General features: G+C 31.7%; 8 protein-coding genes across 9 annotated transcripts; all 8 read left to right on the top strand.

The window, feature by feature from the left end:
* Positions 1 to 36302: 36302 nt before the first annotated feature.
* On the top strand, positions 36303 to 38341 carry LOC114184713 (F-box/FBD/LRR-repeat protein At5g22660-like). The gene is made up of 3 exons (XM_028072024.1): positions 36303 to 37460; positions 37553 to 37720; positions 37793 to 38341. The coding sequence occupies exons 1-3, from the start codon at positions 36375 to 36377 to the stop codon at positions 38072 to 38074; spliced, it is 1536 nt and encodes a 511-aa protein (XP_027927825.1). The 5' UTR covers positions 36303 to 36374; the 3' UTR covers positions 38075 to 38341.
* A 3633-nt stretch (positions 38342 to 41974) lies between these two features.
* On the top strand, positions 41975 to 43996 carry LOC114184266 (F-box/FBD/LRR-repeat protein At1g16930-like). The gene is made up of 3 exons (XM_028071557.1): positions 41975 to 43136; positions 43223 to 43396; positions 43473 to 43996. Exons 1-3 carry the CDS (start codon positions 42066 to 42068, stop codon positions 43755 to 43757), a joined length of 1530 nt encoding a protein of 509 aa, XP_027927358.1. The 5' UTR covers positions 41975 to 42065; the 3' UTR covers positions 43758 to 43996.
* Positions 43997 to 46552: 2556 nt separating this feature from the next.
* Positions 46553 to 48686, top strand: LOC114185946 (F-box/LRR-repeat protein At4g14103-like). Its single transcript, XM_028073922.1, has 3 exons — positions 46553 to 47702; positions 47794 to 47961; positions 48034 to 48686. Exons 1-3 carry the CDS (start codon positions 46665 to 46667, stop codon positions 48352 to 48354), a joined length of 1527 nt encoding a protein of 508 aa, XP_027929723.1. The 5' UTR covers positions 46553 to 46664; the 3' UTR covers positions 48355 to 48686.
* A 2127-nt stretch (positions 48687 to 50813) lies between these two features.
* LOC114184288 (F-box/LRR-repeat protein At1g55660-like) lies at positions 50814 to 52802 on the top strand. The gene is made up of 3 exons (XM_028071579.1): positions 50814 to 51949; positions 52042 to 52206; positions 52289 to 52802. Exons 1-3 carry the CDS (start codon positions 50909 to 50911, stop codon positions 52562 to 52564), a joined length of 1482 nt encoding a protein of 493 aa, XP_027927380.1. The 5' UTR covers positions 50814 to 50908; the 3' UTR covers positions 52565 to 52802.
* Positions 52803 to 65622: 12820 nt separating this feature from the next.
* On the top strand, positions 65623 to 67774 carry LOC114185925 (F-box/LRR-repeat protein At4g14096-like). 2 transcript variants are annotated; one of them, XM_028073889.1, is made up of 3 exons: positions 65623 to 66761; positions 66856 to 67023; positions 67101 to 67774. In XM_028073889.1, the coding sequence occupies exons 1-3, from the start codon at positions 65694 to 65696 to the stop codon at positions 67434 to 67436; spliced, it is 1572 nt and encodes a 523-aa protein (XP_027929690.1). In that variant the 5' UTR covers positions 65623 to 65693; the 3' UTR covers positions 67437 to 67774. The 2 variants fall into 2 exon arrangements, with proteins under 2 accessions (XP_027929690.1, XP_027929691.1); XM_028073890.1 differs by having other exon boundaries at positions 67199 to 67327.
* A 2110-nt stretch (positions 67775 to 69884) lies between these two features.
* Positions 69885 to 71935, top strand: LOC114184300 (F-box/LRR-repeat protein At4g14103-like). The gene is made up of 3 exons (XM_028071594.1): positions 69885 to 71056; positions 71151 to 71312; positions 71388 to 71935. The coding sequence occupies exons 1-3, from the start codon at positions 69998 to 70000 to the stop codon at positions 71703 to 71705; spliced, it is 1539 nt and encodes a 512-aa protein (XP_027927395.1). The 5' UTR covers positions 69885 to 69997; the 3' UTR covers positions 71706 to 71935.
* Positions 71936 to 75857: 3922 nt separating this feature from the next.
* On the top strand, positions 75858 to 77893 carry LOC114185924 (putative F-box/FBD/LRR-repeat protein At5g22670). Its single transcript, XM_028073888.1, has 3 exons — positions 75858 to 77031; positions 77123 to 77287; positions 77370 to 77893. The coding sequence occupies exons 1-3, from the start codon at positions 75988 to 75990 to the stop codon at positions 77643 to 77645; spliced, it is 1485 nt and encodes a 494-aa protein (XP_027929689.1). The 5' UTR covers positions 75858 to 75987; the 3' UTR covers positions 77646 to 77893.
* A 16681-nt stretch (positions 77894 to 94574) lies between these two features.
* Positions 94575 to 105079, top strand: LOC114184241 (endoribonuclease Dicer homolog 2-like). The gene is made up of 23 exons (XM_028071526.1): positions 94575 to 94675; positions 95026 to 95132; positions 95266 to 95443; positions 95594 to 95707; positions 96704 to 96838; positions 97378 to 97462; positions 97548 to 97612; positions 98066 to 98206; positions 98360 to 98488; positions 98582 to 98702; positions 98811 to 98910; positions 99830 to 100025; positions 100108 to 100268; positions 100416 to 100634; positions 100780 to 100994; positions 101146 to 101417; positions 101513 to 101919; positions 102002 to 102105; positions 102542 to 102735; positions 102980 to 103189; positions 103265 to 103672; positions 103915 to 104193; positions 104440 to 105079. Exons 1-23 carry the CDS (start codon positions 94613 to 94615, stop codon positions 104788 to 104790), a joined length of 4254 nt encoding a protein of 1417 aa, XP_027927327.1. The 5' UTR covers positions 94575 to 94612; the 3' UTR covers positions 104791 to 105079.
* Positions 105080 to 144179: the final 39100 nt, after the last annotated feature.

The raw sequence follows: 144179 nt of genomic DNA, 5'->3' as shown, positions 1-144179 counted from the left end.
AATAATTCCAATTTTTTACTAAAAATTAAGGGACGAAAAACATATTTAACCCTTAAAATAAAGTTGTTGTAACTTTATCTAAGAAAAGGAAGAGTATAAGCAAAGAAATATTCCCCTTCCTATTAACTTCATCCATTTTGCATGACTCAAAACAATTTACGGGAAAGGAAAGTCTCCTTTCCAATTACAAAATCATTCAACCTGGTCAAATCATGACTTTCAGTTGCAGAAACACTATTTATTAAACTCCAGTCGGAAATTCCGATCACATGTTCATCCCAATTGACAATAACTAAGACAATTGGTTGTGATTCATGCAAGAGTAATAGACGCATGCATTTTTTTTTTTTCAGATTTTATGCCGTATTTGCTTCTACAAATTTATTGTAGACCTAAATGGTTGAGCGAGTCACACTAGTGTTCCTTTCTGTGGAATATCCTTCATTTTCCTTTCTCTAGATTATCCTTCATAGGTAGGGATGAATTTGAGTGGGAGATCCAATTTTTATCCCTCTTGGTTTAGCGGATTTGGAAAGAAAAATCTTGCATTTAACCTTTACTTTTTTTTATATTCCTCATTTTACTGTGTATTGGTAATACCTAAGATTGCAAGATCCAGATAGAGTGGGGCATTCAAAGAGCACTCAGGCGAGTTGTGAAGTTGTGAATCCATGGGGTAAGTAGCCACTTTTGGTAGGGAAAGAATCTATTTGCCTTGACAGTCCGATAACAGTTCAGTCCACGTCCACCAGTCACACCTTTCTGAGCTTCCGGAAGAAGATGAAGCGCAATGGAAGAAAAGATGCAACCTGGCTTAAGGAGAAAGAAAACAAACCATAATAAAAATAATAATAATAAAAGAAAACATTAATATTATTATTATCATTATTATTATTTGATAAAAATAATAAAAATAATAATAACAATAATATTAAATAATAATAATAATAATAATATTAATAATAATAAATAATAATATTAATTTTAACTATTTAAAGGTAAAATTGTATTCTTATATTCTAATTTATTAAAATTTAATATTTTATCGATCACTCTCAATCTTTCATAAATTTTATTTCAAATTCATTCACTTTTATTGAGGTGAACAACTGGTACGTGGTCTTTCAAATGTAAAACTCCTTAAATTTCTTTTTGATTTTCTCTTCAGATGGGGATGAAAAGAAAGGAATAGGAATACTACATTTTATCTCTACAAAATAGGACCATAACCCATTAATGTAACTTCTAATCTTAGATTCATAATTTTCAATGTTTCTGATTTGATTATGTGTGTGTGTGTTCGGATTATGTGTGGACACACACACACACACTTTCTATTTTTTTTTCTTATTATTTGGTTTGTCATGAAATTCATTCACATCTCTAATATATTTCTTGTCTTTCCCAACTTTTATGTAATTATGAACAAATGAATTAAGTCATAAGTGGTAGAAATAGCAAACCCTAATCGAAGAGCAAGAGAAGATCAAACTTGAAAACGATCAATGATGCACTGCATTTTTGCATTTCACCATCGTCTGACGTCGCATCGCAGTCGCGTCACACTCTCCAACGAGTTGCTGGTTTAGTTCAACTATCTTCTCCTTTTTATCTGGAAAAAATGAGGATGACCTCCTTCTTCTTCTCCCATTTTTCATACAACTATGGTGAGTATGATATGTGGAAGGTGTTTCAATGATAGGGAAGTGTAACACAAGTTTTTATATCCAGAAGATTAGACAAGTGGGGGCACAAGTATGGTTTCATCCGCTTTTTGGAAGTGAAGGATGAGCAAAATCTCCCACGAGAACTAGACTCCATTAGGATCGACTCAACTAAACTGCATGTCAATACACCTAGGTTTGGGAGGGAAGCAAGGCAGAATCTAGAAAAATAACCTAACACAAGGGTACTCACTAGGGAGCATAAAACCCAGAAGGTGTGAAGAGAGTTTAAGTATCATCAATCCTATGCACAAGCAGTGAAAGCTTCAAGCAATAACTCTCAACAGTTGTGGAAAGGTATATCCTTCGAGGTGGAAGAAGTTGAAACTAAATGGCTGGAAGGTTGTTACATAGGTAGGGTAATTAATTACTCTAGGGTTAATATAGTCATGGAGGAAGTAATCTAAAAGGGTCAAGGTTGTCTATGCACGAAATACTTGGGAAAGAATGTGATACTTTTGCAGCCTAATCAAGGTGCAGAAATTGATAAACTTATTGGCGATAACAAGGAGTGGTGGGCAGATAATTTTGAATCTATAACTTAATGGAATTCCTCACTAGTTGTCAATAATAAGATGGTGTGGGTGATCGAGGTCGTACTCGACCACAATGGGTGTTGTCAATAATGCATAAAAACGGAAGAAAATTGTGCTAAAACATCAAAATTCGGGTGGCACCTCCATGGGTAACAATACAAAGCTCTCAAAATGTAAAAATGGAGGGTGGAGAAGATGAAGTGCAGCTGCCAAACCAAGAAGACCTAAATTTTCGTGGTCACGTGACTACAGACCAACATACTTACAAAAATGCCATTATGCTACTTAGAATTACAAAAATGCCATTATAGGTTAAAATGTTGGCCCAATGACGTTGACAAGCTGACTAACATGGCACAAACGTGACAATGATGTGGAAATCACGTGGCAACTCTTTCTTGACCTTATGATAAATGTCCAAGCTCCAAAATTTGCTCCACATAATACCTAAAAATAATTAGAAACAATAATTAGACCAATTAATGCTAAATTACTCTCAGAACATTGGCCCAATGAAGCCCAATTGAGGAAAATGCACTAACAAAAGATAATTAAGCACTAAACAACCCTCAAGAATGGCACAAAAAGGCAATGAAATAAAGGAAAATAATGACTCATCAGAGGGTTAGATGTAGAGGGTTGCCTTTGAAATTATGGTCACAATAATGCTTTAGCAAAATTGTTGCTCCAATAGGTGTCTTGGTATCTGTTGATGATAAAACTCTATACTGGGAGTGTTTGGAATTTGCTAGGCTATTAGTAAAGGTACCGATCGAGAGTAAAATATGTAAGACCTGAGAAAAATTAGATAATTATTTAATAAATGCAGGTAGGAGGAACCTTTATGACATTTAATGCGAATTGTTATACGTGGAAAAGTACTAGCTCAAATGGTTGAGAGTACTTGATTGTGTGAGAGGACTTGGGTTTGAGTCCTATGTATGCTAATTGTATGTTATTTTAATATGTGTTTTACTTTAATGTTATGTTGAATGTGCTTAGTGATAATGTAATCATAAAATTATAGGAATTATCACAAAACACGAATTGGTTGAATGGTTGTGCATTGATTTGGTATTGGCATTCAAACCTTGGTAAGAACCAAATTAAACTTTCTTTTTGCCCAATTTTCCTTTGCCACGAATGAGAAGCATTAGAAAACCCTAGCCGTCAGCAAGGGAAATCAGAAGGGTTGAGAAACCACCATGTTAATGAGAATTGATGCTCATTAACTCCCATTATTGATAATTTCGTTTTTTTATTTAAACCCATGAAATTAAGCTGGAAAAAGTTTGGTTAGAAGGATTCTGGAATAATCATTGAGTAGAGGGAATTGAGAGTGAGTGAGGGAGTGGTCCTTGCACGTTAAAAGAAAGAGTGAAAGTTGAAATTTGTGGAGCAAGGAAGGAAGGTTTTTAGGCATCAATCAAGCAAGGGTTAGAATACCAATTGGAGCACGAATTTCCAAGTAAGGGGAATTGTCTTTTATGTTTTTATTTCGTGTTCGAATAGCAATGCATTGCCATGTAACATTGCATGATTTCCACTCCTTTCTGCGTTGTTTATGGGGGGTTTCTGGGTTTTTCCCCAGAAATTGCCTGGCGGCCCAACCCCTACCGCCAGGCGACACATCAGATTTTGACTGTGTTCTTGGTTTTGGCATGAACTGCCTGACAGAGATGAATATCTACCAGGCGACACAACGTTGTTTGCGACTGTTTGATGTTATTTGATGCGGAGTCCTTGCGACTTTTGGAAATTTTGGTTGAATCTTTGTACGTGTTGATGAATGTTATTAGTGAATGGAATTATGTTGTGTAATAACTATATGACAAAGGCAAGTGGGTGATTATGAATTGTGAGAAGGGATGAAAGATGACAATTGGGAATTGGATTTCCAGTGGGTAATTGGCATTTATTCTTGGCATTATTCTATACAGTCTTAATTCTAGGATTTGCAAACGATTTCGGCCTAGTGTGCGGTGAGACGAGACAACGAAAAGTAAGGGATTCTGCATTACGAAGAAACTGGGAATTTTCTCTAGTTTTGATATGCCACTTGGCGGCGTAAGATCTACTGCCAAGTGATAGCTGGAAGTTTCCAGCCTGGCAGTTGTTGGTACGTGGAATTGGGATTCAGGTATTGGTCCGAGATGGGAAATTTGGAGGAACGAGATTAGTATGCTTAAGTTGTAATAACCCATAATATAGTAATATAAAGTGTAAGAAATTATGGTCATATTAGGGGTATGTGATAGGTAATATGGATCTAGATTTTAAAATAGACTGAAGGATAATGGTAATTGGGATTGTAAGAGCTGGGAAGGTAAGATTTCATTGAGCTATAGATTGGAACCCTTGGAAGATTTAATATGGCAGATTAAGGAATTCACAAGAATTGTGTAACTTAATTGGAAGGTAATTGAGGGAAAAATGTTAATATCAATGTAGAGCAATAGTAATAAATTGTCTAGTTGTAAGGTATTAGATTTGGTGGTCTTTTCCAGAGGTTTGATTGGGATATTATGCAATGTTAAAGTACTTGGTAGAGGCATAGGTCTTGATCAAGGGACTTGACAACTATGAATAATAGACACTTGTACCCTATGAGGGTTGCAGATTTCCCAAAATTTAATCTTAATTGACGTGTGTATTTCTGGACTTTTGTAAGTACTTTGGGTTGTAAGCCAAATTGTGTTTGGTGCAAAAACCAGTAGAACTTTCGCTACTGGTATAGCGTTTGACGGCACGGGTGTGTGCGTCAGGCGATAGGCTATTAGGGATGTTCCCTGCCACGTGTGGTGCCTGGCGGCAAGGTGTGACCCGCCAGGCGATAGACCCTGCAACAGTGGGTTTGTGAGAGATTGGCGCCTAGCGGCAAGGGGTGTCCCGCCAGGCGGTCTGCACAGGTTTCGCTGGCGATGCTTAGGCTGTACCAGGGGATAATGTTGCAGGTATTTGACATGCGTGAGTTGTTATACACAGTGATGCGGACATGGTTCAGGAGATGTTGTGCCATGAACGGGTATGTTCATGGATGATGGTGAACACATGATGATATGAGCGGGGAGGTTCATATCTAGTTACTCTCGTGTGGGGATACGAGCGAGGTAGGTTCGTATGTTCCGTGCTCACACTTGAGAGATGCTGCGTGCAAGTAGGTCCATAGAGCGAGACTATGAGCAGGGAGGTTCGTAGAGCAGGACTACGAGCGGAAAGGTTCGTAGAGACAGGACCACGAGTGGGCATGCTTGTGTGAGCATCATAAATCCTAAGTCCAAGGCTAACTATTGATGTGATTGAAGGTTGAAAAGCCTTGGGAATTAAGGTCTTGGCCAAGAACTAACTAGGACGAATCAAATGAGTGTATTGCTTTCATTATGTTGATTTATATGTTATTTTCTTTATTTTATAAGCTCACCCTTTCTGTGTGTGTTTAGCGATGATCGTGTAATTCTTTACACGGGAGTAGATGATGTACAAGTGATGTTGTTGACGCTTGAGACGAAGTGAGGGGCTAGCTTGGGATGTCGAGCTAGGATTTTGACTTTGTTTATTTACGATTTTAGTTTTCCTTCAGTTATTTTGGAACTTGTATAAATTACATGGTTTTCATGGATTTTGTAATTTGGAGTTTTAAGCGCATTATATGAATTTTAATTTTTCTCGTGTTTGGGATTAATAAAATCATGACGATTGAATTTCAATTATTTATTTATTTATTTATTTAAGTAATTTCCCTTAAGGACATTACAAAATATGGCTCCAGAAAAGTATGAAAATCAACAACCATATTTATAATTTGGTATTGGAGGAATAAACCATCGATGGGTCACAATCGCTATGTTGATGTGCTAACAAATACAATATGTCTTCCAAAAGTAATTCTAGCCGCATCAGGATGGATGATCTTAGCTCTATATCAGATAAGAGTGAAAACGTTAAGCTGAATGATCTTGACAAGAACAATCCTACTGACGAACACATGATACAATCACTAGCAACCTGCGTTAATCAGAATCCAAACGACACATTGGCACGACCTAGTGGTAATGGTAACAGATCTTTTTTTGACCGTTGTGGCAAGAATACTAAGAATGACAAGTCTATAGCTAGGTTAGATGATGTTCTGCCTGAGCTACAACTAGTGTACTACCAGACCCCAAAAGCTGCGAACATCTCTGGAGGTGGGTTTTCTTTGGCTAATCCTACTACACATAATAGTGGGCCAAACTACATGAAGAACAACATAAGGTTAGGAGCTGCTTAGGGACAGTAGTGAAAGACTCTACGGTGGCCCCAATTAAGGAAGGAAGCCTAGTGGATGTTTTTCAATCAAAGGCATCCACACTATCACGTAAAGAAAAAAAAAGCCTTGGAGGGACTTTAAAACAAACGCAGGGCACAAAGTTGATTCCTCATGCTGCACATCTGAAACAAATATGCCAGCGAGGGAGGCCAAAGTTCATTCGAGAAATGTGGTAGAAGAATGCCATCTGGTCGGGATCAAGGGCAACGAAAGAATTTCTTTGACTACAGACCTCAAATTAGAGTTAGAGACGTAGTCAACTATGCCCTTTGCGTTACTAGGCACCAAGGCGAGTAGCAATGTCCCAAAAGCTAACCAGATGGCTCTAATTAAAGAATCAACAATTGACCCAGAGGATTCCTTGGAGAGACGCTGATTCATGATAGGGGAGTCAAGTAAGATAAGCAAAACAAATCTGAGCCGAAGTGTGAAGGGAGGCAGAAAGGCTAATAGGAAGAGACTAATCAAGTCAGTGGTTCAATCTAAATGTAACTCTTTATCTGATGAGAACATTATGAACTGTAACAGGCTATTTTGGTCCACTAGAAGTCCTCCAGACTCTTCAGAATCTGTTATTATTTTGGGTCTAGCAAAATAGTTAGGAGTGACTTTTTTAGGTGAAGAAGAGGAAATTCTATAGGAACTAGATAATATGGAAAAGAGAGATAGGCTTCAGGGGAAAGGAAGTGTGGGGGGAAACATAGGTGTAAATGAAAATCATTAGCATAAATATAAGAGGGTTAGGAGGGGGCACAAATGGAAATATTTGAAAGGAATAATAGCTAGCGAAGCACTTGACATGATATGCATTCAAGAGACAAAAATACATGACCTACAACAATCTGAATGCTATGATTTATGGGGAGATAATAATATTGAGTGGGTAAGAAAACTAGCATTGGGTAATTCAGAGGGAATCCTAACAATATGGCATAAGGATAAGTTTAAGTGCGTCAAGCACATGTTAGGGAATGCATTCATTGGAGTAATAGGTGAGTATTGTAATTCAACTAATTGTAACCCAATCCCTGCTTCCATATTTAATGTGTACTCCTCGTGTGAATTTAATGGAAAAGTATAGAAGTGGGAGGAATTAGTTAACTTAAAGAATGTGGAAGGTTGTAAGCAATGGTGTATTTTAGGGGACTTGAATGCGGTAAGAAAAACTAGCGAAAGAAGTTCGAGTGGTAATACAAATCAAAGGGAAGTGCAAGGCTTTAACAACTTCATAGAATCTGCGGAATTGGTAGATATCCCCTTTATAGAAGGCAAGTACACCTGGTATAGAGAAAATGGCACGACTAAGAGTAGAATAGATAGGATTTTGATCTCTTTAGGCTGGAGAGTTGGTCGGACAACAAACAATATATTAAAGGAAGACAAGTATCAGACCATTACGCACAGTTGCGCAAACCGACTTCAATAGACTAGGACCTAAACCTTTTAAATCCTTGAATATCTGGAAATTTGATCCAACTTTTAAGCAGGTGGTAAAACAGTCTTGGGACTCATATATTGGGATAGGAAACCCAATGAGTGTCCTAAAAGAGAAATTTAAAAAGCTAAAGTTCCATCTCAAATTTTGGATTAAAGAGGTGTTCCGGTTTCTAGGTGTAAAGAAGCAAAATCTTCTCTTAAAAATAGAAGCTCTCGATAAGAAGGACAATGAAAGTAATTTAGGAGAAGAAAATAAGTTGAATCGCAAGAAAATTTTGAGTGTGCTGAAATTGATCTTATATAAGGAAAGTCTTCTACTCAATCAAAAAGCTAGGAATAAATGGGTAGAACAAGGGGATACATACTCTAAGTATTATAATTCTAGTATTAGGTAGAGAAGAGCCATGAATGAACTAAAAGGGGTGGACATAAATGGATTATGGTGTGAGGATCCTGCAATGGTTAGAGCGGAGGAAAGGAAGGTGTTTGAAAAAAGGTTTTCAACTCCAAAATTAACTAGGCTTAACTTCCCAAAATATTGAGTTCCCTATAATATCAGATGTCGAAAATAGGTTTCTAATAAAGGAAATCGGAGGCCAGGAAATTGAGGAGTTGATAAACCAATGCGGTGAGACAAAAAGTCCTAGTCTTGATTGTTTTAATTTCCTATTCTTGAGGCATAATGGGAAACACTGAAGTATGATGTTTGTCAAGCAGTAAGGTGGTTCTAGAGAGAAGGAAAATTCCAAAAAGTGTGTAATGCATCCTTTATACCACTTGTACCAAAGAAAAGAAACCCTCTCGGGTTGGATGACCATAGACCTATTTCTTTAGTTGGATGCATGTATAAGATAATCTCCAAAATCCTAGCTAATAGGCTTAAGTCAGTACTACTGAAGGTTATAGATTATTCTCAATTAGCGTTAATTAGAGGAAAAGGACTTTTGGATAGTATTTTGGTAGCTAATGAGATGATGGAGGAACGCAGGAAAAAAAAAAGAGGCTGGTAGTTGTTAAGGTTGACTATGAAAAAGTATATGACTCTGTATGATAGGATTTCTTATACTACATGTTGACCAGACTGAGGTTTTACGATAGGTGGGTTAGGTGGATTAAAGAGTATTTGGAATCTTCCTCAGTGCTAGTACTTGTAAATGGGAGCCCTACAAAGGAGTTCCCTTCTACAAGAGGGCTTAAACAGGGAGATCCTATGGCCCATTCTTATTCCTAATAGTAGTAGAGGGCTTAGTAGGGCTGGTTAGACAAGCTATCAAGAAGGATTTGTATCGGGGGTTAAGTGTGGGATCAAAAGGAATTATGTGGGGTTACTGCAGTTTGCAGACAATAGTCTCTTCCTGTGCGAAGCAGACATTCAAAATGCGTGGACTTTAAAGGCAATATTAAGAAGTTTTGAATTAATGTCTGGGCTCAAGGTAAATTTTTTCAGAACCAAAGTTGGGGGATTGCGCTTAGATGCACCGTTGATAAAGGGTTTTTCGAAAACCCTAAATTGTAAACATATGACAATTCCATTTGTCTACCTTGGAATGCCAATTCGAGGAAATTTGAGGCGTGCACAATTTTAGCAGCCTATGGTTGAGAGTGTCAAGTGCAAGTTATCGAAATGGAAAGGGAAATTTTTAACTATGGCGGGCCAGGTATGTTTGATAAAATCAGTTTTATCAACTTTGCTATTATACTACATGTCTTTCTATAAAGTTCCAAGAAGTGTGAGCAATAAACTCCTAAAGTTACAAAGGAATTTCCTCTAGGGTTGGGGATCTCAAACTAGGAAAATAGCGTGGGTTAAATGGGAAGATATTTGCAAACCAAAGGAGGTTGGGGGCTTGGGCATAAGAGATATCACAAAGTTTAATGAAGCACTCAGAATAAAAGTGGAAATGGAGACTGGGAATGGAGGATAGCGGCTTATGGAAAATGGTACTCAAATTAAAGTATGGGTCTTGGAGGAAACTCAATGAACCGAACATATCAAGGTCTGCTTCAAGGTGGTGGTTAGACATCTATAAGGTGTGTGGGAAAACACTATAAGGACTTTGGTTTGATGATTGTATTGAGTGGGAGATTGGAGACGGGAAGAAAATTAAGTTTTGGGAAGATAAATTAGTTGGGGTAGAAGTGATAACTAGTAAGTTTTCTAGGTTTTACATGATATCAGAATGTAAAGACAAAGCTATAGAGGAGGTTGGACACTGGGAAATAGTGAATGGTTGTAGGATCTAAATGGAGGAGACCTAGACTTGTTTGGGAAGAAGCTATGGTGGAATAACTTGCCCTTTTTATAACCGCACCACGCTTATGCTTGGGGCATCCTAATATGTGGAGATGAAGGGTACATGAGGATGAATTAACTTTGGTAAAGTCTACCTATAGTAAGATACAAGGAACCTATGAAGAGGAAGAGAGTAAAGAGTTTAACATGTTGTGGAATACAAAGGTAACTCCAAAGGCTCTATTACTAGGATGGAAGTTATTTTTAGATAAATTACTGACTAAGGTGAACTTAAATGTTAAGGGGGTTCAACTACAACATAATGCTTAGTACCCAAATTAGTTAATTTGCATCAATGTGGTCCCTTTTCATTAACTCCGTTAAATAAGATAACGTTTGACTGAGTTGACCAGTTAAGTGAGAAAAAATGTTATGACGTGGCACGAGAGTAGTGTGTGATGTGGAACAGTGCAGCGTAAGAGGAAATTGAAAAGAAAAAAAGGCACGAATTGGGAATAGAATAGAATAGGGGTTTTCTAGAGTTAGGGTTTACGAAATTTGGGCCATTTCATGCGTTGTGGACAAAATTGAAGGTGTAATTGACATCAAATTGGCAGCTATTTGGGATTGTAGGTGCACAAACCATTTGTTTTTGTCGTTGATTGCGTTATTTGTTGTTGGGATGGTGGGTTTTAGGGTTAGTGGTTGAATGTTGTGCGTGGTTTAATTTAATGGTGTTTTGGGTATTCTGAAGGAGATGGGTTATGCCAATGTGAAGGAGATGTGGTATTCCACCCACGACCCAGATACAGAACCAGGAGGAGAAACACTGTGGTTATGTGACCCACACGAACAAGACGATCACGAATGACTAAAACCATACGACATTTCCCACTTCACTCGCCACCTTACCCCTGCAACAAATCAGCTTCCCGGCGAAAAAATGAAGAAGATGAAGATAAGAATGGGAAATTAGGGCTTTTTGAATGGGGATAATCAATTCAGATAGGGCATGACACGTTATCCACAAATTGCCACTGTACAATTATTTTCATTGACACGTATTCGTTCTGCAATGCCACATCACTGATATGTTAACGACGTTTCTGAAAACTTAACAGGATTGACCACATTGATGCAAATTAACTAATTTGGGTACTAAGTAGATGCAAAGTTAAAAGCGGGTACCATTTAGACACATTAGGACGAAATTGGGTACGTTGCGACTAATTATACCAAAAAAATTATGTTCAAATGATGTATGTCCATTACATATTTTTTATGTCTCACATTCAAATATTTTTTAAGGGTGGCAATATAGGCTTGGCTCGACAAGCCGACTCGCAGACCCGACAAGAAAATGTAGGGTGGGCCGATATATTGAGCCTGTTGGCCTGTAAAAGCCGGACTTGCATAACCTATAGTCGGCGTAGGCTGTCCCGTTACCCGTGCAGGTTGGCCCACAACCCACATAAAAAAACTTGGATTTGTGTATATTTGTTACTTTCCTTTTGTGCTCCTGCATTAACGTTCTAAACTTTTGTATGAGTGGAAAATACAAGTGTTATGTATTTTTAAATGTACGAAAATTAGAAAAATAAATCATGTATGTCAAAGTACAAATATGAATATGATTAAAATGTTGAATTATCAACTTATCATCAAACTTCCCAAAGTTTTTACTTAATTTTTGTGAACTTGTTAAATTTCTCAATTTATTGAACATTGAAAGCTTTATCATAAGATTTTTTTTTTTTTTAAAAAAGAGGGCCGCATTGTGAGCCCATGTTTATGTAGGGTGGGCCAAACTTTTTCAGGCCGCATTTTCAATGCAGGGTGGGCTAGCTTGCCCGCATTTTGCGAGTCAAGTGCGGAGTGGGCCTAAATGGGTTGGGACGGCCCGCGTTGCCACCCCTAATATTTTTACTCTTTTTTAATATTTTTATTTATTATATATTTTCTTTTTAGTTGAGAATGTTTAACACTATCATTTTAAGTATTCCATAACATAAACATTTCATTTAATAAGTAATATAAAAATTTTATCTTCTATATTCTATTATTATTAACTTTTGTTTCATTTGAAGAACCCCTATATTTCGCTAAAATCATTTTCGTTATATATATGTTGATATTTGATCTATAAGGTATTTTTCATCTTATCATACCCTTAATTATATAGTTGGTTTTCTTGGTCTGATTTCATTCAATGGCCTCTCAAATTGTTTCTAAGAGACACATTTGATGTTTTTTTAATATTATGTTTATAATGTAGAATACTATTTTGATATTTTTATATAATTATTTTTATTTTTTAATTCATTATCATACATGTAATTTTATCATTCTACAAAAAAAAATTAATTTTTGGCGTCGGTTAAAAACACTATTTAATGGTGGTTACAACTACCACTATTTTTACGAAGACTTTGATGTAACTGGAAGAAGGAAAAGGCACAAATTAAATAAAAAAGGTTTAATTGTGCCTTTGATCCCCATTTTGGAGTCAAAATCTCAAAATGGTACCCAAATTTTTAAAAGTCTCAAATTGGTCCCCTTTTTTGTTAACACGTCTCAAGTTTGCCCTTTCAGTTAGGTCAAGGTTGACGCCGTTAGAGGAGTGTCACGTGTCAATTTCACAAATTTTTTATTTTTTTTGATTTTTTGAATTTTTTTAAAAAAATAAAAAAAAAATTGCCACGTATCATGTTGTCATCGTGCCACGTGGCAATGACAGAGTGATGTGGCAGTGACAGTGACACCTGTCAGTATTATGCTAGGTGTCATTTCCTTAGTCTCAATTTGGTCCTTTTATTTTAATTTTTGTCTTGAGTCCCAATTTTTGTAAAAATTAGCAATTTTGTCCCTCTCCAAATTGAAATCAAATTTAATTTCTATATAAATGTACACAAATATTTCCATCAAAATGGGGACCAAAGGCATAATTAAACCAATAAAAAAACTTCGCGTCAGTTTTTAAACGACTCTACATACTCCTTAATTTTTTTTAAAGCATAATGTCAATTTTGTCTAAATGTCGGTAAATACCTGCCACTAAAAAATATTGTTCTTATAGTGATAATTGTATAAATACATTTTTATTACTATAATAGAATAGTTTAATGTAATCACCATGAATCTTTTTTAGCACCATTGAACATATATTGAAGTTAAAAAAAATGAAAGATCTATACTGAAATTATATTATTACTAACTTAATTTTTGTTCTTTTGTACAATTTTGATCAAATGATATAATATAACTTTTATTAGTGTATAAAAAAGAGATTTAATTAGAATTTAAAAAAATTGAAGTAAATAGAAATTTGAAACAATTTTTAATTTGAATATATTTTCCTTTTATATTTTTGTAAAAATATTTTTAAATTTTATCTACTAGGTTTCATTAATGCTTACAAATTTAATAAATGTTTTAGTTCTCATGAAATTTTTTTTTGGCATTCTAATTTGAAATGTATATAATTATAATATAATTTATTTCTAAATATTTGATATTGAAGAAAAAATACTCCTTTTAATATTGAATATTTAATAATATTATATTTCTTTTACCGTAATTTTTTATAAAAATTAAATTCATTGATATTGAAATAGTAAGAATGCTGGTATGGTTATGGGTACGAGTATATACCCCTCATTACCTTATGAGGCTTATGGGGATGAGGACGAGACAAAAACTTGATACCTGTTAGATTTACATATGAGGATGAGGATGAGGATGAATTTTTTTCTCTAAGGATAAATATGAGATAATAAAACCCGTTCTCGTCCTGTCCCATTGTCATCTCTATGAAAAAAATTGTTTTAAAGCACAATATGATGGTCATTAAATTGCAAACCATATATGTTTTCCTACTAGCTTTGTAAAAATTGTTAAAAGTTATAATTAAATTTTACAAGCTTGGAAACAAAAGAAGCTACAAACACACAATATGCAAACTACATTTAACTGAAATAAATAAAACAATTAAATTAAATTAAAATTACAAATCATATTAAATTAAAAGGTATAATTATTCGCAACGTACCCAGTTTCGTTCCAATGTGTCTAAATGGTACCCGCTTTTAACTTTGCATCTATTTAGTACCTAAATTAGTTAATTTGCATCAATGTGGTCCATCTCGTTAAATTTTCAGAAACGCCGTTAACGAAACAGTGATCTGGCATTGTAGAACGGATACGTGTCAATGAGAATAATTGTACAGTGGCAATGGGTGGGTAACGTGTCATGCCCTATTTCAATTGATTTTCCCCACCGAAAAAACCCTAATTTCCCACTCCCATGTTCATCTTCTTCTTCGTTGCTCGATTGGTGCAGTGACCGTGAAGCTTAGTTGCTGTAGTGGTGAAGTCGCTGGCGAATAGGGAAATGTCGCGTGGTTTTAGTCATCCATTGTCGTCTTGTTCGTGTGGGTCACGTAATCACAGTGTTTCTTCTCCTGGTACTATATCTGGGTCAGTGAGTGGAACACCACATTGCCATTGCAGGGAGATTGTAGTGTTAAGAGCTGCAAGAACAACGAAGAATTGTGGGAAACAATTTTGGGGGTGCCCTCACTACAAGGTTTGATATGTGACTTTTATTTTTGTTTGGGCTGAGTTTTGTTGTGGAAAATCATGGTTGCTTTGTTTTTTGTGAATAGCAGAGTGTTGGTGAAGATTTCAAAGCCTGCAACTACTTCAAATGGTGCATGGAAGATAATGGGGATGAAAGAGATGCAACCATTGCTAGACAGAGTCAAAGAATACGTCAACTGGAGAAAGATTTGATTGATTCCGAGAAGTGGCTGATGTACTTGTTTAGGATAATAGGGTTGTTGGGTTTAATTGTGATCCTTCTTCTGTTTGTATTGTTAAAAAAATAGGATGGTTTAACTTTTTGGTTTGATGTTCTTGTTTTGTTAAATCCGTGAAGGTTTTACTGTTTCAATGGTTAAATATGGTTTGTATTTGGCTATGTACTTTGTGTACGATGAAGTTGTAATGAATGATTATTAAATGAATTGGAAGTGTAATTGTTGGTGATGAAAAGTGTGTTCAAATTGTGGTCATACACTATTCAAACTTTCAGATGCCCAGTCAGTGTCAGATAAGCCTCTATCAGCTGCATGATTATTTTGACCACTAACTCCACCACTAACTCCACCAAAATCGACTGAACCACGACCATCATTGTCCCAAGAATCATCTTCATCTTCATAAGTATGAATACTGACATCAAGTAGATCCTCTTCAACAAAACTATCCCCTATGGAATCACTACAGCTACTTACATCATCCTTATCTACATCTTCTTCACCTCCATCTTTGTCTTCTTCATTCTGAACACCTCCATCATTTTCAACTTCCACCTGCCCACCAACCTCACCTCCATCTTTGTCTACTTCATTCTGAACACCTCCATCATTTTCAACTTCCACCTGCCCACCAACCTCACCTCCATCTTTGTCTATTTCATTCTGAACACCTCCATCATTTTCAACATCCACTTACACATCAACCTCACCTCCATGTTCCTCAATTACAATTTCTACAGGCACATCAACCTCACCTCCATGTTCCTCAATTACAATTTCTACAAGCACATCAACCTGAACTCCATCCTCCTCACTTTGAACCTGTACGCCCTCATCAACCTCTCCTCCATCATCCTCATTTTGAACCTGGAAACCCTCCCTCACATCACCCTCTTCCACAACAGGATGATATTCTAATAGATTCACTACCTCAGCTTCATCTACTTTGTGAACCACATACAGATGTACTTGACCATTAAGAGTGGCAATATTCACCATATGACATGCCCCTCGGTCATCAGACAACAACTCCAATCTACCCTCCAAAACAGATCCTCCACCCACTGCATACCACATCTCCTTCACATTTGCATAACCCATTTCCTTCAGAATACCCAAAATCTCGAAATAGCTCTATCTATCTGGGTCACATGCCAAAGTACTTAATTGTCCAACATATTGCAGTGACCCATTGCTCTCAAACCTCCCACCATGATGAAAAACAACTTCGAAATGGTCGTCCATACCAACAATAACATATAAATACTACCCTGCGAAATACCATTTTACCCAAACAAAGCAACACAAATTACAATTTCATACCACTATAAGACCGAAAAAACCATTAAAATAGACAAAAGCGTGAAAATAGACAAAAGCATAATGGGGGACCATTGCTCGTGCCCACTAACACACTTCATGGACCACCACTGTCAACAGAATCATAAAAAAGGACAACCACCGTCAAACAGATAATAAAAAATTGAAACAGCACCGCATAAAACAATTAAATAAATCAAACCTTAAACCCCACCATTCCAAAAACAATTAATTCAATGAAAGACAAATTAAAATGATTCGCGCACCTGGAATCCAAAATACTTGCCACTTTGATGTCAATTTCAGCTTCAATTTCCTCCGCAACGCTCGAAATCGCTAATTCGATTTGAACCCTAACTTCACCACGCTGCCTCTCACTCGAACACACTCTTCTAATTCATCCCCAAATCACGACCCCTTTTAATTTTCAATTTCATTTTTCTAAACACTGTTCCACATCACACACCTGATAATGCCACGTAATCTTTTTTTTCCCACTTAAGTAGTCAACATGGTCAGACGTTAAGTCATTTAACGGAGTCCACTAAAAGAGACCAAATTGATGCAAATTAACTAATTTGGGTACTAAATAGATGCAAAGTTAAAAGTGGGTACCATTTAGACACATTGGAACGAAACTGGGTACGTTGCAAATAATTATACCTAAATTAAAATATGAAAGTCATGTAAATTTTGGATCTAAATAACGTAGGAAATTGATAAATCAATTCACTATATATTTGAAGATTATATATATATATATATATATATATATATATATGTGTGTGTGTGTGTGTGTGTGTGTGTGTGAGTGTATATATGTATGTATATATCAACGGTACAGTAAGGACTTTTGGCCCCGATTGTTTTTTATATTTTATCCCGATTCCACAACCAAGGCATATTGGGGCGAGACAAAAAAAGGGTGAACCAAAGCCAAAACACACCTTTCTATCTCGGTTCTCTGAGGACCCGAAGTCATAAGGGGCACTTTTCTGCCTCGGTTCTGGTTCGAATCGAAGCCATACAGTCAAATTTTTTTTAATTAAATTAAAAATTTGAAGACCTTTTGACCATGATTGTGGTCTAAACTGAGGCCATAGACCCCCTTTTTTGCCTCGATTATGGTAAGAACCGAAGCCTAATATACTATTTTTTTTAAATACATTTTCTGTTTTATGGTTTTTCCCATATTTAAACCTACATATTTTTTTTTTCAAAAACCAGCACAGACCAGAACATAATATTTTATGAAACATCCACAAATCAAATACATTTAAAAGACAATTGGAAATCATCCACAATCCAAATACATATCCTAATCAATACTATTGTACATCTAAATTATAAATTTTGCACATGCTATCCTACCAAACTTTATTGAATGTCTGCAAAATAGGACATTAACTTAAGTTAGTATATAGAAAGAAAATATTGAAAAGTATTCGTTTTAATTCAAATATATATTATCGTTTCCCAATTAGTTGTAATATGAACACGCACAATGGTTATCATCCATTACATTATATAGTAACTGCACTCATATGAGTTGGTTTGTCTATTACATTATATTATATAAACAACATTACAATTAATTAAGAAAGAAAATCAAATCAAACAATTATAAATATATGGATAGAAATATCAAACCTGGAGGGAACACCATGCAAGACATTTTGCCTTAGCCGTTGATCTCCCTAACAACATGTTATGTCCAACAATTGAACTATGATAAAGGGAATAAGTTAGGATACTTTTATATAACATGTCATATTCATAACATTGACATTAAGGTTCTTACCAATCTATCACTTGTCTAAGATGGTTAGGGGGAGGGCGGTGCAAAGAGCAAAACCACACAGTAAAGTTCTCCCTTAAGGAAACCACAAGTAACTGCCAATGATGTCTAAGAAGAAAATAAATTCATTGTTATGCATTAAAATGATTGATTATATTCAAAAGTTAACAAAAATGACTTACCTAGCAACATAAAGGACACAATAAATTTCTTTTCTGCGTTGAAAGCATTTGGTCACATATGCTTGGGTGTCATCAAACTTATTGCCTTCATGAGTGAGTTGGGGGTCTACAAACCCATATAGATCATTTAGCCCCATAGTTTCAGTATATACCTCATATGTTGGCACAAGAACTAAAGCAAACGACACGAGAACCTCCTCTATCGTGACCTTAACCTCATCCTCTTTGATAACTCCATGCCATGAAGAACTATGGCTGCCTCAAATACTTTTCCATGAGCCACTAGTGTCTTCTCTGCACCATCCCAAACATATAGCTGACATGGATGAGTGTCGTCCATGTCATCCCCGAGTGGAGCTGAACAACTCCTCTTTCCACTTCTACCTGTTAGACTCAATGATTTAATAATGTTATTCAATTATTTTATTAAATATCATTTATTTAATTCATAACTTATAGAAAAAAGATTTACCGGTGGGAGGCACAAATGGATCTAGTTCTGGTGGAGGATCCACTGGCGAACAGATGTCATAATTCTCAAATTGGCGCATAAGTTCTTCTCTCACCCTCACAATTATTCTTTTCGTCAGTCTTTCTTCATAATTAGCACTATGATTACATGAAGAGTAATGAGAGGAGGAACCAAACAATTGGTGTATGCTGACTCCTGATCCAGCACCACGCACACGTCCAAGGTGCTCAAGATGTCTAATTGCAGCAACACGTATGTAATGACGACCTTCTGTAGTGAATCCTCCTTGGTAGCTCTACTTAACCAATGAATACTGCAATGTAACAAAAAAAAGTTATAAAAAATCATACAATATAAAAGACGAACGATTTATTCAGAGAAGAATTGTATCTTACAATTTTCTCAGAGATTTCTCGTGCAGATTCAGAAGTGTAGTTGCTTGATGTGCGTAGACTGGCTAACTTCAACTTTTGATGACGTGATGGTGGTGAAGGAGGCTCAATATCTTCACCTTCATAAGGTGTGGGCCTAGATTTTTTATTTTCTGACATTATCTTTTCTTCAAGCTTTTTATACCCACCACGAGACAATAGGTGCGGGTTTTTATTTTGAGCACTTATACTTTGAGTCTTTTTTTTTCTTTTTTCCTATAACATATAAAACCCACCTTCTGAATTAGTTCAAATTGTACATAATTATAAATTGAGAAATTGATGATTTCAAATAAACATACTTGCCATCCTTTAGATGTTCGAAGCTCAAGAAACTGACGTCGGGTGTCTTCATCAATCCATATGTATTTCAACAATGAATTTTCATTCTTTTTAGATCCAAACACATACCTAGACGTCAACTTGGTCTTAAAACCACAAAATTTCTCAGCCACTGATGACAAACATTTGTGTTTAAGCGTCGCCACATTTGGAATATCAAATGTTAGCTGCAATGTAGAAAATGTCATCAATAATATTTAACATATTATCAACAAAATCAAACTATAAGGTTAATAGCATTAATATTAGTTACCAATAAATCTTGTCATATCATGTCCCGATCAACTTCAGTGACATGATCAAAAGATGGAGTAAGGATTGATATTCTCTCTAGTGCTAACATTCCTAAATAGCTTTAGAAGATGTCTGCATAACGGCCTCTAGGGATTCCAATGTCGACGTCAATATCAACCGGTGTTTTCTGACCTTTAGCTCTTCTAATTAAGAGTTGTCTCAACCTAGTGGCTCCTCTGGTGGGTCTCTTAGTAGGTGTTTCATCCTCTGATGAAGTATGATATTCAGCCATATATCTGTGAAATAAAAACATAAAAAACCATTAATAAGAAACATATAAAATAACATTATTTAACAAAACACGTAAATTTTAACAAGAACATGAAATTCATACATAAAGTTATTGATTGGTCATATGTATATTCCTTCATCGTGATCTTCTCGAATTGCATGTACATCATCAACTAGATGGATTTCATCAACATTTATCGTTCTTGTAAATGGATGGGTGACAACAATATTAAGATCACTCAAATTCTCTTCATTAGGATCAATCTATTTTTTTTCTATGAAGAGCGACAAACCAATGTTTAGAAGCAGGATCTTTAAAATAGAAAACTTGAGATGCTTATTATGCATTGATAAATGACTCGTCTTGATAACCCACCTTTCGAAAATCAACTAGAATCATTCCTAATTCATCCATTTTAACATAAATTGTTGCATTATAGTTTATCTAACTTTAAAGGGTCAATGACTTTGCTACAAATTGAAGAGAAGAATGAACACAAACGCGTTATAGTTTGTCTAACATTTTTGGATAAAATTCCACAAATAACTACAGGTAACAATTGTTGCATTAAGATGTGGCAATCGTGAGACTTTAGGCCAACAAACTTCAAGTCTTGCATGGACACTAAAATCTGAATATTTGAAAAATATCCTTGAGGTACCTTGACACTCCTTAAACATAATAAAAAACTTATTTTCTCTTGTCTAGACATAGTGTAACATGCAGGGGGCAAATAAGTACGCCTACCAACCTCCCTTGGTGCCAAGTCTTCTCAGATCTTTATTTCAACCAAATCCAAACGAGCATTTACTCCATCTTTTGTCTTTCCCTAAATGTTAAGTAGTGTACCAATCAAGCTGTCACACACATTCTTCTCTACATGCATGACATTTATGCAATGCCTAACTTGTAACTTCGACCAATATGGAAGATCAAAGAATATTGATTGTTTCTTCCAAGGGCTCGATGCAGATGACTTCTTGAATGTTTTCTCAAATACATGATATACTTTATTAACTTTTTCATGAATTTGAAGGCCAATTAATAGAATTGGTGCTTTGTCATTCTCTTAATGTCTATTGAAGCTTTCTTTAACCTTCGATAAGGGTGATTAGCTTGTAAAAACCTTCAATGGCAGAGATACACGGTTTTCCTTCCATTTTTCAACTGATGAGATGAAGTGTTTTTTTCACATATAGGAGATGCTTTATGACCCTCGACACTATACCCCGAAAAAATTACCGTAAGTTGGAAAGTCATTAATGGTGCACAATAGCATTGCATGCATTATGAAAGTTTCAAAAGCAACAATAAATCAAATATTTCAACCCCATCAACCCACAACAACTTCAAGTCTTCAACTAGTGGATTGAGATATACATTTATGTCATTTCCAGGTTGCTTTGGACTAGATATCATCACAGACAACATCGTGTATTTTATCTTCATGCTGAGTCCAGGAGATAACTTGTAAATGAATAATATAATGAGCCAACAACTGTGGTTTGTACTTAAATTACCAAATGGATTCATTCCATCGGTAGCTAAGCCAAACCGAATATTTCTACATTCTTGACCGAACTTGGGAAATTCCTGATCAATATTTTTCCATTGCATTGAATCAGTTGGATGACAAAGCAGTCCATCACATCTTCTCTCAGTTGCATGCCATCTAAGGTTTCTAGCGTCTTTAGGATTTGCAAACAAAAGCTTAAGTCTGAGCACGATTGGAAGGTATCAGACTACTTTCAAAGCAGGACCCTTCCTTTTATATTCGACCATTATCTTCACTGTTCTTTTTTGTTTGTACCGTGATGACCCACACTTTGGACATTTTTTCAAATCATCAAATTCTTTTCTGTATAATATGCAATCATTAGGACATTCATGTATCCTTTCATACTTCATACCCATCGGACAAAGAATTTTCTTGGCGTCATAGTTTTGAGTGGGTAGAGTATTTTCCTCGGGAAACATTTCATTCAAGAGCACAACCAATTCTGTGAAACTTTTATCTGTCTAACCATTCATTGTTTTCAAATTCATAAGTCTTAAAACTGTTGTAAATCATGTGAACTTAGTTGAATTGACATACAACAAATGTCAACACCCAATTTCGTCCGGGTAAAAAAATAATAATTTTGTTTTCAGAAAATAATTAGGAAAAGGAGGAAATAAAAAAAACTAAAGAACAGTGAACATTGATGGATATTCCTACTTTATTTTCATCTCATTTTAAATTTAGTTTAATCTTGTTTTATTTTATTTAATCTTGGTCTCTTTAAATTGTTTATTTTATGTTATTTTATCTTTTTTATTTTATTTTAATTTTAAATTTTTGTTTTTAAATTTTTGTTTTTAATTTTTTAATTTTTATTTTAGTCATATTTTGTTTACTTTTTTTATTAGTTTATTCCTTTTTCAAAAAATATGTATATAAAAAATGAAATGAAAAAGAAAAAGAGAGAAGACCAAGAGGTTAACATAAGGTCTCTGATAGTTAGGGGTGATAGCTAGCTGGCCATGGTCATGATGGCTGAAGAAGGAAGGAGTAGGAAGCAACATCTACTTTCAACCTTATCCCACGTCTCGAGGTGGGAAGGGAACAGAGCAGAGGCACAACAAATATCATCAGAGTCCCTTCATTCAGGGGATTCACCTTCTTCACTCATGGGGGCTTTTTCTCATTCTGTTCTCTGCAAAAAAAAAAACAACACATTCATCCTCGGGATTCCAACTAAAACACCATAACCCATTGTTGCCCCTTGATTCACTCAACAGATTCACCTCCTCCCAATCCCTCAATTATCACTTTCATCTTGAACCTGCACAAAACCAACATAACAAATTCATATCATCATCCTTCACCCTCCATTCCTTTCACCATCATCTTCACTATCATCTGCCACTTCTAATAGTTGCCACAATCACACGCGTTCAACACAGAACGGTAAGGCAGAGAAGAACAAAAAATTATCGATGTCGTCGACGAGTCGGAGTTCGAACAAGCTAGGTGATAAGGCCGCGACATAGTTGAGGACACAATAGTAAAGCACAGCGGCGTGGGTTCCAGACCTTGTATGGCTCGCGGAAGAAGGAAGTGTGACGTTTGGGGTGTCGTGGTGGTTGACAACCTGGTAGCGTTTGGAGCCGTCGTAGGTGGATCTGGCGGGTTGGGAAGCTAGCGTTGTCGTCACCTTGGGGCTGGAGGTGGTGGCTCGTGTTTGGAAGTGAAGTTGCGATTGAAGAAGCGGGCATACATAGAAGAAAGAATGAAAAACTACGATGGGAGTGTTGCGGCCGTCGACGATGGCCGGCGTCGTAGACATTAGCACTGGCCGACCATGGGTAGGTGATGGTTAGTGCAGTGAGCGTAGATGAGGAAGAAACCTCTTTAGGGTTTTCATATTATTAGAGCTATTTTTGGGTTTGGGTTTAAATTTGCTCCCACTAACTTCCTGCACCACCACTTTTATTATTCTCACCCTTTTGTGTATTGTTTCATGTTTTACTTTGTGCACCCCCTTTTTCCTTTATCTCGCACCCCTGTTTTAATTTTTGCTGCGAGTTCCCCTGATATTTACTAACCTCCCACCCCTACCACACTTGTTTCATACTTTACTCTACACACCCCCTTTTTCCTTTATCTTGCACTCCTGTTTTAATTTTATCTGCGAGTACCCCCTGATATTTACTAACCTCGCACCCTTGCCACCCTTATTTCATGTTTTACTTCGTGCACCACCATAATTGATAACCTTGCACCCCTGTTTAGTGTCTGTCCGATCGCTCGCATCGTGTGACATATGTTTTGAAATAATTCAAAAACACCAAAAAATATATATATATAATTTTAAAATATAAAAACATCAACGTTTTTAAACAAAATATCTTTTTAAGAATTACGTGATTGTTGATTCTCCACCGTGAGATACGTAAGAGCAAGGTCAGTCTTTGTCAGGTTCACCTCTAAAAAAATCAAATCTTTTACTCAATTGTTTGTCAAATATCTTTTAAAGAACTACGTAACCCTGATTTTTCATCTTTAATGAGAATACGTGGGAGCAAGGTGAATCCTTATCTGGCCCAAAAAATTAAAAAAATATTTTTGTTTCTTTTTAGCATTTTTGTTTTATTATTTCTTTTTAGGGAAACTTAACATTTTGAAAACCACATCAACTTTGCATTTTTAATTAAAGGTACCACCCTCGGGCGGGCGCTGTAGCGTGCTAACACCTTCCCTACGCGTAACCGACTCCCGGATCCAAAATCTAGTTTTTCGTAAACTTGTCTTATCTTTATGGTTTTCCATAGTTTTCCAGAATAACTATGGTGGCAACTCCAAATCTCTTTTTAAACCCGTTTTCTATTTTGGTTCGCCTTCCCGTCGTGATTCCGGTTGCGACAGCTGGCGACTCCATTGGGGACACTATAGAGTCAAGCCATTTAATTAGATATGCAAACTTGATGTGTTTTTCTTGATGTTTTCTTTCCCCCTTCTTTTTTATTTGTATATTCTTGTCTTCATATGTGTTTGTATATATATTTTCTTTTGGGGTTAATTGTGTGTGAATTACTTTTGCTTATTTGATTAAGATATTTTGAAATTGCAATATTTGTCTGGGAACTTTTGCTCATTCTCCCTTCACACACACACTTTGTGCATTACATGAGTGGGGCCATATACCCGGGTCTGTGAGGCTTAGAATTAGAGGGGATTGTGTAGCGGTGCCGCAGTGAATGAACTTCCCAAGTGGTCATTGTGAGAACCCCAACTAGAGTTTGCTTGTTTCCTTGGTACTCTCACACCTTGTTGTATACCAACTGTTGTGGAAAATATCATGAAGTGGACCATAGCTCTAGTGACATTGATCCTTAAGTTTAGGGAACCATCCCGGTGAGTGCATGTACTTTACCTTAGATCCATTAGGCGCTAAACCCCTATTAAGGCACAAAGGGAGATTGCTTGCTTTAATACTCACCTTTTGTGTGCATAATGTACATGTGAATAAGTGCTTATTGAGGTACAATCATGCATAGAATTTTTATATCATACATCATATCTCATGAAAATAGGCGTCTCTCGAGGTGTAAACATGCATTTCACTATGTCACTCTACATATCATGCATAGTGTTTTCAAATAAGTATATCACATTTCATCATCATATCATGGGAATAAATGCCTCTTGAGGCACACGCATTACATCTCATGTAGGTTTTTTTTTTTTAAATTGGTTGAATATCATGCATGGTGCTCTTCAATCACATTGGCATACAAGTGAGTAACTACCTCTTGGGCACAAACTTGCGTTGCATTCAATTGTTGTCTCAATCCATAACATGTGTCTCATCTCATATGAATAAGGGGTGTCTCAACCTAAACCTTGTCCAACCTTTGCATACAATTGTCGAACATTTTCTTCTCCAAAATCCAAACTGGGGCAGTAGTGTCATTTTACCATTTGTATGACCATTCATTTATCCAAAGAAAGGGGAACTTCACTTTAATTATCATGGTTAGATTAGGGGCAACGTCTAGAGTCCCCACCACATTTCAACCTCTTCATGCCTCACCATAATTGTGGCAGACCAAACACAATTTGTGTCAATCTAGGTCCTTAAGTAAGGAAAGCTTTTGAAGTCCCCATCTTTTTTTTCAACCTCTTCATAAATGGGGCAGTGTGTCAATCCAAATCCTCAAATAAGGGAAACTTTTTAAGTCCCATCATTTTTCAACCTCTTCATTCCTTCTCGACCGGGGTAGTGTGTCAATCCAGATCCTCAAATCAGAGAAACCTTTGAAGTCCCCATCTTTTTTTTAACCTCTTCATAAATGGGGCAGTGTGTCAATCCAAATCCTCAAATAAGGGAAACTTTCTAAGTCCCCATCATTTTTCAACCTCTTCGTTCCTTCTCGACCGGGGTAGTGTGTCAATCCAGATCCTCAAATCAGAGAAACCTTTGAAGTCCCCTCCTTTTTTCTAATCCTTTCTTCAATAACTAAGGCAAGTTAAACACATTTTGTGCCCTTATGCCAATCCATACTCTCACACTGGACAAACTTTTGAAGTCCCTATCATTTTCTCCATGTCATCAACAGATGGGGCAAGACCAAACATATGGTGCCCTAATACCAAATCAAGCTGGGCCAACTCCCTAGTCAATCCTCGTCATCTCATCCAACCTCTTCTAAGCCATCAGAATTTTTATGCATGTTGTTTAGATGATGCTTCAAAGAAAATGATACAAAAATAGAGTTTTTCAATAAACTGATCAAACCATAGAATTGATTTAAAAAAACACAGTGTCTTAGGAAGAGGGGAACTCCATGTTATCTTACTAAAAGCAAGGGAAAGGAAAATAAACCAAATGGCAATTCTTTTGATCCAATCCATTCCATATCCATTATCTTTTCTGACACAAAACTCATACTTCATTCAAATTCTTCTCGATGCACCAAAATAGAGGCAACTTTGTGTATCTCATGAGTTTCTCGCCCTAACATTCACGTATCCATATTCTCAAGTACTTGTTCTAAATCACCAAAATTGGGGCAACCTTTTTTAGCATTCTTGTGTTTTTTGCCTTGATATTCACAAATTACTTCTTCTTTGAGGGGTGTGTGAGGAACAACATACCCACATGGCTACCTCAGTCTCCTTCAAACGTTTTCTAAAAATTCCCGGCCTTTCACTCACTTGTGAATTCAAGCATGTGTGCACTAATGTCGCAAATTAGAAAATCAAAGATATAATCATTTCAGATGTTGGACCTCGAGTTGTGTGACATCCCTCACTTTCATGGAACATTTAAAATCAATGAGTTTGATGATCACAAATAAAACAATTGACTCAGACATGCATAGAAAAATCAAAAGACAAGACACAACCAACCTTTTTCCATCACACATTCAGGTTTACATGCATATCAGGGTTTCGACACCCTGGTTCTGGCATTAAAGTTTTAGCACCTTGAGTAACAAGAAAATGAAAAAGGGTTGTACATACATGCATCATTCATGAGTTGGCATAATGACATGCATCTTGCACAAACAACCATAACATATGTTGCCCTCAGTCCAAAAAAAAAAAATCTTTTAGATAGAAGCCTTTTTCATTCATCTGAATAGTTATCGAATCCTTCCCCTTTAAAAACACAAAAAGATCAACATACATTCATGTTTCCTCCTTCAAATTACAAAATCCTTATCAATAAAGATTTTTCTGGCATATCAGGGTTACGACACCACGATCCCTGCACCAAGGTTTTAACACCTTGTTTTCTCTTGCACATCGGGGTTACGACACCCTAATCCTTGTACCAAGGTTTTGACACTTTGTTTCTCTTGCATATCGAGGTCATCACACCTGATCCCTGCACCTTGATTTATACACCTTGTTTTCTCCTACATATCAAGGTTACAACACCTTGATCCCCACACCAAGGTTTCGACACCTTGTTTCTCTTGCTTAAGTTGAGGTTTCTACACTCTGCTAAGGTTTTTACACCTTGTTTTCTCCTCTTTGAGTTAAGGTTTCAACACCCTGCCAAGGTTTCGACACCTTGTTTCTCCTCTTTAAAAGCATGCTTACCAATGTCTGAACACCTTGTCACTTATCTCTTGCAATCATTACTTTCTTTTCAAAAACTCCATTTCAAAATACTTAGAATTTCATCCTACGTTCTCCATAACACTAAGTTTGATGATTGGTAAGAGGACATAGCATGAAAAAACAAAACTTCAAAAAGGCAGAGCATAACAAGTTTTTCATCATGCATTCATACATTTCAGGATCTTTATCTCTACAATAATGTTTTAATTCCTTGTGCTTAAAAATAAGAAAATGTGCTTTCTATCATGCATAACCATTTGCATGTCATATCATCGTGTCATGTGTTGACACTTGATTCAAAAAGCAACAGAATCTTGACATCATGACACTAGTGAAAATTTTCATGCATTGTTTCTTCCAAAGGAATCAATTTACAAAAAATCATCTTCTTGACATTTCTCAAATTGATGGTCATCTTCATTCATATGAAAGACCTATATATCCACCAAGCCCAGTTTAGACTAGCCCCAAGCCCAGTTTTACTTGGCCCACCAAGCCCAATTTTATTTGGCCCCTAAGCCTAGTTCGGTATTAGCCCCCCAAGCAGTGGCGGACCTTTATTGGAGTAGGGGTGGGCCATGGCCCCCCCTTAATTTTTTAATTTTGTTTATATTATATATATATATATAAATTATTTTTAAATTTTTTTAAATTTTCAAATTATATGTAATATATAGTGAAATAGAAGTTTAATTTAGTATTTTTTATTTATTTTAATATAACATTTAATATTAATAAATAATAAAATATAAAATCAAATATAATAAAAAATAAAAATATTTATTAACATATTTTTTATTTTTTCATTGTATTTTTAAGTTTTTCACAACTTATTATGATCTCACACTCTCACATCTTTTCTTTTTATTTTGAAAAAAAAAACAGTTAAATACAAATTTGTTATTTTTACTCTCATTTCTCATTTATTTATTTTTTTCATTTGTGAAAAAAAAAAAGTAATTTTTTGATATCATCACTTGATAATGAAATATTTGTTTAATAGTTAACATTATTTTTTACCATATGAGTCTTATATTTTTTTTTTATGATTATGAGAGAAAAAATGATTGTTCTATATGTTTTTTTATAACTATCTTTTATTTGAAACTTGTTTGTCATTGATTTTTTCTTTTAGTGACTCTTAATTTTTCATTTTTTAATTAAATTATGATAAATTATTTTTTAATCTTAAACTTAAAAAAGAAATAGATATATTGATGAAGAATAAAAGAATGAATTTATTTGTTAAAAGTGGTAAAAAGAAAGTTATCTGTGACGATGAAAATAATTCAAATTCAATATTTTATCTTAACGTATCTTGAATCATGATACAAATGATTATATTGTTCAATTAGAGGAACATGTTTTATATTAATTATTTGGAAGGTGTTTATATTTACATTGAAAAATAAATTGTTGACAATTTTAGTTTTAATTCAATTATTGATGAGTTCAAAAATCTGAAAGAACAAGGACAATCCTTTACATATGTGTGATTTTTTTTGTATGTACAATTATAGTAAATTATTTATTCATTTTTATTTTTATTGTATTAGTTACACTAATTAAATATATAAATTTTGAATTTTGAATATATTATTTTGGCTCCTCCAAAATTATTGGTCAAGATCCGCCACTGCCCCCAAGCCCAGTTTTATCTAGCCCCCAAGCCTAGTTTTGTACTGACCCCCAACCATAGTTTTATCTGGCCTAAGCCCAGCTTTGTTTGGCCCACCGATCGAGATTAATCTAACCCACAAAGCCCAAGTCGTCTGGCGTCCTAGGCCAGTTGTTCAGAAAAAAAATGCAAAAAATAAAAGTGCAAAAGATTCCCTTTGACATGTTTCGCCATTATCATGCACTTTCATCATATTACATCGTCCATCATACATCATAAAAATCAATGAAAGTCAATTAAAAAAAAATTGTTCAAAAAGAGAAAAATGTACAAATATTGTGTACAAGTTTCACCGATATTAAGCATTCACTTGATGTTTACCAACATGTCAAAATCATCTTCAGGTTCAACCTTTCAGGTATAGAACATCTCCAATGGAATGGTCATGGATATCCTTATGTTTACATCAAGGCCCTCTTTGATGGAATGGTCATTAATTTTCTTATGTTTACATCAAGGCCCTCTCCGATGGAATGGTCATTGATTTTCTTATATGCCATCAAGGCCCTCTCCGATGGAATAGTCATTTTTCTTATGTTTACATCAAGGCCCTCTCCGATGGAATGGTCATTGATTTTCTTATATGCCATCAAGGCCCTCTCCGATGGAATAATCATTTTTCTTATGTTTACATCAAGGCCCTCTCCGATGGAATGGTCATTGATTTTCTTATGTTTAGATCAAGGCCCTCTCCGATGGAATGGTCATTGATTTTCTTATATGCCATCAAGGCCCTCTCCGATGGAATAGTCATTTTTCTTATGTTTACATCAAGGCCCTCTCCGATGGAATGGTCATTGATTTTCTTATGTTTACATCAAGACCTTCTCCGATGGAATGGTCATTGATTTTCTTATGTTTACATCAAGGCCCTCTCCGATGGAATGGTCATTGATTTTCTTATGTTTATATCAAGGCCCTCTCCGATGGAATGGTCATTGATTTTCTTATGTTTACATCAAGGCCCTCTTTGATGGAATGGTCATTAATTTTCTTATGTTTACATCAAGGCCTTCTCCAATGGAATGGTCATTGATTTTCTTATGTTTACATCAAAGCCCTCTCCAATGGAATGGTCATTGATTTTCTTATGTTTACATCAAGGCCCTCTCTAATGGAATGATCAGTGATTTCTTTCTTCCCTTCTGGATAAGGCTTTTTTCTTATGAATAGTTGATTCCTTTTTTTACTTTCAGGATCCTGACCGTCTTCATAGAATTGGTCATCGCATCCCTTTAAATCATTTTTTAGTCACCCCTTTCTTGTTCAAAACCCAAACAAAATTAATGTCTCTATCTTCACTTATCTTTTACTGTGATACTATGAAAAGTCAAATTTTCATAGTATCAGTAAAATCTAAGTAAAGAGGGGCAGCTGTCAACACCTAATTTTGTCTGGGTAAAAAAAATAATAATTTTGTTTTCAGAAAATAATTAGGAAAAGGAGGGAAAAAAAACAAAAGAGCAGTGAACATTGATGGATATTCCTACTTTATTTTCATCTCATTTTAAATTTAGTTTAATCTTGTTTTATTTTATTTAATCTTGGTTTCTTTAACTTGTTTATTTTATGTTATTTTATCTTTTTTATTTTATTTTATTTTAATTTTTTGTTTTTTATTTTTTAATTTTGATTTTAATCATACTTTGTTTACTTTTTTTTATTATTTTATTCCTTTTTTCAAAAAATATGTATATAAAAAAATGAAATGAAAAAGAAAAAGAGAGAAGACCAAGAGGTTAACGTAAGGTCTCTGATAGTTAGGGGTGGTAGCTAATTGGCCATGGTCATGATGGTTGAAGAAGGAAGGAGCAGGAAGCAACATCTGCTTTCAGCCTTATCCCACGTCTCGAGGTGGGAAAGGAACAGAGCAGAGGCACAACAAATATCATCAAAGTCCCTTCATTCAGGGGATTCACCTTCTTCACTCATGGGGGCTTTTCTCATTCTGTTCTCTGCAAAACAAAAAAACAACACCTTCATCCTCAGGATTCCAACCAAAACACCATAACCTATTGTTGCCCCTTGATTCACTCAACAGATTCACCTCCTCCCAATCCCTCCATTATCACTTTCATCTTGAACTTGCACAAAACCAACATAACATATTCATACCATCATCCTTCACCCTCCATTCCTTTCACCATCATCTTCACTATCATCTGCCACTTCTAACAATTGCCACAATCACACGCGTTCAACACAGAACGGTAAGGCACAGAAGAACAAAAAATTGTCGGCGACAATGCCGTCGGCAAGTCAGAGTTTGAACAGGCTGGGTGATAGGGGCACGGCATAATTGAGGGTGCAACAGTAAAGCACAGCGGCGCAGGTTCCAGACCTTTTGTGGCTCGCAGAAGAAGGGAGTGGAACGTTTGGGGTGCCGTGGTGGTCGGCGACCTGGTAGCATTTGGAGTCATCGCCGGTGGATCTGGCGGGCCGGGAAGCTAGCGTTGTCGTCACCTTAGGGCTGAAGGTGGTGGCTCGTGTTAGGAAGTGAAGTTGCGATTGAAGAAGCGTGCATACATAGAAGAAAGAATGAGAAACAACAATGGGAATGTTGCGATCGTCGACGGTGGTCGGCGTCGTAGACATTGGCACTGGCCGGCCATGGGTACGTGATGGTTAATGCCGTGAGCGTAGATGAGGAAGAAACCTCTTTAGGGTTTTCATATTATTAGAGCCATTTTTGGGTTTGGGTTTAAATTTGCTCCCATTAACTTCCTGCACCACCACTTTTATTATTCTCACCCTTTTGTGTATTGTTTCATGTTTTACTTTGTGCACCCCCTTTTTCCTTTATTTCTCATCCCTGTTTTAATTTTTGCTGCGAGTACCCCTTATATTTGCTAACCTCGCACCCCTGTTACACTTGTTTCATACTTTACTCTGCGCACCCCTTTTTCCTTTATCTCGCACCCCTGTTTTAATTTTATCTGCGAGTACCCCCTGATATTTACTAACCTCGCACCCATGCCACCCTTGTTTCATGTTTTACTTCGTGCACCACCATAATTGATAACCTTGCACCCGTGTTTATGTTTATCTTGTTTTGGGCTTGTGTTTTATGTTTACTTCATGCACCTCACACATTACTCATGCACCCTATTATTATTATTATTATTTTCTTTCACTTTTGTCCTTTTGGTTATTAAATTTTCTTTTATCCTTTTTTGTTATTTATCTATTATTTTTTTCTCAAAAAAAGAGAAAACAAAAATGTTCTAAATTATAAAAATTACAAAGAAAAAATAGGAAAATCTAAAAATGAATAATGTTCTCTTTTGCTTTGTTGTGTTTGTCCAGTCGCCCGTACCGTGTGACACTCATTTTCAAAACACCAAAAATAGTTTTCTTTATATTTTAGTGTGTGTCCGATCGCTCGCATCGTATGACACATGTTTTCAAATAATTCAAACACACCAAAAAGAATATATAAAATTTCAAAATATAAAAACATCAACGTTTTAAACAAGATATCTTTTTAAGAACTATGTGATCCTTGATTCTCCACCGTGAGATATGTAGGAGCAAGGTCAGTCCTTGTCAAGTTCATCTCTAAAAAAATCAAATCTTTTACTCAATTGTTTTTCAAATATCTTTTAAAGAACTACGTAACCATGATTTCTCATCTTTAATGAGAATACGTAGGACCAAGGTCAATCCTTGTCGGGCCCAAAAAATTAAAAAAATATTTTTGTTTCTTTTTAGCATTTTTGTTTTATTATTTCTTTTTGGGGAAAATTAACATTTTGAAAACCACATCAACTTTGCATTTTTAATTAAAGGTACCGCCCTCAAGCGGGCGTGTGCTAACACCTTCTCTACGCGTAACCGACTCCCGGATCCAAAATCTAGTTTTTCGCATACTTGTCTTATCTTTATGGGTTTCCATAGTTTTCCAAAATAACTATGGTGGCGACTCCAAATCTCTTTTTAAACCCGTTTTCTTTTTCGATTCGCCTCCTGTCGCGATCCTGGTTGCGACAACAGAATTTTCACATCAGCAGACATCGTTTCATACACATGCGCTTGTGCAAAAGCTTCTACGCTAACATCCCGTAACATGTCCTCCATATTGTCTTTTTTCTACTCACTCTTCCCATCGCTCTTCCATGGTGGAATTAACAACATGTTCAGTTCGGACAACAATTGGAAAGTCTATTAATTCACCGTGCCTTGTCCATATTGTATAACTTCTAAGGAAACCATCACAAATAAGATGTTCCCTAACTTGAGTTACATTCAACTTTCTCCCATTCAAACAGTTGACACAAGGACATCTAAACTTAACCTCATCATCACTTCTACCCTCATAACGTTGTGCAAATTGTATAAATTCTTTTACTTCGTTCTCATACTCAACACTAATGTAAATTAATCCAATCTCGATCCATACGTATATATACTGAAATTTCGTGAACAATTTCAGTAATCTCGATCTCATGTCGTTTGTGTAATCAAGGTGTGACCCTATCCCATTTAAGAAGATTCACTTTCTTTATTTTAGTGGTACATATTACTTTTAAATACATATCTTAAATTTCACGAAATTTTGTGAACATTTCGCATTGGTCTTCAGGATACACGAAATGAAAGTGATTATCAACCACAATCAAATATGCACCTGAAGATAAATACAAAACATAGTTGACAAATATTCATGAATTTTAAGATATGTATTTTAAAATATATATGCACTAATAAACTACTAGAAAATGATTAATCTTTTTAAATTGTCCAATTGGACAATTCAAGATTCAATACATTTAAATTATTAGTATTGTATCTCCTTATATTAATTTTAAAAAAATGTAGCTTTTTCAAAATGAAAACTCGGGAACAATACATAATTTTCATATTAAATCTCAAACGGAAAACTAAGGCTAACTCACATTATAAGAAAATCAAACAAATATTTAAGCAAATAATAAAACACATATATATAACATATTACTAATACATAACAGACTACAAAATCCTAGAAAATAATAGAATTAGGAACCTGAGAGCATGAAAAGCAAATGACAATGGAAGATGATGCACACCCACGATACTTACGTTTTTGAGAGCTACAAGAGACAATAAAATACATAAGAGACCGTAAAAAAACAGAAAAAACAACGCAAAAATCAACCAAAAACCTCATCAAAATGCAAAATAATAACCCAAATCGTAATAAAAAAATACAAAACGAAAAAAAAAAAGAGAGAAGGGAACACATTTTCAACTTATCCCTTGGGAGAATTGGCGACGCGACGGTGGCTAGAAATGGGGAAGGAGACGCAACAGACTCGTCGGAGTAGTGGCACGGAGCAGTGGCAGCGTTCGTCGGAGTAGAGTGGTGGCAGCATCGTGGACAATAGACGCAATTCAGAGAGAGAGAAGAGAGAATGCTATCAACGACAAATGGTGGTTGTTCGCATGCTGTTCAGTGGCACAACAACAATCGGTGACAGTTTTTGTGGTGGACGGTGTGGTGGACAATGGCAAAGCAATGGTGGTGTTCGCGCAAAGAATTTGGAGAAAAGGAACAATGTTTGCATAGAGGTTTTGGGACGAAGGTGAACAATGAGAATTTGCAAAATTAGGAACCTAAATAGGGTATATGGCCTAAGTTCAATTAGTAACTGAGGCCTAAAGTGGATATTGCCTCAGTCCTACTCCATCTGAGGCTAAAGACTTTGTTGGCAGTGGCAATTTTAAAAAATTAGGGGATTCTGATGAGTTATAGACTTCGATTAACCTATAACTGAAGTATACAAATCCTTATTGGCTTCGGTTGGTTGGTGACCCGAGGCAGAAAAGTTCAAAAATTTTCAAAAATGTTATCGCGTCCTTGTAGACTTCGGTTCCTCAATAACCGAAGCTTATAAGATGATGTATAAACGCCAAACTGCAGTAGTGTATTATCTTATACAATATAATATGTTAGAATTATATAATAATAATAATAATTATTATTATTATTATTATTATTAGTATTAGTATTAGTATTATAATTACAAAAATGAAAACTATAAGACTGAAAATTATTTATTATTATTATTATAATTAATAGATAAATTTGAAAATAAAAAGAAAGAGAGAGAGTTAGATATAAAAGAATAATTTAATTGTTTGTAAAATGAACATAAAGGTGCAATATATTTTACACCAAATTTAAAAGTTATAATTATTTTATTTTATAATTATTTTTTATTTATTTTTTAAATCAAATGAAACTAACAATAACTTTACAAAACTTATCAAATTTAATTTTCCACTGGATTGAGTTTAGTGAATTAAATATTCATCTTTAATTACAGATGTTAAGATAATTAAGTTTACATAACTGTACAACTTTGTATGTTTTCTATATTCATATAAAATAGTTAAAAATATCTATATAAATACATGGTAAATATGTCTTCTCACACTTTATTCATAAAAAATATCTATATAAATTCGTTCTAAGTTTATCTACTAATAACTGTAACTTACACATTATGAATGTTTTCCACAAGTACACAAGTACAATAACTGACCGATAAAGTTTAACAAGTTTTCAAATTGATTATGTTTAATCCTCTTTATAACATTTATTACATTATCACATCTTAAATATAAAAATAATATTATTTCCATACTTCTAGATTGTTAAATGTCTTAAAAGTGAATTTTTTAAACAAAATCATAAACAGAAACTGTAATTTTAAAATAAATGATTTGACGTCACTTTATGAATTTAAGGAATATCACCATGGTCTTCTCCTACAAATTAAATATATATTGGAATCTAATTAAATAAAATATAAGTGCACTTTTCAAGGGCGCTGTGCTCAAACCCTAATTCCACGCTGTCTATAAATAAAGTTAGAAAGTCACTTCTTAGGGTTTTCTAAGATTGCGCCGACTTTTCCAATTGTTCCATTTTCTCTCATCCCAAAGTTAGAAAACCCATTCCCTTTGAAAATGGAGGACCCTTTACTAAAGATGATTAGACAATCCCTGCTTGAAACCCTAGTTGAAGCCCTAGATCGAAGAAGAGATGATAAGATTGATAGAATCAGTATACTTCCACAATCTGTTCTTCTGCACATTCTTTCACTCTTGGACTTCAAAGAAGCTGCAGCCACCTCAGTTTTATCCACGTCCTGGAGAGACCTTTTCTTACAACTTCCCAACATTTTGTTAGTTTTCGATACCAATGGCAATCCCTCTGACAATCCTAGACTGTTTCACATCTTCACACTCTTTGCTAATCGAGTGTTTCGAGAGAGAAACCCAGAAGCATCCATTAAGCTTCTCCATGTATCTGTGAGGAATTACACTAAAAGGATGGAAGAGGATTATAGATCATTGTTGATGTCTGTAGCTGCTGCAGTGTCCACTCACAAGGTGCATCAATTTTCTCTTGATCTTGGTACCTATAGTTCAAGTACTAAGGCATCTTCAATTGTTCTTCCACCTGCAATGTTTAGATCTGAGACTCTAACCAGTTTGCTTCTTACCCTTTTTGTGGGGTGGGATGTTCCAGAAAATGTTTGGTTGCCCAATCTACGGGATGCTCACTTTCTTCCGTATAGATTGATGCATGAGAATTCTATTCAGAGGTTTCTCGATGGATGCCCTAGGCTAGAAAAACTTATGTTTTGTATAAGGTTAATTACATGGAAGGTTAAGACTAAAGTCAAAACTCTTCGCATGTCAAGTTCCACCTTGAAAGTTTTGGGGGTTACTTGGGATCTGATAGATGAAACAGAGATGAGTATTGCTGTGAAGTCTGAAAGTCTTGAGAGCTTGACATTATGTCTTAGGGGAGGTCACAAAGTGAATGTGGATGCACCAAATCTGAAGTCCTTCGACATTAGCGGTCATGTGCGTGAATTGAACATCATTCAAGGTTTTCCTTCAATTGATGAGGCCGAAATAGATGTTGCATATACGTTTCAGGCCTCAGATCTGGATAACATCTATTCACGTTCTGAAAAAGCTTCTACCTTTTTGAGAGCTTTGGGAAACGTGAGATTACTCCGCATATCGGAACCCATCATGAAGGTTTTGATTTATTTTTGTTTCTTTAGTTTGTCTTGTGTTAAAGTACTGAAACTTTGTTATTGTCATCTAATTCTTTGTTTATATGTTTGAAGGTTCTATATCTTTCTACCTCGGCGATGCCCACTTTCAGAAACATGTATAAGATAAAGCTCATCCCTCATTATTGTGATGATTTTCCCCGTGACAGGATTGAACAGGTGTTATTCGACTTGTTTGAAAATTGTCCCAACCTTCAAGTGCTTTCCTTTGATAAGATAAATGTAAGTTGTGTTTGCCATTTCAGTTTAATTGCTATGCCTTTTTCAGTTACTTATACACACTCATACAAACAGGTGTTCAACGACTACAACAACTCTGGTGATGTCGATTTTGAACCTGTTTTCCCTATTAGAATGGTTCAAAATCTGAAGAAATTAAAAATTGCTCATTTCAAAGGTCGAGAAGGGGAATACAAGCTGGTGGAATATTTCATGAACAACGGAGAATCTTTGGAGATTGTTTCTGTGAGAAAAGATGGTTGGAAGGCAATTACGCGAGAACAACAAAAGAGAATTCTCTCCTTACGTGCTGAGAAGAGAGTGAGAATATATTTAGGTAAAAATTTAATTTTATGAAATCCCCATCTCTTTAAAACTATGTTATTTCGTCGAACACCACCACGCCTCTTCTTGGAGCGGTGGGTTTTCGATATTCTCTTTTTCATATTCCATTGCATGCTTCTTCGCTGAACAACACTGTTCTAGTTCGTCCGTGTCTCTACTTTACTCCTTCGAGAGCCAACTAGCTTTTGTTTTATAGGGTTTGTAAGTTGACGGTTGAAAACAAACTTATCTTTTATTTATTTTCTACATGAGTTAATATGTGTTGGATTGATGCGAGTAGTAATATTTCTCACTTATCATAAAATAAGTTAAATTGAGTTTACTCATCTTTAATCCAACTTATGCAATATATGTAAATTAGGTTCATTTTGACACCCTTAACCGTATGCAATTGATATTGATAAAATCGTCTTTTACTGTCAATATTTTAAAGGAAAATCATATATATGGGTCCAACATTGTTTAAAGTTTAGAGTTTATGTTTTAATTGTTTCTCTACTGGCTCTTCGTGAAAATTTTAAAGCTATATTTAAATTTTACAAGCTTGGAAACAATAGAAGCAACAAACACACAATACAAATTACATTTGAACTGAAATAAATAAAACAATTAAATTAAAATTCTTATTAAATTAAAATTTAGAAGCCATGTAAATTTGGATCTGAATAACAAATTATATATGAGAAACCAATAAATCAAATCACTATATATTTTAAGATTAAATAATACCATTGCAGGCAAGGTTTTGACACCATTTATTTTAGATGTTGTATTTCACTTGCTAAACCGAAGCGTATTATGCCGAGGTAAAAATGTTGGATTTTGGCCTTGGTTATCAACTAAAACATGAAGTTCCACATTATCCTTTGGTTTTAGAATCAAAGTATGAGACTATTGAATAAATAATAGAGAACGAAAAAAAGAAGGATTAGGCCTAAATTCATGTAGTAATTGAAGCCTAATACTTTTTCTAATTTAAAATTTTATTTAATTTTACATGCATTAGACTTCAATTTTAGTAATAATCGAAGCTTAATATCCTTTCCAACAAAATATCCTTACAAAAATATGTTATCCTTCAATTTTGGATAAAATTTTTGTTTCCTCGTATTATTAGAAAACAATAATAATTTCATTAAATCAAATATTTTACAACTTTATTTTTTTTAGAATAGCCTGTGCAAAATACATAATACAAATGTACATTATTATTTAGAATAGTACATTTATTTGTTATAAGAATAACATATTTTTGTAAGGATATTTTGTTTATGGTTTTGGTAATGTTTATGTTTGTTGTATATTTTATCCAGTTCTAATATGTAGGAAGTAACAAAAACAGAAAAATTATTTAGAAAAAATGGCTACTTCATGTCTTAATTATAACCAAAATTGAAGCATAAATAGAGTATTAGGTTTCTATCTTGGTAGTAACCAAAGCCTAATATCCTTCCTAACTTAAAATTTTATTTAATTTTAGGGTATTAGGTCTCGGTTATTTAACGAACTTATAGACAACGATTTTGAGAAATCCGAAACATAAACACCTTTATGATTTAGTTATTTTAGAACCGAAATCTAAACATTTGTACTCACAACCTCTCTCACCCTCCCTTCTAAACCCCTCCAAACCCACCTTATTTTTCTATATTATTAGCAGGAGGGATCCATATCCAACAAATGATCATGTTTTACAAATTTTCCAAGATTTAAGCATTTTTCTTACAAAAATATACAATCTAGTGACTTTAATTTTTTAACACTAAATGAAAAACAAACATATCTTCATATATTTTAAATTGTTCAAATCTACTTTTTAGATTGGTAATTTCTTTATCTACAATATAGAGAAAGTAATTAATTCTAAATTTTTTACAATTTCATTCTAAACGTTTACCTCAAATTATTTATTTTTGCGTCTAATACGTTTTTTCACAAAACTTAGGTTCTTCTCAACTCGATAATAAATCTTTTTTTCCCAAAACTTGAATTATCTTTCTAAAAAAATCTAACTTTGAATTATGCTCCAATTAATATATTATTCACCAAAAGACTAACCCCTAATAACTAATAGTTTTGTAGAAAAATTTAACTTCTTTATCAAGATATATGCAAAAAAAATTCTCAAAACTCATTTCTAATTTCAAAAAGTACTGAAACAAAATTGGGAAAAGAAACACATTTCTAATTCTAATACAAATAAAAAACATAATAAAAACAACAATGCAAATAGAAAGACAAAAACATACTAACCAAAAATAATGAGGATGAAAAAATTGGTACACATGGACAATATGAGATTTAAGGAATGTAATATGCTAAAACTTAGAAAAATGACTCTTATAAGGGAAGAAAGTAAGGAGAAACAAAGATACAAAAAAAAGAAAATACAATTCATATGGATTATAAGAGAACAAAAATAATTAATTCTTTCATTTTTCGTAAACAAAATTATAATTTATTAAATAAAGGTTTTAACTCATTAATTATTGTTATTAATACCAATCAAAATTAAAACAAACTAATAATAATTTAATTGAATTTTATTCTAAAAAAAACTTGTATTTACTTTAATAGAATTATATTAGTAATAACATATTTTTTGAGGCTTTTTTTTTTCTTAAACATAATTTTAGAATTAATTTAATAGGGTTATATTGGTAAAAAAAACAATTGAGTCATTTTTTCTTAAACATAATTTTATAATTAATTTAATAAAAAAATATTAGTAGTAATTTTTTTTGTGGCCTTCTTTTACTAGAGGCCTAAAGCGGGTACTTTACTTGTTTTACCCTTAAGTTGGCCCTGTATATAACATCAATTATAAAGAGATAAGAATTTAAAAAAATATTTGACTTATTTATTTATCTATTTAATTTAATATTCATTATATATATATATATATATATATATATTATAACAATATAATATTTTAGAATTATACAATAATAATAATAATAATTATTATTATTATTATTATTAATTATTATTATTATTATTGCAAAAGTCAAAAATTATGATTGAAAAATAATTTGTATTATTATTATTTTTATAATTAATAGATAAATTTGAAAAGAAAAAAGAAAGAGAGAGTTGGATGTAAAAAAATAATTTAATTGTTTTTAAAATAGTACATATAGGTGCAATATTTTACACCAAATTTAAAAGTAATAATTATTTTGATTTATAATTATATTTCATTTTCTTAAATCAACTAGCAATAACGTTACAAAACTTATTAAATATAATTTTACACTAGATTGAGTTTAACGAATTAAATATTCCTCTTTAATGACAAATGTTAACAAACACAATAATGGGTAAGATAATTAAGTTTACATTAGTTTTTTATGTTCTATAGATTCGTACAAAATAGTTAAAAAATATCCATATAAATTCATGGTTATTTTATCTATATAAATAATATCTATATAAAAAATAGTTACACTTTATTCATAAAAAATATCTATATAAATCCACTCTATAACTTTATCTTCAAACTGTAACTTACACATTATTAATGTTTTGCACAGGTACATAAGTACAATAACTGACTGATAAAGTTTAACAAGTTTTAAACTTAATGAAAGTGAAAAAACAATTAAAATTAAGTTTGAAACGCAATCCTTATTTATAACTTAATAGATGATCTCATCTTAAATAAATAATATTATTTCCATACTTTTTAGTTAGTTAAATGTCTTAAAAGAGATTTTTTTTAAAGAAAATCATGAACAGATACAGTAATTATAAAACAAATGATTTGATGTCAGATTATGAATATAAAGAATATTACCATGGTCTTTTCCGACAAATTAAATTATATTGGAATTTAATTGCATAAAATATAGGTCTACTGTTCAAGGGCTTTCTTGAAACCCTAATCCTCGCTGCCTATAAAGTTAGAAAGTCACTTCTTAGATATGAGAACCTAAGATTGCGCCGACTTTTCCGATTGTTCCATTTTCTCTCATCCCAAAGTTGAAAACCCATCCCCTTTGAAATGGCGGAACCTTCAGCAAAGATCCTTAGACGAACCCTAGATCAAACCCTACATGGAGAAGCTGATAACATTGATAGACTCAGTGTACTTCCCGAATCTGTTCTTCTCTCCATTCTCTCACGCTTGGACCTCAAAGAAGCTGCAGCCACCTCAGTTTTATCCACAGCCTGGAGAGACCTTTTCTTAAACCTTCCCTATGTTCAGTTGAATTTCAATGGAAATGGCAATCCTCCTGATCATCCTAGACTCTTTCACCTGTTCACACTCTTTATTAACAGAATTCTTCGAGAGAGAAACCCAGAAATACCCATTAAAGCTTTCTGGCTAACTGTGAAGAATTTCACTGAAAGGATGAAACTTGATTATAATTCATTGATGATGTCCATAGCTGCTGCAATGTCCACTTGCAAGATGATGACCATTGATTACGCTATTGGTTCCTGTAGTGAAGGTACTGAGGTATCTTCACTTCCTCTTCCACCTGCAATGTTTATGTCAGAGACTCTAACTCGTTTGCGTCTAACCCTTTCTGTGGGGTGGGATCTTCCGGAAAATGTTTGGATGCCCAATCTAAGGTACGCTTACTTCATTCCATATAGATTGACGCATGAGAATTCTACTCAGAGGTTTCTGGATGGGTGCCCTAGGCTAGATTGTCTAATGTTTACGATTAGGGCCACACCAACGAGGGATGAGCCTAGAGTAAAAACTCTTCGCGTGTCAAGTTCCTCCCTGAGAGTTTTAAGGGTTGGTTGGGATCCGATAGGTGAAAGAGGGATGAGTATTAATGTGAAGTCTGAAAGTCTTGAGAGGTTGATATTATATCTTAGGGGAGGTCACAATGTTAATGTGGATGCACCAAATCTGAAATTCTTGGACATTTGCGGTCATGTGCTTCAAATGAACATCATTCGAGGTTTTCCTTTAATTGATGAGGCAGTTATAGATGTTGCATATGCGGCTCAGGGCACATATTGGAAAGACTTTCATGCAGATACTAAAAAAGCTTCTACCTTTTTCAAAGAGTTGCAAAACGTGAGAGTACTCAGCGTATCTGAACCCATCATAAAGGTTTTAATTTATTTTTGTTTGTTTAGTTTGTTTTAAAGAACTAAAACTTTGTTATTGTCATCTAATTCTTGTTTATATGTTTGAAGGCTCTCTTTGTTCATGCAAATGAGTTGCCGACTTTCAGCAACATGTATAAGATCAAGTTTATCCCTGATTATTCTCTTGATGAATTTACCCGTAACGGCATTCAGGATGTGTTCTTCAACTTGTTTCAAAGATGTCCTAACCTGCAAGTGCTTTCCTTTCATGATAAGATAGATGTAAGTTGTGTTTGGTATTTCAGTTTAATTGCTGTGCATTTTTCAGTTACTTATACACACTCATATATACAAACAGATGTTGAGCAGCAGCAACGTCTTTGATATCGAACTTGAAACTGTTTTCCCTATTACAATGGTTCAAAATCTGAAGGAATTACAAATTTCTGAGTTCAAAGGTGAACAAATGGAATACATGCTGCTGAAATTTTTCTTGAAGAACGGACAATCTTTACAGATTATTTCTCTGAGAAAAGATGCTTCGAAAAAGGCAGGTAGGTATACTTGGCCGCGAAAACAAAAAAAGAAAATTCTCTCCTTCCGGAGGAAGTGCACAAAAGAGTGTGAGATTATATTCAAATAGAAATTGGATTTTACAAAATTCCCATGATTAGCCATGGCAACAAGTCTATCTATCTCTCTAAAAGTATGTTATTTTTGTTGAACATCGCCACCTGCCTCGTCTTATAGACCGGTGGGCTTTTTATATTGCTTCTGTCATATTAGATTGTATGCTCCTTGGCTGGAAACAATGGTTCTGGTTCATGTTCCGCCGAGTCTGTATTGTGTACCTTCCTGAGCCAACTGGGCTTTTGTTTTGTATGGTTTCTTTGTTTTATTTTCTTCAGTATTAATAAATATGAAATAAATAAGGAACAATAGCCTTGTCTAAACCTTTAAAAAAAAATGAATAACCATCTTATGAGTATCTCTCTTATAAGACTAAATTGAAACATACAATTACTCTACCAAAGATTATGCTCCTCCTTCGTAATGTGTACTAGATTTCTCGCATTCCCTTTCTTTGCTTTGTAATTTAGCCAATGTTACTTGATTTCTAAGTTAACGATTGAGAAAAAAAAATTATCTTTTTTGTTGAGGTGAGTTGTAAAATTTCTAGTTTTCTGTAAAATGAGCAAAGTTGGAGTCATTCATTTTTTATTCAAATTGTGGTGAGTTAAATATGTTCACGTTGACACCCTTAGCCATGTGCAATGACAAAATCGTGTTTGATTGCCAATCTTTCAAAGAAAAACTATGTATATGTACCCAACATCAAGTTTTCGTAAACCTTTTAGAAGAAGGAACAACATCTTTAATTCAAGCAAAAATACAAAGGATTTCAAGAAACAAATTTCAAACTCCTAACCACCAAAATCCTTCTCATATCCTAAAGTGAAGAAAAGCAAATTCATAAAACCATTTGTTAAGAGAAATTGCTTTACATCGACTCAAATGTTTCAATGTCACATCAAGTTTCTTAGAAAGATTTAATTGCATGAGAGGTTTATCATCTTTTGTTAACAAAACATGTCCATACAAATGACTTTACACTCTTCCATACCCATAAGATAAACTCTTTAAGCAATTTGCACGAGTTCATATTTAATATGAATACTCTGGGATAAGTTACCGACAAAGGATAAATTATCGGTGAAGGGGGTCCAATTACAACATTCTTTGTGTGAGTTATGCCTAGATTGTGAAGAGAGAGTATCACACCTATTTTTCTCTTGTATAGTGTCTCAAAAGGTGTGGAAAATGTGTGATAGCTGGATAGGGGTGAGCTCAGTGCATCACAACCAAGCTAGGATACATTTTCAACATGAGAAGCTTGAACACTAGGCAAAACACAGTGTGGAAAGGAATGTGGCTGGCTATGGTTAAGGAAATTTGGAGACATAGGAATGAGGTGATCTTTAAACAAAAAAAAGTTGACACTGAAGAGATTTTTAATTTTGCTCAATTTAACGCTTGGGCTCAGTTGAAACATAAAATAGTAAAGAAAAAGTTACAATTTTGAAAATTTAATGAAATTATAAGCACCGGTAAACACCTTTATGCTTTGGTTATTTTAGAATCGATACCTAAACTTCTACACTCAGATAGAAAACAATAAAAATAGCAGGAATATTTGAAAAATCAAGATCTATTAGGCTTCGATTATTGAGAAACCGAAACATAAAAGCTTTTAATCTTTAATTATTTGGACAATCAAAGCTTAAAAGTTTGTGAAAGTTGCAAAATTGTCCCCGCGATCATGTATGTTCTTTTTTCACCATAATTAAAATATATAAGCCGATTTTGAATCCAAAAACTACACTAGTTTAATTTAAATAAGTACCAAATAAATTTATATAAAATCAATTATAAAATGATTAGTATTTAAAAAGTACTTTATCGATGAATGCACTTCATTTAGTTATTTATTTATTATTGTATTTAATATAACTATTTAATATATATATATATATATATATATATTATCTTATAAAAATCTAATATTTTAGAATTATATAATAATAATTATTATTATTATTGCAAAAATGAAAAATGTATGATAGAAAATAATTTGTATTATTGTTATTATTATTATAATTAATAGATAGATTTGAAAATTAAATGAAAGAGAGTTGGATTGTTTATAAAATATATAGACGCAATTTTTAACCAAATTTATAAGTAACAGTTATTTTTATTTCATAATTATATTTCATTTTTTAAAATCAAATGAAACTTATAAAATTTAATTTTTCCCTAGATTGAGTTTAATGAATTAAATACTCATCTTTAATTACATATGTTAACAAACACAATGGTAAGACAATTAAGTTTATATAACTGTAAACTTTTTATTTTCTAGATTCATACAAAATAGTTAAGAGATATCCATATAAATCCATGGTAATTTTATCTTCCAACCATATCTTACACTTATTCATAAATAATATCTTTATAAATTCAGTCTAACTTTATCTTCTAGCTGTAACTTACACATTATTAATGATTATTTATGTTTTGCATAGGGAGACAAGTACAATAACCGATAGAGTTTAACTGAGTTTTAAATTAATAAAATGAAAAACCACCTAATATTATGTTTGAAACATAAACCTCACTTATAACTTATTACAGTATCACATCTTAAATATAGAAATAATATTATTTCCAAACTTTTAGTTTATTAAAATGTCTTAAAAGTGAACTTTTCAAACAAAATCATTAACACAAGCTGTAATTGTAAACTAAATGATTTGATTTCAGTTTATGGGTGTTTTCCTAAAAATTATATATATATATATATATATATATATATATGAATTTAATTACATATTTTATATAGGTCCACTGCTCAACTGCTTTGTTCAAACCCTAATTCAACGCTGCCTATAAAGTTAGAAAGTTCCTAGAATATGAGAAACAAGCGCCGACTTTTCCACTGTTCCATTTTCTCTCATCCTAAAGTTGTTGAAAACACATTCTCTCTGAAATGGCGGAACCTTCAGCAAAGATCCTTAGACAAACCCTAGATGGAGAAGCTGATAACATTGATAGACTCAGTGCACTTCCAGAATCTGTTCTTCTCTCCATTCTCTCACGCTTGGAACTCAAAGAAGCTGCAGCCACCTCAGTTTTATCCACAACCTGGAGAGACCTTTTCTTACAACTTCCCAACATTTGGTTAAATTTTCATATCTATGGCAATCCTTCTGACCATCCAAGACTGTTTCACATCTTCACACTCTTTGCTAATAGAGTGCTTCGAGAGAGAAACCCGGAGGCACCCATTAGGTTTCTCAAGGTATGTGTGAGGAATTTCACTCAAAGGATGGAAGAAGATTATACATCATTGTTGATGTCTGCAGCTGTTGCAGTGTCCACTTACAAGGTGTACCAATTTGATCTTCGTCTTACCTGTAGTTTATTAATTGCGTCATTGGAGATTGCTATTCCACCTGCAATGTTTGCATCAGATACCCTAACTAGTCTGCGTCTAACCATTTCTGCGGGGTGGGATGTTCCGGAAAATGTTTGGTTGCCCAATGTAATCAATGTTCACTTCATTCCATATACATTGATGCATGAGAATTCCACTCAGAGGTTTCTCGATGGGTGCCCTAGGCTACAAGATCTGATGCTTATGATAGGGATCATATCGAACTATGAGATTAAAGTCAAAACTCTTCGCATGTCAAGTTCCTCTTTGAAAAGTCTGAGGCTTGGTTGGGATCAGATGGATGAAACAGAGACTATGAGTATAATTGTGAAGTCTGAAAGCCTTCTGAGGTTGACATTATCTCTTACGGGAGGTCACAAAGTGAATGTGGATGCACCAAATCTGAGTTTCTTCTCCATTACTGGTGAAGTACGTGAATTGAACATGACTCAAAATTCTCCTTCGATTGATGAGGCTGTTGTAGATGTTGAATATACTATTCAGTCCGCAATACACTCTCAAAACGCTTCCACCTTTATGAGAGCTTTGGAAAACGCGAGAGTACTTGACATATCAGAAGGCATCATGAAGGTTTTAATTTATATTTTTTTGTTTAGTTTGTTTTGTGTTAAAGAACTGAAACTTTGTTATTGTCGTCTAATTCCTGTTTTCATGTTTGAAGGCTCTATATGATTCTACATCGGCGATGCCCATTTTCAGAAACTTGTACATGTTAAGGCTTATCCCTGATTATTATGATGATGTTAGCCGTAGCAGAATTCAACAGGTGTTATTCAACTTGTTGGAGCATTGTCCTAACCTTCGAGAGATTTTCTTTGAGAAAGTGATGGTAAGTAGTGTTTGGTATTTCAGTTTAATTGCTGTGCATTTTTCAGTTACTTATAAACACTCATACAAACAGGTCTTTGATGACATCCACAACTACATTCCTGTCAATTTTGAATCTGCTTTCCCTCCTAGCATGGTTCAAAATTTGAAGAATTTAGAAATATTTGATTTCCGATGCCGAAACATAGAATACAAGCTGGTGGAATTTTTCATGAAGAATGGACAATCTTTAGAGATTGTTTCTCTGAGAAAAGATAATGTGAGGGGAAGTTGGACACCAAACGAAGAAGGGAGAATTCTCTCCGTCATGACGTGCTCAGAAGAATGTGATATTTTGTTCAGACATAAGTCGGAGTCAAAGATTATATACAGAAGGAATTTGGATTCCCCATGATTGTCCACGGCAACGACTCTATCTCTTTAAAAGTATGTTATTTTATTGCGTTTTTAATATTGTCTGTCATATTCTACTGCATGCTCCATTGTCGAACACCACTGTTCTGGTTCCTTGGACAGCCAACTGAGCTTTTACTTTTTGCATGTATTTAGACAACCAACCTACTTAGTCCACCATTTCATGGTGGGTTGAGTCGGATTTTTATATTTCTGGTTTATCGAGGTAAGAGTTGAGGTAATTGTTTTTTCAATTAGGATTATCTTCAAGGAAATCGCTTGAAGCTTGAAAACTGTATGTGAAACGCAATCCAAAAATCCTATTTTTTAATATGTTTATATCTCAAAAATTGCACAACTAAGAAAACCACTAATCTAAAATATTTGTTTTCTTTATTTCTTTTTTATAATCTTGTTAACAATGCACTTCCCCCATTTACAAAGGCAATGAAATAGTTCTTATATATCAATTCAATTTGAAAATAATAGTCAATACAACATTTATTGTGAAAGAACTTAATATCTTAACCAATAATAGATCTTCTTTTGTAACCGTTTTTTGGATGTATCCAAATGGCATAAATTGAAAATAATTTCAATTTTAGAGCAATTAGTGTTTGTTAAATAGCCATGTTTATCACAGCAGTAATATTAAAATAGTTCTTAGAAATCTAAGGGGAATTAGAAGTTCTGTGTTGAATAAGATAGAATGTTAGCTTTCCTTACATAGAAAAAACTCAAATTTTTTCTAGAGTTTTAGTATAGATGTGGTGTCCTTTTCTTTTATATATATTCTTTTACTATTTGTTAGTACAAAATCTCCATGTGTCTTTAAGAAAATCTAATCATAGTTTGATTTCGATTTATATACTTTAGAACGTCTCACGAAACAATGACTCTTAACTTCAATTTTTGGAGAATCTAAGAGTTGATGAAATAAGTATTTCTGAAGAGATGAAACAACATCAAACCATATCAAATAAAAAAATAGAAAAAATTTGAGTAGTTACTTACTTTCTTTCTATTTAGATTGAAGCAATAATAGTGATGTTATGACTATAAATACATGCATAAAATATTAATATTGCATTTCCATTTTAGTGGTGTGAATTAGAAAAATTGAAGACATACTTAAATATTATTTAATGAATACTTTTTTTCTACAAAAATAACTTATGTTATGTAACTTTTATTATTTTTATTATTATTAGACCTTTACAACTCATTAATACCCATAAAAGTTACAACACTATGAGAAAAAACATATTTAATGTTAAAATCGATGCTAACAAACAAAAGTTGATACTAAATAGTTATTAGTGTTAATTTTTCTTTGCAATAGTTATTAGTGTTAATTTTTCTTTTGCATGTGTATGGGGCACTAAAACTATAACTCTAGTTTGTTAGTATCAAATTTTGAATGTCAACTCTAATTAGTTATAACTAAATTTTAAATTAGTTTTTTACTTAAATAGTTTAGGATTGACGTGGCCGACAGTAATGACTTAAAAAAATTGTACAGTATCTTTATTTTCAAATATTATAAATAAAAAGTAAGAAAAAAATTATAATGGATGAAAAAGATGATTGTAAATAAAAAGATGAATGTGGATGCAGGAGATAGAAAAATAATGTTAATAAAGGAGATGTGTCGACAAAAAAGATGAATATAAATGAAAAAAAATGAATGTAAATAAAATATATAAGTGTGAAAAAATTTATGAATGTATAAATAAGTTAAGAATGATAAAAGATATTATGCGAATGAAAAATATGAGGACGAAAAGATTTATAAATAAATGTGAAAAAGAAGAGTCGTAAATGAAAGATGTGAGTTTAATGAATTAAATATTCATCTTTAATTACATATGTTAACCAATGGGTAAGATAATTATTAACTTTAAATAACTGTACAACCTTTTATTTTTCTAGATTCATTCTGAATAGTTTACACGGTATCCATATAAATTCATGGTAATTTTATCTCTCAACTTTATTCATAAAAATATCTATATAGATTCCTTCTAACTTTATATTCTAACTGTAACTGACACATTATTAATGTTTTGCACAAGTACACAAGTGCATTAATTAACTGATAAAAAAGTTGAACTAGTTTTATGTTAATACAAATAAAAAACTAACTAAAATTAAGTTTGAAACACAATCCTCACTTATAACTTATTACAGAATCTCATCTTAATTATAGAAATAACATTATTTCCATACCTTTAGCTTTATTAAATGCCTTAAAAGTGAACTTTTTAAACAAATCATATACAGAAATTGTAATATTATAAAATAAATAATTTGATGTCAGTTAATGAATTTAAAGAATATCACTGTGGTCTTGTCTTACAAATTAAATGTATATTAAAATTTAATTACATAAAAAATAGGTCCACTTTTCAACGCGCTTTGTTCAATCCCTAACTCCACCCTACCTATAAAGTTAGAAGGTTCTCTTCCTAGGGTTTGAGAAGCAAAGATGCGCCGACTTTTCAATTGTTCCTTTTTCTCTCATCCTAAAGTGTCGAAAACCCATTCCCTCTGAAATGGCGGAACCTTCAGCAAAGATCCTTAGACGAACCGTAGATGGAGAAGCTGATAAGATTGATAGAATCAGTGCACTTCCACAATCTGTTCTTCTCTCCATTCTTTCACGCTTGGATCTCAAAGAAGCTGCAGCCACCTCAGTTTTATCCACAACCTGGAGAGACCTTTTCTTACAACTTCCCAAAATTGAGTTAACTTTCGATATCTATGGCAATCCTTCTGACCATCCTAGACTGTTTCACATCTTCACACTCTTAGCTCATCGAGTGCTGAGAGAGAGAAACCCAGAAGCACCCATTAGGTCTCTCAACGTATCTGTGAGGAATTTCACTGAAAGGATGGAAAAGGATTATAGATCATTGTTGATGTCCGCAGCTGCTGCAGTGTCCACTTACAAGGTGCAGCAATTTGATCTTAGTCTTATGTTTAGGTTAATAACTAAGTCATTGAAGATTTTTATTCCACCTGCAATCTTTACATCAGAGACTCTAACTAGTTTGCGTCTAACCCTTTCTGCGGGGTGGGATGTTCCAGAAAATGTTTGGTTGCCCAATGTAACGGTTGTTCACTTCTTGCCTTTTTTATTGGTGGATGAGAATTGTGTTCAGAGGTTTCTCGATCGGTGCCCTAGACTAGAAGATATGATGTTTAAGATGAAGGATGAGGGCAAAGTCAAAAACCTTTGCATGTCAAGTTCCACCGTAAAATCTGTGATGCTTGGTTGGGATCTGAAAGATGAATCAGAGACTAGTATTACTGTGAAGTCTGAAAGCCTTCTGAGGTTGACATTATCTCTTAATAGAACTCACACAGTGAATGTGAATGCACCAAATCTGAAGTTCTTCTCCATTAAGGGTAAAGCCCTTGAATTGAACATGATTCAAAGTGTTCCTTCAATTGAAGAGGCAGTCATAGCCTCTGATTGTATGCTTGAGTTCTCAAATTTGAATAACTTCTATTCACGTTCTGAGAAAGCTTGTACCTTTTTTGGAGAGTTGCAAAACCTGACATTACTCCACATATCAGAACCGATCATGAAGGTTTTCATTTATTTTTGTTTGTTTAGTTTGTCTTCTTGTGTTAAAGAACTGAAACTTTGTTACTGTCATCTAATTCTTGTTTATGTTTGAAGGCTCTATATGTTTCTAAACCGGAGCTCCCCACTTTCAGAAACATGTATAAGATAAAGCTTATCCCTGATTATTCTCTTGATGATTTTAGCCGTTACTGGATTGCAAAGGTGTTATTCAACTTGTTTCAAAATTGTCCAAACCTTAAAGTGCTTTCCTTTGAGAAGGTAAAGAAATGTTGTGTTTGGTATTTCAGTTTAACTGCTATGCATTTTTCAGTTACTTATACACACTCATATATACAAACAGGCGTTCGACAACTACTTTGGTGAGGTTGATCTTGAATCTGTTTTCCCTACCAGCATGGTTCAAAATCTGAAGGAATTAGAAATTTTTAACTACAGAGGTCGAGATATGGAATACAAGCTGGTGGAATTTTTCATGAACAACGGACGATCTTTAGAGATTGTTTATCTGAGAAAATATGATTTGATGCCAAATACTTCTACTTGGAAGCGAAAACAACGAGAGAGAATTTCCTCCTTTTTGACGTCTTCAGAAGATTGTGAGATTATATTCAGATAGAAATTGGATTTGATGAAATCCCCATGATTACCCACGTATGGCAACAAGTCTATCTCTTTAAGAGTATGTTATTTTGGCTATTAGATCAACGTTTAATTTAGTTGCATATTTAGAACAATGATGCTTTCTGTTGTATTTCGGTTTTCTTGTTGGAGACTTAGATTAATTGTTGTACCACTCCTTAAATAGACATAAATTTCCTTAAATATTTAATTCGGATTCTTAATCACGATTACTATTTGTGTCTTTGGTTGAAATGATAGTTAGTTGTTTTACCTCGGGGGTTGAAATGATATTAGAAATTTTATACAACAGGTAAATGGTAAACTATAGTATATAGATCACAGTTTAGTATTTAGTTGTAAATCTTATTTTATAAGATTACATTAAGTGATTGAAAAGTTTATAATTTAGTTTTGTAAAGTTAATTAGGTTTAAAGTTCATTTTAATATGATATCAACATCACACTGAAGTAAAATTTATAGTAAATCAAATCACACATGATAGGAAAACTACTAAATATTTAAGTACAAGTTTAGAGTTCTACATTATTCAAAAAAAAAAAATTGCAAATTTTCTTTATTCCAAAGGAAAATTTAACTCTTCTTAAGAATTAATAGTTCCATTAATATATAGCCAAATTATAACTTCATTTTACACTTTAATTGATTATTATAATATGATTATTAATTAGTTGTTTTAGTTCTTTCTATTTTGGAAGTGTAGTTGAGATCTAAGATGCTATGTTCTTTTAATGGCAGGACTTGCATTTTGTGAGTTTCTTTTAGTCTAACATAAAGGCATTATGATAGTCTTTTAATAGAGTATGTAACAATCTTTTGTCCAGAAACATATTTAATAGGAAGAAAACAGAAATTGTTGTATTTTTTTCCCAAAAAGATAGACTTTATAAAAGATTTAAGAAATATAAATTATGAATAGAAAATTAATACATTAAAAAAGAACTTTAAAGTAATAAATTTTTAGGTCATTTATTATATATATATATATATATATATATATTTGCATATTTTTACCTATTGTTTAACTCTAATTTACCCTTGACTTCAAGGGAATAAAATTAAAATTAGTTTAGTGTATAACTTAAAAAATAAATTTTAAAGTAGTTATATGAGAAAACTTTTATATATTTATCCTCTAAAGTCGTGTTGTTTTTTCTTCTTAATTCTATGTTAGAACAATTGGTGTCTATAGAGAGGCTTAGTGTGTTACATGAAAATTCACACGGTTAACCTTTGTTTAAAGAAAACCTATTTTTTGGCATAATAGAATTCACACAATCGCCCTTTGTTTTCTTATGGACTTCATGAAGATTTTAACTTGAAGATTTTAACTTGAAAAATGTTGATCAATAACAGTTTCTTAGTGTATAATAGTAAAGTGTAACTTTCTTGCATGTGGATTTGGTTTTTTCACGTAGTGAATGTGAAGAAAACAAGTCTTGTTTTCCTTCTTTATCTTTCATTTTTTATTTTTTGTTTTTGTTTCTGTCGGATTGTGAGAACATATTATAACATGAAAAATGATAATTTTTAAGCAATCCTTTACTTATTCATTAAGGATATAAGGTATATTATTTACAAGATTTTATAGATAAAAAGTACATATTTTAAATTAATTTCTTTGTATTAAAAGAGCTCATTATAATGAATGTTCTATATTTTAGGTGGCATAGAGTAACCTCCAAAGAATTCAAAATATCAAAATAACGTGATATTTTTTAACGCATAAAGTGGCAAAAAGGATTATAAAAGGAAAGTGTGAATCACAAATAAAAGGAGAAACTAATTAAGAACAAGAAATAAGAAAATACAACTCACTATAAGTATGTATAGTAATTTATACAAAAATATATCTTTTAATAAGACTTATAAACATAAATTGATGTCTCAATAAGCTTAGCTTTTTATATAGGTCAACATTTTTGAAATTTAGAAGATAGATAAATTTAACATTTTACTTCATTATAACAAGTTTAATGTATATTACCACTGTTGTTAAGTTTATATATTTTTTCTTCTAAACCTCTCCTCCATTATATATTTTTTGTTTAGACTTATGAAATCACCCATGCACATACCACACCATGGTGGAAAAACCTTCCTTTTACCTTCTCCAACCTAACTCAGTGTTTTTGAAGCTGACAGCTATATATACTCTTTCATCCTTTTACACAATCCTCCTATATTTAAAGTTCAGTGTTACTGTGAAGTCTTAAAGTTTTGAGATTTTCATATGCTGTTTTAGAAATACAATACAAGGTTACCTTAGATGCCTCAACCTCAAATCTTTTAACTATCAACGGTCATGTGGATGAATTGCATATAACTTGCACCCTCTCTTTCGAGATCACGTGATGATAGCTGCTGAATTTCAATTTTCTATTTGCCAATGAGAATAACTTGAATTCACGTGCAAACCATGTATTAAAGTTTGTATAGAGCATGCGAAACACCTGATTTTGTCACAAAAACAGATGTACTTTCTTGTTAGTCTCGTTTAATTTCACTGTCTTTCAAGTTTTTCCATCAAAGGAAGTTGTTATATGAATTTTGTTACTTACAAGAACTTGAATTGTTCAAAAGTTTTGTTAGCGATTTGGGTTATATTTATGTTCCTTTCTCTTTTTCTCTATCAAAAGAAAAAATCAGAAGGAAACTTTCAAAGACTCTACAATTAAAAGATCATGTATAAGCTTTTATCTATTATTCCTAACTATTAAGTATATTTCCACATTTTATTTTTTGTGATATTAGAAATTGCTCAATTAATTATAGGGTTTATTGTTCAATTGATCTAATTTGATTCATAATCTAACAAATCCTTCTTACTTTAGTGAAGTATTGATAAAGGTAAGTTGTGCTCGATATTCATTTTAAGCAATTATGTTCGAGTTCTTAACTTCATTTGAAGATGTTGAGCTAATTGAAATTAAAATTTTCAAAACTTGTTCAAGATGATAAATTTTTTTTTTGTTTTTTAAATTCTCAATGTGCAGAACAAGAGTAGGTATGTTAGACCCAAGTACTGATTGTTAGCATACTTTATCTGCACAATAAGATTAGGTACATGACTATTATAAACTATTGAATGATTTATACAAAAACACATAGTTTCATTCCTATAGTAGAACATAACAGTAGAATTTGTGTACACCTAATAACAGTAGAACATAACAGTGAAAGTAATTAGCGAAAAAAATAATTTTTTTAAATACTTAATTATAATTTTAACAAAATCAAAAGGTGCAACTACACACGGTCATGTACATATAGGTCCCCACTAGTTAGAGGAGGATTCAATAGGAATTCAAAGTTTGTTTAACAAGGAAAATGAGAATGAAGTAGAATTTGGAGTATTGTGTGCATGTAAATCTTTATACACATCTTTTTAGGACTTTTAAATATAAGTTGGTTGGAGTAGCCAATTGCTTCTTGTTCATAAAAAGAATCGACAACAACATCTTTCATCTACTGCCTCACCAAGACCCACAACGGTTTTTGCCTTCTCTGCCTCTCCTACCTATTGTTTCTTTTGTAATTACATTATTACAAGCGATTATTTGATGTTGTTGGTAGTGTTACTTATTAGGAGACAATAGGATTCTTTTTAGTTCTTCGATGTATTCGATGTAGTTTCTGTCGTAGTTGTCCGATGTGGTTGTTTCAATTAATTTAAAAAAAAAATGGTTAGATAGTTGAGCTCTAATTTTTTCAATCATACACTGCTTTTACCTAGCCATCCAAGTTTTTATTTACTTTTAAAATATTAGATGATAACCTAGCTTAGTTGAAGTGTTTTTTTAACATTCAAATTTCAAAAAATATTTAAAATCGTAGCCTAAATCATAAAAACTGTGGTCTAATATTTAGGCTACGGTTTTCAGACGTGGACTAGATTGGTGTGGTCGTAGGTAATAAGCTACGATTTTTTATATGACAACATTTTCAAAATCGTGGACGGAAATCTTAGGAATGATCACAGTTTTCAACTTGTGATTTTTAATTTGTTTTAGACCACATTTATTAAATTGTTATTTTATGCTTTAGACCACACTAATATATGTATTGCCTTTAGGTTTAGGTCATATTTATTAAACTGTTGTTTTATGTAAAATAAGTCTTTTGAATTTTTTATAAATTGCTTATGCAAGAATTAAAGATGGATATTTGCAATATTTATCCTCAAATCACAACATTAGACAACAAGAAACTACACAACATTAAGTGAAAATAACACTTAAATGATCGATGAGAAAATATATATAATTGAAACTTATATATGAAGATTATAAGAATTCAAAGTACATGACTAAAATAATTGTCGTGAAATCATTACTAATTAAGGATCAAGTTATTAAAGTTAAAACTAAAAAGTAAAAAAAAAAAAACTATATATATAAAAGTATTTCTTTACTACATGATTGTAACTTTATTAATCTAAAAGGTTTTCTTCATTGTCTTCATCATCTTCATGCTTTTGAAGCTGCAAACAATATTAAAATATAGTGTCAAATTTTTTCAACATGTTATATATAATGTTATCACAAATGGTTTGATGATTTGATGCTTGAAGATTTGATGAAGACACATGAAGCCATTGCATTGGGAGATGATGAACCTATGATAAATTGATGAAGATGTGAAGACTTGAAGATTATCGTGTTGATCAAGCTTAAAGTGTGTGTTGAATTTGAGTTTCACATGAACAACACAAAGGTTGAAGATTGACTCAAGCTTAACATCATGGAATAGTAAGAAGCAATCATGTGTGGCACTCTCCACAAATGAGGCATAATACATAGCAGATGGTCATGGTTGTGCTCAAACCATTTGACTAAAACATCAATTCTTGGATTGTGATAACACTAGTGCAATCAAACTAACTAAGAATCCATACAACACTCTAAAACCAAGCATATTGTGATCAGACATCACTTCATTAGAGATCATGTTCAAAAAGGTGATTGTAAAATTATGTTTGTTAAAACTAAAATTTAATTGGTTAATTTCTTCACAAAACCATTAGCTCGAGATAGATTTAACAAACTAAGAACTAAAGTACACATATTGGATATGAAAAATGCAAGTTGATTTGTTTTTAGCATGTTAATCTTATTAATCCATGTATTGATTTCAATTAAATAAGCTAATGTGTGCATAAAATGTGAACTATGTAACATCCCTAAGGAATATTACTAATTTTTATGCATCTCCTGGCCCACCTGTCAAATCATCTGCTCCCAGATAACGAGTTATTCGATCATCGCCACACACACACAGAAAGGGTGAGCTATGCACAATATATAAACCGATACATGAAATAATTATGCCACCCTTCCCAAAATAACATAACTAAAATTTCATGATTTTCAAATTACCCAACCATGACCTCATAGTCCTTCATGAGTCATATACATGAACTAGGTCTTGGGACTTCATTGTGCTTCCTCGAAACTAACCCATTCGTGGTCCAACCCTATGAGCCTATCTCGCTCATAGTCTTGCCCTACAGACTCCTCATCTGTAGTAAATCATCCAAGCCTTCATAACTTGGACCCTAGCACGTACGCAATCACCATACTATGGACTCCTTGCCCAATAGTAGCCGACGAGAACATAACAGTTCCTTGCCCATCGTGCGTCTGATGCATGTAATCACCATGCTAAGGACTCCTTGCCCATTAGTAGCCGACGGGAACTTAACCAATTCCATGCCCATCATGCATCCAACCATCAAGCACATCCCAAACCCCTATTGGACTTAGTCCTTCAAGCCCAAACACCACAAACACAAGCATATAATCCCTATCCTTTAGGAAATAACAAGCAAACAGTCCAAACAGTACACAAACACATAGCTTCGCGCCATTCTCGCTTAAGCCATGTCTGTTCGCCCAAGCTAGAACCTCGGTCTCGCTTAGGCTAGCCCACTTCGCCTGAGCGAGCGTGTAACAGTGGTTGTACCTCGTCATTTCGCTTAGGTGAGCTCTCCTCGCCTGAGCGAGACCTCAAGTCGCTCAACCCACACAAAGATTCTCGCCTGGACGAGGATTCAATCAGCAAATACAATAAGTCTCCTCGCGGCCTTGCTTAGGCGAGCCATTCTCGTCTAAGCAAGCGTACCTGTCGCTCAAAACCCTAGAACCTCTCGCCCGGGCGAGAAATTGCGCTCAATACATCCAGGTTTCCTCGCGACCTCTCTTAGGCGAGTGCCTCTCGCCTGAGCGAGAGACCAAGTCGCTCAACCCTTTTCCTGGTCGCCTAGGCGAAAAACACGAACCAGAATAAAAAACGAGACTCTGTAACTCTCGCTTAGGCGAGCTGGACCCGCTTGGGCGAGACTTGCAGGGTTTCGAGTCTGTTCCCACACATAATTCGCCAAAACTAAACCAAAACCCCACTCAATCATTACCAAGCGTAAGAATAATGTCAAGCAACACTCAAAAGCATGTTATATAACCATTTGAACTACCACACCTCGAGATTTCATCTGCATTACCCATTCAATTCCAAAACCCTTATCATACCCATATAAGCATAAAAGGCTTTGCACCCAAATGTCAAGCCAACCAATTCACAATCACAGTACATAGGATACGAAATTTACATCATTCAGAATTCATTTGAGAAAGACAATAATCCAGAATCATAGCACACACATCAGTTAATTTACATGCACAAAGACAAGCTCCCCTAACCTGGATTCTTGATCAAAATTGAGAACCCTTGATTCACAATTACCTTTTTGCTTCAGCCCTTGCACCCCCAATTCAACCTCTCACTCTCCAAATTTCGCTCTCCTCCCAAGCTAGAACAAACCAAAGTGAAGAAAACCCTTCTTTCTCCCAGATTCTACCTTTTATAGGTCTCCTAATATTGGTCCAAAACTAAAACGAAAAATTGGGCTTTTTAGTGTGTTTAATTCTCATTTAGGGGCATTATAGGATGTTTTCCAGCCCCTCGGCTTCCCCTTCTAGGTTTTCTTTTACCCTCTCATATTCCCTCCAAAACTACACTTTTAAAAAATAAAGTTCTAGTTTCTTTCCCAACCAAGTTTGAACCTATAAAGCACAACCACTTTACCAATTCCCATTTTGTGATACACTCCAATCAGTATAAGCTTACAATACCAATTTCATACTCATACATATTATTAAAAATTAATAATAAAACAACAACACATAATTAGCATACATAGGACTTGAACCCAAGTACTCTCAACCACTTGAACTAGTACTTTTCCACATCACATCAAACAATAATTAATGTCATAAAGGCTCTTTCTACCCACATTTACTAATTAATTAATTAATTTTCACAGGTCTTACAAACTATCATAATTACTTTATTGATTTTACAATTTTATGCATTGATTTCACTTAAACAGTCACTGTATGAAGAAAATATAATATGTCATATCTTTTAGTGTGTTGATTTTTAGAATCTGTGTTGATTTCACTTAACCAGATTCTGTATGCAGAGAATTATGATCTGATGGACTTTCAATCTGTTGATTTTTAGAATCTATGTGTTGATTTCACTTGAATAGAAAATATTTGAATAAAATAGATTCAAAAGTTGACTAGGTCAAAGCTAAGGGCACATGGTCAGATACTATTCTTAACAGCTATTGCATCAACTATTTGTTGCTTTTTCTGAATGTATTGACCATAAAGCATGTATGTTGTGTGATTCCAATGTACATGCACCTTACATGATTTGAACTGATTGATCTACTCATAAAAACTCATTGGAAACATAATGCTTTAATTTGATTTTGAATTCTGATGCATTTACTCTGCTTTGGTAACCTAAACAGAATTAAATGAAATAAATTTGCATAATTCAACTAAATGATTATGCATTCAACGTGTTCATTTATAAATATTGCACTTGCAAACATGCATTTGCATCCACATCTCTTAGAAATAGCCACACCTATAGTCACCATGCCTTGTCATCAACAACGTCATGTCCAATCAGAGGAAGAACACTCCATTCCTCCACTCCTAGCTCTCTAAATCCCAAACACGAAGGGAGAATATAAGCATGCTTTGAAGAAAATGTGGATAACATCCAAGTGTTCCTCATAGGGATGACCAGGAAACATATCAACATTCCTAAGGAGCTGAGATATTCATGGCTAAGAACTGAAGGGTTTGAAACTCTCCTCCAATAGCTTAAGCACCAAAAGTTGAAGACATTCCTTGAGCTTTTGGGGAAAATATACCCTAACTTTGTGAATGTATTTTTCACCAACCTGTAACTAAAAAATGATGCTATGTTGTCAAGTGTCAAAGGGGTTTAAATGGATATTTCCAAGAAGGCTTGAAAGGATGTTGCTGTATTAAATCAAAGACGAGTTAAATTGAGGAAAGGTGAAATTGGTGTTGTTGAAGAATCCTGGTATAGGCAATGTTTGAAGAATCCAGGTGTTGAGATCAAGACCTTCCATGTTGGTTGTCTCAAGGTGGGTGAGAGGCTCCTTGTTATGATCATCACCAAAATCATAGTCCCATGTGGAAGCAACCATTTTACCTTGAATGAGGGAGACTTGATTCTCATGTACTACATCCAAAACAATGTGCAAGTGGACTGGATTTTTGTGCTTCGTGATCAGATGTTAAAGGCCAAAAGGCTCATGAATTTCAGGCCTCCTTATGTGGTGTTGGTTTCTAAATTCATTGAATACTTTGGAGTAAATGTGGAAGATGAATTGGAAGAGTCTACAGGAATCTTGAATCAGACCTCATATCTCAATCTGCATAAAATGGGCTTTACCAAGGTTGGAAATGTTTGGACTGCAAGAGGCATTGGTGGTGCTGCAATTGGTGGTGCCAACGACCATTAAGTTGGACCAAGTGGGGCAAATCAAGAGGAAGAAGAAGAACCCATTATTGGACCAATGGACATTATTCTGTTACAACCCTCTAGAAGAAAAATGCCATGTGTATTCCCAATTTAAGAGGATGGTTCTTCACCAACTACATGAACTCAATATGTCTCAAGATGCACATCATCCCTTTTGCAATGAGAGGTTCAATGACTTTGACGGCCAAATCCATGGCATTCATGATTTGCTAACATCATTCCAAACGAGAAACAATTCTCAGGATGATTGAGTGTGCTGACCTTTAGGATCATGCCTTGCATTTGTGTTGTTGCTTTGTTTTGTTATAAGTTTTGTCAATTTTCTAGTCGATTGATTTTAAATTTCAAAATCTATTGAATGTATCAGTTTCTAATTTCTTCTTTTGTTTTCAGTTTCTGTTGCAGTGTATCGTTTGCTTTGATTAATGAAAAATTTGCATTTTTTGTTATTCTTCATTACTTTACTTATATTTGATGAATCAAAATGAGGAGAAAAATTGGAGAAGTTGAATTAAGAAATGGAAATATTAAAGGAATTAAATTAAGAAATTACAAAACTAGATTCTGGATGACACCCATACTATTGAAAGGGGAAGCATGTGCATTTATCTGTGTTTGTTAGTTTTCTAGTCGATTAATTTTAAATTTTCAAATCTGTTGAATGTATCAGAATGTTAGGTGAAGTCTGAGTATTTTTTTATCTCCTCTCACCAACTAGGGTTTCCTAGTTTTTGAGTGATTATGAAGTGGTACCAGAACTAATTTAGTCAATAGGAATCTTCAAATACTTGGGTGCTTATCAAAGAATTTTACTATCTTTAACTTCTAACTTCCAAATATTTAATTAGTCCACTAAATTTGAGTACATCTAGTTGGAATTGCAAAACAAAATTTCAGTGGTTGATTACTCTGATTATTCACGCAACAATCAACTCAACCTGATTTTAAAGCAATTTCAAAACTATACATACTCATAAAGCTACTTTTTGTAGAGAGGAGGAACGCATGTATGTCTTCATGAGCTTGAACACTAGAATATCCAGAGGCATTCCTTTAATTTTAATCCATGGATAACCTGCAAAACACCTGTAAGGAAATTTATTTTATAACTTTGGCAAATTTTATACCGTTGTGAGTACAGAGAAACTTCAATTGTTAACAATGGATAAGTTGAAAATCCAAAAGCAACTAAATGCATCTTTTTTCAAAAAAGACAATAAATGATTTGAGGATCTTGCCAACCTATTGTGTAGGGGCGCATATACAAGAAAAAGAAGTTAGAGTTACCAGCTCCAAAGTTAAAAAAACTTTTCAAATGAAAAATCTATCAACAGGTTCTCCCTACAATAGCAAACAAAGAAATGGAAAAAAGGAAGTGAAGAATCATACGTGTAATACTTGACACCAAAGTGCTTTCTCTGCTTTCTCCACCTTGTAGTATACCCTAAGCACCCAAATCAAAATTAAAACCAAAACCTTTATGCCAACCCTAACCACATTATCTCTCCCTAAACCACTAATTTACAAAAAATGACAATCAAAAACTTGTAAAAACAGAGATAGGAATAAAGGGATGAACTTGAGATCCTTCACCATGAGGGTCCCAAAATGAGGATTCAGAACGTAGATGACGGTGAATGGATTGGGTTTCCGATGATGATGGATTTGCGTTTCTGACGAGTTCTTATGAGCAATTCTTGTCACGTGAGCAGTGTCGGTGAACGTCGCCAGAGTCGATGTGCGTGGTTGTTGTGGGTTGCGAGATCTCAGATTCGAACGGTGGCTGACAATGAGGTGTTGTGGGAGGTTGATTGCGTTTCTTTTAGGGTTAAACATTGAGTGCAAGAGAGATAGGCGCGAGATGAAAAAAATAATAGTCTAAAATAAAATAATGGCGTTTGTAAATGTCATAATTTGTATGTAGAATACGGCAGTTATAAAACTGTCATATTACAAAGCAAATTATGGCAGTTTTTAAGAACCGTCGTATTAAAAACGCCATATTTACTTCAATGGAGGTTGGCTACATCAAATCAATGGGGATTGTTAACACAAGTGGTTTGAAGATTTGATGATTGGAGATTTGATGAAGATACATAAAGCCATTGCATTAAGACGTGATGAAGATGTGAAGACTTGAAGATTCTCGTGTTGATCAAGTTTGGAGTGTGTGTTGAATCTAGATTTCACATGAAGAACAAAAAGCTTGAAGATTGATACTCATAGTGTAGACCATTTTGCATTGTATAGATGTCGAGGATAAGGTTGGTGTCTTTTGACCTGTTGAATTGGTTTTTAACAAGTTAAATGATTTGCTGCAGTAATTTGATTTGTTACATATTCAATCAGTTGAATTATGTTTTAATCAGCTGATTTTACTTAAGCTAAGTTAAATCAACATATTGAATGGAAAAATCAACATGCTGAATATGTTAACATATTGGCTCTAAGTTTTGTTTTTCTAAAGAGAGAGAGAAAGAGAAAAGACTTGTCATTTTGAGTGCGAAATCTTTCTGAATTCCAGGAAAAACTCTCTTTCTCTCTCTCTGGATCATACAAAAGTGCATCCTTTGGTGATTGATCTTTGATGTTTCTTGGAGCAATTTTGATTGTTTTAGGAACTTAGAGAAAGATGTTTGGTTGGCTAGGGAGAGCCTTCATTCTGGTTTGATCTCTCTCAAGTGTTTGGGTGTTACCTGATGGTTTTCTAGGTCTGCAAGTGGAATCTTGTTGTGCTTGCTGAGATTCTTATGGAATTCAAGAGTCATGGTTTGTATTTTTGCTTATATTGAAAGTGTAATCTTGTGGATTGTGTAAATATTTTGAAATAGTGCAAGTCATGCTCAGGTTGCCTAGATAAACTAGATGTAGCTCAGATTTGAGTGAACCAATATAAAAAATTTGTATCCTTGTGTTTGTCTCTATTCCCTTCTCTCTTGATTTTTGTTTTAAAGTTTCAAGAATTTTGAATTGTATAATCTTTTATCTATTCTTGTGTGTTTTAGCATTGAGGCTTTGTTCATATCTGTATTGTATATTTGAATCGATCTTGATAAGTCTTTCAGTTGTGCTTGGTTATTTGCTTGAAGTATTAAATATGTGATATTTTCTTTCGGTAGATTTACTCTATTAAATAAGATGTTACAAGAAATATTTAAAAAATATTTGAGTAATGCGTGTTCTTCATTTATTTATTTTAATATAATTATTTATTATTTATTATTTATTATATATTTATATATGTTATATCTTATAACAATATAATATTTTATAAATTTATAATAATTGTTATTATTGCAAAAATGAAAAATGTAAGATTGAAAAATAATTTATTATTATTATTATTATTATTATTAGATAAATTTGAGAATATAAAAAGAAAGAGAGAGCCGGATGCAAAAAAATAATTAATTGTTTGTAAAATAGTACATATAGGTGCAATATTTAACACCAAATTAAAGAGTAACAATTATTTTGATTTTATAATTATATTTTTTTTTAAATCAAATGAAACTAGCAATAACTTTACAAAACTAATAAAATTTAGTTTTACACTAGATTGAGTTTATTGAATTAAATATTCATCTTTAATTACATATGTTAACAAACATAATGGTAAGATAATTAAGTTTATATGACTCTAAAATTTTTTATGTTTTCTAGATTCATTCAAAATAGTTAAAAAAAAATCCAATAAATTCATGGTAATTTTGTCTTCCAACTTTATTCATAAATAATATCTATATAAATTCATTCAATTTATCTTCTAACCATAAACCTACACATTAATGTCTTGCACAGGTGCACAATTACAATAATAACTAACCGAAAGAGTTTAACAAGTTTTTAAATTAATAAAAAGGAAAAAGTAAACTTAAATATAAAAATAACATATTATTTCCATACTCCTAGTTTGTTAAATGTCTTACAAGTGAACTTTTAAACAAAATCATAAACAGAAACTGTAATTATAAAATAACAATTTGATGTCACTTTATGAATTTAAAGAACATCACCATGGTCTTCTCCTACAAATTAAATATATATTGGAATCTAATTACATAAAATATAAGTGCACTTTTCAAGGGCGCTGTGCTCAAACCCTAATTCCACGCTTTCTATATATAAAGTTAAAAAGTCACTTCTTAGGGTTTGAGAAGAAAAGATTGCGCCGACTTTTCCAATTGTTCCATTTTCTCTCATCCCAAAGTTAGAAAACCCATTCCCTTTGATAATGGCAGAACCTTCAGCAAAGATCCTTAGACGAACCCTAGATGAAGCCCTAGATGGAGAAGCTGATAACATTGATAGACTCAGTGCACTTCCTGAATCTGTTCTTCTGCACATTCTTTCAGGCTTGGAACTCAAAGAAGCTGCAGCCACCTCAGTTTTATCCACAACCTGGAGAGACCTTTTCTTACAACGTCCCAATATTGAGTTAGCTTTCGATATCTATGGCAATCCTTCTGACCGTTCTAGACTGTTTCACATCTTCACACTCTTTGCTAATAGAGTGCTTCGACAGAGAAACCCAGAAGCACCCATTACATCTCTCAAGGTATCTGTGAAGGATTTCACTAAAAGGATGGAAGAGGATTATAGATCATTGTTGATGTCCGCAGCTGCTGCAGTGTACACTTACAAGGTGCAGCAATTTGATGTTGATCTTGGTACCTATAATTTAAGTACCGAGACATCTTCAATTGTTCTTCCACCTGCAATGTTTACATCAGAGACTCTAACCAGGTTGCTTCTTACCCTTTCTGTGGGGTGGGATGTTCCAGAAAATGTTTGGTTGCCCAATCTACGGTATGCTCACTTCATTCCATATAGATTGATGCATGAGGATTCTATTCAGAGGTTTCTCGACGGGTGCCCTAGCCTAGAAACTCTCATGTTTTTGATGAGGGTCACAACAGAGGATGAGACTGAAGTCAAAACTCTTTGTATATCAAGTTCATCTTTAAAACTCTTGATGGTTGATTGGGATATGATAGATGAAACTGAGATGAATATTACTGTGAAGTCTGAAAGTCTTGAGAGGTTGACATTATATCTTAAGGGAGGTCACAATGTGAATGTGGATGCACCAAATCTGAACTTCTTCTCCATTAGCGGTCAGGTGCTTGATTTGAACATCATTCAAGGTCTTCCTTCAATTAATGAGGCAGTTCTAGATGTTGCATATACGTTTCAGGTGTCAGATTTGAATGAATTCTTTACACGTTCCGAAAAAGTTTGTACCTTTTTTAGAGAGTTGCAAAACCTGACATTACTCAGCATATCAGAACCCATCATGGAGGTTTTAATTTATTTTTGTTTGTTTAGTTTGTCTTCTTGTGTTAAAGAACTGAAACTTTGTTATTGTCATCTAATTCTTGCTTATATGTTTGAAGGCTCTCTATGATTCTACAATGGCGATGCCCACTTTCAGAAACATGTATAAGATAAAGCTTATCCCTGATTATTCTGATGATTTCCCCCGTGAACGGATGCAACATGTGTTATTCAACTTGCTTGAAAGTTGTCCTAAACTTCAAGTGCTTTCCTTTGAGAGGATAATGGTAATTTGTGTTTGGTATTTCAGTTTATAATTGCTGTGCATTTTCAGTTACTTATACACACTCATATATACAAACAGGTATTCAGCAGCTACTTCATTGATGATATCGATTTTGAATCTGTTTTCCCTTTTAGAATGCTTCAAAATCTGAAGGAGTTAGAAATTCTTGATTTCAGAGATCGAGAAATGGAATACAAGCTGATTGAATTTTTCATAAACAACGGACGCTCTTTAGAGATTGTTTCTCTGAAAAAACATTTTGTAGAGACTGTTGCTCTGAGAAAAGATATTCCGAAGGCAATTATGAAAACTTGGACGCCAAGACAAAAAAAGAGACTTCTCTCCTTCCTGTCGTGCTCAGAAGACTGTAAGATTATATTCAGAGAGAAGTCGGGTGCTATACAATCCCCATGATAGCCACGGCAACAAGTCTATCTCTTAAAAAGTACGTTATTTAGTCGAACACCACCACCTTCATCTTCTTCGACCGGTGGGTTTTCGATATTGTCTTTTTCATATTTCATAGCTCCTATGTCCAACACAACTGTTCTGGTTTGTGGTGCCGTGTCTCTACTGTGTTCTTTCTAGACCCAACTTAGCTTTTGTTTCATAGGGTTTGTAAGATAACGGTTGAAAAAAAAAATTATATTTTATTGTTTAGACAGGTCAGTGAGCCAATCTTAACCTAGTAGGTTGAGGCTAGGCTGTTGTAAAATTTCTGGTTTATTATAAAATGAATCGAGTTAGATCCACTTCAGTTCTAATTTAATTTGTGATGTGTTAATTTATGTGAGCATGATAGGTTAATTTTGATACCTCTAATAATGTACAATTGATAAAATTACTTGTGAGTGCTAATATTCCAAAGAAATACAATATATATGCAGCTAACATTTATAGTTAACATTTGCTTAACCGATAACTACTTAAATAAATATGAATATTTTAAATAAATAAAATTAGTGTTCGTTAAGTTGATAATAATTTTATTTATTTTTAATATTTATTTTAGTTAATATTTGCTAAACTGTCGTTAATTCAAATAATTATTTAATAAAAAAAATTTAAATAATGTTATATATGTTTTTTTTAATTTTCTTTTTAAAAGATTAATTTTTTATGTCGTATCAGGGTAGTTAAACTGATGCTAATAATATTGTGGTTTTCCTGAATCTATATTTAAAAGTTAAATTTTTGTTTTCTTGTAATCCAATAATATTTGTGTGATTTATATTAGAGGAGATAAAGGAAATGGTCTGGAGTGACTCTAAATACTCCTACAAAACAAAGGTGACAATGATAATATTTATTATAATGTATTAATTATGCAGAGCCCTTCGGTCTTGAAAAGAAATTGGACGAAACTCAATTAAAATGAATTAGAATATAACAAATTTTCGTTACACTTAATATTACACATATTTCTCATCCTATCATCCTTTCATCTTTTACAAAAGTGTTTTAAAAAAATTTTAAACCACGGTCATTATCCTAAGATTTGGAACATCATTAGAATACTGAAAGTAAACATAATAGATATAAAGTTTCCTGGATCTATTAATACACCAGTCTTCTGAAAAATTATGTCGATAATTGTGTATATATATACATATTTTTGTGGATCTATTAATACACCAGTCTTCTAAAAAATTATGTCGATAATTGTGTATATATATATATATATATATACATATTTTTGTGAATGAAAATGAATGTGTAACATTTTTTATCACATATTTGACATTTAATCCTTCTCAAATATTTACAGAGTCATTAATTTTTTTTTATTCTCCTTTTAAATGTATTGGCTCATCTTAATATTTTTGTGTTGATATGTTGTTCTTATTTTTTCTCTACGATAGTACAATGCATGAGTACAGTAGGTACATATAAGACTAGTAGCTTTGGAGTTGGTCAGGGTCTTGAAGACTATGTAGTCTTAAATTAATTAGGAGTGCTTCTAAACTTTTGAGATAAATTTACCTAGATAAAATCTCTATCCTTTGAAAAGCTTTAATCCATATTAACTTACAAGATTGGATTTTATATTTTTATAGTTATACCATGACAATTATGACATGTTAAGTGTAACTATCCACATGTAGGCATACACATGTAGTAAAATTTTATGGTTGTTACAATTTTTATTTCATAATTATATTTGTTTTTTTTTAAAATCAAATGAAACTACCAATGACTTTACAAAACTATTGTAAAATTTAATTTTGCACTAGATTGAGTTTAATGAATTAAATACTCATCTTTAACCACATATGCTAACAAACACCATTTGTAAGACAATTAAGTTTATATAACCGTACAACTTTTTTTTTGTTTTCTAGATTCTTATAAAACAGTTATCCATATAAATTCATGATAATTTTATCTTCCAACCGTATCTTACACTTATTCATAAATGATATCTATATAAACTCATTCTAACTTCATCTTCTTACTGTAACCTTAAACATTATTAATGTTTTGTAACCTTAAACATTATTAATGTTTTGCACAGGTACACAAGTACAATAACTAACCGATAGAGTTTAACCAGTTTTAAATTAATAAAGTCAAAAACCACCTAAAATTAAGTGTTTGAAACACAATCCTCAGTTATAACTTATTACAGGATCTCATCTTAAATATAAAAATAGTATATTATTTCCATACTTCTAGTTTGTTAAATGTCTTAAAAGTGAACTTTTTAAACAAAATCATAAGCAGAAGCTGTAATTATAAAATAAATGATTTGATTTCAGTTTATGGGTCTTTTCCTACAAATTAAATATATATTGAAATTTAAATACATAAAACATAGGTCTACTTTTCAACGCGCTTTGTTCAAACCCTAATTCCACGCTGCCTATAAAACTAGAATGTCCCTCTTCCTTAGGGTTTGAGAAGCAAAGACTGCGCCGACTTTTCAAGTGTTCCACTTTCTCTCATCCTAAAGTTAAAAACCCATTCCCTCTGAAATGGCGGAACCTTCAGCAAATATCCTTAAACAAACCCTAGAAGAAACCCTAGATGGAGAATCTGATAACATTGATAGACTCAGTGCACTTCCCGAATCTGTTCTTCTCTCCATTCTTTCATGCTTGGAACTCAAAGAAGCTGCAGCCACCTCAGTTTTATCCACAACCTGGAGAGACATCTTCTTACAACTTCCCAACATTTGTTTAAATTTCAATATCAATCGAAATCCTCCTGAGCAGGCTCGACTGTTTCACATCTTCACACTCTTTGCTGGTAGAGTGTTTCGAGAGAGAAACCCAGAAGCACCCGTTTGGTTTCTCAAGGTATCTGTGAGTAATTTCACTCAAATGATGGAAGAAGATTATAGATCATTGTTGATGTCCGCAGCTGCTGCAGTGTCCACTCAAAAGGTGTACCAATTCGATCTTCGTCTTACCTGTAGTTTATTAATTGAGTCATTGAACATTGTTCTTCCACCTGCAATGTTTACATCAGAGACTCTAACTATTTTGCGTCTAACCCTTTATGCGGATTGGGATGTTCCAAAAAATGTTTGGTTGCCCAATTTAAAGTATGCTCACTTCATTCCATATAGATTGATGCATGAGAATTCTACTCAGAGGTTTCTCGACGGGTGTCCTAGGCTGCAAGGTCTGATACTTATGATAGGGTACATAACGGATTCGTATGAGACTAATGTCAAAACTCTTCGCATATCAAGTTCCTCCTTAAAAAATTTGAGGCTTGGTTGGGATCAGATGGATGAATCAGAGATAATGAATATCATTGTGAAGTCTGAAAGCCTTGAGAGGTTGACATTATCTCTTACGGGAGGTCACAGAGTGAATGTGGATACACCAAATCTGAATTTCTTCTCCATTACTGGTTATGTACTTGAATTGAACATGATTCAAAGTCTTCCCTTAATTGATGAGGTTGTTTTGGATGTTCAATATATTATTCAGTCCTCAACATACCCTCAAACTCAAGACGCTTCTACCTTTTTGAGAGCTTTGGAAAACGTTAGATTACTCGACATATCAGAACAAAGCATGAAGGTCTTAATTTAATTTTGTTTGTTTAGTTTGTCTTCTTGTGTTAAATAACTGAAACTTTGTTATTGTCATCTAATTCTTGTTTATATGTTTGAAGGCTCTGTATGAATCTACATCGGTGGTACCCATTTTCAGAAACATGTATAAGATAAGTCTTAATTATTGTAACCTTTTCCCGCATAGCAGGATTCAACAAGTGTTATTCAACTTGTTTGAAAATTGTCCTAACCTTCAAGTGCTTTTCTTTGAGAAGGTTAAGGTAAGTAGTGTTTGGTGGTATTTCAGTTTAATTGTTGTGCGTTTTTCAGATACTTATACACACTCATGCAAACAGGTTTTTCACCACTACTACTACTTTCATCATGTGGATTTTGAATCTGTTTTCCCTATAAGCATGGTTCAAAATCTGAAGAGGTTAGAAATATTTGATTTCAAAGGTCGAGAAATGGAATACAAGCTGGTGGAATTTTTCATGAACAATGGACCATGTCTAGAGACTGTTTTTCTGAGAAAAGATCATTTGAGAGGAATTTGGAAACCAGAACAAGAACAGAGAATTGTCTCCATGATGTGCTCAGAAGAGTGTAACATTATATTGAGTCAGAACTTGGAGTCCAAGATTATATCCATCAAGAAGTTGGATTCTCCATGATTGTCCACGGCAACGACTCTGTCTCTGTAAAAGTATGTTATTTTATTGTGTTTTTAATATTGTCTGTCATATTCTACTATCGAACACCACCACCTACCTCTTCTTCGGCTGGTAGGTTTTTCATATTGTCTTTGTTATATTCGATTGTGTTCCTTGAAGAGACAACTGAGCTTTTGTTTTTTAAGGTTTGTATGTTAACCGTTGGCATAAAACATTATGTTTGTTTTCTATGGTTTGTATGTTAACCGTTGGCAAAAGAATATTATGTTTCACTTATTAATTGATTAGAAAACCGAACTATTTAGTCCACCTACTCGTCGTTATGGCTGTTGAATTGAGTTGTAAAATTTCTTATTTATTATAAAAGGAGTTGAGAGGAATTGCTTTACATTGATCGTTTTTTAGAGTAAAAAACTTATAACATAATCATAAAACATTCGATTAGGATGTTTTTTTCAACATCATTTAGAAAAGGAATGGTATATTATTGTTATTTGTCTTTCTTTTTTTATATATTATGTTATGTATGAATTGGGAAAATTCAATTATTTTTATTCAATATAATTTTTTTGCTGATTAAAAAAAAAACATTCGATTAGGATTATCTTTAAGGAAATAGCTTGAAAATTGTATATGAAATGCAATCCAAAAATGCCACTTAAAAGATATGTTTATATCTCGTAAAAATTGCACAAGTAAGAAAACTCCAAATCTTAAACAATTTGTTTTCTTTTTCTTTTTTAAAATATTTTTAACATTGCACTTCTCCCATTTAAAAAGGCAATGAAATAGTTCTTATTATATCTCAATTCATTTTGAGAATTGTAGTCAATACGAAAATTATTGTGAAACAACTTCATAACTTAACCGGTAGATCTTTTGGTAACCGTTGGCATAAATTGAAAATAATTGTTTGGAATTTGAACAACTTCTATTTTAGAGCAATTAGTGTTTGTTAAAATAGCCATGTTTTTCACGGTAGTAATAATAGTTCTTAGAAATTTAAGGGGAATTATAAGTTTTATGTTGAATAAGATGAATATATAAATAGAAAAAACTCAAATCTTTTCTAGAATTTAGTATAGATGTGATGTTATATTCTTTTGTATAAATAATTTTACTATTTGTGAGTACAAAATCTCCATGTGCCCTTAAGAAAATCTAATCATAGTTTTATTTCGATTTATATACTTTAGAACGTCTTACGAAACAATGACTCAACTTCAATTCTTGGAGAATCTAAGAGTTAATGAAATAAGTATTTGTGAAGAAATGAAACAACATATCAAACCATATCAAATAAAAAATAGAAAAAATTTGAATAATTACTTACTTTCTTTCTATTTAGATTGAAGCAATAATAGTCATGTTATGACTATTAATACATGCATCAAATATTAATTGCATTTCCATTTTAGTGGCGTGAATCATAAAACATGAAGAGATACTTAAATGTTATTTAATGAATAACTTTTTTCTATAAAAAGAACTTATGTTCTGTAATTTTTATTATTTTTATTATTATTAGACCTTTACAACTCATTAATACTCATCAAAGTTATAATACTATGAGAAAAAACATATTTAATGGCAAAAGTTGACGCTAATAAACAATAAGTATTAGCTTTGTTTTCACAGGTGTATGGGACGCTAAAACTATAAACACTAATTTGTTAGTATCGAATTTTCAATGCCAACTCTAATTCGGTATAACTAAAATTTAAATTAATTTTTTTATTTAAAGCAATTTAGCATGGCTGACACCAAGAATAATAACTTTTGAAAAAATTGTATAGTACTTTTATGTTCAAATATATGAACGAAAAAATAAACAAAAGATTATAATGGACGAAAGAGATGATTGTACATAAGATGACGAATGTGGATGATATAGATGAATATGAATAAAAGAGATGAAGAGAAAAATGTGGATGAAGGAGATAAGGAAAAGAATGTAGACGAAGGAAATGTGTGGATTAAAAAGATGAATATGAACGAAGGAGAAGGGTGTGAATGAAAGATATGTGTGTGAGAAGATTTATGAATCTCCAAAGAAGTTGAGTATGGATGAAAGATGAGTGTGGGAAGATTTATAAGTGTGAAAGAAGAAGATGTGGTGAACAAAAGATATGAGTGTGGACAAGAAAATTTATGAATGTGAATAAAAAAGACTGTGAGGAGATTTATATTAAAAGTGAAAAAAAAAATTATGAGTGAAGAGATTTATAATCTTCAAATCTAGACATTTATACTAAAAATAATTTATTCTCCATATTTAATATAAAGAACACATACATATTTATAATAGCTTACAATAACTTAAATAAATATAAATATTAAAAATGAAAAAGGTTTACATTCATTCATCCACACTTATTCTTATATAGTTATCATATGATATGTTGACGTTAACTTTGTTTATTTTAGGTTTTTTTCTTTTGTTTACATTTAATAGCCGCAGATAAAATATTACAACTAAATTAAGTATTGTACACATATTGTTCATTTTTATTATTTCTTTCTATAGTTAGAATGTGCTTAACGTAACATGAATAAATATAAATATAACAGTTAAATAAGGTATGTGTTCATTAAATTTGATACAATTGTATTAATATTAAAAAATTAATCTTTTGTGTTGTATTATACTCATTTAAACTAACGCTAATTTGTCCGACTCTAATATTTAAAAGTTAATTTATGTTTTTTTTTAAAGTATAAGTACCTTTATATCAAAGAATATTTGTATCTTTTAGATTAAGAGAATTGTTAGGAATTGTTACACTTATGTTACATATAGTTCTCATCCTATCATTCTTTTACATGTCTTACAAAAGTGTTTCAAAAAAAAAGTTTTAAACCACAAGATGGTGGTCATTAAATTGTCAACTTATACATGTTTTCCTACTAGCTTCGTGAAAAATTTTAAAAGCTATATTTAAATTTTACAAACAATTGGAAACAAAAGAAACAACGAAAGCACAATAAAAATTACATTCTAATGGAAATAAATAAAATAATTAATTTAAAATTAGAAGTCGTGTAAATTTTGGATCTGAATGACAAATTCTATATGAGAAACTAATAAATCAAATCACTATATATTTTAAGATTAAATAATTTAAACAAGAACAAAATAAAATTGTACAACATCAATTATAAAATTAGAAGTATTTAAAAACTATCTGAGTGAATGATGAATGTACTTCATTTATTTATTTAATATTATATATATATATATATATATATATATTAATTATATCTTGTAACAATATAATATTTTAGAATTATATAATAACAATAATTAATAATAGTCATTATAATTTTTGCAAAAATGGAAAAGGTAAGATTGAAAAATAATTTTTATTTTTATTATTATTATTATCTAATTAATAGATAGATTTGAAATATAAAAAAAACTGAGAGTTGGATGTAAAAGAATAATTTAATTGTTTGTAAAATAGTACGTGAATAGGTGCAATATTTTACACCAAATTTGAAAGTAAAAATTATATTTAATTTATAATTATATTTCATTTTCTTCAATTTTCTTCAATCAAATGAAACTAGCAGTAACTTTACAAAACTAATAAAATTTATCTTTACAATTTAATTTTACAGGAGATTGAGTTTAATGAATTAAATATATTCATCTTTAATCACAGATGTTAACAAACATAATGGGTAAGATAATTAAGTTTATATTCATGGTAATTTTATCTTCCAACTTTATTCATAAAAGATATCTATATAAATTCATTCTAACTTTATATTCTAACAGTAACTGGCACATTATTAATGTTTTGCACAAGTACACAAGTCCAATAACTAGCCAAAAGAGTTCAATAAGTTTTAAATTAATAAAAATAAAAACCAACTAAAATTAAGTTTGAAACACAATCCTCACTTATAACTTATTACATAGTCTCACCTTAAATATAGAAATAGCATTCTTTTTACACCTTTAGCCTTATTAAATGTCTTAAAAGATGAACTTCTAAACAAAATCATAAACAGAAATTAAAAAATAACAATTTGATGTCACTTTATGAATATAAAGAATATCACCAAGGTCTTTTCCTACAAATTAAATATATATTAGAATTTAATTACATAAAATACAAGTACACTTTTCAAGGGCACTGTGTTGAAACCCTAATCCCACGCTGTCTACGGATAAAGTTAGAAAGTCACTTCCTAGGGTTTGAGAAGAAAAGATTGCGCCGACTTTTCAATTGTTCCATTTTCTCTCATCCCAAAGTTGAAAACCCAGCCTTTGAAAATGGCGGAACCTTCAGCAAAAATCCTTAGACAAACCCTAGAAGAAACCCTAAATGGAGAAGCTGATAACATTGATAGACTCAGTGCACTTCCCGAATCTGTTCTTCTCTCCATTCTCTCACGCTTGGAACTCAAAGAAGCTGCAGCCACCTCAGTTTTATCCACAGCCTGGAGAGACCTTTTCTTACAACTTCGCCATATTCAGTTAACTTTCAATGGAAATGGCCATCCTAGACTCTTTCACCTCTTCACACTCTTTGTTAATAGAATGCTTCGAGAGAGAAACCCAAAAGTACCCATCAGAGTTATCAGGCTAACTGTGAGGAATTTCACTGAAATGATGAAACCAGATTATAAATCATTGATGATGTCCACAGGTGCTGCAATGTCCGCTTGCAACGTGAAAACCATTGATTACACTATTGGTAACTGTAGTGTAACTACTGAGGCATCTTCAATTCCTCTTCCACCTGCAATGTTTATATCAGAGACTCTAAGTGGTTTGCGTCTACTTCTTCCTGAGGGGTGGAATCTACCAGAAAAAGTTTGGTTGCCGAAGCTAAGGTATGTTCACTTCATTCCTTTTAGATTGGTGGATGAGAATTGTGTTCAGAGGTTTCTCGATGGGTGCCCTAGGCTAGAAAATATGATGCTTGTGATTAAGGATGAGATCAAGGTCAAAACTCTTTGCATGTCAAGTTCCATCATGAAATTTGTGATTCTTGGTTGGGATCTGATAGATGAATCAGAGACTAGTATTACTGTGAAGTCTGAAAGCCTTCTTAGGTTGACATTATCTCTCAAGGGAGCTCACAAAGTGAATTTGGATGCACCAAATCTGAAGTTCTTCTCCATTAAGGGTCAAGCGGTTGAATTGAACATGATTCAAAGTGTTCCTTCAATTGAAGAGGCAGTCATAGCTGCTGATTGTATGTTTCAGTTCTCAGATTGGACTGTCTTTTATTCACGTTGTGACAAAGTTTGTACCTTTTTTGGAGAGTTGCAAAACCTGACACTACTCCACATATCAGAACCCATCATGAAGGTTTTCATTTATTTTTGTTTGTTTAGTTTGTCTTCTGTTAAGGAACTGAAACTTTGTTTCTGTCATCTAATTCTTGTTTATATGTTTGAAGGCTCTATATATTTCTAGACCGGTGATGCCCACTTTCAGAAACATGTATAAGATAAAGCTTGTCCCTGATTATTCTAATGAAGAATTTACCCGTTACTGGGTTGCAAATGTGTTATTCAACTTGTTTCAAAGATGTCCAAACCTTAAAGTGCTTTCCTTTGAGAAGGTGAAGGAATGTTGTGTTTGGTATTTCAGTTTAATTGCTATGCATTTTTCAGTTACTTATACACACTCATATATACAAACAGGTGTTCGACAACTACTTTGGTGATGTTGATCTTGAATCTGTGTTCCCTATTAGCATGGTTCAAAATCTGAAGGAATTAGAAATTTTTGACTTCAAAGGTCGAGAAATAGAATACAAGCTGGTAGAATTTTTCATGAACAACGGATCATCTTTAGTGATTGTTTCTCTGAGAAAAGATGTTTTGACGCCAAAGACTTATACTTGGACGCGAAGACAGCAAAAGAGAATTCTCTCCTTTTTGACATGCTCAGAAGAATGTAAGGTTTTATTCAGATAGAAGTTGGATTTTATGAAATCCCCATGGCAACAAGTCTATCTCTTTAAGAGTATGTTAATTTGGCTATTAGATCAACGTTTAATTTAGTTGCAGATTTAGAACAATGATGTTTTCTGTTGTATTTCGATTTTCTTGTTGAAGACTTAGATTAATTGTTGTACCAACCTTAAATAGACCTAAATTTTTATTCACGCCTACTATTTGTATCTTTGGTTGAAATGATAGTGCTTTCCCTTGGGGTTGGTTGAAATGATATTAAATTTTATATAGCTAAAGGTAAATGCTAAACTATAGTATAGTATTCAAAGTAGGTGTAATTACAAATTTTATCTTATAATTCAGTTGTGTAATGTTAATTTAGAGTTCCATATTATTCAAAACAAAACTTTTGCAACACTATGAAAAAAAATCACATACTTTTCTTTATTCCCTAGGAAAATTTAACTTTTCTTAAAATTAATAGTTCTATTAATATATAACCAAATTGTAACTTCATTTTACACATTAATTGATTTATAATATAATTATTAATTAGTTGTTATACCTTTTCCTTTCAAATAGTGTAAAGAACATTCTAAGATGCTATGTTCTTTTAATGGCAGAACTTGCATTTTGCGAGTTCTTTTAGTCTAGCATAAAGGCATTATTATAGTCTTTTAATAGAGGTATACATAACAGACTTTTGTCCAGAAACATATTTAATAGGAAGAAAACAGAAAATGTTGTATTTTTTTCCCCAAAAAGATACACTTTATAAAAGATTTAAGAAATATAAATTATGAATAGAAAATTAAAACATTAAAAAAGAACTTTAAAGTAATAAATTTTTAGGTCATTTATTCTTTATATATATTTGCATATTTTTATCTAGTGTTGAACTCCAATTTACCCTTGACTTCAAGGGAATGAAGTTAAAATTAGTTTAGTGTATAACTTGGAAAGTAAATTTTAAAGAAGTTATGAGAAAACTTTGATATATTTATTCTCTAAAGTCGTGTTGTTTCTTCTTCTTAATTCTATGTTAGAACAATTGGGGTCAAAAGGCTTAGTGGTTACATGAAAATTCACACGTTTAACCTTTGTTGAAAGAAAACCTATTTTATGGCATAATAGAATTCACACAATCTCCCTTTGTTATCATATGGACTTGATGAAGATTTTAACTTGAAAATTGCTGATCTATAACAGTTTCTTAGTGTATAATATGTGATCAGTGTAACTTTCTTGCATTTGGATTTGGTTTTCTCACGTAGTGAATGTGAAGAAACCAAGTCTTATTTTCCTTCTTTATCTTTCATTCTTTCATTTTTTATTCTGTCGCATTGTCAGAATAGTATAACATGTAAATGCTATTTTTTAAGCAATCCTTTATTTATTCATAGAGGATCTTTAATGGTCGATAAAGATCTTACATGTAAGTATATCATTTACAAGATTTTACAGTAGAGAGATAATATTTTCACCATGATTTTTTTTTTTCAAACTCTTAATATCTCCAAATTCTTTTCTATTAAAAAAAGAGCTCATTATACAAAATACAATGTATAATAATTTACACAAAAATATATCTTTTAAAAAGACTTATAAACATAAATTTATGTCTCAATAAGCTTAACTTTTTATACAGGTCGACATTTTTTAAACTTAGAAGATAGACAAATTTAACATTTGACCTCATTATAACAAGTTTAATATATATTACTACTGTTGTTAACTTTATATATTTTTTCTTCTAAATCTCTCGTCCATTATATATTTTTTGTTTTTGTTTAGACTTATGAAATCAACCGTGCAAATACCACACCATGGTGGAAAACCCTAACTCAATGTTTTTGAAGCTGATGGCTATATACTCTTTCACCCTTTTACACAATCCTCCTTATATCTAAAGTTCAGTGTTACTGTGAAGTCTTAAAAGTTTTGAGATTTTCATATGCTGTCTTAGAAACACAATACAAGGTTACCTTAGATGCCTCAACCTCAATTCTTTTAACTATTAATGGTCATGTGGATGAACTGCATATAACTCGCACCCTCTCTATCGATCACGTGATGTGATGATAGCGGCTGAATTTCAATTTTCTATTTGCCAATAAGAATAACTCGAATTCACGTGCTCACCATGTATTAAAGCTGCTGAATTTCAATTTTCTATTTGCCAATAAGAATAACTCGAATTCACGTGTTCACCATGTATTAAAGTTTTTATAGCATGCGAAATACCTGAGTTTGTCAGAAAAACAGTATAAAGATGTACTTTTGTTAGTCTCGTCTAATTTCACTGTCTTCCAAGTTTTCATCAATGGAAGCTTTTATCTAATTCTTGTTACTTATAAGAACTAAAAGTTCTCCTTGCCTTTGTGAGGTGTTTATAGGAGGTAAATTGTGCTGGATATATTCATTTTATGTTGAGTTATTAGGCATTGAGTTAATAGAAGCTAAAAATTTAAAAACTTATTCATCAAGATGATAAAATATTTTTTAAGAAAATCTCCACTGTGCAGAACAAAAGTAGGTATATATGTTAGAACAAGTATTTGATTGTTAGCGTACTTTATGATATGCAAAAGTTTCATTACTATTATAAACTACGGAATGATTTATACAAAACAGAATGAAGTAGAATTTGGAGTGTTGTATGCATATAAATCTTTATACACATCTTTTGAGGACTTTAAATATAGGTCGGTTGGAGTAGCCAATTGCTTCTTGTTCATAAGAACCAGTAGCAGATACTGTCATCTGCTCCCTCACCAGAGCTAGACCTGCAACAGTTTTTGTCTTCTCTTCCCCTCCCACCTAGACTCTATTACAAAAAATTATTTGATGCTGTTTGTTGTTGGGTTACTTATTAGGAGACAGTAGGATTCTTTTTGAGTTCTTCAATGTGTTTGATCGATATATTCGATGCAGTTTCTTTCGTAGTTATCTAATGTGATTGTTCTAATTAATTTTAAAATAAAAGATGGTTAGACAGTTGAACTCTATTGTTTTTTTATCATTTTTACCTCTGTCATCCAAGTTTTTATTTACTTTTTAAAAAGATGATTAAAGAAAATAAAGGAGGGAGAAATGCATCAAGGAAAGGAAAGAAATTATCGAGATAAGGTCTTACGAACAAAGGGTTTCATCTCCACTACATGGGACATCAACCAGATCAAAGAACAATTGGGCTTCATATAACAACATACAACATCTAGGAGTGACAAATTTTATAACTATATTATTTATAGCCAAACATACAAGATATGAGTAGTTATAAATTGATTATAATGTTCTTAATCTCTTGATGTCGGTGACAATTATTGACTAATATTATACGGAAATTAAAATAATATAATTAAAATTTATATATATTTAATTATTATCACTAAGTAAAGATAATGAATACATAATTTAGTATAATCATAACTATATAAATAAATAATAATTATTGTCATTTTTTCTTTTATATTCTTTTGAATTTATTAATAATTGGACCAGAGCTAAAATTTTCATCTATTTCTTTTTCAATGTAAATAAACAAATTGTCAACAAAAAATTCACCTTCCATCTTTGTTTAGCAATCTTGTTTTGATAATCTTCATTACAAAAAACAATTTTTTTATTATAGTAATGACTCACTTGTAATTTTTTGAACTTTAACAAAAATAATTTATAATTTGACAATTGAGTCAGTAGTATCATGGTTCAGAATATCTATGAAAAAGTTGAATTTATTTTGTTTTCATCTTCACACAATTTCTCTTTTTATCATTTTTAAAATATGAAGAGGATCTGTCCTCAGATCAAGAAGGTTGTTAAAGGCTCATAACAACCAAATTGTAGGTTCCACCAGGATCAAACACATATCTGCAATAGTCATCAAATAAAATGGCAAAAAATTCACCTTCCACTTTATTTAGCAATCTTGTTTTGATAATCTTCATTACAAAAAACAATTTTTCTATTATAGTAATGACTCACTTGTAATTTTTTGAACTTTAACAAAAAAAAATTATAATTTGACAATTGAGTCAGTAGTATCATGGTTCAGAATATCTGTGAAAAAGTTGAATTTATCTTGTTTTCATCTTAACACAATTTCTCTTTTTATCATTTTTAAAATATGAAGAGGATTTGTCCTCAGATCAAGAGGGTTGTTAAAGGCTCATAACAACCAAATTGTAGGTTCCACCAGGATCAAACACATATCTGCAATAGTCATCAAATAAAATGGCAAAAAATTCACCTTCCACTTTATTTAGCAATCTTGTTTTGATAATCTTCATTACAAAAAACAATTTTTCTATTATAGTAATGACTCACTTGTAATTTTTTGAACTTTAACAAAAAAAAATTATAATTTGACAATTGAGTCAGTAGTATCATGGTTCAGAATATCTGTGAAAAAGTTGAATTTATCTTGTTTTCATCTTAACACAATTTCTCTTTTTATCATTTTTAAAATATGAAGAGGATTTGTCCTCAGATCAAGAGGGTTGTTAAAGGCTCATAACAACCAAATTGTAGGTTCCACCACGATCAAACACATATCTCCAATAGTCATCAAATAAAATGGCATTAAAATCATAATGACCATGCAGTATAATTGATTGTGCACTATGTGAAAATAGACTATAAAATCGAAAAAAGTTGATAATAGGCTCACTTCACAAAAATAGTGTCTTACACTTTGACTTGGATTATTTTTGAAAAGAATTTTAAAGTCAAAGTGTGTTTTGGCACAATATGTTGAGGAGGATGAAATAAGTGAATGAGATGAAGAACAAAAAGTTTGAGAAGGAAACAAAACAAAAGATTTAATGAAAAAGTTAGAAGAGTTTAAAGATTTGAGAACTCCCTTTGAAAATTGGGTCTTCATGGAAGGAATTGGTGAAGAATTTAACACCAAATCTCTAACAATGAGTTCCCTTGGGTTTGAATTACTCTTTAACTCTACCACTTGTGATTTACTTTCAAACTCATTCTCTTGTCTTATTTTCTCTCTTGCTTCAAATTATTTTCTCTCATTCTCTTCTTTGGCTTTTCTAAGACTCACCTTTTTTGCCTTTTCTTCCTCATCTCTTTTCTTTTTCTATTTTATCTCTTTTTTCTCTTGTTCTCTTTTAGCACGAAGCTTCTCAAGCTTTTCTTTTTCTCTCTTCTTTTCAAACTCTCGAAGCTTTTCAAGTTTTGCTTGCTCTCTCTTTGTTCACTCAAGAGCATGTCCAAATTGTGCTTAAAATCTTTTTCTAGTCTAGAAAACTTAACAAGATTTTGGATGAATACATCACCTATGTCAATGAAGTTTTCTATCCTAGCTTGTTGCTCTCTAGTGATCCTAAATGAAGGGAACTGAAATGTTTCCACATGCATGCTTTGAATTCATAAAATGTATTAATGCATGATTATCTCCCCTTTTACACTCTAGACTATCTCTTTTTCCACCACTTATATACACGCCCTATAAACCTAGAAGTAACATGCCTAAGAATATCAAATTGACTATATTTACTAAACAATGGTTGCACCAATTTCTCTGCATCCCACATCCAATTTCTAAATTATATTGGTCATATATCTTCCCCAAAGAATGAAATGTCACTATGAATGGTATGATGCAACTCATTACTACTATGCCTACCTACATGCACATTACTATGCTTACTTAAATGCACACTACTGTAAGGAAAACTCATTTTCAAACAATTTTTTGAAACACTTTTATCCAAACAATTTTTCACAGAAAGACTTGAAGAATTTCTAAAGAGAAAATGGAGTGAAAATGGTCTAGAAATACTCCCAGGAAAGGGAGGTGAGACTCTTGGACAAGCTTAGAAACCAAGCCTTTCCTAGCCAAAGATTTCTAAACAACTTTCACAAAAAATCTCAATAAAATTCTAAGGAAAACAGATTGTGTGAAAAATAATTTTTCAAAGTGTGTGGACTCCTATGACGAAAGGAAGGTCAAATTAAGTGTTGAAAAATTTTATACCTATATACCACGGAGACGTAAAACATAAATTCAACATGCATATCAAAAGCACAAGCAAAACCTGGACATGAAAAACATAAAGACGGAAAACTGAACAAGCATGAAAACATAAACTAGACAAGAAATCCTAAGTGGAAAGATTGAGTGGCCTTTGGAACCCCTTAATTCTCCACACTAGACGTTAAAAATATTACAAACCAAGCTAAGGATGGGATTGCTCTAAAGCATTTTCCCACCTAAGCCAAATGAAACAACAAAACAGAAATCTGAAAAGAAAAAATACACAAAATTTGTGATATGAAAACAAAACAACACAACAAGAAAATAAAAGAAAGTGGCTGGATTCTTCTTCTTGCATGAGCTCTCTCGGTCCAGCCCCAAAATGTATCCCTCAAGTGTTTGCACTCCTTTGAAGTCCCAGCTCACTCCACAATTCCTCTTGGCAATTTGCTCTCAAAATAGAATCACTCACAACTCCACCTTTAAGAAGAGGCGTCAGCTACAAGGCTGCCAAAAATAGTGAAATTGCAGAATCCCAAAATAGAACAAGAGCAAAAAAAGCTGCGTGAGAGTAAAAAAATCAGAAAAAACAATAAAAGCTCAAATATGAGGCAAGGACAACATCAAATGATGAATTTAATAGACAAACTCAAAGGATAACCAACAAAGACAATCAAGAAAACAACCTAGCAAAGAAAGAAGCCACACAAAAGGAACCTAAGGAAGGTGTCTAGAATAAGATCAACAAAACCAAAATCAAACAAGACTAAAAAGCAAGTTAAATCAAGAGCATATGCAAATGACATTGAAAAGAACAACAATAACTCTGTGAACTGTGTGACACGTTTAGCATACTAATGAAACAAGCAATGTCATATTCCAACATTGTTTTTCAAATTATTGTCAAATTCTTTTTCTATCTTAGTAAAATCTGTACCACTGACTTTCTTTCTTTTCTTTTCAAACGCTCAAATATCTTTTGACTGTAGCTCACAAAATTTTAGTGTTCCAATTCCAATTCAGGTATCAACTGCACATGACAGAATTCAAAGTTGATTCAACTTAAAAACAACAATGATGAAAACACATACAGGATGCAACAGTCTTGAATCAAACCTAAACACAGATCACAAGATTTGCAACATTTTAAGTGATTTGGCAATCTCAAAATCTGGACATGGATGATTAAAGAAAGTAGCAGCAAATCAAAGCAAGAGCACCAAAATTGTGGATGCAATCAATGAATCAAGGCCACAACAGAGGCACTCAAGATTAAATGAAAGCTTGATACCACGACTGCATTCAATTAGACCAGACAGAAACAAGAAACAGAAACAAGTTTAGGGACATTATTCTAATAAAATAGAAGCTCCCAAAAGAAAAACTGCAACCCCAAAAAAAATTACATGGCATAGCTGAATCTAAGATACTATCAGATCAATGCAGCAAGTGAACAAGCTGAGGCACCAATTTGTGTTAGACCACAACAACAAATATGATTGAACAAAAGCACTTCTCAGATATTAAGGTAAGTAATCAACAGAATATGAATTTCATGTACAAGCTTCTCGGTCCAATCAGAAACTATAGGTTTGAATCAATTGCAATGGTACAAGACTCATAAAGACTATGCTAATCACAAAAAACAAGAAAATGTGACTTAGCGATCAATTAATTGGCCAAAACAGATTGAATCTCAAATAAAGAGGAATCTAGTAAAATAGTAACACCACAGAGTAACTCAAGCTGACAGACTTCTCAAATCAATGAGCATAGTGAATTGAAACGGGTGTAGTCTTTAAAACTATTTTTAAAAAATAGAATTGCTTAAATGAATGTTGTTTCAAACACAAGCACATGTATCAGATTGAGTTTTCACATCAACATTGTAGATAACCAGAATCAAGCAACTCAGTGGAGATATTTCCAAATAGATTTGGCCAACAAATGGAATTTGAGCACAACAACAGATGCAATTGGACAGAAAATGGATTTAAAAAAAAACAGGACAAAGCACACAACAACAAATTTAGTCGAAGTAAATAGGAACAATTTCAATGCACACTGCAAAACAGTTGCTAATGATCTAATAGCAAAGTCAAAACTCCAGAACATACACATGAACCTACTTACGCGAATGAAACAGTGACTGAAAGATATGCAACACTGAATACAGAACAGATTCTACTAACATCATAGGTTAACAACAAAAAAAGATAAGAGGTACTACTTCTATTGAATTCAGAACATGTGAACAACTACACACGACTTTAAGACAAACAGATTTTAAAATTCAAAGTTAGGTAAGAAAATTCAAAGAAACCTAAAAAACATGCATTGAGCAGTAGAATCAGAGAGCTAAGACATGTTTTACCATCAGGATTGATTCAAGAAAGCAGATCAAAGTGTTCGAATCAATTTCAGCAAAAAAAACCATAAAAACACAATTTGAACTCAAAAAAATCAACTCGAAAACTCAAGCAATCAGGAACAAGACAAGAGTAAAAACAAATGTGAACGAAGACAAAATAAGATGAAGAATACTTAGCTTGCGACACTCCGAGAACTTATTGGCTCTGAATACCACTTGATAAGGTCGCGGTGCCGTTAATAGGTGGAATGTGGCTCCAATCGACGGGGAATGATCGGAACGGGCTCCAGCAGTCGATTTGTTCGGTGAAATCGACCGAATATGCAGCGAAAGACTCGATAAAGGACGATTCACTCTCTTTTCTCTCACGGATCCTTACAACACTCACGGTGTTAAAACCCTAGGAGGAGAAATCCTCGTCTAAGGAGAAGGGGGAGCTGACGAATAGGGAATAAACCTCATATACGAATAGGGAATAAACCTCATATCATTCATCTAAGTTGTGTTACAAGAGGATGGCCTGCCTTTATATAGGTGAAGGATGTCATAAAATAGAAAAGAAGAAAGGGGAACGCCGTTCTAACAAGTTCCTAACGACAAAGGTGAGAAAACACATGAGCTACTAACAGACGTGAAGCTAATGGAAGAAATGCGTGAAGCAAACAAGCTCACGTGGAGTTAAAAGAGGGTTTAGGGACAATCCTAGCAGCGGCGTGTATGTGTGATGAAGGTGAGGCAACGCGTGAAGGATGAAAAAGCAACCCTAGCAACTGGTGTTGGAGGGTTGGGCTTGGTGAATGCTGAAACAAGGGGGCTTCTTCCTGCACCCCCAACCCTTTCTCTTGTACCCCCAAAACTTTCCTTATTCCTAGTTTTGCCCACGGTAAAAAATAAAAAGAAGAGAAAAAATAGTAAAAAAATTTGCACCCCCTGCACCCCAAAGAATCTACTTTTACTACAGCCTTGCACCCCCAAAAATGAATCTCGTTGACCTATTTGACCTAGCAGTAGCAGGCCATTTAAAATTTAGCCTTCCTCTTCTTTGCCTTCACTTGTTGCCTTGTGGAGTAGATATGAGCCGTAGCCGCAGAGCACCAGCAAGCAACACCACCACGAGTAGTTCCCTCCTTCAAGCCTTCTAGTTCTGCATTTATAGCCTTCCAGTTCCGCATTTAATCCACAATCCACACATCCAATTAAGTGTTCTCAATCTTTTTATTGATTTTTCTTGAATGATGATGTTGATTCATGAACCTGACTGCTGAACGTTGTATGCCATGCATGTATCATGTTTTAATCACTTTAATCTGCAACCCGTGAAGACCTATTTTGTTTTTCACTGAAGTTTGCCATAACGGATGTCGACATCCGCTTCAGAAAAGTATATAATGGATGTCGACATCCGTTTCATTTTTTTTTCTTATGAAACGAATGTCGAAATCTGTTTCAGGATTTTGAGAAACAGATATCGAGATCCGTTTCCTTTATTTTTTTCGTTTTTTTGTGAAACAGATGTCGAAATCCATTTCACAAATTCCTGAAACGGATGTCGACATCCGTTTCGTTATTTTTTTTATTTGTTATGAAACGAATGTCGACATCCGTTTCAGGAATTTGTGAAACAGATTTCGACATCCGTTTCCTTTTTTTTTTTGCCATTGCGAATGTCGACTTTCGCTTTGCAAATTCCTGAAACAGATGTTGACATCCATTTCCTTTTTTTTTTGGGTTAAATCATCCAGAGGTCCCCATTTTTGTAGTGAAATCTCAAATAAAGAATTGGCAATAAGTGAGGATGGTTTAGGCATATAAAATAAAGGAGTATATAGACTTTGGCTGTAAAGGTCATACAATCAAATTTGTATTTCTTACAAGTTTGGAAGATTCAAAGTTTGTTGATGGAGAATGTTAAAGATGGGGATGAAGTAAAAAAGAATATGGTTGAATTGATGATGGTCAAATTTCAAAAGTATTGGGATAAATATAGTGTTGTGCTTGCTTTTGGGGCAATTTTAGTCCCAATAATGAAACTACAAACACTGGTCTATTGCTTTGAAAAGATTGATCCACTTACTTTTGAATCCAAATTGATAAGAATCAAGAAAACGTTGTGCAAATTTTTTGCTGAATATAGTAAAAGTTTGCCAACAACAACATCATCAAATGTTCTAAAGCGCAAACAAGGACAATCTTCTTCTTCCTCATCTGCTTCTCTTCCACATCTAAGCTTGTTTGATGTAAGTTGATGGTTTAATTTAACTTGAATTTATTTTTTATGCAATTCTTCATTATGAGTTTTTGACTAACTTGTTTATTCAGTTAATAGGAATTAAAAGGGTGTGAAAATGAATTAGATAATAGATTTGGAAATAATCAACTTGAGACATATTTGGAGAACCAAATCTAGGTTTTCGATTTTTGGAGCACATGGATGTGTTGGAATGGTGGAAAAATAATAGTCTAAGATTTTCTGAGTTATCAATAATGGGTAGAGACCTGTTAAACATTCCAATAACGATTGTGGCATTTGAATCTTCTTTTAGCATTGGGTCTCATATCCTTAACAAATATAGGAGTCGACTCTTGCTCGAGAATGTCAAATCCAATATTTGCATTTCTAGCTGGAAGCATGGTTTTTTTATGGTAATTATTTTATTCTTACTTTCTATTTTTTATTGTAAATTAAGTAAATTCATACTAATTATTTATTGTTTTTTTTAATACATGCAGAAGATGTAGAAAATATTAGTTACCAAAATGTGGTGGTAAATGAAGGGTCATCCACTGTTGCTTCCAATGTTATAAGCAAGGAAAATGAAGAGCAATAGACTACCACCATGAAGATGTTTCTTGGACTGTTTTTTATTTGAACTTTGTTTATTGGGTTGTTTTCATGTTTTAGGACTACTTTTATGGACTCTCTACGTTGTTTATTGCACTTGATATGATGTCCAGGACTTGTTTATTACACTTGTTTTGATGCTCCAAGACTTCGTTTTATGGAGTATTCTTGATGATGTTTATTGCACTTGTCCAAGTTTTGATTTACTACATTGTTATAATGCTCCAAAAATTGTTTTATTGCATTGTTTAAAATGCCCTTGCTATGATGCACCGATACTTCCACTTGGGTTACATATCTGTGTCCTATACGTATCCGTGTCCGATAATTTAGGATACTTTATCGATACTTATTAATAAAGTATATAATTTATAAAGTCATAGTACACTACAAGAAAATTTTTGAATAATGACAAATTTTAGTGACAACAAATATTTAGTTACCATACAATGACCAATTTAAAAACTAAAAATTATTGACAACTAAAATAGTTCCAAACAATTATAATTGATCTCTAAATTTATAATTAAAATAGTTTTTATTATGATTTGATTTTTAAATTAGTTACTAACATAATCTATCAATGTTTTGACTACTAAATAATTGGTTTCTAAATTGTCCACTAACATTAGCTACTAACAATGATATATTTACTATCACGTATCTATCATATACTGTATCCTATTATTTTCAAAATAAATGTATCAACGTATCGGATACGTGTCGTATTCGTACATCCTAGTGCCCAGAAAGTTTTGTTAAGTTAAAAAATTAAAAAAATGTCTCAATTGTGCAGGTCAAGTAATGTGCGGAACGAACCAAGAATTCCAACCTGCATAAAGTGTGCGTGACAAATCAAACTTAAACGGATTGGACTGACCCACGATACTACCCTAGTTAGTTCTTTTATTAGAATTTACATATAATTTAGGGTACGAATTCTTAATTGTTTTATCCCCAAATCATACATCTTCCCAAAATGTTATCCTAGTCACACTCTACTTAAACCAGGGTGTAGCACTCTTCACCCAACAGAATACATTGCACAAATCATTTTACCACCGGGACTCCCTTTTTCCATTCTTTCTTTTATCTAAGCTTATCCAGTATCTATATTTGGACTCTAAAATATCCTTCGATAATCTTTATTCTCGTATACTTAATTTTCATTTCCATTTAACAAAAAATGTTATGTTGTTTTCTAGAATGGAATGAGTTTAGATTGCTTATCCCACTTCATGTTTCCTATAACACTTAGCCAAATTGTATACTTAAATATGTAATTGAGTATTAATGTTTGAGTTGAGAAATTCATCCCTAAATAAATAGTTAATTATGTTAAGTGAACTATTAGTGTCCAATTAGATAATTGAATATTTTTCCATTAATAGATTACATTATTACAATTTACATACTAACGTCTCGATAATCTATATTAATTTTTTTTTAATTGGTTAGAAGCATTAATGTGAATATTTTAGAAACAAGTTTGGTATATATATATATATATATATATATATATATATATATATATATATATATATATATATATAATTTAAGTTTTTGTATCCCTTCTATCATCATCTTACCTTTCTTTTCATTTTCAACAAGTTCTTGGGTGTACTAAAAATATAAATATAGATGGAGGATTTATTGAATTATGCTTTACATATTATTATTGTATTTCTTAAAAAGTAATAATATTTATTTTATCAATGTTGACATCTAATTACATGTATAATATTTTTTTAGTAGATCAGTATGGGAAAATTATTAAATAACAACTCAATTTATATAAAAAAAATAATTAGTCATTATATTGACTAAATTAAAAATATATATAGTTAACATAAATTTTATCATCAATAGAAATTTATAATTAATTTATGAATTAAAGTCTAAATTTGTCTTTAATATTAACTATCAAAATTTTGACTATTTATTATTAATTCTAAAAATATAGATAACTTTTAACATTTTTAATATTAATCTTTTAAATATTTGATATAGTATAGAAAGTGATATATATATATATATATATATATATATAATAAATTAAAAAATAAAGTATCTATATATATAATAAATGAGTCAAATCACAACATGACCTTCAACTTAAATAAAGCCTTAAGACAATAAATTTATGGATCTTCTACTTTATATATTGCTCAACTCTATCATTTTTACACAATGTCAGACTAAAACTCATACTTGAATTCTAACAATCACGTCTTTCACTTCTGGTAGGTTGGAATTTATGGATTTTTTATATATATATATTTAAATTTAATTTTATGATGATTTATAGTATAAATATATATCATATAATGTAAGAATTATATATTAGAAATATATTAAATATAAATATACATTAAAAAATATATATGTTAAACAAAATTTTAAAATAATAAAAATAACTTCAAATATATGTTAACAAAATTATTATAAACAATATTATTTAAATTTTTATAAAAACATAGTTTTAACGAGTCATAAATTTGGATATATTGACTTGAATTTCATTAGTATTAGTATTGTATCTCTGATAAATCTCTCCTCTGAAAGACTCATTTAGACTCATTTGTGGTATAAGAATATATATATATATATATATATATATATATATATATATATATATATATATATATATATATATATATATATATATATATATATATATATATATATATATATATATATATATATAAACAAAGTTCATAACCTTAAATATAAAATTAAGTTTCTAAACTTATTTAAATTTATAATTAAATTATAGAATATAAATGCAAAAATGTTCTAGAATATAAATTATAGAACTTAAACTTATTTAAGTTCATAACCTTTTCATGATATGTTTACATTCAAAATGTTCAATTCTCAGTATAAAAGAGTACGCTTGAAATCCCGATTTGTACTAATATAATAAAATTAAAAAAACACATTAACTTTAAGTGTAATTATATTTTGCAAAAAAAAAAACAAGATAATAATTAATTTTGAAAGAGAATTAAATTAATAATTAATATATCTTTAAATTTCATCTCTCTCTCTCTCTATATATATATATATATATATATATAATATTTAATGAATATGGTTTATTCATTCAATGTTAGGATTAAAACGTTAATGGTTATAAAATTTTATAAAAATATAAATTAATTTCTATTTTGATATATATAAATTAAAATTTTGTAATCTTATACTTTTGAATTAATGGACTAAAAAACTTAAGATAATTTTATAAGTTTTATACTTAAAATTTAGTTTTTAATATAATATCATACCACGGAAGACAATAAATAAATGGGGGACAACTTTCATTTTTTCATCTCATTCTCAAAAAAATATTAAACTAATCATAATAATTTAATTTTGGTTAAATATATTTTTAGTACTACACTTTAACATGAAATTGAAATTTGTTTCTATCCGAAATTTTGATACATTTTATACTTTTTAAACCTTAAAAATGAATGGATATAGTTATTTTAATCCCATTACGTTAATTTTTTTTACGTATGAATCAAGGTAAACAACTCAAATGCTAAAATAAAACACATTTGACATGTCAAAAATTTTAACATAATTGGACTAAAATGACTATATCAAATAATTTTTTAAGTTTGGAGAAAAAAATATATTAAAGTTTTAGAAATTGACAAATTCTAAATGACTACTACAAATTCTCATATTACATGGGAATTTTCTTGCAAATTTGTTAAGAAAATTTGCAAGAAAAGGTTTTTTCCTACTATTTTTTCTAAGAATTTTAATTGGCAGGTAATTCTTTCATGGATAATTATTTCCTACAAAATTATAAAATTCGCAAGTATTTTTTACAAAATTTGTTGCGAAAAGTGTTTTATAAAAAATATTTTGCAGCAATTTCCTGTAAAAAATTTTTTCATAACAAAATTTATAAGTATTCCCTACAAAAACAATTTCAAAACAAAATTGGCAAGAAATATGAGTTTTTTTAGTAGTACACAAAACACTATCCAAAGATAGACAATTAGCTTAGAAAATTTTTACCAAATTGAGATTTATCAGAAAATTTTCTAATAATAATCATTAATACAATTTTATTTTATTTAGAAGATAAAAATGAGTGTTATACAAATAATTTATTTGATGTGCACAACAAAAAGTTAAAAAAAATACTTAAATAATAAAATAATTTCAATATGTTGTACCGTTTCTTAAAAATAAAAATAAAAAGTATGGGAGTATATTGATTATCAAGTAATAACACGTTAATCATCTAAAAGTCCAAGCCTAAAATTGATTATGTTATTTGTTTTTCTCAATTCAGCTGGGCAGAAGAAAAAAAATATGAAAAATAGAAAAAAATTAGAATTTTTATTATCATGATATTTATCATTCACACATATTCAAAATAAAGAAAAATTTATTTGAAGAAGTGACAAAAAGCAATATGAAGAAAGGATAACTTCTTTTCATAAAAGTTGCAATCTTTCTATCATAGAAGAAATTTGAAAAAGGCTAAAAATTTCAAAGAATTTTGTTTTTTTTTTTTTAAATTAAAGATGGTACTTTTTTAAATGTTTCAAGTATTTACCTTTCAAGCATTTATATTTCAAGCTTTTATGGAGAGAGAGTCTTCGAGCTTTAGAGAAATATTTTTGTTTGCTTATTAATAAAGACGATAGAAATTGTAATGTTTATTTAAATATTGTCTTTAAAAATTATGTTATATAAATTTATATTATTTTAATTAGTGAAGTTTATTATTTTCATAAATATATTAAAATCAATTATCATTAGTTATACTTTAAACAGAACCCGATTAACATTTCCCTAATTAAATTAATAATTAATGACACTTTAAATATTTTTCTATAATTATTTAATTAATATGATTTATTCATTAAATGTTATAAAAGTAATTAATGATTATATAAATATATATAAGTTATGTTTTATTTTGAAAGTTACAAATTAAATTTTTTAATTTATTGATCTTATTACGTTGAATTAAAATTATTATTTTTTTAATATAACATCATGACTTATGATAGTAAATAGGTTTTGTTACATTTATATTGTGTCATCATCTCTATCTATTTTGTTTATCACGCTTGAGATGTTTAATATCTGATGTTAAAAAACATGATTAAAATCTCACATAAATCAGAAAAAAATATGACCATTTTATGAAGAAGTGACTTTAAATCTAATTAGAATTTAGAAGAATAAAAAGATAACAAAACAGTAATTATTTTTTGAAGAAGAATTAATTTAATTATTAAAATCAATTTTAAATATTTTCCTACATTTATTAAATGAACATGGTCTATTTATGGAATGCCGGGATAAAAAGATTAATTATTATTTATCAAAATATAAATTATTTTCTATTTTGAAGGATTATAAATTAAAGTATTGTAATTTTAGTATCTAAATTAATGTATTATTACAATTTCAAAAAGGAAAAAATTGTTAAACATCAAATATAACCATTTAACAAGCCACAAATAAAATAGTTAAAAGAAAAAAAAGAACTTTTAAAATTGTGAAAAAAGAAATATTAAATAAATATAAAAACTTTTTGGACGTGTAAATATAATTCTTCTTTTTAAAAATAAAAGTAAAAAAATAAAAATAAAGAGACTGAAGTGAAAACTAACGTATGTGGTTAAAAATTTATTCAAAATTTTTCTCTATAAATTTCGAAGTCTTGTCCCTTCTCTGCACACTCTTCTTTCTTCCTCCAAACCAAAATTTTCTTACGCTTCACCGTTTCCTATGCAGTCATGGCGACGCTCCCTCTCTCAGTGCATGGCGGAGAGAAACGAAAAAGTGACGAAACAGAATCGGTATTCATTCAAATTACCTGTTACTTCTCTCCCTCTTTCTCTCTCGTGCTAATTACTACAGTGACTGTGTCTTTTCACGATTATTTTTGGTAACAAACTGTCGATCCCTTGACACTCGCTTCATGTGTTTACTATATTATTTGTTTCGGAAATCTGTTAAATACAACACACTCCACATTACTCATTCTCATTTATCAGATGGTAAAGCTTGAACCTTTGCACTACCCTTTATTCGATTTGCGTCTGCGAGTTCTGGGTTTGAGTTTGTTTTACTGTTTTCGTCTTCCATGATAAGGAGAGGGATCATTTTTGTAATGGGGTATTTTTCTTTCGTTGGATTTTGGATGCAGGCTGAACAAAAAGGTAAAATAGTTATAGAAGGTGCACTCTCAATGGGTATACACCCTCATACCAAGCAGCAGAAGATTACACGTGATGTTCTTCCATTTGCCAGAAGGTGAGTTTAATCTGCACATCTTTATGGTTAAACTTCTGGGGTTTATGAGTGCATGCATTGTTGAATGTGTTCTTATGATTACTATCTCTTTCTCACTGATTTTTTATTTTTTATACTTTTTTATTTCCTGTAGTTATCAGCTTGAAGCATTGGACAAAGCTATCCATGAGAATACCATTGTGTACTTGGAGACTGGTTCGGGCAAAACTTTGATAGCCATCATGCTTCTTCGCAGCTATGCGCATCACCTTCGAAAGCCTTCTCCTTTCATTGCAGTGTTCTTGGTTCCCCAAGTTGTGTTGGTCTCTCAAGTATGACACTCTCTATCTTATGATGCCTTTTGCAAAGTCCAGATTCATTATTATTGTGCTGTTTGATAAGTTATGTAATGGATCAGTACTTTCACTGCGTTTTATTTTTTTCATTATCTTCTAACTTGTTGCTGTTCACTCGTAATTTAGCAAGCCGAAGTTGTGAAAATGCATACCGATTTGAAAGTGGGTGTGTATTGGGGAGATATGGGTGTTGACTTCTGGGATGCAGCGACATGGGAACAAGAAATGGATAAACACGAGGTCTGTTTTTTCTTTTTTTGCATTCTATCAGATTTGAAAGATTCCTTGTTATTTTTACTGGTCTGCTTTGCTTAATCTTAACCCATCTGTTTGTGCAATGTGTGATATATTCCTATTTCCCCCCATTTGAAAAGGTGGCTGAATATTTATTTCCGTAGTTGTTAGATTTGAATCTTATGATTCGATACAATTAAACTACCTACCGATAATATTATAAGATGGATTTTAAATGACTTTGAAACTTACGATACATGGATGAATTTGTCTGATATCGTATCATTGATATAAATCACACAACTCAAGGATTTGCTATTTATTTGTTTTGTACTTTTTCTTTCATCATTTCCAGTGAAAAATTTAAAGTTCATAGAAGCTTGAATTGTTAAACGGAAAGGATTTGAAGGGAACACGCTTGAACTTACCTTATTTGGTTGTTCAGTAATTGTCACTAATACATTCAATGCATGCCTATTTAAGTATTTAATTGCTTGTTTCATTTTTCTGAATTGAAGATTACATAAACTCATACAATTAATATTCTTTTACTAAACCTTTGGTTTACTTGTTCAAACTTTTTTATCAATTGAAATTGAAGCAAATTTTCGATAAAAGTTATATGATTATCAACACCCTTGGGCATGTGGTGTTTTTAGCTTTTGAATACGTTCTGAGGAGAACACTGAGATACTCCATTTTCTTCATCTACTTTATCGATAAAATCTTACGCAAACTCTTTCTATAGTTCCTTTGGAATCCATCGCTTGCATGTTGTCTGTGACCTTTGTACCGGGTTAAGTCTCATAGTATACTAAAACGAAATCTTTACAATTAAATTTAATGGAAACTAAGGCAACTGTTTTCTTTTTTCTATTGTTCAATTGCTTGAATGTGACACACATTTTTCATTTGTTACTTTATTATCATTATGATGGTTCTGGTTTTTTTTTTTTTTTTTTTTTTCTAAATGGATATCATGTAATGCTTTTCATTGTGTAGGTGCTTATCATGACTCCTGTAATATTGCTCAATTGTTTGAGGCACAGCTTCCTCAAACTGAATATGATTAAGGTTTTGATAATGGATGAATGCCATCATGCTAGGGGTAAACACCCTTATGCCTGCATCATGACTGTAAGTTTGATATTTTCTCCATCCTTTTCTCTCAACTGGGCTGTGTCTTTGAACTTCTTACTAATTTTTAGTATAATAATATATTTGAGTAATGACTTCTTCATTAATATGTTGTATTATACCTCCAACCATTATATGCAACTTAATTTTTTTTTTATTGGGTGATACAATGAGTGTAAAGGATCTGTGGACTGGGGACAAAGGGGAAAATTGAACCCATAAAAATATCGGGTGAGGTGCGGCTGATATGTGACATTAAAATATTTTCCTTCTTCTATCCATGAGTATAAATTGCCTTATATTTTATACTGTGTAATTGATCTGGACCCCAAACTATGCAACACGAGATTATAATTAGAATCGGTGACTTTGGTTCAGTAGTATCATGTTTTTTCAATTATTTTGGTTCTGTAAGATTTGTAATTAACTTTGTTTGAAGACAATTAGTCAATTACAATCTTGTATGCATCTGCATCTTGTGGTTTTAGTTTGTGTTTTGGAATTAGTTTGTTACTTTTTTATGATTTGATTTCATGCAGGAGTTTTATCATCACCAATTACAATCTGGTAGCTCTGACCTCCCTCGAATTTTTGGTATGACTGCATCTCCAATTAAGACGAAAGGTATACAAGTCAAGAAAAGTTTATGGCTCCTTCAGTTTCTAGGTTTTTTTTTTCTCTAATGTTAATTCCCTTTTTTATAATCCAGTTGGAAAATCTGAATCATCCTTGTCAGAGAATATTCAGAAACTAATGACTCTAATGCATTCAAAGGTAGTTTTTTCTCTTCCTCTTCTGTATGGTTTTTCGTGTTTTGCTCTTTCTACTCATGATATTACGTTGTATGGGTCTTGTCCTATATCTTCTTGGTGTAATTGGATAAATGTTGAAGAAATATAGAGACTACTCGTATGGCCCCAAGTGACACTTTTATGGCAAGAAAGATGCATGAAAAGGATTAAAGTTTTGTTACCTTATGGGGTTATGTTATTTGGTACTTTATTGTTATTTTTAGTATTTAGGTTCTTAGTTTTAGGATCCAGTTGTGTGTTAACATTCTTAGAGGTAGTTAAACCTATAGCTATGCCAGATTTCTTTTATTTATTTATTTATTCTGAATCAATTACAAATGATTTATTCTAATGTGATTAGGAGTTCTTTGTGTCGATGTGCAAACCCTTTGGTCTTGCTTTGTATTATTTGCTTGACAAATATTTTCAAATGAAGGTATATACATGTGCAAGTGAAGCTGTCATCACTCAGTTCATACCAACATCAACACCAAAATTGAAGTTTTACAATGACAATGGAATTCAATTTGTATTATTTGAAGAAATAGCGTCTAAACTCAAGATGTTAAAAGAGCAGGTATGTACATTTAAAGATATATCAGTTTTTGAAATATACTTTCATCATCCTGTATTTAGTTACTGTCACAGTTTCATTTATGTCTACTGCTGCTATCTAAGTTATTTATTTTTTATGTCTGAGGTTATTAACAATGGATATTCTGTTTCTCAGCATGAACTCACTCTAGAAAGTTCAGATTTCACTGGATCAGTTGCTGAGTCTGCACAAAAAAGAATAACAAAGATGTTTGATGCTTTGATATTTAGTCTGGGCGAGCTTGGTGTTTGGTTGGCTTTGAAGGTTCATGCCTATTTCCTGCAGAAACTTTCTGTCTCTCATGTCTCTTTAAGGTTTCATAAATGCTAACTGTTGTTTTTTCTTGACTTGTGGTAGGCTGCTGATTGTTTATCTTCTAGTGAATTTGACTCGTTTTCATGGGGACACTCTGGAGATAAAGTTGTTAAAAACTTTATTTTGGCGTGTATAGACACACTAAAAAGTTACTTGCAATGTGGTAATGATTCTACAGCCACTGAGAGAAATGGTGAAATCTTAGATATAAATATTTTGCTTGCATTTCTAGCATTAATTAATTTTCATACAATGTTCTTTTCTTACTCAGATGCTAAGTGGTCTATTGGTGACAATATTAAATTCGATTTGGAGATGGGGCTGTTGACCTCCAAAGTTTGCTGTCTTATAGACTCTATACTTGATTACAGGTTATAATCATGGATATGTTTCTTTCTGAATGTTTCCATTGTGGTTCTGAAATCATGTAACGTGTTGTCATTATTATGGATGTGCCTCTAGACTCTCCTTATTTGACTGTTAAGTTTCTTATGAGATGAGAAGGTGCCTAAGAAAATATAATGTATTCTATAAATAAATTCAATCTTTACATATGGTTTATGCATCAACCCTATAGATAGAGCAACTCAACCTAAACCAACTGTAACTAAGTTTTTTCTTATCATTTTTTTCCTACTAATTTTGTGATATCACTGATGATGAATGTTTTACAATACTTATTTTATCATTTGATGCTACTTGTCAAAGGTTGGGAGATATGTTTTTAACCACCCTGATTATAGAATATATTTAAGGAAAAGGTAAGTTTTGAATAATTTGATTTTGATCTTAACTACGTAAATATTTTAGAAAAAGGAGAATGAAATTAAATTGGATTTCAATAATCTGATGTTGATCTTAGGTTGCTAAACCTACTTGAATCCATATTTTAAAATAAAATTTTAAAGTACACATTCAGCTGTAAAAAGTATATATAAAAGATATTGAATCAAGAAATTGTATCACTTACTACTGATTTTGGAACAATGATAAGTTCTAAAACGTTGTGTTACATCAGGTAGAGTTTGTGATCACTTTGATTCTTAACCTCAAATACACTGGCTCTATTTTCTAAAATATAAGCCTGTCGTTATTGGCTTCAGATTGGGATGAGTGTTGAAAATTTATTCTAACTAGTTGATCTACATACTGTTTTGATCGACTGATTGCATGTAGTCCTGGTGGAATAAGGCTATTGTTGTTCGATTGTACGTTGTGATCATTCTAATGTTATTATGATGATTATATTAAATCTATTTGATGGATCTTCTACTTGTGCTGCAATTGCAGGGGTTTGAGAGACATGAGATGCATAGTTTTTGTTGAAAGGATCATTACCGCCATTGTACTTGAAGATTTATTCAATACCTTGCTTCCAAAGTACAATACCTGGAAGACTAAATTCATAGCAGGAAACAATTTTGGATTGAAAAATCAGTCAAGGAATAAACAGAATAAAATTGTGGAAGAATTTCGAATGGGATTGGTATGTTACTTTAGGGTTTAACAGTCCACTGTATTGTAATAACCAAATGACATGTCTTATCAATATAAAATTTAATATGCAGGTCAACATCATTGTTGCAACATCAATTCTCGAAGAAGGTTTAGATGTTCAAAGTTGCAATTTAGTTATCAGATTTGATCCATCTCCTACAGTGTGCAGTTTCATACAGTCCCGAGGACGTGCTAGAATGAAAAATTCAGACTACATATTAATGGTTGAGAGGTATTTGATTTTTCATTACTCCCTAAGTTCCTTTATTACTCTGATACTTTGTTTAGTTAAGCTGCAATAGACAAAAATATAGTGACAAATTATTCTTTACCAGTTAACTTTTTCCAAAACCATCCTTTATTTTACTCTAAATTACAGAGGGGATTCAGCTACACGTACTCGACTTGAGAAATACCTTGCTAGTGCGGATATTATGAGGAAGGAGTCCTTGCGACAGTCTTCCCTTCCATGTGACCCTTTTAAAGGTGATGACTTTGATAAGGAAGCTTATCATGTTGCCAGCACAGGAGCCATTGCAAATCTTAGTTCTGGCATTAGTTTGATATACTTGTACTGCTCACGCCTCCCTGCAGATGGGTTAGTTAGTTCATTGCTTCCCCCATTATCTGGCTTTTCTTCCTTCATTTTAATGAACCTAAGATATACTTTCTTCCTTCATTTTTTTTTAAGTCTTTGTTTTATCTTGTTCTTTTTCATTTATACCATTAGATTACTCTCTCAGATACTTTAAACCGACTCCAAGGTGGGACAAAGAAACTGGAACGTTGTATCTTCCAAAGAGCTGTCCTCTACAGCCTATTCGTGTAGTTGGAGACAAAAAACACTTAAAGAATATGGCATGCCTTGAAGCTTGCAAACAACTTCACAAGATAGGAGCTCTGACTGATAATCTTGTTCCTGATATTGTCATTCAAGCAGCAGAGGTTGAAGAATTTGGTAACTTACATGCCTTTTATTAATTTCTCGTACTATTAGTGTTTTTCTTTTTGAATATTGTATTTGAACATAAACTGTTTGTCCATATAATTCTTTGATCGACTTCCACATGAATCTTTGAATGATTTCCTCATCAATCAAATTCTTTCAGGGAATGAACCTTATGATGATATCCAACCAACTTACATTCCATTTGGATTGGTAAGTTGTGTGTCAACTAATAGTGACACAACATACCATTGTTATTTGATGGAACTCAGTCAAAATTTTAGCTATGATATCTCTGTGCAAGATATTTTTCTTGCTATGAGAATTAAGCTTGATCCAGAAATTGTGTGCTCCCAATTTGATATGGGTTTTGACAGAGGTAGTGTGTCCGTAAAGTTAAGATACAAAGGAACCATTAATCTTTCGCAAGATCAGGTATGCTGTCTAGTTATCCTTTAATTATATCGAACTTATTTGCATGTGGGTTAACAAAACGTTTGAATTTATTGTTTGTTTATTTTGTTTTCCAGGTTCTTTTGTGTAAAAATTTCCAAGTCACGTTGCTTAGAATTCTCATACATCATGATATGAACGAGTTGCCAATTGGTTTGGACAAAAGCTATTTGCAAGATGATGTTGGTATTGACTATCTTTTGCTTCCAGCTATTGGGAAAGGGGAGAAATCACTTGTTAATTGGTTAGCTATCAATTCTGTAAATGCATCTAAGTTTACGTGCAAGTGTCATCAACCCCACATAAGGACAAAAAGTGGTCTAGTGTGCACTTGTAAACTACAGAATGCGTTGGTTTGCACGTCCCATGCTATTGGTAAGAATTATTTCTATATCACCACTGGTCTAATGGAATTAGATGGAAACTCACCTTTGGAACTAAGGACTGGTGGAGTCACTACGTACAAAAATTATTATGAACAACAGTAAGTAATTTATTCATTTATGTTTATTCTCAGGTTACTTTACCTGCTAGAGTGCATCATTATTTTTGTTTCCAATTTTCAGTCACGGTATATCATTGCAATTTGAACATCAGCAGCTGCTTAAAGCAAGACACAATTTTCAGGCTAAAAATTATTGTGATGGACGCAAACAGAGGAAAGAAGGAGGTTTGACCTGATTTTCAATTTGTTAATTTTATTCTGTTCCTTGATCTCTACTATGTGAATGTATACCTGGCATTACATGCCCTCTGATTTTAATTCAAAGGAACCAGGCTTGTTTGTATGCTATTTCTTCTGAACAGTTTCTTTGGATTGGAACTATGAAAATAGCCTCTACTTGTTTGGGTGTGGCACAATACTTTAAGCCTCTTAGTTGTTATCTCTGTTTTGGCTTTCTGAAACGCAATGTTATAATCCTAATATGAATAAACTTTGCATCCGCTTCGGCAGTAACTGCTATTAACAATAACTTAGTTATCATGTCACGAGGCCTGAATATTTATTCATGTGCAGAAAAGTTGCGGAAATGTTTAGTGTTATTCTTAAACACTAACAATATGCAACCGAATCTAAATCCTTACTTCCATGTTTTTCATTTCAGAAGCAAGCAAGGCCTTTGTTGAATTACCTCCTGAACTGTGTTCTATAATCATGTCTCCAATACAAGATAGTATCATTTATTCCTTCTCATTTATTCCATCAATCATGCATCGGATTGAATCATTGGTTGGAGCTTTCAACTTAAAGAAGATGCATTTATTTCATTGCGCGCAGAATGAAACTGAAATAATGAAGGTGTGTACATGCTCACTGTTACAATCTAGAAAACAAATTAGCTTACTGCAAGTTTTTTTTATACTTTACATATATATAAGCAGTTGTGTGAAATGGTCTACATTAGCATCTATTGGTTAATTTGTCTTGGTGTTCTCTCATAGTGTGGATTCATTTATTTTTACTATTGTTATTTTTATTTCATCCAGTTGTCAAATATTAGAAAGTTACTTACACCAAAAGATATCTGCAATTGGCATTGTAGGTGTTAGAGGCAATAACTTCTAAAAAATGCCAAGAGCCTTTCCATTATGAGTCTCTAGAAACTCTTGGAGATTCTTTTTTAAAATATGCTGCCAGTCAACAGCTTTTTAAAACCTATGAAAGTGACCATGAAGGTCTCCTTAGTTTGAAGAGGGAAAAGATGATTTCTAACGCTACACTCTGCAAGTTAGGGTGCAGTTCTGGCCTTCCGGTATTCTCTCCCGCTTTATTTCTCTTTAATATTGTTTCATTTATTTCAGAATTCTTAATTAGTTTTTATTTGCAGGGTTTCATACGAAATGAACCATTTGATCCTCATTCCTGGATCATTCCTGGTGATAAATCTGGAAGTTTTAAAATAGAAGAGTTGATTATCAAAGGGAAACAGATTTATATTTCTGGAAAAAGAAAATTAAAACGAAAGCTTATTGCTGATGTAGTTGAGGCACTAATTGGTGCCTTCCTCAGCACTGGTGGTGAAAAAGCTGCATTGTTGTTCATGGATTGGATTGGTATTAAAGTGAATTTTGATCAAGTACCCTATGAAAGGCACTTTGACATTCAACCGGAGAAACTGATTAATGTCAGCCATTTAGAATCACAACTGAATTACTCATTCCATGACAATACTCTTTTAGTGGAAGCTCTGACCCATGGTTCTTACATGCTGCCTGAAGTTCCTAGATGTTATCAGGTATTTTTACTTATGCTTATTATTCATCATATGGAAACAAGACATTGCATTAGCATAAATTCATTATGTATGTATGAATGAACTTTCTCCAACCCCATATTTACTAGCCTATCTTTTGGTAGGATCTGATAAATAGTAATGAAACACATTCTTCATGATCAATCATTTTTAATTCATATTCTTGTTACTTTGTTCCATTATTATCTTTATATGTAAAAAATGATGTACTCCTTGCTCTGCAGAGGCTAGAATTTCTTGGAGATTCAGTACTGGATTATCTGATTACTTGGCATTTGTACAAAAAATATCCTGGCATGTCACCTGGGCAGTTAACTGACATGAGGTCAGCTTCTGTGAATAACGATTGTTATGCATGGTCTGCCATTAAGCATGGTTTGCACAAACATGTACTCCATGCCTCACAAGAACTGCATAAGCATATTGCTATATCACTAAACAGTTTTGATAAGTTGTCTTCATCCTCAACTTTTGGATACGAGTCAGAGACATCACTTCCTAAGGTTGGTTGTTAAAATTTACTTCATAGACTCATGAAGGAGAATTGGTTACTACACTAAAGAACTAAACATTGTTGGTAAATTTGATCAAAAACTTATGCTTCTCCAATGTTGCAAACACCATCTTGCTTTATTGCCTTCCCTATTTGGTATATCTTACTTTGAGTTTTGCCGCAGAGTTGTATTCGTGACTCATTCAATGTGTTAACCATTACAAAACACATAATGTAGTTTGTTATTGTTTGATAGGTGCTTGGAGACATTATAGAGTCTTTGGCTGGAGCGATTCTAGTTGATTCAGGATACAATAAAGAGGTTGTGTGGGAAAGCATAAGGCCACTTTTGGAACCTCTTGTCACACCAGATACATTGAAGCTCCACCCCATCAGAGAGTTGCATGAATTGATACAAAAAAGAAATTATAATATTATACAAGAGGTTGTGAACAGAAAAGATGGCGTGACTACTTATAGAATGGAGGTAGAAGCTGATGAAATCATTCATCAGTATGAGTATCTCGGTCATGCTCTCAAGGACACAGCCAAGAAGATAGTTTACAAGGAAATTTTGAATTCCTTGAAGCAAGAAAAGTTATTATAGGATACGCCGCACTAGTTTTGATTGTAATACTTGTTGATATGGAAAGAATTATTTTGACACCTGTTACTCTCATTTGAGACCTTTGTTTTCACTCTTCCTTTTAGAAAAAACTGTGTCAAAAGAGGGTAACTGGTGTTGAGATATTAATGCTCTTGTTGATATTTTATTAGTTTTTCAAGGGTTATAATATTCCTCTGTTAGTCCAAGCTGTGTATGTGTCGTTATGTAACTTCTGTTAAAAAGTTACTGTTAGTAATTATGTGTCTTTTACGAAGAGATGCTCTTGTTAATGTGTATAAATATAGTTTATTATGTCTTTAATAGATTATTTTAATATTTAATATATAGTTGTTTGGGGTTTTCAATTGTTGTTGGAGATTCTCAATTATGGGATTCTCAATTACTTCCTTTATAAATAGAAAATATCTTACAATCTCTCTCCTTTTTATCGAATATTAATATCGAATATTAATGTAAATATATTTTATAGTGCTTATATAAGAAAAGGGGTTGCAAAATAACAATAAACCTTTTTAAGATACATTCTTGAGTATTAGAGTATGTGAGTATGTTTTCAGATATTGTGATACTGTGACATGGTATTAGAGCTACAACTTTGGATTGTGGGTCACTCTTGTGTTCTCTATCTTGGTCTTCTTTGATACGTTGTTATTGAGTTATTGAGTTTGTGATTGACATTCGCAATTGGTGGAAGTTCTTCAACCTTTTCGCTTCTTGATTGTTTTGGTTCGTGTTCGGTGGTGGTTTGTGAATTTGTTCTTGTTCGCGACTTTGACTCTCGTTCGTATCAATGTGATTGTCGTGTTTGTTTTGATTTGTTCTCACGATTCGTCCTTGCTATTGCACACTCACGCTGTTTGATTCATTCTGGTTTGATGTTCGTCATGCCCCGATCTTCTCTAGTTTTGATTTTGAAAACCCATTCTTTGTGTCCTTGTTCATATGGTCTCGGATAAAGTTGACCCTTTTCTGGTTTGATTTAATGGAAAAAATTATGCTGCTTGGGAGTTCCAATTTAAGCTCTTTGTCAAAGGCAAATAATTATGGGGTCATATTGATGGCAAAATTCCCGCAACAACGGCTGCAACAGATTTGGCGAAGTGGGAAACGAAAAATGCCCAAATCATGACCTATTTTATCCTTAATCTTTGGCCTTACAACACTGCTAAGGATATGTGAGATTATATTAAAAATGTTTATCATCAAGCCAATACAGCTTGGAGGTTTCAATTGGATTATGAGATGACTAATTTCACACAAGGAAATCTATCGATTGAGGAATATTATTCTGGTTTTCAAAATCTTTAGGCTGAATACTCAAATATTATTTATGCGGGTATTTCTAATGAAGCCTTATCAGCTGTCCAAACGATGCACCAAACTAGCAAGTGAGATCAATTTTTGACGAAGCTACGATCTGATTTTGGCGCTACTCGATCTAATATGATGAATCGTGACCATGTGCCTACTTTGGATGCTTGCTTGAGTGAGCTTCTCCGAGAAGAACAACGAATCAAAACACACACAGTTATGGAACAAAATATGAATTCTACTACTTCGATTAGTGTGGCCTATGCCGCCCAAGGAAAGAATAAGCTCAGAGATATGTGTTCTATCCCATGCTACAATTGTAAGGGATTTGGTCATCTTGCAAAGGATTGTTCACAAAAATTCTGTAACTATTGCAAACAAAGGGGGCATATTATCACCGCTTGTCTTATTCGCCCTGCAAAGAAATAAGGCACTACTTATCACATCTTTGTTGGTGTTCGAGTTCTGCTGCTTTGCCTGCTCCAACTTCTGTTCCTACACCTCCTGCAAACACTCTTACTCCAGAAATGGTACAACAAATGATTGTGTCAACCTTTGTTGCCCTTGGTCTTTCAGGTAATACTCTCGTTTCTTCTCAACATTGGTATCTTGATTCTGGAGCGTCTAACCATATGACAAATTTTGTTGTGTCCCTACCCAATGTGAAACCTTATGATGGCAATCAATAAATTTACACAGCTAATGGAACCTCCTTACCTATTAGTGCTATTGGTGATATTTCTCCTTCTTTGCCTAATGTCTTTATGTCTCCTAATCTTTCCACAAATCTCATATTTGTTGGCCAATTAGTTGATCATGATTATAATGTCCAATTTTCTCGTTCTGGTTGTGTTGTGTAGGATTGGGAAGATCATTCTGAAGGGACCTAAAGTGGGACGACTCTTTCCACTATGCATCTCACCTTCCACATATTGTCCTGTTTTTTCTCTAGTTTGTGTTGATGATAGACAACTAAATAAAATGTGGCATAATCGTTTAGGCCATCCAAATTTTCATGTACTTAGTACGTTGTTTAAATCTAGTTATTTGGGCAATAAAAACTCCCATGTTTCTTTTGATTGTACTACTTGTAAACTTGGTAAAAGTAAAACTTTACCATTTCCTCATAATGCATCTCAGGCAAATCATTGTTTTGACATTATTCATAACGATGTTTGGGGGATTTCTCCTATTGTATCTCATGCAGGTTATAAGTATTTTGTCACGTTCATAGATGACTACAATCAATTTACTTGGGTATATTTTCTTCGGTCTAAAGCAGAAGTTTTCTATGTATTTCAACGTTTTGTTTCTTTCCTTAAGACTCAATTCTCTGCTCACATAAAAATTTTAAGATCAGATTCTGGAGGTGAATATATGTCTAATGCATTTCAAAGTTTTCTTCAAACAAGAGAATTATATCTTAATGTTCTTGTCCTTCCACACCATAACATTTTGGTTGTGTTTGTTTTGTTCATCTTGCTCCTCATGAACGTCACAAACTCATTAATCAATCTATTAAGTGTGCTTTTCTAGGTTATGCTATTAATAAAAAAGGTTATGTTTGATATGATCCATAGCTTCGTCGCATTAGAGTTTCTAGGAATGTGGTGTTCTTTGAAAATCATTTTTTCTTTCCCTCCTATGTTGCACCATCATCTTCATCTTTCTCCTTTATGCCACATTTTTTAGACTCTTCTCACATTGTGGAACAGTTCAAGCCTGGTTTGGTGTATATAAGATGTCGTCTTCCTTCTGGTACCCTTCCTGATTCTGCTCCGACACTTGATTTTGTCCCTCCATCGGCACTTGATCCTGTCACATCTATTCTACCTCTTCGCCGGTCCACTCGATCATCAAAACCTCCTGATTGGTATAGTTTCTTTACACCTATTTCTTTATCCACTACATTGTCGTCTATTTCTATTCCTTCTAGTTATACCTATACTATGGAACATGACTGTTGGAAAAAGGCAATGCAAGAAGAACTACAAGCACTTCAAGAAAATCACACATGGGATATTGTGTCTTGTCCTCCCACGGTAAAACCTATTGGAAGTAAATGAGTGTTCTCCATCAAACTTTGATTTGATGGCTCATCAGATCGCTATAAAGCTCGACTGGTTGTTCTTAGTAATAGACAAGAGTATGGGATTGATTATGAGGAGACATTTGCTCTTGTTGCTAAGATGACTACAATTCGGACTATCCTTGCTATTGCTGCTTCTCAATTTTGGCCATTGCATCAAATGGATGTCAAGAATGTTTTTCTTCATGATGATCTCAAAGAAGAAATCTACATGAAACTTTCCAACCTACATCTACACCTCTTCATGCAAACAATACAAGTGCTATTCAAATTGCTGCAAATCCAGCGTTTCATGAACGTACCAAGCATATTAAAGTGGATTGTCATTATATTCGAGAAGCCTTGACCAACAATGTCATCTCTCTTCCTTACATCTCCACTGATCTTCAAGTTGTAGATATCTTTACCAGAGCTATGCCTTGATACCGCCATCAATTTCTTGTTGGCAAATTGTTGCTGGTTGATTTACCAACATCAATTTGAGGGGGAATGTTAATGTGTATAAATATAGTTTATTTTGTCTTTAATAGATTATTCTATATATTTAATACATAATTGTTAGGGATTTCCAATTGCTATTAGGGATTCTCAATTACTCCTTGTAAATAGGAAATATCCTATAATCCCTCCCCCTTTATTGAATATTAATGTAAATATATTCTATACTGCCTATTTAAGAAAAGGGGGTTGTAGAATAACAACAACAAGCATTTCTAAGATACACTTTTGAGTATCAGAGTATGTTTTCATATACGTTATACTAACAAGCCTTTCCAAGATACACTCTTGAGTATTAGAGTATGTTTTCATATATCGTTATACTGCGACAGGTGCAACATCGGGAACATAGGTAGGTTGGTTTGCTAGCTTTTTTATTATATAAAATAATTATAATTTACAAGATTATAATTTCTCTGTGAATTTGAAAAACGTAAATATATAATCATATTATAGTTTAAATTATAAAAACTTATAACTTACTTTTGATTATATTATAGATTATAATATAGTAACATATAAGAAAATACTTCATATTGTATTCACGTGCCACACATATCAAATAAAACACCATTTTATTAGAGATAAAGTCCAAAAGGATGTTGTAGATTTTGAAGTTTTTATCTACAGAAAATTAACATGTTAATATATTTACCAACTCTTCGTTCAAGATCGATTCATATACACATTGTCAACGAATGCTATTTATGCATGATTTCATTTGAGCATATGATAAATAATTAGATAGGTAGAAAAACATGCACATTGAATCAATTTAAGTTAAACACCTAGCTTTTAATTGTTTAAATCAATTTAAGTAATCATTGATACTTTCATAATGATAACCTTTAACACTCACTAAATCGATAAGACATACTTTTATTTTCCTTTGAAAGAAGTGTTCATGAATTTTTTTTTTAAGGTAGATGCAATAGATATTTTTAGTTTGTCACAGTTAAATAATGTATCAAATTAGGTGTGAATGTAGTAGATCATGCAAAGATTTTTTATTATTATTAAAAATATTAACATTTTAGGCACTTTATTCATAACAATGTTTCAACATTCCACTTGGTATCTTGCTATATGTTCAATTTTCATCCACAATAAATATGGTCAATTTGGGGATTTTATTAGCCTGGTAATGTAGATTCTAAAATGAATTCAAGGAAAGCAATCATAAGAGAAAGTTTGATTTAAATGACCTAAGTATAACCCATGTTTGTTTATAACTTGTTTTGCTCCATAGTTTATATGATGGTTTTGTAAGCTATAATTATTTCCTTTAGCTATTATAACCTTTCCTCTTTGCATTAATCTTCAATTATTCTAGCATTCTATTTGCAACTTATCCTCTTTGAACTAAAAAATAATTATCATTCCCATTCCACCTTCTAATATTATTATTTAGATAAAGATCTATATTTGATTCATATTTTCATTTTAAGGAATGACCCAAGCATTCCCTATTCATGGCATTTGATTTGTCAATGATAAAAACATTATTGGTCATATATGAAAAATAATAAATAACATAAGAAGTGAATATTGAATTGAGTTTTAAAATTTTCTCAATTTTCTATTTGTATTGTTTGATAATATGGAATGATTTGCAACATCGGTCAAAATGTGAATGATTATGGGATGATTTATCAAATGTTTTCGCAAGACGAGTTCTAGTTTTTTTTTTTTTTTTTTTTTTTTTTTTTTTTTTAAGTTTAAAAATTACAATATATAGTATAAAAGATCGAGAGGAAAGAAGATATTTAAAATTTTTATATTGATTCGTTTGATAATGTAGATAATATTCAACTTTTAACCAATTCATCAAGCTTTTCTAAGTAGATTAATATTGTAAATTATTTAACTATAAAACTAGAATATTTAATCTAACAAAAATACATTAATAGGAGAAAATGATTAAAATGATTCTATTAGTTAGCGCTTTTTCTCCCTATTTCTCGTAGGATTTGTCTCACTCTCTAATTTTACAATTGAAGTAGGGATAACAAATCAATTCATCATAGGTATTGTCTAAATTGTTTGTTTTCATGGAGAATTCTTATATTGATTGTGTATAGTATAAATATGAGTATGGATAATACCATATTTTTTTATCTAGGTATGAGAATAAGAATAAGTATTTACATATATGTTCCGATCTCATTCCCATATCTATCATAATATTTATCTCTGTTTAAATTATTAAAATACTCATAATAATCTATTAAGTAACCTTTTATATATATATATATATATATATATATATACTACACATTTTTTTATTTCTTCTACTTGTTTGGGTTGTTATGAAATCCATTCATATATCCAATATATTTTTCCTCTTATTACAGCCTTGTGCAATTATATTCAAACATTGTATATGTTAATTAAACATTTTTTATATCTCACATTTGAATATTTATACTCTTTTTTAATATCTATATTTATTTTGTATTTTTTTTCATATGACAAGATTTAACTCTCCATTTAAGTATTGAATAGAATAAAGTTTTCATCAAGGTAATATAAAAAAAATGTCTTTTTTATTCTCTTATTATTATTATTATTATTATTTTGTTTCATTTGAATAACTTTTATATTTCGCTAAACAATTTATCTCTTAATAGTTTTAAGTTGATATTTGAAAAGTTTTCTTAAATCTCTAAAGTATTTTTTATCTTATAATTAATTATAAATTTATTTTTCTTTGTGTGATTTCATTCAATGGTCTATCAAATTGTTTCTAAGACACACATTTGATAATTTTTTTAAATATTTTTATTTGTTATTTATTTTTATCATGTAGAATACTATTTTGATATTTTTTATATAATTAATTTTAATTTCTGACTCCTTATCATAAGTATAATTTTATCACTATAATTATATAAATAAATTTTATTTACTATAATGTAATTTTATTCACTATAATTATCCATGATGTAATAATTTAATGTAATTCGTATATATATTTTTTATCGTCATTCAATATATATTGAAGTTCAAAATATGAAAGATCTATGATAAATTTATATTATTATGATTAGATTAATATTTGTTCTTTGCGTGATTTTCATCAAGTGATATATTATAATTTTTTAGAGTGTATAAAAAAATCATTGGAATTTAAAAAATTGAAGTAAAGAGAAATTTAAAATATTTTTTAATTTCAATTTTTTTTCCTTTTATATTTTAAAAAAAATATTTTTAAATTTATCAACTAGGTTTCACTAACATTTGTAAATTTAATACATATTTTGGTTCTCATAAAATTTTATTTGGTATTCTAATTTGAAACACGACTAAAAAAATATTAATTTCCTGTGTATTTTTTTGATAAATTTTCTTTTGCAAGAAAATGATGCGTATTTTTTCTTAAAAATCTTTTTGGCAATAAATTCATTTTACTTTTTATATGGAATATAATTAGCAGGAAATATATGTAGAGTTTGATAGAAAATTTTTTTCACATGAAATACATTTGTAGATTTTCTCATAAAAAGTATTGGCAGAAAAGATATTATAATTACTTGCCAAATTTAAATACGTGTATATTTTTTTTCTTACGAATCAGTTTTGCAGCAAAAAGTTCGGAATTACTTATTGAAGAAGGGTGAAGGAGGGGTTATTGTATATGTAACAACAATTCAAGTATTAAATAATAATCATAATAATAGTTAAATCTTACATATAAAGTTTAATTGTAACAAAAATTAAAATATTAAAACATATTTTCCAATAAAATATAAAAAGAAATACGAATCATCTTGTAAATTTTCTTTTATAATTTTTAGAAGAAAAAAACAACTGTATAAATGAAATAGTTTTGGGTATATTAAGTTTTAAGGTCTCTTATTTACATTATAATTTTTGTAAGTTCATTTTCGTTTCTTTTAACAAAAACGTTTAAATAAGAATATCACGTATATAGATGAAATAATATTAATATTCAATTTATTTTATGGGATATAGATTAAATCTACACTACTCGATATATCACATTTTGTAACATAAAAAAATGTTGCTAAAAATGTTACCAAAACATGATAAATGTTACTATATGTTAACAGTAACATTTGCAAGAATGTTACGAAAGCTTTTAGTGATATTTTTTAATTGAAAATTAACATTTTAAAAGTGTTAATAAATATCTTTAGTAACATTTTCTTTAATAAAGAACCGGAGTTATTGAAGAGCTTTTGTAACTTTTTTTTTCAATATTTTAAAAATGTTACTAAACATTTGTGGTAACATTTTTAAATAGATATGACATATTACTAATTTAAGTACCTTATAATATTTAACAAATGTCATTTTTTTTTATTTTAAAACAAAATGATATGGCTTTTTTTAATAAATTGCACAAATAACTTTGTTTAATAGACTGAAATTGTGTCAATATTAATCTCTATCGTTATCTAAACTAAAAACATAAGAAATAAAAAGTGTATTATTCTTTATGTTTTACAAGGATAATATTATAAAAAGCAACAATTTAATTGTGAATTAAAATTGAAAACTGTTTAAAGAGTGCATATAAGTACTTTTTATGTAACAATATTAGCAATGTGAACAACATGAAATTTATACTCAATAAACTGTTAATCACTCAAACATCATAAATACAACAATACTTAAACACATGTGTACTCTCTTTTTTTGCTAAACATTATGGGAGAAAGCTTTTGCAATTACTTGATCCAGTATTAAAGAATCAACCACATCTTCTTTATCTTTCAACTTCACTAGTTGCAACAATAATTCTATTGGACAAAACAACAATAAACGATTAATTATCCATTCAGGCAGGCATAAATTCCAATGAACAAACAATTGCTAAACAAATAGGAGGGATAATCTGAGTGCTTTTTTAATACTAAGTAAAACTTAAAAATTCAATTTGGAGCACATACCTTGAATATGACTAGCCTGTGAAGTATTGGGAAAAATTGAGCTGGTTTTTTTACCCTCATAGATTTGAGCCTGAACATACAAATGATGTAAATTGAATATATTAGGCAGAGTAATATGCAGGAAAGTTATGTTTACACAAATGTGCTAAATATGCAGAATGTAGAAATAAGCTACAACCTATTATGAAGATAAAAGTTGTACACATATTTCCCAAAACTATAATTTCATTATTGCACATATTCGATCAATCCATTATAAGAGTTGGCAGAGGAAGAACAACACTAGCCATAACACTCATGTGGGATATGACAACTGTTTTATCCTCCTACCAGACCAAAATCATAGAACAAAAGCTCAGTTTGGATTAGGATTATTGACAACAACCAAGCCTATTTTAAAAGATGATATTAAAAGTTTATCATTGTTACACAGGTTGAAGAACTGAGTACTACATGAAAGACATATCGGGTATTATAGACACGTTTACCTCATCAGAAAACCTTGACTAGGGCCTATCATTACCTAATAAAAAAAATCTATGGATGGTTTGTTGTCTTCTTTAGGAAATTCTTTCACCTTATAACCTTGGTGCTTGAATATGACTAAGGCAAAATAAACAAACGTAAAGAAAGAATAGTAGAGTACACACTAATAGTAAACTTCTTAAACACGATGAATGTGCATAAGGTACTAAACCTGCCACTGTACGTGCAGAAGAAAATTCAATTCATTCAAAAGAGGATACAAGGGAATTATCATCTAAAAAGCAATATTCAAGGGTAATCATTGAGTAAAAAGTACCTGAGTAATAACAATGAGAAAGAAGCATGGCCAAATAATAACAATGGGAAAAAGTGAAAGAAACCGCGAAAAAGAAACATGAAAATCATAAGAAAAATATAAGGGAAAAACATGAAACCTGTGAGATTTGATAAATAAATTGGATTTTGTATGTTGGCACTATAAGACTTGAGAAATTTAAATAATTAAATAAATAATTATTTAATAAATGCCGGTTTTGGGAGCCTTTATGACATTTAATGTGGTTTGTTATGATATGAAAAAGTACTAGCCCAAATGGTTGAGAGTACTTAGTTATGTTGAAAGGATTTGGGTTTGAGTCTTATGTATGCTATTTTAATAAGTGTATTATTTTAGTGTTATGTTTGAATGTGCTTAGTGATAATGTAATCCTAAAATTATAGGAATTATCACGAAACATGAATTGGTTTAATTGGTTATGCATTGATTTGGTAATTGAGGGGTTGTGGGTTCAAACCTTGCTAAGAATGAATTTAACTTTCGTTAGGCTAAGGTGGGACTATTGGTGACACAAGAGAAGCCTTGATTCTTCAAATTGAGCAAGGATTAATAGGTTAGGGAAACTGGAACCATACCTTTAATTTTGTATTGTTTGATTGCATGATTTATATGATTATTGGGTGTTAATAATCATATAAATCAGAGTGGTTGTGAAGGGGGTAAGGTTCACAAGTGCAAGAACCGCCTGGCAGCACCCTTTAATTTTGTATTGTTTGATTGCATGGTGCTCTGATTCACGAAAAATGCTGTTTTTCGTATTTTTCGCGGAACAGGAACCGTCCGGCGGTGGTATAGTCCCGCCAGGCACCACCTTCCTGATTCTGGGCGCTAGGCGCCACCAATTTTGCACCCTTTAATTTTGTATTGTTTGATTGCATGGTGCTCTGATTCACGAAAAATGCTGTTTTTCGTATTTTTCGCGGAACAGGAACCGTCCGGCGGTGGTATAGTCCCGCCAGGCACCACCTTCCTGATTCTGGGCGCTAGGCGCCACCAATTTTGTCTGGTTCGTGCAGTTTTCGTAAAACTACATTTCCCGTTTTGTTAACCGTCCGATTTAGGTGAAATTTTGGAAGGTGATTCAAAACATGTTGTTTATCACTTTGAACGGTGGAGATTTGAATTGGATGTCTGCAAAGGGAGATATACATCACGCATGATTGGTTGTTTGAATTCCCTAATAATATGATTACTAATGGATGATTAAGTGTGCTCAAGTGCTGGTATGACCTTGATTGGTGAATGTATATATATAAATATAAAGATGTGTGATTGATGAGTATGTTTTTGGCAGTGCTTGCTGATACATGTTGAATATATGAACCTATATATGTTAGTTCAAATGTATGATGTTATAAGTGTCTGAAAAAGGCCACTATTGATGATATCACTATGACCGAGTGTTGCATGATCATGACGGGTTTTGGGAAAGTATGGGAACATGATAATCATACTTTAAATATAATGGAATTGTGAGGGAATGTGAAGTAAGTATATAGCTTTGATTGTGTCTTACGTGGGGTATGTGAATTGTAAGCATGAAAAGGGTTGGGAAAATAAGAAGGGGAAAATAAAGTGTGTGTTGGAATTAATTTAAGAGGTAAGTATATATGAATTATAAAAGACAGGAATGTGTGCTTATACTTGAAAGATGCATATGTGTTCTGATGTTGTAATTTGGAATATATGAATATGTATGTCGATTTTTGAATATTTGAGAATTGAATGGTTGAATTCTATGAAATGAATTAGAGTACCTAAAACCAGTAGTGTCACATTACTGGTGTAGCAACTGGCGGTGTAGAGTGAATCGCTAGGCGATAGTAGGAAATAGGGAATGTTGTGCCATGAGCGGGTAGGTTCATGGATGGTGGTGAACACGTGATGATAAGAGCGGGGAGGTTCATATCCTATTACTCTCGTGTAGGGATACGAGAGAGGTAGGTTCGTATGTTCCGTGCTCACACTTGAGAGATGTTGCGTGCGGGGAGGTACGTAGCTGGTGGATCACGTGTGTTGGACTACGGGCGGGTAGGTCCGTAGAGTTGGACTACGAGCGGGGAGGTTCGTTGAGTTGGACCACGAGCGGGCAGGTTCGTGGAAGCATTGGAATCCCTAAGACCAGCTTGAGTATGTACCTTGTGTAACGTAGTGTATTTTTCTTGTTTTCGTTATCGTGTTGTGATATGAGACTTGGATCAGGGGATGCTGTGCCATAAGCGGGTAGGTTCATGGATGGTGGTGAACACGTGATGATATGAGCGGAAAGGTTCATATCCTATTACTCTCGTGTGGGGATACGTGTGAGGAAGGTTTGTATGTTCTGTGCTCACACTTGAGAGATGTTGCGTGCGGGGAGGTACATAGCTTGTGGATCACGTGTGTTGGACTACGGGCGGGTAGGTCCGTAGAGCAGGACTACGAGCGGAGAGGTTCATAGAGTAAGACTACGAGAGGGGAGGTTCGTAGAGGCAGGACCACGAGCGGGCAGGTTCATGTGAGCATCATAAACCCTGAATCTGAGGCTAACTATTTGTGTGTTGTGAAGGTTGGAAAGCCTTGGGGATTAAGGTCTTGGCCCAGATTTAACTAGAATAAAATAGATGGGTGTATCTTGAATTTTTTATTAACTTTTATGTTAATTGTTTATGAGCTCACCCTATCTACTTGTGTTTGATGATGATCGTGTAATGTGTTACACGGGAGCAGATGATGTTGCAGGTGGTGCTGGTGAGGCATAGCATCAGAGAGAGGGTTAGTTGGGAAAAGCTTTTACTGGAGTTTTGTCATTATTGTTTTTATTAACTTTGTAAACAGTGTTTTACTGATTTGTGAATTTGGATACTATATTGGAGTTTCATAAATTATGGATTTTTTTGGATAACTTCCGAATAATAAATGTTTTAAAATTTCCCGCGTTTTTGGGAAGCGAAGTATAATAAATGAGGTTTTCATAATATTTCTTAATTTTATTACTTAAATTAGTAATATCCGACCGAGATGTTACAAGAACACAAAATTTGAATAATACTCCAGAACACGATCAACGACAACTAGTATTGCAAGAGTAATTGAGAAAAAATGGAGAACAAATCAACCTTAATATAATTAATGGGACACTCGTGTTGTGTGGAGAACATGTGGCTTGCGACAATACATTGAAATTACCTCAATTCTGAAACAAAGAGGTTATCTTTAGGTGTAAATAATACGATAATTTTCAACCAAAAGGAAACACCATCACAAACAAACAGCCAAACTACACTATGTTTTGAAACAGAAGAAGGTCGCATTTCACACGACTCTATTTATCTTTGGGAAAACAAAGATTTAATAACTCACCTTCACAATATCTTCACGAACGCATAGTACTGTAAAACTAATTAAGGATCTTTAAGATTTATAATTCTCACACGATAAATCATAATAGAGCACTAACCTTGATCCATGAGAGATCCTGTGAATATGCGTTCTTCAATTTATAATCTTGTGTGCTCTTCAACCACCGTTTCCCAATCTATCTCTTGGCCTTACTTTCTCTTTACACACGTTCTTGATGGGTTACTGTGAAAAGAACCTTATGGCCAGAGACAGAACCCCAATCCCTTTATAAAACAACGTCCATCAAGTTGGTTTTTATTTTATCTTTATCTTTATTTTATTTTATTATCACTTCCCATAATAATAACCAATAGGTCTTTAAATTTTATTAAATCACAATTGGGCCCATCATAATATTTCAAATGAGACACTAATAGAATTAATTCGTCAATTAATTCTAACATTATCCCACTTGACTCATATGATGTCATAACATTATGTGATTTAATACATAAACATAATGCGCAATAAAAGACCTTGCATAAATTGGTTCCATCATTATTCATAATTAAAGATACATAAATAATAAGAGTCATGGCGGTCACACATCATTTGATCGACATGATCCCTTCCATGTACTACTATATCATCCCTTTCTCCTTAATATGACCTTAAAAACGAGAAGTCGATAATGGGTTCAAACATAATGTCATTTTACAAAGCAATAACATAACATAATTTGTTTTCTTCATCATAATTTGCATGCATAAACATAAAGAAGAAAACACAGATTTCAGAAATTTATATATTAGGGAGCTCAGAGTGTCACATAAACATTAAAAACATTAACATTCAACATTCACTAGTAGACGCTTAGTCTTAAAGACCCATTTACACCCAACTCTCTTGCATCCTTCTAGCAATTCCACAAGGTCCCATACGTCATTATGTGCCATTGATTTAAGCTCATCTTTCATGGCATCTAACCACTTATCAGAATTATCACCATTAATGGCTTCTGAAAAAGAAATTGGATCATTATCAATGCTTAAGTCATTTTCTGACTCTTGTAGATAAACTACACAGTCATTCGAAATAGCAAACTTTCTATCTCTGTGAGATCTTTTTAATACTATTTCTTGTGGTTGTTTTACTATCGGTTCATTATTAACCTCGGGATCATTAATTTGTTGTTCTTCTTGATTGTTGTGAGTTTCTACAACATGTGGAACAACAACTCTTGATAAAGAAGTACTAGTTATAGGAACTTGTACTCTAACTTCCTTAATCTCCACATTTCGTGAAGCTTCACTCCCACTGGTTTCACCATTTTCAATGAACCGAGCATTTCCAGTTTCAACGATTCTTGTACTATGGGTAGGACAGTAAAACATATACCCCTTTGATTTTTCTGGATAACCAATGAAAAATTCACTGATTATTCTTTCATCCAGTTTCTTTTCTTGTGGATTGTATATTCTTACTTCTGCTTGACAACCCCAAACATGCAGGTGTCTCAAGTTGGGTTTTCTATTCGTCCATAACTCAAAAGGAGTCTTTTGAACAGCTTTACTAGGAACCATGTTCAACAAATACATGGCAGTCTTTAAAGCATACATCCACAATGATACAGGTAAACATGAATTACTTAACATACTCCTAACCATATCCATTAAGGTTCAATTACGCCTTTCTGATACACCATTTTGTTGTGGTGTGCCTGGCATTGTGTATTGAGCACAAATACCACGTTTCTCAAGGAACTTAGCGAACAGACCAGGGTGTTGTCCACTTTCATCATATCTTCCATAATACTCACCACCTCTATCAGACCTTACGATTTTCACTTTTTTGTCTAATTGTCTTTCCACTTCATTTATATAAACTTCCAAGGCATTTACTGACTGAGATTTCTCATGCAGTAGATAGACATGTCCATAACGCGAAAAATCATCAATAAAGGTGATGAAGTACTTCTCTTTATTGAAAGAATTTACATCAAATGGACCACATATATCGGTGTGTATGATTTCAAGAAGCTGAGTTCTTCTCGTGGCTCCTTTCTTTGTGTGTTTAGTTTGTTTGTCTTTAATACAATCCACACACACATTCAGATCAGTAAAATCTAAATCCGGAAGGATTTCATTCTTTACTAATCTTTGCATTCTTTCTTTGGAAATATGTCCCAAACGTTTATGCCACAAGTAAGCAGATCATTCATTAGAAACATGAGTCATACATCCAGAATCAATCCACCACGTATTATTGGGAACTTCAGTTAAGTTTGATTCAAAACATACGTAAGCATTATGCTCACCTTTCTTTTCGAACCAAGCCTTACGCTTTATGCAGTCCTTGTGGAAATGTCCAGACTTCCCGCAGAAATGACATTTGTCATTTTTCTTCTTGATTTTGGTTGAGGACTCGTCAATCTTCAATGGTCCTTTACCCTTTCCATGTTTCTTAGCAACTTTCTTTCCAACAACTCCTTGATTCTTCATATACTGAATAGAGTGGCTTCCTAAGTTCTTCAGTCGGGTCTCCTCCTGAACTAGCATACTGTGCAATTCATGCACATTCCACTTGTCTTTCATGGTGTTGTAGTTCATCTGGAACGGACCATACTCAGACGGTAATGAGTTCATAATGAACTGCACGAGAAAACCTTCATCCACTGCCATTCCTAAAGACTTAAGTCTTGCTGCGATATTTGTCATCTCGATCACATGCTCATGCATGGTACGCGAACCGTCAAACTTCATAGTGGTCAACGTACTCATTAGTGTCCCAGCGAGAGACTTATCAGCAGTTTGGGAGCGCTCTTCCACAAATTTCATAAATTCTTTTGCGTCATCAGTTTTGGGAAGAGCTGACTTTATATTGCTTGTTATGCTCATTCTCATAAACATTAAGCTAAGTCTGTTTGATCTTACCCAAGCTTTGTAATGGGCTTTCTCTTCATTGCTACTAGCATCCGTGATAGCAGCCGGCTTTTCAACTAGAAGAGCTAGATCAAGATCCAACACAGCTAAGTGAAATTGGACTTGCTCACTCCAGTCAAGGAAATTCAACCCATTAAAGACTAGAACAGACGAAGCATGCGTGTGTAAAGATACCGGAACAGAGACTGCAATTAACACATGCCTAACATTAATGCTTTAAGTCATAAAACTAAACGTAAAAACAGATTCAGATATAAACAATCATTCTATGCATACTAATGTTCTCCTTTGGGAGATCCACTAATACACAAACATAAACATAATGATGCTAATCACATTATAACATTATTGATAATTAAAATATGCATCAACTAGAATCACCTACTACCTTTGGGTATATAAATAAAACTAGTGACGCATAAAAATTATCTACAATCATGTTCATTAATTATGAGAACAATTAATCAACCTATGGGCGATCCTTAAATGTCTTATAATTAATGAATTTTATTTAATCCATAAATTTAATTATTCATAATTTAGCATCCATACTATGGGTAATTAAAATAAAAACATTAATAATTTGAAATCATATAAACTTTAAAATTTTGACCACTTTGGTGATTAACAAAATTTATCATACTTAATTTCAAATGAATAAATACACATTTAATTACTATAAACTTTATATAGCATCCTTATTAATTTTAATTTAACAATAATAAAAATAAATATTATTACAAATTAAAATAAAATTATTAATTATTTATATAAATAAAATAATTAATATTAATTTTATTGATAACCTACACCAATAAAATATTGCTCTCGAATCCAATTAACTTAATAGAATTCCAAAACTCAATACGTAAAAGTGAAAATAACTTTTAAATTAAAAGTTATTCACAACCGCACACCTCTTGCAACAGTAAACAAGCGATTTGCAATCCACGTAAAAAACCGACTTCTACATCTAAGCGAAAGAAAAAGCACGCAGTATGATGCAACACATTCCATTAATTCCAAACAAAAGGTTCATGTCTTTGTCATAGCAAAGCTTTACGTGAATTTCTTTCAGGGATGCACAAAAACTTTTCTAATTCAATTAGGCACCCATTCTACTTGCAGTTAAATCACACACGCAATTCCAACAACGAGAATCAATTCTCGTTTCCAACATGGCATTCATATTCTATTTTAAAGCAGCGGAAAACTTAAATAACCCTTCAAACTTTAATTAGGATTCATAAAAATTGGAAACAAACATCATAAAAGGAGAATCATAAATCCTATAACATAGGCTCTGATACCATATGTAAAACTAATTAAGGATCTTTAAGATTTATAATTCTCACACGATAAATCATAATAGAGCACTAACCTTGATCCATGAGAGATCCTCTGAATATGCGTTCTTCAATTTATAATCTTGTGTGCTCTTCAACCACCGTTTCCCAATCTATCTCTTGGCCTTACTTTCTCTTTACACACGTTCTTGATGGGTTACTGTGAAAAGAACCTTATGGCCAGAGACAGAACCCCAATCCCTTTATAAACCAACGTCCATCAAGTTGGTTTTTATTTTATCTTTATCTTTATTTTATTTTATTATCACTTCCCATAATAATAACCAATAGGTCTTTAAATTTTATTAAATCACAATTGGGCCCATCATAATATTTCAAATGAGACACTAATAGAATTAATTCTTCAATTAATTCTAACAAGTACGCCCTCCTAGTTTGCGATGCCGTCACCAACAATGGAAATTTAGAGAAAATCCGAAGGCGAATCTTCAATGCACAACAACAATGCTTTGATTCGATGATTTTTATTTTATAAAATGGATCTACAAAGTCAAAGATTGAAACAGTTAGGATTTTAGAGTTCCTGCGTGCGATGTTCAATCCTTGAAATCGATAGCAAAAATGCATGACATGTTGTCTTTGGTAGCACATTTTTTTAAGGACGGTGGTGTTACGCGACAATGGTAATAATGATCTTGTGTTTGGCATTGGGAAGTTTGAGTGTGATACTTTTAGTGAAAGTGAAGGGGGGAAAAGATTGTTCGGAGACGTCGTAATGGACATGGAGGTGATTTCAAATGGAGGCTTGAGGGTGCGAGTGAGCCTTGTCGCTTGTGTGATGCACCATGGTTCAAATGGGTTTGGAAGGCGAATGGGATGTGAGACTTAGTTAAATTAGATTATGTTTACGCCGAGCAAAATAAAGTAAAAAGAAGAAATTAAAAATTTTATTTTCTTTTTATTAAAAACATTGTTATAGTTACGTTTTTAATAATCTATTACATATTAAGAAAAGAATATACTACCAAAATTACTACATTACCCATTCTCTTTTATCGACACGTGTCATAAAAATTAATTTTTTCGTCATTTTAAAACTCTTGTACAAAAGGACTCGGATTCAAATCCTACAAAAGTCAATTTGTTTTTTTTTTCATTTATTTATGATTTCAACTATAATATTAATTATAAATAATATTATTATTTGTAATATTTTTATAAGTATTAGTATTTCTAATTATTAATAATATTATTATTATAAATATTATTTATAGTGATAGTAGTAAATTATAAAAAATATTAGTATTATTATAATAATAACAATAATTATTATTATTATTATTATTATTATTATATGTTACTATTACATATTATTACTATTAGTATTATTAACATTATTAGTAGTAAAGTTATTACTCTTATTTGTAATATATAATCACTACAAGAATTTTTGATCTTTTCGTCGGCCAAAAACCTACACTACAACTAAAAAGCCGACGATAATATGCACATGGCGTCGGTCCAGCGACGGCAACGTGACCCACATCCATTTCCTGAATGCAAAGGTCATTTGCGTCGACTAAATGGGGACGCATGATTTCTGCGAATTTCTCGTCGGCTAAACCGACGAAAATGAATAACAAATATAATAATAATTTCCCATGCGTGGGTTAAGCCCACGAACAATTAAAAGGAAAAAGAAATTCAAATAGTTTTCGTCGGTCAATACGACACAAATAGGAAGATTTCAACGTAATATTCTGACTTTTGCGTGGGCTATGCGTGGGTCAAGCCCACGAAATACAGAAATGGAAGCTGAAATAGGTTATTTTTGTGGGTCTGGTCGATGCTAACAATTAGAAACTCAATTGTTAGCATCGGCCTTGCGTCGGCTAAGCCTACGCAAATTACTGCGTAATTTGAAATGACCAATCTGTTTCCAAGCGAATCCCAGAAGCCTTATCCAATTCCTCAACTTGCATCTAATACCAATCCAGACACATTTCAAACAATCTAATCAATCTAGCAATCCAGCATATGATTTCATTCATTCAATCTAGAAATCGGGCATATGATTTCATTCATTTACAATTGAAATTGCAAACATAAAGTTAGTTGTGAGTTTCACAAAAATCTTGGAGTGTAAGATCAGATTATAGTCAAACAAAAAGTGCCAATATTGGCAGTACAATCCCACTAGCATTCTAAGATCATATTACAGTTAGATAAAAAGTGCCAATATTGACATTACACTCCCACTAGCATTTCATTCTATGTTTTCCTACTTAGCCTATACTAAGCCTATACTAGTTATTGGCAGTAAAACCTACTAGCATCCACCTCCAAGCCACCATTCGCAATGGAAAAGAGAATGATACAAGAAAACCTGAAAAATGAAAAACTAAAATGTAAGAGATTAATCTCTAAAGCCACTTTATGAGTATCCTATAATATAATTAAGAAAGTAAGTTTTTAGAATATGTATACACAATTTGAACAAAAATAAATGTGTACCATCTTCAAGGAACTGGATGATCATCCAAGTCCTCATCATAATGCAGATGCACGCGACTGGTGCCTGTAGAACTGTCTCCACCCTGTTTCGCTTACAAAGTTCACTTTACAATAAATATTGTAATTATGTGTTTAAAGCATAATTAACTAATCCAATACATGATTATGGGAGTTGAGTGTGACTTAAACAAAGACACCCCATGTTCCAGTGATATGTGATTGATGAAGCCACTTGGTAGTAAAAAGTATTGCAAACCAGAAAGAAGTATGTACTTAGAAAAAATCTCCATAAAGCTCTCCAGTACGCAAATATATATATTTCTTATGGACAAACCAGAAATGCATAACATACACATAAGATATTTGAATATGGCAAGGCAAAAATATATATATTCATATCTTACTTTCTATGCATAGGTACTTAATCCAAAATCTATAATTTTCAGAACACCATTTGAGTCCAAAAGAACATTCTCTGGCTGCAAAATATATTGAGTATTGAATATGAGTCTCACTCGAGAAGAAAAATAATTGATTCCTGCTCACACTTATATGAGTTATGAATCTGTTAATTAAATTAGTAGAAAGGATTGTGGTAGATAATGATAGACCTTCAAATCTCTGTGGTACACCCCTCTACTATGGCAGTAATCAACTGCATTGATTAGTTGGTGGAAATAACTTCTTGCTTCATCCTCTTTACGTCTCCCACTTTGAGGCTACAAATCAAATTATGCAAGATCCAAGGAAAATGTCAATGTACTAACAATTATTATTCTAATAATATCACCTCCAAGAGAAAAAAAAAGTGAAAACAGTATGAATAAATATATATATATATATATATATATATATATATATATTCTTAAAATCCAGCTTCATCCATCTGCAACAGTTAGTAAGTGTGTGGATTAATCTTTGTTCTAATCACAATATGAAATAAACCAAAAACTCAGAATAAGAAAAAACTTACAGTGAAAAAAAACTCAGAAATTACTGTAGTGCAATGTGTGAGTCCTAGTAAGGCATAGATGGGGATGGATTAATCTTTTTATTTAATCAGTTGTAGCAGTTTCTTAGTGTCCATTACATTTTCAATAAACGAAGATTGGGAAACGACATATTCCCTCTGCTATCAAGTTTCCCTATCTATAAAATGTGAGAGATAGTAAAGCACCTAGCTATGCTAATGTCTCAAAGAATAGCAGCAAACACACAAGCTCAGACCTCTTTTACAAGTTTCCATATCAATAATATGATATTCAAGAGTCAAAGTAATATGCTATTCAAAACTCAACTTAGTTACGCACCTCAATTCAATATTTTAACTCTCCAAAAGTTATTTACCTCCACTTAAAACGCTTAATGACCAACACCAACCAGTTCTGAATCTTTACTAGACAACACAGCCTTCACTCTCGGTGTTCAAATTAAAGATTTGCAGTTGAAAAACATGTCTTAAACATCAACAAAGCCTCCCAGAACGTGCCTCCCAGAATGTGCATAAGGCAGATACAGAAAGCAAGAATGACACAAAATCAATCGAATTTAATCATCCCAACACACACAACAAAGAAACCCTAATAGGAAAAACCCAAAATTAAGAAAGAGAAGGATAAAGAGTTACTGAAAATTGAAAATGGAAACTAAAATCTCTTTGCTCTCCTTGTTGGCTCCTAGGGTGACTGGAATGGAGAAGTTAGAGTGTTGCTGGAAGGGGCTTTGAAGCTGAGCACGGAAGCGATGCTCTCAGACCAATGCAGTGTGCAATAGATCGTGGAAGAGTGCAAAATGAGTTGAAGAAGCCCTTACAGTGAATGCAGAAGCAAACTCCCCACAGTCACATACGCTGTTTATGGTAGATTGGGGAATGAACTCGCCTTCACAGGAACCCCCGATTCCGCTTAACCAATTCCAAACCTTCTCATCTCGCACTCACTGTAGAAAAGAGACGACAAACATTGAAAAATGATGCAATGGTTATAGTTGTGGCACACTGTGTTGCGGAAGAGGGAGCAAAGGGTTTATGTTAGAGAAACCAAATGGTGGAGCCAAAATGAAATTAAGAAAAGGGGAAAACTTCACCGCGAAACATAACCTAATTAAAGATTTGTTCTTTTTTATTTAAGAGCTGTATGCGTGGGTCAGCCGACGCCAATTATTGAATCCATATGCGTCGACAACCGACGATTATTTTTATATTATGCGTCGGCCAAGCCGACGATAAAAGCAATTACTCTTTTTTTTTTATAAATACTATAGAGTGGGTTGTGCGTAGGTTTAGCCCACGCCCTTTTGCGTCCCCATTATGGTCAATGTCATTTTTGGAAGCTAAACAGTGACATTCTTGTAGTGAATATTATTACTATTATATATTTTTGTTAGTAATTATGTCTTAATTTTTATTAGATTATGATAAATTATTTTTTTGTCTTAAACTTAAAAAACATAGGTGTATTGATAAATATATGATTAGTTTAAATTTTACTCTAACATTTCATTATTGATGTTTATACCTATTCAAATTTGAAGGATTTGTCGATCATTATTGAATCATGTCAATCTTTGACAAAAACAAACAAATTAGACATATTTTACTTGATTGATTGTCTAATTCATTTTATTTAACTCTTAATGTTTCATTTTCTACAACCATGATTGTCAAAACAAAATTCGGAATAAGATGAAAGATGAATTTCTTGAACACAATATGGTTATTTACATTCAAAAAGGAATAACTGGAGATTTTTATTCCGAATAAATTATTGATGAGTTCAAAATTTTTTACTATAAATTATTTTGGCTCTTCCAAAATTATTCGTCAAGATCCGTCACGGGTTATTATTATCAACTATAAGTATTATTATCATTATTATTAATTATAATTATTTCTATTATTATATTACTAATATTATTATATTACTATTATTATTATTATTATTAAGAACTATAATTATTATAATAGTTATTATTATTATTATTATTACTTTTACTTATAGGAATCAAGTTTCAATTACTTGCCATTTTTATTTGTTTTGTTGTTCATTTATCTTTTCATTTGAACAATTATTTCAATTTAAAAAAATAGTTACTAAAATTAGTAAAATAATAAAATTGAAAAATATTTTTTTTATTATACTATAACTAATAATCATTATTACTATCGACTATAAATATTATTATCATTAATTATAATTTTCTATTATTATATTACTATTATTATTATTAAGAACTATAATTATTATAATAGTTATTCTTATGATTATTATTATTATTATTGTTGTTTTTATTATTATTATTATTATTATTATTATTATTAGATACATATTTTATTTTTACTTACTATGTAGGAATCAAGTTTCAATTACTTGTCATTTTTATTTGTTTTGTTGTTCATTTATCTTTCCATTTGAACAATTATTTCAATTTAATAAAATAGTTACTAAATTTAGTAAAATAATTTTTTATTATAAATAATTATTTAAATTTAAAATATAATAATTAAGAGGATAAAATTGATAAAATAAAAGGGACACAAAAGATGTTTATCTCTTTATATATGTAATTGTATTATTATTATTATTATTATTATTATTATTAGTAGTAGTAGTAGTAGTAGTATTAAGGTATAATTAGTCGTATAGTACCCAGTTTGAGGCTAGGGTGTCAAATAGGTACCCGGTTTAAAAAAAGTGTCAATTGAATCCCAATCCCTTTCAGACAGAGTTGACTAACGTCGTTAGTCAACGTGCCACGTGTCAGTCTGTGTTTTTTTTTAATTTTTTTTAAAATTTTTTGAAAAAAAAAATAAAAATGCCACGTGTCAAGTCCCTGTGTGTGACACGTGGCATTGTCAATGCCACATGGTAGTGTCACTATAAGATGTCATTGTGTTGATTTCGATTTAGTCCCCATATATGTCTTTTTGTTTCAATTTAGTACCTAAGTATGTGTATGTGATTCAATTTTGTTACAATTTTTTTTAATAATTAAAATATTTTTGTAATCCATTTTTTATAAGATTAAAAATAATTAAGTATAAATATTTTTACAAAATTAAGTACTAATATTTATATTGTTCCTATCAATTTCAGACCAATTTCAGATCACAGACTAACACGTGGGACGTTGACTAATGGCGTTTGTCAACTCTGTCTGAAAGGGACCTAATTGAAGCACTTTTTTCAAAAGTTGGGATGCAATTGACACTTTTTTAAACCGAATACCTATTTGACACCCTAGCCCCAAACTAGGTACTATACGACTAATTATACCTAGTATTAATATTATTTTCTTTTATCACTACGCGATATTATTATAGTGGTATTATTATTACTATTATTATTATTATTATTATTATTATTATTATTATTATAGTTAGACACATATTTTACTTTTATTTACTACAGGTGATATTTCAATTACTTGCTCTTTGTATTTGTTTAGTTATTCATTCTATCTTTATATTTTGGTATTTTTTGAATTGAAAAAAAATAGTTACTAAAATTAGTAGAATGATAAAACTGACAAATAATTTTTTATTATGAATAATTATTTAAATTTAATAAATAAAAATTAAGAGGATAAAATTGTAAAAACAGAAAAGGACATAAAAAATGTGTATCTCTTTATATATTTAGTTAGTGCATTAGTATTATTATTATTATTATCACTACGGGATATTATTATAATGGTATTATTATTATTATTATTATTATTATAGTTAGACACATGCGTACACATCTTAATTTTATTTACTACGATATCATATTTCAATTATTGTCCTTCTTAATTGTTTTGTTGCTGATGTATATATCTTTATATATAATTATAGATTATTAGTATGTCAACTAGGGGTGGCAAAACGGGCCAGCCTGACCCGTTTTGGCCTGGCCCATATGTGGCTCGGCAAAAACAGATCGAACCAGGCTGATCCGTCAAGTAGAAACGGGTCAATAATCACAACCCGTCCCGTATAGGATGGGCTAACGGGCCGGGCTGGCATGTCCATTTTTTTTCTTTTTTTTTTAATTTTTTAAAAGTTTTTAAATTTGTTTTCAAATTTTTCAAATTTTTTTATTTTTTAAATTTGTTTATATAAATATATAAATTATTATTAAAGTCATATTTAATCAAATAAATATTTTTAAACTTTTAATTGATTAGTTAATGTTTTTAATTAGATAAGTTAAATAATTATTAAATTTATATATTCAATTATTCAATTATAGCTAATAATTCAAACTTAATTTGTAGGGATTAATGATTTAAATTACAATACTATTATATATTTATAAATTAAAAATATATAATATAAAAAATTAATCTTTTTAATTACTTTTATTTTATTTTATTTCTTTTAAAACGAGCCAACAACCCAAGACGAACTGACTCGTACTTTGGTTTGTCAAGTTGACGGGTTAGACGGGACGGGCCAGAACGGGCTGACGGGTTGAAATCTTCAACCCAACCCATTCCTTTCAACACAGGCTGACGGGCTGGCACGTTGGGCCTAAACCGTTTTGCCACCCCTAATGTCAACATTAGCCTTGGTATGGTATTTACATTGACATTAATATTTATAGCATAAACATTATTATTATTATCATTTGTTTATTGTTATTAGTATCATTGTTATTTTCATTATTATTATTATTACTATTCATAATATGTTATTAGTATAAGTGTTTTTTTTAATTATAAAAAACATTATTATACTAAATACTTTTGTTAAATAGATTTTTAATCTTTTAAAAATTTTATTATTTATAATTTATATTAATATTATTATTATTATTTTTAGTGGTTAAATAAATATAATAACAATTATATTATTATTCTAAACAGATTTGAGATAAATAAAAAAAACTGTGAGTAAGTCATATATTATTATAATTATTTTGTAAAATCAATTAGCTGCACTATATTGTGATATTAATTTTATTTATTATATTTAAAACTGAATTTACAACTTCATTTCATTTCATGATATTTATTATTTTATTTTTATATTATTGTTATTATTTATGAATTATAACTCTAATTATTATTATTATTAACTACAATTGTTGTTATCAACTATAATTATTATGATCAGTATTACTATCAACCATAAGTATTATTATTATCATTATTAACTACAATTATTTTTATTATTATATTACTATTATTATTAATTAGAACTATAATTATTATAATAGTTATTATTATTATTATTATTATTACTATTTATATTATTATGGTTATGTACTCATTTTATTTTTGCTTATTATTTATGAATCATGTTTCAATTACTTTACCCTTTTATTTGTTTTGTTGTTTATTTATCTTTATATTTGAATAAATATTTCAATTCAAAAAAATAGTTATTAAAATTAGTAAAATAATAAAACTGAAAAATAATTTTTTTATTTTAAATAATTATTTAAGTTTAAAATATAACAATTAAGAGAGTAAAATTGAAAAAACAAAAAAGAACACCAAAGATCAAAGATGTTTATCTCTTTATATATGTAGTTGTATTATTATTATTATTATTATTATTATTATTATTATTTTTTATTTTTATTTTTATCACTACGCGATATTATTTTAGTGTTATTATTATTATTATTATCTATCTATTATTATTGTTGTTGTTGTTGTTGTTATTATTATTATTATTACTATAGTTAAACACACATTTTACATTTATTTACTGTGAGATCATATCTCAATTACTTACTTTTTATTTGTTTTGTTATTCATTTTATTTTTATATATGTGTAATTATTTGAATTAAAAAAATAGTTACTAAATTATTAAAATGATAAAATGGACAAATAATTTTTATTATGAATAATTATTTTAATTTAACAAATAATAATTAAGAGGATAAAATTGTATAAACAAAAGAGGATACAACAAATGTATATCTCTTTATTTATGTATTTATTGTATTATTATTATTTTTATCACTACAAGATATTATTATAATGGTATTATTATTATTATTATTATTATTATTATTATTATTATTATTATTATTATAGTTAGACACACATCTTAAATTAATTTACTACGAGATTTTGTTTCAATTACTTGTCATTTTTATTTGTTTTGTTGTTAATGTATATATTTATATATAATTATGGATTATTATAGTTGACATTAGTCTTAGTGTTAGCATTAATATTATTATTATTATTGGTATCATTATTATTTTTATTGTTATTATTACTATTCATAATGGTGTTATTATTATAAGTGTGCTTTTCTTTAATTATAGAAAAAGTTGTTATACTAAATACTTTTGCTAAATAGAGTTTTAATCTTTTAAATTTTTTATAATTTATAATTTATATCAATATTATTATTAGTATTTTAATGGTTAAATAAATATAATAATAATTATATTATTATTCTAAGAAAATTTAAAATAAAACAAAAAAAAATGTTCGCACGAATCATAGGCTATTATAATTATTTTGTAAAATCAATTAACTGTATTATATTGTGATATCAATTATGTTTATTATATTTAAAACTGAAATTATTATTGCATCACTTAGATTTACTATTTCATTACTTTAATAACAACAATATAACTTAATTTTCATAATATTTTATTATATAATACTTTCACTATTTTATTATTTTAACATATAAAATAAAACAAATGCACCCATGCACGGGTCAGTATACTAGTTATAATAAAAATATTACTGAAAGTAAAAAAAGAAAGTATAATGATATACGGTAAAAAAAATGTTACAATATTACTTTAATATTATTTGCAGTACATTTTTTAAGAAAATGTTAGCACAGTATATATTTAACTAAGCCAATATTACTGTAGCTGGTAAATGTAGTAGTGCTAGATTAAATTTTAAAAAATCTAATTCATTCATTATCATTATTTAATTTTAACTTGAGTATCATTATAATTTGTTATCTTTGATTTAGTATGAAATATATTTTTGTACTTTTTTATTATTAATGTTTAAAAAAAACACATATATAATTTTTGATGAAAAAGTAGGTTTTTAAATATATATTATCTAGTTATCTAATTTTGATGAACATATAATATTATTATATCTTACAGTTATTTAATGTGTCACTTACTTTAAACTACATAATTTATAATCTCATTATCAACTTTTAAATACACATAATTTTACTAACATAATATCCTGGTATATTTTATTTTCTTGTTAGATAAATAACATGATATCATTTCGGTGTTGTCGTATGTATAAATAACATAGAGTGAATTGTAGTAAATTGGAAAGAAAAAAGTGTTGAAAGAAGAAAGAACAATGAGTGAGCATAGTGAAGATGAGTTAATTGCTGAGACTTGGGAACTGTTGTCTTGGTTCCATACTGATCTGGTGTATTTGACTGAAACTCCGCCTGCTCCCTCTTTTGGTTGTTGTCAGAAAATCCTTTCATGTTGTTATCGTCTAACAGTGACTCAAAGCTCAAACAGCTAAAATCATTGCTTTAGGCTTTCCAAAGAGGAAAAAGTTTTAAAACAATATGTTTTATTACTAATTGTTTTAGACATTCAAGAGAAAAAATCTCAAATTTTTAATTTTTTTATACTAATTGCTTTGGGTATCAAAAAGTTAAGAAAAACAAATTTTTAATTTTATTTTAGGCCTCTTCAACTCTTGAACAACCTCAAAAATCAAAATACCACTAACGGAGCAGAAGTGCTTTTAGAGTCAATACTTTTTGTTTCCAATTTATTTATTTGTTTTTACAATAACATTATATTAATTCTTATATTTGTTTATTTGCTGTAGACGATTTCTAGAAAGAATTGATAGATATGGAAAAGGAGATTAGAGAAACATTTCAAACGTACATTCAAACAAAAAATTCAACCCAAGTGGCCAGTCATGCACAAAAATATTATCTCCGTCAAAGTAAATCAAAAGAGAAAAAGAAAAGGAAAAGCATTGGTGACATGACCATTACAAGTGTAAATGCAAGAAGGATGGTTAGAAATATTTTAATATAATTTAAAAAATAAATAATTAAAATAAAAATTCTACTGTTACTCATGTTTTTATAGACTTTTAATTTATGGGTTAATATTTGTTATGGATAACGGCTATATTCTTATTACACTTTATTCCTTTGTTTCCTTTTACTACCTATAAATATCACCTACGTGCATGGGAAAAGATACAACAAAACAACAACAGAAACAACAAACACTAGAGCTTTTCGTAAAAATGTTATTCTTTTCTTCTCTATATTATCTTTAAGATAGTGGTGTTCACAAGGTTCGGAGATCCTTCGCTGCACTCGATCGATTTGATGGGTTGTTGTATCTTAGGAGAGAAACGCATATGATTTGAAACACATATGATTGTGTATTTGTTTAGCCTTGTGCAGTAGGGGTGTTTTCTCTCTAAGGATAGCGTTATGCGTGCCTCAACCCAAGCTATTTCTACTTCTTACGTCATTTATTTTTCATCTATTATTTATTATTATTATTATTATAATTGTATTATTAATAGTATTATATTTCTGTTTAATATTCTTTGATTTATATACATTTCAGTATTATTATTGCTTTAATTATTGTTATAATAATTTTATTATTATTAATATTATTTGAGTAATCATTTTCTAACATTCTTAGAGAGAAAACTTGTTATTTCTAGTTTTTGTTTACTCATCTGTATTCATTTCTAAAATTAAAAACAATATAGAGTTGAAGACTGAAAACACATTTTATGAACTAATGTGTTTCTTATAGTTATAATTAAATCATCCTCAACTAAGCCTAAAAGTTTATGTGTATAATTGTTCTACTCCTATTGGTAACAATAAATGAAATTATGGATAAATGAAATTCTTTCTCATTGAATAATTTTTTGTGATGTCTATAACTAATGATTTTGTTGTTATATTAATTTAAACTTTAATATTGTCTATTATTACCATTGATAAAGATGTTCTATATCATGTATATATTTTAAGTGTTTATATGAAAAAAAATGAATGATAATAAATATAATCCTTATCAAATTTATGAATTTAAAATTATTGTTTATGACATGAAATTAAAATGAATTATTTTAATTGATATCATGTTTAAGATCATATAAATGTTGATAAAAGAAGAAATCTTCATATAAAAAATTGAAGGGATGGTCAAGTAAAAACTAAACTTGTCTTCCAGCAATTATTTAAAAAAAAAAAAGGTTTTCATGTTTCAGAATTTAGAAAATTTCTTGTGCTCAACAAGGTTATCAAGTGATTTCCAAGTGCAATAAGATTATTATTTCTAGACATGTGTTTTGGTTGGTAAATGATATATTTGTGATGATTTGTTTGAGTTAAGTACCTTTATTTTGTAATAAAATATTTATAAGTTGTGATTTGTGACATGTTATTATTACAACTGTTGAGAATTAAGAAATTTTGGTTAGAGACCATTCAAATTATAAAATTTTGAGGTGCAAAATTAATTAAATAGAGAAATGATTATACATGTCTTTACAAATGAATGTTTTTATGTAAAATTCATGGTATTATTCATTAAGTAACATCTTCATATAGTGTATGGTGTTAATATAATGGTGCAGCGAAAGAAAGAAAGACAAAAAAATGCTTTGATATGGTAAATGTTATTGTACAAGTTCTAGCTTCTCTTTGCCTGTAAAATTATATAGGGTGAAATTTTATATCCTGCTTACCATCTTTTGAACACAAAAGATTGTGATAAAACTTTTTATGAGTTATGAAAGAAAAAAGAACCACATTAAAAAAATATTTCAAAGTGTGGGGTGTCTTGTAAAGGTTAATATACCTTTTAATGAAAAAAAAAATCTTTGGTTATTTATAGTGATACATTTCTAGAGATGTTTCCTTCAAATGACAAGTTAACTAAATTTGTTTGTGATGCGTCTAGTACTGTTTTGCCATCTAGTGATAATATTATTTGTGTCTAGTTATGGCAATATGTCCAATTTCTTGAGATGATTGAAGGATATAATAATGTAAATTGAATATTGATTTTTGTGACACAAAATCACCTATTGGTTATGGTTATGTTTTAACCTTGGATGAAGATGCCCTATCATGGAAACATGTTAAAAAGTTGTTGTTCTATCATGATCTACTATGCAAGCATAAATTATTCCTTTTTCCAATGCATCCTGACAATTAAATTGTTATATTTAAAGTTTTTAGTAAAAAATGTCAATGAAATTGATATATGAGAACGAGAGACAAATATATTAGAAACTTAATTACTCATGATATTATCTCTCTTGACTTTATCAGGTCAGAAAGAAATATTGCATATTTGCTTATCAAAGGGTTGATGCATCAACAACAAGTATTTGAGTCGTCGAGGGAAATGAGATTATAGCCCATAAATTAGTTGCAACAGTGGATACTCATCTCCACATGAATGGTGGTCCCATGGAATGGAGTTCAATGGGTAACAACGAAGTTGTTGTTGACTAAAGTACATCAAATAATTTGATTACATTTTATGTCTCATTCCTATGACGAGGTGTGTTATAAATTGTGACAATAATAAGGTTGAGGTATGTGCATTATTATGCTTATTTTATAAAATACCTCTTAATAAATCCAATGGTTGAGGTATGTGCATTATTTTATAAAATACCTCTTAATAAACCCAATGACAATTATTGTAGGGGTGTGAGTCACAAACCACCCTTTGAAGGTTTACCTAGTGAGTGTGATGGTGGGGCCGCCATTGTGAGACATAGGCAAGTCTCTAAGTGACACTCATGAAACAAGATACATGCACAAGGCCGTAACATGCACCCATCGATTAGAACCTATAATGAACACCAGTATTGTATGTGTTATTTACTAAAACCCGACCATAGGGGATGTAGCTTAAGACAATTAAGTCTCTGCATTTTCTCGAGTGAAAGTTTATAAATACTAGGTGTAAGGGTCAGACCCAGAAGGTTCCTTATGTTGAACAACAATATTTTATTTTAGAAGATAATTTATTTTGTTTTATTTTATTTTTTAAATTATGTAGGGGATTGTTAGAAATATTTTAATATAATTTAAAAAATAAATAATTAAAATAAAAATTTTACTGTTACTAATGTTTTTATAGACCTTTAATTTATGGGTTAATGTTTTTTTATGGCTAACGACTATATTCTTATTACACTTTACTCCTTTGTCTCCTTTTGCTACCTATAAATACCACCTACGTGCATCGGGGAAAGATACAACAAAACAACAACAGAAACAACAAATACTAGAGTTTTTCTTAAAAGTGTTATTCTTTTCTTTTCTATATTATCTTTAAGATAGTGGTATTCACAAGGTTCGAAGATCCTTCGCTGCACTCGATCGATCTGGCGATTGTGTATTTATTTAGTCCTGTGCAGTAAGGGCGTTTTCTCTCTAAGGATAGCACTATGTGTGCCTCAACCCAAACTATTTCTACTCCTTACCTTATTTATTTTTCATCTATTATTTATTATTATTATTATAATATTTTTATTATTTGTAGTATTATATTTCTGTTTAATATTCTTTGATTCATATACATTTCAGTATTATTGTTGCTTTAATTATTATTATAATAATTTTATTATTATTAATATTATTTGAGTAATCATTTTCTAACAGGGATACCTTCAATCAGCACATCAACATGTAGATGCCTTCTCCAACACAACTAAATCCACAATCAACATCAAGGATGATGCAGGCAAATCATATGAGCAACATGAATCATCACCAATAACAAATGAAATATAATTAATACATTACACAATTTAACCAGATGAAACCAATGCATCAAATAATGGAGCTGAATTCTATCACTACTAGATATATAATGTATAATAACACTAAAAAAATGTTACTAAATCATGGAAATATTACTAATAAAATTTAGTAACGTTTTATCATATCTCATGTATTCCTTGTGTTACTATTAATTTTTTGTAATATTTATATATATTAATAAAGAAATTTACATAAACGTTACTAAAGATTTTAGGTGACATCTTTTTAATAAAAGTGTAACATTTTTAAAATGTTACTAAAATCGTATAGTAGCATTTTTTAAATATAAAAAAGTAATATTATGAAACTGTTACTAGAAACTTTTAGTAACTTTTTCTTAAGAAAATGCTATATGTTAAAATTGTTACTAAAACTTTTTAACAATATTTTTTTTTTACAGAGACAACATTATAAATATGTTATTAATGTAAAATTTTATACAAATAACACTACAATAATTTATAGTTTAGACCGCACTAAAATAGACAACGGCTAAATAAATGTAGCCTAAACATATAATAAACAACATTTTTATAAATGATGTATAAATATCATGAAAATCCATGATTATATAATTGTTGCTTTAAACTATGTGAGCAAAACTAGTAAAAATGTGGTCTAAAAACCTAGGTAAGGTATAAAATCAACATGTAAAATTGTTGTTTATTGTGAGAATTTTAAGCAACGGTTTTAAAAATATTGTCATACTAAAAACCGTTGTCTATTACCTATAGCTACACTCACCTATACCATGCCTAAAAAATTGTGGTCTAATATGTAGACCACGGTTTTTATAATTTATATCATAATTTTATGTTGTTGTCTAAAGTAATTTTTGTTGTAGTGTAAATTGTAAGAGAACAGTGTAGGCACCATTAACAATAAAATACCAAAGCAATATCATAAACAATATTGAACACAACATGCACGCTTATCATCAATCTAAAACCACATGAAATTATGAATAACCTTGGACTGGCAGTACTTTGATCAACAATGACCTTTCTTCAACAATGCCGACCAAGCGCAGTTGCAATGTTGGATTCACTGCGTGACAAACTAGGAGAATTGACAAAATTATCAACAATAAACAATTGGTATTTTATAATAAACCTTCCATATCCTATCATTCCTTCTATAATACCTATTTCACTTTTCCTCATTATTTACATATACTTATCATCTACAGAACAAGGTAAAAGAAATGGTAATTTTGTATTTAATAGAGAAAGAATAAATGAAAACACAACGTTTTCTCAAACCAAATAACCCTTTTTTAGTTGTAGTATTTTTTTTAAGACGAGTTAAAAAATCTATATCATGGAAGTTTTCATTTCATAATGTATCGAAACCCACATCATAGAACACATTTAACAAATCAAAATCATTCCAATTAGCTCTAAGAAAATAGTGAAATAGAATTAATACCTCCTTCTTGTTAAAAATGCTTGCGGTAAATGCTATTGATGCCTTTGTTTCATTGGACACCTCATAAAAGTGTGCAGGAGCACCAACACCACTACTTGCAATCACATAGATACTTATGACGTCTGATATCAATTTAATTAAATCTATATCAAATCCTTTCCCTTCACCTGAAAACATTGCAGAAAATTAGAATAAAAGTACCAATTTATTAAGTGTATAATCAAATTCCACCCAAAGTCTCCTACTTTTTCCAATAGAAAATTGTTTGTTAGAGGAAAAGAATGAAAAATAACAAATAATAGAAGAATAAGAGATAAAAAATAAGAAAATTTAGACATAAAAACAAGAAATAACTAATGAATGAAACAAGACCCCTATCTCTTTCATATAAGAAAATAAGAAATAACAACTCATTCAAAACAACATTAAGAATGAATAAAGACCCTAACTATACCAATAATTAATACCCAAACAAGTTTAAGGTCAAGGTAAAGGGCATGTGTCTTATTTTTAGTCCCTCAAAATTTGGAAGACTGAACTAATATCAAAGCCACCGGTGAATCCCCCACCTTTGCTTGATTTAAGGAGAAAATAAGATAAAATAATCACATTCAAAATTTATCACTTGAATAATGAATTGCATAAATCAATGCCAACATTATAAATAAATTAAAGGCAAGATATTCAAAATTAAATATCTGCTAACCAATATGTTACTCACAAGTCCCAAGCCAATTAGAGAAAATGCTTAGCATTAAATTAAGTTTGTTGACAGGAACATGAAAGTAGGAGATGAAATAAGTAGAAATTAGAGACAAAATAGACAATTACCAAATGTAAGAATCCTTATGAGTAGGAATTGAAAGCTTATGGAAGAGACAAAATGGTCAACATTAGAGCTAGTGTAACCTGAACAGAACACCAAATAGTGAGTGTAACCTCACATGGATAGAAGTAGACAACACTAAAACACCAAGAGTTTAGACAAATTAACATATATTTGTTGTGATCATTGATAAATCTTAGATTAAGTTGTTAGTTACCTTCAAACCTTCCGCTGTGCAATCAGAAACTTGCCATCCATGGTCTTGATTAGAGAATGTTCAAAATCCTTTAGAATATTTCATATACATAATGAATAGAAAGTGAAGATTATCGTTAATTAATAACTGCTTTTCAACAACCATTTCCCTTCAAGTGTACTGGTACGTAGTAATATCAACAAATGTCGTATCCATAAAGATTTAACAAGTATATTAGTAGTTTGATTTTTGGGTTTTTAGTTGATAGAGAGTGCAAGTAAATAAAAATAGTAGTTATTAGATAGATCGAATGGAGTAGGAGCTATGAATTGATTTCATCTCATCTTCTTCTACTACACCACTATCATCTTGTTTACTTATTATGCAAATCATTCAATGTCCTGGGAGTACTCTTTTCATGTAGATCTAGGTTCATCTTTGATACATTAGAACCTAAGGACTCCAAACCCTAGTGTGATCTCTCAACTCCTGACAAAATGAGTCCTTGCTTTAATGTTCAAAACTTTCTCTTCCAGCATCCACTCTAGTATGCCATGAAGCATCCAGTACATGTATGATGATTTGATTGGACCATAGTTTGAGACCGATTTCTCAACTCAAAATCCAAACCAGTTAAATAGATGAGTGATCAATTCATCATTCAACATAAATCAAACCACAAACAATTAAATGAAAGCAAAGATAAATACCCAAGAATTAGAAGTGAATAGAATCAGAATTGATTACATCAAACTTGGATACGAGGGAGTTCAACTACTCATAGAATATTACAATACAATACAATTCTTGCAACATCTACATATAGGATCTACACTAAGAGCACCCCTCGTGCCTCATAGACCCTATTATATCCTATAACTACATTGTGGAGCCTCCACTCAATGCTTAGAATGAAGACCCAAGGTCTTTATTTATACAAATTTTTGGGCGGTGCTCAGCCCAACTTTTGGCGCTCAGCCACGCACCACCTTAAGTGCTTGAGCATATTCTTTTGTGGCTCAACCATGCACCGTCTTAAGTGCTGAGCTCATTCTTTCGTGGCTTAGTCATGCACCGCCTTAAGTGTTGAGCACATCTCTCGTGGCTCAGCCATGCACCGCCTAAAGTGTTGAGCACCATTTTGTTGTGGCTTAGCTCCAAAAGTTATATTTTGGATTCTTTCTTGACCACCTTACTGGAGTTCAGCCGTGAATTTGGGGCTCAATTGCACCTTTTTTAATTCTTTGAGAAATTGTTGTAAAATCATCAAAAGTTCATCAATTTCTTATTTTTCTTTTTTTTAGTACCTCGTTTTGTAATTATAAGCTAAAATATGTTGTTTACTTACCAAATATGATCAATTAAAGCATGATAAGTGTCATGTTTATATGGAAACTTTACGCATTCTAGACATTTATCATTAACTAACCATCAAAAAACTCCAGGTGATATATCTTGTATATTATACAGATAATTGTACTATAAATACAACATTTGGGAAACTATAGAATAAAATTTATGACCATCAACTATGAAATAATTCGCCACATTATGAGAAGTAATATTATTTTTATTTTATTGTATTGAAGAATGAGAAAGTTATAATCATATTAAATTCATATAGATTACTGCACTTGTGAGTTTATTAGATAGTAGTGAAAAATGTGAAATTACTTATACATTGATAACATTTTCGAAAACAAATAAACCTTGAAAATTTTAGCTTTCGAGTGTTACATGATAATATCCCTCATTCTAAATTATTCTAGTAACAACCAGAGGTTAAATTATTAACCCTTCTCTGGAACAATACAAGAAACTTCTACGGCACAACTAAATAAATATATATTAATGAATCTCATTCAATGAGAACAAATACAAACAACACTTAAACCTCAATGGCAAAGGAATAATCTCAAACTTGCCTCTTTGACATGTACAACATGTTTTCCCTTACATACAAACAACTGTGTCTTATGCTTTTTAGCCTTAGGATGTTTGAAACCAAAAGCAACTAAACCTTCTTTGAAACTGTGTCTAAATTGATTCATATGCAATGCAACTCTTTGAAGCAGTTGCCTTCAAACAAAGTATCATATATAAATTGATATTCATACTAGTGAAAACTTGTTTCATATACAATGCAGTAACAACAAGCAACTTGCACAATGTAGCCAAAATAAGTTCTACTGAATATATGAAGAGATTTGTATCAATGTTTCCAAAGAAAAATGAAGACGGAATTCCTTTGGCCCTCAGTATTTTTGCCACCATGTCAACATTTTGTTGCGAAGGGGTGGAGATGAAGGATATGAAGGGAAAACCTAAAATTGAGTGGATAGAAAAGAAATTAAGAAAGGGGAATTGAACCTATTTTTGCGAGAAAAGATGACAACGGAAGCACCCTCGAGGCTAAGCCTCTCGACTATGGTTAAAACGATTCCTTGCATGGAAGCAGTCACAATCCCCACCTTTCCTTCAAATCTCTTTGACTTCACCATTTCCACTTTCAATTTAATCCAAGCTATGACACACTCAATAACATTTTTGGGGATTCATTGAAGCTTCATATAAAAAGTAAGGGTGGACAAAAAATTCAATTTTTTTTTATCTGATCCACTTATGCTCCAATCCTATCCATTTAAAATCTATTTTATTGGATCTGGATTTCAATCTGATCTACATTTTATATATGTTATGAATTGGTTATCCGTTCTCTAAATCTAGATTTTCAAATATTGATTATCCAAAAAATTCAATCTAAATTTTCAATTTAAATTTTTAGTTGGGTTAAACTAAATGTCGAGATGGACTAGCCCAAATTTGGCTATATTCGACTGGGTTGGCGTGACCCTATATGAAATCTCGCTGTATTTAGCCAAATTAAGTAAAGTCAGTTCTGGTAGACATTTGGCCCAACCGACCCTGGACCAAATTTGGAATTATTCAGCCTAGTCTGCTCTGGTCAAAATTTGGCAGTATTCAGTAAAGTCAACTTTGACTGAAATTTGGTCGAATTTAGTCGAGTCGACCCCGGCGGAAATTTGTTCAAGTCAGACCCGGACCAAATTTGGTTGTATTCGGCCGAGTTAACCTCAGACGAAATTTGGACGTTTAGACAAGACGATCACAACCGAAATTTTGTCGTATTCAACCAAGTTGACCTCGACCTAAATTCGATCGAATTCAGTCAAGTTGGCCTTGACCAAAATTTGATCGAGTCAATCCTAGCCCAAATTTAACCGTATTTGACTGAGTCAGCCCTGAATGAAATTTGGCTATATTTAACTGAGTCGGGTGTGATCGAAATTTGGCTGTATTCAGTCGAGTCGGTCCCGACCAACAAATTCAATGGAGTTAACCCCAATTGAATTTTGACCTAGCAGGCCCTTGCCCAAATGTTACGATATTTGGCCAAGTCGGCTTTGGCCAAAATTTTGCCTATTAGACAAAATCAGCACCGACTAAAATTCGATTGAATCCAATCAGTCGATCCCGACCGAAATTTTGCTGATTCGGCCCTAGCCAAAATTTGGTTGTATTCGACCACGTCGTCCCCGGCCAAAATTCGATCGTATGCGGCCAAATTTTACCGAGTCAGTCCTGACCAAAATTTGTACATACTCGACCAAGTCAGCACCGACTGAAATTCGTTCGAATTTGACCGAGTCGACCAAGCAAAAAATCGACCAAAATCTACAAAGTCGGCCTCGACCAAAATTCAACCGACCCCAACCAAAATTCGGCCGAGTCGGCCATGATTGAATGTCAACCAAGTTCATTCCATGTTGAAATTTGATCTAGTTGGCTCCGAGAAAAAATCTGCCAAATTCAATGATGTCGGTCCTAAAGACACAAGTTTAATAAAATTCAATTTAAATTTCTTTTATAAAAAATGAATTCTGAATTTTGAACTTGATTCAAATATTGGATCTAAATTTAAATCTTGATCAAAATATTTGGATCTAAATTTAAAAAAAAATGAAATCCAATATAGTTTTACTGAAAAATTGGATTTAAACCAAAAATCTAATCAGATTATTTGGATATAAAATAAATGTGGATTGAATCATTAAAAATTTAATCCATGATTACCCTACTAAAAAGACAAAATGACACCGTTAAAACTAAGATTAGGGCGAAGCGGAAGCAAAAATCCAAAAAATCATTAGTCGGAGGAACCAGTTGGAACTGTTCTGCGAGAAGTTGAGAAGAAGAAATCAGAGTTGAATTTGCCTTCGACGCCTACTTCCTTACTTTAGTCTAAGAATGGTTGAACTTACTAACGCTAATGAAGTTATGTTAAAAAAGAAAGAGAACTAGAAGAAAGAAGTATAAAAGATTAAAAATATTTAACTAATATTAATAATTGTTGCGGTTAAAAAATCCTAACAATTTTTTT

Source organism: Vigna unguiculata, chromosome 5, assembly GCF_004118075.2.
Source record: "Vigna unguiculata cultivar IT97K-499-35 chromosome 5, ASM411807v1, whole genome shotgun sequence".
NCBI lineage: Eukaryota > Viridiplantae > Streptophyta > Magnoliopsida > Fabales > Fabaceae > Vigna > Vigna unguiculata.
This window is presented reverse-complemented; position numbering and strand designations above follow the sequence as displayed.

Coding starts and splice junctions, on each gene's coding strand:
- LOC114184288 (XM_028071579.1), top strand. CDS start 50,909: ATGGCGGAACCTTCAGCAAAGATCCTTAGACGAACCGTAGATGGAGAA. Junction 51,950..52,041: donor TATCAGAACCGATCATGAAG/GTTTTCATTTAT, acceptor TTATGTTTGAAG/GCTCTATATGTTTCTAAACC. Junction 52,207..52,288: donor AAGTGCTTTCCTTTGAGAAG/GTAAAGAAATGT, acceptor ATATACAAACAG/GCGTTCGACAACTACTTTGG.
- LOC114184266 (XM_028071557.1), top strand. CDS start 42,066: ATGGCGGAACCTTCAGCAAAGATCCTTAGACGAACCCTAGATCAAACC. Junction 43,137..43,222: donor TATCTGAACCCATCATAAAG/GTTTTAATTTAT, acceptor ATATGTTTGAAG/GCTCTCTTTGTTCATGCAAA. Junction 43,397..43,472: donor CCTTTCATGATAAGATAGAT/GTAAGTTGTGTT, acceptor ATATACAAACAG/ATGTTGAGCAGCAGCAACGT.
- LOC114184300 (XM_028071594.1), top strand. CDS start 69,998: ATGGCGGAACCTTCAGCAAATATCCTTAAACAAACCCTAGAAGAAACC. Junction 71,057..71,150: donor TATCAGAACAAAGCATGAAG/GTCTTAATTTAA, acceptor ATATGTTTGAAG/GCTCTGTATGAATCTACATC. Junction 71,313..71,387: donor TTTTCTTTGAGAAGGTTAAG/GTAAGTAGTGTT, acceptor TCATGCAAACAG/GTTTTTCACCACTACTACTA.
- LOC114184241 (XM_028071526.1), top strand. CDS start 94,613: ATGGCGACGCTCCCTCTCTCAGTGCATGGCGGAGAGAAACGAAAAAGT. Junction 97,463..97,547: donor ATCTCCAATTAAGACGAAAG/GTATACAAGTCA, acceptor TTTATAATCCAG/TTGGAAAATCTGAATCATCC. Junction 102,736..102,979: donor ATGAAACTGAAATAATGAAG/GTGTGTACATGC, acceptor TTGGCATTGTAG/GTGTTAGAGGCAATAACTTC.
- LOC114185946 (XM_028073922.1), top strand. CDS start 46,665: ATGGCGGAACCTTCAGCAAAGATCCTTAGACAAACCCTAGATGGAGAA. Junction 47,703..47,793: donor TATCAGAAGGCATCATGAAG/GTTTTAATTTAT, acceptor TCATGTTTGAAG/GCTCTATATGATTCTACATC. Junction 47,962..48,033: donor TTTTCTTTGAGAAAGTGATG/GTAAGTAGTGTT, acceptor TCATACAAACAG/GTCTTTGATGACATCCACAA.
- LOC114185925 (XM_028073889.1), top strand. CDS start 65,694: ATGGCAGAACCTTCAGCAAAGATCCTTAGACGAACCCTAGATGAAGCC. Junction 66,762..66,855: donor TATCAGAACCCATCATGGAG/GTTTTAATTTAT, acceptor ATATGTTTGAAG/GCTCTCTATGATTCTACAAT. Junction 67,024..67,100: donor TTTCCTTTGAGAGGATAATG/GTAATTTGTGTT, acceptor ATATACAAACAG/GTATTCAGCAGCTACTTCAT.
- LOC114184713 (XM_028072024.1), top strand. CDS start 36,375: ATGGAGGACCCTTTACTAAAGATGATTAGACAATCCCTGCTTGAAACC. Junction 37,461..37,552: donor TATCGGAACCCATCATGAAG/GTTTTGATTTAT, acceptor ATATGTTTGAAG/GTTCTATATCTTTCTACCTC. Junction 37,721..37,792: donor TTTCCTTTGATAAGATAAAT/GTAAGTTGTGTT, acceptor TCATACAAACAG/GTGTTCAACGACTACAACAA.
- LOC114185924 (XM_028073888.1), top strand. CDS start 75,988: ATGGCGGAACCTTCAGCAAAAATCCTTAGACAAACCCTAGAAGAAACC. Junction 77,032..77,122: donor TATCAGAACCCATCATGAAG/GTTTTCATTTAT, acceptor ATATGTTTGAAG/GCTCTATATATTTCTAGACC. Junction 77,288..77,369: donor AAGTGCTTTCCTTTGAGAAG/GTGAAGGAATGT, acceptor ATATACAAACAG/GTGTTCGACAACTACTTTGG.